The sequence below is a fragment of the Gadus morhua genome, chromosome 10 (assembly GCF_902167405.1).
Source record: "Gadus morhua chromosome 10, gadMor3.0, whole genome shotgun sequence".
Lineage (NCBI taxonomy): Eukaryota > Metazoa > Chordata > Actinopteri > Gadiformes > Gadidae > Gadus > Gadus morhua.
Window position 1 is genome coordinate 17,634,636 of NC_044057.1, and position 127,966 is coordinate 17,762,601.

At 44.7% G+C, this 127,966-nt stretch overlaps 11 protein-coding genes and 3 long non-coding RNA genes across 17 annotated transcripts in view; 4 read left to right on the forward strand and 10 right to left on the reverse strand.

The window, feature by feature from the left end:
* The window catches only part of ergic1 (endoplasmic reticulum-golgi intermediate compartment 1), a 13,300-nt gene extending 7,638 nt beyond the window's left edge, over positions 1–5,662 (reverse strand). The window contains exons 1-2 of the mRNA XM_030367946.1: positions 5,509–5,662; positions 1,057–1,118 (exon numbers count right to left, since the gene is read on the reverse strand). Coding sequence (XP_030223806.1) covers positions 1,057–1,118; positions 5,509–5,528 — 82 coding nt within the window. The 5' untranslated portion in view covers positions 5,529–5,662. The remainder of the gene's footprint in view (positions 1–1,056; positions 1,119–5,508) is intronic.
* A 3,370-nt stretch (positions 5,663–9,032) lies between these two features.
* dusp1 (dual specificity phosphatase 1) lies at positions 9,033–12,398 on the forward strand. The gene is made up of 4 exons (XM_030368633.1): positions 9,033–9,683; positions 9,970–10,115; positions 10,251–10,470; positions 11,148–12,398. The coding sequence occupies exons 1-4, from the start codon at positions 9,275–9,277 to the stop codon at positions 11,501–11,503; spliced, it is 1,131 nt and encodes a 376-aa protein (XP_030224493.1). The 5' UTR covers positions 9,033–9,274; the 3' UTR covers positions 11,504–12,398.
* An 8,583-nt stretch (positions 12,399–20,981) lies between these two features.
* LOC115552833 (uncharacterized) lies at positions 20,982–26,843 on the reverse strand. Its single transcript, XM_030369180.1, has 2 exons — positions 22,679–26,843; positions 20,982–21,110 (listed from the first exon to the last, which is right to left on the reverse strand). Exons 1-2 carry the CDS (start codon positions 26,789–26,791, stop codon positions 21,021–21,023), a joined length of 4,203 nt encoding a protein of 1,400 aa, XP_030225040.1. The 5' UTR covers positions 26,792–26,843; the 3' UTR covers positions 20,982–21,020.
* A 14,554-nt stretch (positions 26,844–41,397) lies between these two features.
* neurl1b (neuralized E3 ubiquitin protein ligase 1B) lies at positions 41,398–50,015 on the forward strand. Of its 2 annotated transcripts, none has more exons than XM_030368443.1 (6): positions 41,398–41,679; positions 44,307–44,551; positions 44,773–45,106; positions 46,527–47,342; positions 48,032–48,175; positions 48,628–50,015. In XM_030368443.1, the coding sequence occupies exons 1-6, from the start codon at positions 41,649–41,651 to the stop codon at positions 48,873–48,875; spliced, it is 1,818 nt and encodes a 605-aa protein (XP_030224303.1). In that variant the 5' UTR covers positions 41,398–41,648; the 3' UTR covers positions 48,876–50,015. The 2 variants fall into 2 exon arrangements, with proteins under 2 accessions (XP_030224303.1, XP_030224304.1); XM_030368444.1 differs by having other exon boundaries at positions 48,032–48,157.
* Positions 50,016–50,923: 908 nt separating this feature from the next.
* On the reverse strand, positions 50,924–51,712 carry LOC115552384 (uncharacterized). Its single transcript, XR_003978309.1, has 4 exons — positions 51,547–51,712; positions 51,364–51,404; positions 51,154–51,269; positions 50,924–51,065 (listed from the first exon to the last, which is right to left on the reverse strand). It is a non-coding gene; the product is annotated as an uncharacterized LOC115552384 (long non-coding RNA).
* Positions 51,713–52,823: 1,111 nt separating this feature from the next.
* On the reverse strand, positions 52,824–54,043 carry LOC115552385 (uncharacterized). The gene is made up of 4 exons (XR_003978310.1): positions 53,856–54,043; positions 53,685–53,728; positions 53,446–53,561; positions 52,824–53,347 (listed from the first exon to the last, which is right to left on the reverse strand). It is a non-coding gene; the product is annotated as an uncharacterized LOC115552385 (long non-coding RNA).
* A 10,887-nt stretch (positions 54,044–64,930) lies between these two features.
* Positions 64,931–67,616, reverse strand: LOC115552387 (uncharacterized). The gene is made up of 3 exons (XR_003978311.1): positions 67,111–67,616; positions 65,472–65,587; positions 64,931–65,373 (listed from the first exon to the last, which is right to left on the reverse strand). It is a non-coding gene; the product is annotated as an uncharacterized LOC115552387 (long non-coding RNA).
* Positions 67,617–68,809: 1,193 nt separating this feature from the next.
* On the forward strand, positions 68,810–79,764 carry mtnr1c (melatonin receptor 1C). The gene is made up of 2 exons (XM_030368446.1): positions 68,810–69,039; positions 77,424–79,764. Exons 1-2 carry the CDS (start codon positions 68,850–68,852, stop codon positions 78,287–78,289), a joined length of 1,056 nt encoding a protein of 351 aa, XP_030224306.1. The 5' UTR covers positions 68,810–68,849; the 3' UTR covers positions 78,290–79,764.
* A 4,599-nt stretch (positions 79,765–84,363) lies between these two features.
* vma21 (vacuolar ATPase assembly factor VMA21) lies at positions 84,364–86,248 on the forward strand. The gene is made up of 3 exons (XM_030368939.1): positions 84,364–84,559; positions 84,791–84,900; positions 85,462–86,248. Exons 1-3 carry the CDS (start codon positions 84,498–84,500, stop codon positions 85,602–85,604), a joined length of 315 nt encoding a protein of 104 aa, XP_030224799.1. The 5' UTR covers positions 84,364–84,497; the 3' UTR covers positions 85,605–86,248.
* Positions 86,249–87,964: 1,716 nt separating this feature from the next.
* LOC115552778 (gap junction alpha-3 protein) lies at positions 87,965–91,976 on the reverse strand. Its single transcript, XM_030369091.1, has 2 exons — positions 91,038–91,976; positions 87,965–90,024 (listed from the first exon to the last, which is right to left on the reverse strand). Exon 2 carries the CDS (start codon positions 90,004–90,006, stop codon positions 88,894–88,896), a length of 1,113 nt encoding a protein of 370 aa, XP_030224951.1. The 5' UTR covers positions 90,007–90,024; positions 91,038–91,976; the 3' UTR covers positions 87,965–88,893.
* A 294-nt stretch (positions 91,977–92,270) lies between these two features.
* LOC115552779 (gap junction beta-1 protein) lies at positions 92,271–94,769 on the reverse strand. 2 transcript variants are annotated; one of them, XM_030369093.1, is made up of 2 exons: positions 94,644–94,769; positions 92,271–93,775 (listed from the first exon to the last, which is right to left on the reverse strand). In XM_030369093.1, the coding sequence occupies exon 2, from the start codon at positions 93,759–93,761 to the stop codon at positions 92,934–92,936; it is 828 nt and encodes a 275-aa protein (XP_030224953.1). In that variant the 5' UTR covers positions 93,762–93,775; positions 94,644–94,769; the 3' UTR covers positions 92,271–92,933. The 2 variants fall into 2 exon arrangements, with proteins under 2 accessions (XP_030224953.1, XP_030224952.1); XM_030369092.1 differs by lacking the exon at positions 94,644–94,769 and adding an exon at positions 94,072–94,619.
* A 336-nt stretch (positions 94,770–95,105) lies between these two features.
* Positions 95,106–99,720, reverse strand: LOC115552583 (uncharacterized). Its single transcript, XM_030368815.1, has 8 exons — positions 99,584–99,720; positions 99,287–99,419; positions 98,012–99,170; positions 97,716–97,843; positions 97,379–97,527; positions 96,658–96,812; positions 96,170–96,255; positions 95,106–96,048 (listed from the first exon to the last, which is right to left on the reverse strand). The coding sequence occupies exons 1-8, from the start codon at positions 99,698–99,700 to the stop codon at positions 95,939–95,941; spliced, it is 2,037 nt and encodes a 678-aa protein (XP_030224675.1). The 5' UTR covers positions 99,701–99,720; the 3' UTR covers positions 95,106–95,938.
* A 1,065-nt stretch (positions 99,721–100,785) lies between these two features.
* On the reverse strand, positions 100,786–103,316 carry LOC115552585 (transforming growth factor beta activator LRRC32). Its single transcript, XM_030368816.1, has 2 exons — positions 103,167–103,316; positions 100,786–102,978 (listed from the first exon to the last, which is right to left on the reverse strand). Exons 1-2 carry the CDS (start codon positions 103,254–103,256, stop codon positions 101,116–101,118), a joined length of 1,953 nt encoding a protein of 650 aa, XP_030224676.1. The 5' UTR covers positions 103,257–103,316; the 3' UTR covers positions 100,786–101,115.
* A 2,195-nt stretch (positions 103,317–105,511) lies between these two features.
* Positions 105,512–118,143, reverse strand: eda (ectodysplasin A). Of its 2 annotated transcripts, none has more exons than XM_030368950.1 (8): positions 117,683–118,143; positions 111,182–111,284; positions 108,829–108,867; positions 108,320–108,496; positions 107,886–107,920; positions 107,721–107,772; positions 107,005–107,129; positions 105,512–106,734 (listed from the first exon to the last, which is right to left on the reverse strand). In XM_030368950.1, exons 1-8 carry the CDS (start codon positions 117,989–117,991, stop codon positions 106,474–106,476), a joined length of 1,101 nt encoding a protein of 366 aa, XP_030224810.1. In that variant the 5' UTR covers positions 117,992–118,143; the 3' UTR covers positions 105,512–106,473. The 2 variants fall into 2 exon arrangements, with proteins under 2 accessions (XP_030224810.1, XP_030224809.1); XM_030368949.1 differs by having other exon boundaries at positions 106,999–107,129; positions 117,683–118,142.
* Between the last annotated feature and the right edge of the window lie 9,823 nt (positions 118,144–127,966).

Genomic DNA, 127,966 nt, shown 5'->3' on the forward strand with positions numbered 1-127,966 from the left:
AATCATTATTTAAAAAAAATATTGAATAATGAAAGAAAAGGTAGTAGTAGAAGTACTATTATTATGCCATAAATTCACTTATTTTAATTACACCGTAACAACAAGACACCGCTAGACTGATGTTTTGGAATGCTGACCTAATCCCTGACAAAAGACCAAAGGGTCAAATATTTGACCCTTTGTGAAAGGGAACAGGCTGTATGCGGATATGCAATATTGGTGATTTTTTTTTTCCTGCTTGCGTCGCCACCGCGATTGCCCTTACCTCCCACACAACAGCAGGACGTAATTCACAGAGACAGGAAGGGTGAAAATGGTGCACAGGAATAGCCCTCATTTATTTCCCCTTGGCTGACAGTCATTGGCTTATAAAAGAGGAAAACAAATTCATGGCGCAAATTTAATTTCCTGAAAAGAGAAAAAAAAAAACACAAGTACTAAATGTTCTTCAGGGTTTGGAAGGGAACACACGTACATATCCCAGCGTTCCGCGGATCAAAAGGTCTATCTAATTGTTACATGATGACTTCCTGACATCAAACAGGAAATTCAATGACATCAGCGAGAAAGCGGGTTTTGGATTACGCTGTCAGGGTCCTCGTTTCGCCTCTGGCCATAAAGGAGTGTGAGTGCGTGTTGCTCCGGAACATTCCTGCCATAGTAACGGTTGGGTTAGGACAAGAAGGCTTTCAGGATTCATGGCCCTGGGGTATTCCTGTGCTTGGCACAGGTAAATGGTTAAATTACAGCTTCCAACCCCGCCTATCTCTTAAGAGGTTGTTCCCCTAAAAAACTCCCTTTGTTGACGGATACCACTCACTCTGAACACATTTGATTATGAAGACGGACGCACTCATGAAGATGAACACCATTTTGTGAGGGTTTATTGAGTTCCAATACTTCAATACGGTCTCAGTTCAGTGATACATATAAGAACTGTTCATAACAATAACATCTGGGGGTAATGAAAATGCAAATAGAATGTAAACCCCCTCCTATCTACCGATATTACATTTAATGCAAAGATGATTTCATGAACAGAAAGTAACAACTCACTGCAAGCTCCTGTATAGGTGGGTTGGGTGAGGTCTTTTGGTACTTTCCTATAGACATCAAACCTGTGAAAGGGAAGAAAAAGGGAAAGAAAAAACAGAGTGAGAAAGGCAAACTTCGTGTGAGTTTACAAAAACACGTTGCTCTCTGAGTAAACTTGTACATGCTGTACCCATGAGGCTGTGCAATATTACAGAAGAGATGTGGAATGTTATTTCTGGGTGAAAGCCATTACAAACAGGCCCCCGGCCGGCCAGCTGCGGTGCACGCGCACGCGCGCACACACACACACACACACACACACACACACACACACACACACACACACACACACACACACACACACACACACACACACACACACACACACACACACACACACACACACACACTTTGGATTGAGGCCTGTGGACTACGTGAGCTACGTACACTGGCCTGCACAGAGCACTGTGTACCTCACGATATACAAACATGCCAATAGACGGACGCAAATCAGACATGAACTTATCATATTGTGTTACTTATGTAATGGTTATGGGACTTTGTAAACTAATTCTACTCTTGAATTGAACATGAATCTGGATCGATTTAAAATAACTTTGGGCAATCCACGAAATCCAATAGATCAAGAAAACCCAAAACTCGCCTACTTAAGGAAGGCAGGAGCTCAAGTCAAACCTATCTGGCGTTGAACTATTTGGGTCACCAGACTCCGAGCCGACTCCATCCTGCCCTTTTTGGGTATCAAACGTTTTTTCACCCCCAAACTCTGTGGCGGAACGCCCCCCCCCCTCTGGTCCCACCCACCCAGAACATTCACTTCTGTGCACATTTTCTTCCACAGGCGATGCCAGAGAAGTAATCGCAACTGACGCAATTGAAGGGAGGGGGAGGAAGTGGGAGGCAGGGCTTCCTGTTCGGGGCGCAATCCCCGCTGTTTCACCTTGCTCACTTTCTCCCCCCTCTTCTCATTCAGAAGTACCCGGTCAGAGCATGCACAATCCATCACAATAACATAACCACTGTGTGTGTGTGTGTGTGTGTGTGTGTGTGTGTGTGTGTGTGTGTGTGTGTGTGTGTGTGTGTGTGTGTGTGTGTGTGTGTGTGTGTGTGTGTGTGTGTGTGTGTGTGTGTGTGTGTAAACAAATTTGCCAGGAAGGCAGAGCAGAGAGGATGTGGGGGCACAGAAGACCCCTGTGGTGAAGGGAAGCACAGAGAGGGGGGGGGGGGGGGGGCCTTCCATGCCAGACAACCAGAGCGCCACAACATCCTCCTTGTTAAACCATTGTTAGGAGGAACCGTCTCCTTCCTCCACCCCCTTTCACGCAACACCGTTCTCCAGCCCCCCAAATAACGGCCATGATTTGAGATGTAAACACGTCTTGTGTCTTATGTCGTTGCTGCTACGTGACTGTTCAGGAACCAAGCCTCAGAACTTTTAACTCTTGCGTACGATTTAATAAAACCAATTCTGAATCTGGATCTGAGGCTGAGGCTGAGATAGCGCTACGACAGCTATTTTGCATAATTTCTGCCTCTTCTTTCTTTTGGGTGTTTGTTCACTCATTTCTGGGAAGCGCCCACGACGTTAAGTCGACTGTTGGGTATGATGTTATCTGTAACGCCCATAAGGGAAAGCAGTGGGACAGCTTTTCAGCAACTGTCACCTCAGACGTTGCTGCTTTGCGTGAATGAGTCAGCGTGCATACAGTGATAATAAAGCATTACAGCGTTATTGGTATTAGATGTGCGGGGCTGATATGCTGAGATAGCAACCGTCACCTCCTAATCTCTCAAATCAGGTGTTTTTAAGATAGCAAACGCCATAGTTGATAATGTCTGTGTTCAGAGGCTAATCGGGACGGTCCAGTCATAACAGTACTGAGGAAAAACCATAAAGCTGGAGTTGGCTTGGGTTGGCTGTTTATTACAATCGCATTAGCTTCACACAACTAGCTTGGCTCCACACCATCTCTGACTGCGCTACAGAGAGATTGCACTAGTTAAAGGGATATGCCGAGATATCTGCAAATTGGCGTTTGCCTATCTTGCCCAGTATCAGAACAGTGGCTATATTCTGAATTCACCATGGTGTGTCTAGAAGGGGACTTTTTGAGGTTAGCAATTGCTTCTCTGCTTCCATTGACTTGCAGATCCAGTAGCCTAGGTCCTGTTCATGTGAGGGGAATCCACTATTAATTACTACCCAGAGATTGCCAATGTGTTCTGAATAGTCGCTTACTCAAAACCGGTAGGCAAACAAGATTGTTTGCCTACAAGTTTGTCTACAAACATTCACAGCTGGCAGGTTGTCAGCACTGTGTGTTCGCAGACAAACTACCTACCTAAAACGAACCACTGCAATAAGCAACTATTTGGATCACATTAAGAATCTTTTGATTGAAATACAAAATGTTTTCCCCTCACATTAACAGGAGCTAAGCTACTGCTACTCTGCAAGTCAATGGAAGTGGCTAACTCTAACGCATGCACAATGTTGAATTGGAATTAAACCACACAAATCTGAGTCCGATTTACAGATATCTAGGCGTATCCCTTTAGGGCATGTACTGTTTACTCTGAAACAAAAACATTGCTGTTAAATGCAAATCATGGCATGCACATTTACTTTATAAAATACAAAATAAAAAGACACAAAAGCAGGCCAACATCTTGACTATTGTTAAAAGGTATTATTCCAGTTATGTAAAATAATGCTCACACTAATAATTACATTTTGAAGGTGGAATAAATATCCTTCATTAGATAATCTAAATTGGAACACCTTGGTTGCAATCAGGGAGCTTGTGTGTAGTAGTTCATGATTTATTTGGGGACACATGATTCATTTCCTACACTTAGGTTCTCACGGTAATGTCTCCTAGTCCTTGGCCACTCGTTTGCTACTCTAACCAACTACAAATTAGCTAATCACAAGTTCCCCTCTCTTTTGCAGAGGCACACACACTCATTTCAGATGGAAAATTATGTGACCAAACGTGACCACGTGTCTGCTATCTTGCAGAGCCACTTAGTAATATACACTTAGTAAGTAGACCAAACAGGTTCAAAGTCTGGTGGACTAAGGGAGTGAGTGACACACCCGCTTACATTTCATGCTCCTTCTGAGATCCCTTTAAACAAAATGGATTCTTTCATTACGCTTCAAGATTGAAAGACAGGGAGTCACAAACTATGATTAAAGCAAACTACAGACAGACAATGTGTTTTGTATCTCAGAGCGAATGAGACCTTGACGTTATTCTCAACAATGCTTTGGTGGACTCCTGGAAAACATTGATATTTAAAAAAGATATGTTTTGACTAAACAATTTCTGATATAGTTTAAATTGTGTGTGAGAGCTATGCAAAAGGTGGAGGAATGTAAATTATCCAGAAATCGTATTATTATTGTAGTCTACCATTACAGATGTTTCAGCTATGCTATGAGTAAATGCTTTTTTTTAGGTTCCTCTCAGAAATATAATAATAATAATAATAATAATAATAATAATAATAATAATAATAATAATAATAATAATAATAATATCATGCCTTCCCCTTCCGGGGAAAGGGCGGGCACTATCTCAAGCAATATGTAATTCTCTTTTGCAGTGATTCTCAACTGGTGTGTTGGGTCAAGACTCACTTATTGAGGGGGCATTTTGAGTGGACCTTAAAGACCTTAAACTTTAAAAAGAAGAAAATAAATTGACTAATGTTTCAATGTTAATTCCGGTTCCAATGGCTTACTAGTTCATTGAGTTTAACCCAAATGATTGCAGATTTTCGTTTGCCCCATGTGTTCACAGTAGCCTACATGAAAGCATGGTTGATTACTGCAATATTGGTAAATACACGTTTTATCTTTTGGTGGGGACATAATGACTAAGGGTCATTGAGGTTGGACCAGTTGAGAACCACTCACTGAGTCCCTGCGAAGAACGTTGTATTTTTATCTCATCACTAGGCCGAACAGCCCCATTTATCTTTGACAAATGATGACGCGTATAGCGCTTCTCTGTGATGGTTTGACTGGGCGGAGGCAAGTTGAAGGAATTAAATGCGAAAATTACAAACAACAACAAAAGCTGCAGATTACATGTAGCTAGAATCGATTGACCCAAAATCTTTTAAGACCAAGCTTACTGTCCCAGATGTATAGATGAGAGTATGATAATTATGCAAATGTAGGATCGCGCACAATCAAATACATTACAAGGATTAGTAACTTTACCGGAATACTTCAACAATGAAGCTCCAACCCTTTTTCGATGGGGGCTTAACTCGATACAAAATGAAACAATGTATAAGTTCAAGTCTATTTGAGAGACGCTGCTCTAAGTTTGGCTCGGGGATTTGATTCACAGTCTGCGAGGAATTCATTCAGCGATGCACAGAGAGTACAGATTACAAGTGTCAGTTCGTGTTCCTATTAAGTGTATCGATACTCACCTCCTAACATCGAAAGGCATGGTGTATTTGAGTTTGAGAGAGGAGACTGGAGCGAAATATAGTTAGCGGTACACACGGATCTCTTCCCAATTCCACCGGTTCTCTTCACCGTTACCGGGTTGACGTCGGCTTAGGACGCTTTGCAAAATCTGATTGGGCCAGAGGTTTCTGACAACTTCCTGTAAAGGGGGATTCGTTTTCCTTTTTTTTTAAAAGTTAAACCATCTTTTAGAAAAGACATTTTAGAAAATGACTCGACTGTCACAATAACTTGAACACACACACACACACACACACACACACACACACACACACACACACACACACACACACACACACACACACACACACACACACACACACACACACACACACACACACACACACACACACACACATCATATATTGAATATATATACATTCTATTCAGGACATTATGATACAACATGATTCTGATTATGTTTTAGCCTACTTTTTGTACAGCAGCTATCTGTAATGATGGCATGTAAACTACATTTGAGGAGATACAAAATAAATAGCCTTTACATACAATGCAGTGATAACAATAAGAAGGGGCCTTAATAGCATGTCTGGCAGGACCTTGTCTATTCAATGATAGTGACGATGTGTTTCCTGTTAGGAACACCCAATGGGACTCCCTCGTGTCTCAACCAGAAGTGATTCTGGGATTTGTGTATGTGAAACCTTGGGGCAATCCATAAGGTTTCAACCGCTGAGGTTACAAAACACGCCACACTCTTTTCAAGGGCTTTATGTATTCAAATGAGGTTTATCCTCAGAGTTGGGGAGGGGCCTTAAACAGTGTTTGTTTGCGTGGATCTGTGTCATTAATTTGATTATTTATATATTGATGTTGCTTGCGGCCAAAATAACTTTTGAAGTTCTACAAGTTCAGTCACTCAATATGCAGTGAGTGACTCAGATACATTGAATTCAAACTAATGATTTCCTTCAACAAACAAATCATTAACAGGCCATGGATGATAAGTTTTAGCTTCTTTCAACAAGGAGTGACACATTTCCCCCCCTACTAGCATGTGATGTTGACACATCCTACAGAGGGCAAACTAGATACTATATACTGTGATGGGGATTTTGAGTTTCCTGGCTAGTCGACGACCTGTTATGTACAGCATGTACATTTATTGAGGGATGGTGCATTTGTTCAGCAGTTTGGTAAAAAGTGGTTTCCCAATGCGGACTCATCTGTTTCCCACGGCGTCTATGACAGTAAACAGACCGTGTTTACAGCAAGTGATAAGATCCAAAACACAGGAAATGCCTCACCAAGCTTCTCTATTTCACTTCTCTTTCTGTACGAGGGACACAAGTGTGACACTGCCAAGAATGATTGACATCACAAAATATTAACAGTGACAACAAGACTTACGGTCACCAAGATACAGGCATCAGCAAATTTTGTATACACCCCCAAATCACAAGCTTCTTTAAATGTATTCATACAAGGTCAATAATAAACAGGTTTTCTGTAAACACATATTCCCGTAAAATGCTTCACTTTAAGGTACAAATCAACAAGGAAACTGAACATGACACCATCTTTGAACATTATTGCTTCATATTTTGCAATATTTATCTTGTCTTTGCTTGCCACCTAACCAGGGTGTGATCGTGACGTCATCATCTTGAAATGAAGCGTCATGTCCAACTCATGGATGCATCACTAAAAAACAATCACTCTGAGAACATAATGTTTGGGTACAGCTTGTTTTCAGAGACCACCCCCCTACACATGTCTCTCTCTCTCTCTCTCTCTCTCTCTCTCTCTCTCTCTCTCTCTCTCTCTCTCTCTCTCTCTCTCTCTCTCTCTCTCTCTCTCTCTCTCTCTCTCTCTCTCTCTCTCTCTCTCTCTCGTATAACATTCCTGCCTGTGGCATTTTATACAGTTGACTCATCTCACTGGAGTGTGAGGTTCAAACAGGCTGTGGGGTTCTGGCAACACACTGCTACGGTCTTCGTTTCCTCGTTCAAAGCCCACCCCCTGTCCTGAAGTCTCCCTCTCTTCCTTCCTCACACTTGCCTTTCCTCTCACCCTTGACCTGGAGGAAACAGAGCTTAGTCTTTAAGGATGTGAACCCCCACATAGAGTGCCCCCATTCCCTACTTGCCCCCATTTCTCGTCCATGTTACAATGGGGTGAGAACGATGTCAAGGCCTATATATGTCAACAACATCTTCCGACGCAAGACCAAGGCCTTTCCCATTTATGGCAGAGATAAATGATACAATATAACTTTATTGGCTCGGCAATGGTGGTGTTGTTTCCAGATTACATCTGCTTTCATTCATTTTCTAAGTGATAATGATTGAGCAGAGGGGAAATTAAGAAACTGAATTGAAGTTACCTTTGCCAAAAAAACAATAATGCAATTCAACAAAGACATTTACTAGCTCAAAACAATGTCGTTTTATGGAGTCAATCTAGGTCAATGCACTGGAAACATAAGTTACAAAAACAAAACCAATGTGTGGCGTGTCGTTTGCGGTGAGGGTTTGAGAAACACTCCCAAACATTGCCCTGGTGCCCTCACGTGTGTTTTTATTTTTCTACATGGCCTAAGCAACAGCATCCCCTCTGAGTCAGCGAAGCTGTGAAAAAGGATGTCCGATAGTGATTATGGTTTGGTTAAGTTTTTTTCTCTCTCTCTCTTTCTGTCTTCTTTACCGATATACAAGAGATCCCCATCTGCTGTTGTGTTCCTGTAAGACTGCGTTTAGGTTTCCAGCATGTGGAAATTTACTGGACTTCAGATTTCTATACAGTGATTAACTTTTATGGTGAGCCTTTGCTCACGGGGCATTGAACCTTATGTACCTCGGACTAATAAAAACAAAGAATAAACTCTTATGGCCCCCATGTCAGGTATTTGCTTATTATCTTGTTATTTGTCAACTCTCAGTTGAAGAGGCAAAATAAAAATCGAATTAAACAATAACCTCATGGAAAATTTGCCAAATTCCTTATATGCTGACAAATACAATACAACGACTCTGTAATGAATATGAGATGACAGCTTGTGGTCTGTTTCGAATAAAACATCTAATTCAATTATCCCACGTACAACTTATAATAGGCCACTAATTATAATACTTATAATAGTAGTTTTGATAGTAATTAAAGTTATAATAATAATACTGATGGGAATAATAATAACACATCAGAAAAATATTAATTATAATCATATATATAATATATAATACAATAATCAATAATATTAGTATATTGTGAAAAAGGGAACTTAACAAACATTATATACTTAAGTAAATAAAATACTTAAGTATATATTAAAAGGTTACAACCCAAAAAAACTTTAATTATTATATTGAAACTGAATCTAATGTCCCCAAATTGTGTCTTTCCTCGCGGTGCATGGCCGCTCATTACACAATGACGTGTGAAACAGGCAGCATGCCAAGAGGGGCGGGCCTGTGACGTCAGCGCCTTTTCACTCTCGCGGAGGAGGTATATAAGCTGCGTTCAAACTCTCCGTTTGATAGAATCCACATCTGAACAAGGATATATTTATACATTTATACAAAAACATTTGGATACACCAGAAGAGAAACGCTCGCTTTTATCATCAGTTTAACAACTGAATTTGATAAACAAGTACTACATTTTCTAAATTTCATCGTCATCCGGAAAAAATTCAGAACAGGCGAACCAGATAACACACCGCTTTCAATCGGTGTGTTCAAGAACTGCTCACTTACTACACTTTTTATGTATTTGGATTTAACTTTTTTTGGCCGACGTCCTACTATGGTCATAATGGAGGTCCCCAGCATCCACTGTGAGTGTCTACGCGACTTGCTGGAGGGCGACGACTCCGGCTGCCTGGTCCTGGACTGCAGATCGTTCTTCTCATTCAACTCGTCGCACATACCCGGCTCGTCCAACGTCCGCTTTAGCACCATTGTGCGCCGAAGAGCCCGTGGTGGTCTGGGACTGGAGCACATCGTCCCCAACGAGGACACACGCAACCGGCTTGTCTCTGGAGAGTACGACTCGGTGGTGTTCCTCGACGATCGGAGTTTGGACTTCAGCCAAGTAAAGAAAGACGGGACCCTGATGCTGGCTGTGGCCGCCCTGTGCCGTGACCCCTGTGGCGCCAGTGTGTTCATGCTTAAAGGTACGGGCGTTTTAAAAAGTAACAGATACATCTCGATCTCGTTACGGTCTTAAAATCCCTTGGACATTTATTAGGTCCTGTTGACCTGTCCACTGTTGGTGTCGTATCCTAACAACGACACAACAAATGTGGACCCCAGCTGTCATCACAACAGCTGGTGTCCTACTGTGAAATAAACAGCGGGCCGAAATAGCCCAGTGGGCTGTTGTGACTTGTTTAGAACAGGATATTAAAATGTCAATGGCCGTGTTGGAAATCTAATCCTCTTGTCTATTTTCTGATCTAGGTGGCTTTGAAACGTTTTCCTCTGAGTACCCGGAGATGTGCTCCAAGCCTTCACCACCCCATGGTCTCAGTCTGCCACTGAGTGCCACCCAGCCCCAAAGCGCAGACCCTGGCTGCAGTCCGTGCAGCACGCCTCTTTATGACCAGGTTTGTGTTTTATTATTGTCAAAAATCCCCCCCCCCCAAAAAAATCTCATATCGTATGCATCATGTCAGAGTTGTATCGTGTACAGTCTTTGTATTGCAGTGCTTGACTCTTATTTGTTGTTATTTTGTCTCTAGGGTGGTCCAGTGGAGATATTGCCCTTCCTGTACCTTGGCAGCGCGTACCATGCCTCTAGGAAAGACATGCTGGACATGCTGGGTATTAGCGCTCTCATCAACGTCTCAGCCAACTGTCCCAACCACTTTGAAGACTCCTTCCAGTACAAGAGCATCCCCGTCGAGGACAACCACAAAGCCGACATCAGTTCCTGGTTCAACGAGGCCATCGAGTTTATCGGTAAGTCCATTGCACCGTACATTATTTCATCAATCACCCCAAAACTGTTCCCAGTAGGTCTGTTGACAGCACACTCCCCAACAGCCTCCCCACCCCCTTTCTCTGTCCCTCGCTCTTCACATTCAATGAGCCTGGATTAAAGTGTAGAAAAAGTTCCCTCCAAAACCGACCAGCTGTTCCACATAGACTCCCCGATTTTAAACATAAGGGTGGTTACATCATCACCCACCCCCCAAGCAGCCTCCATCCACTGCTCTTTGGTGGTGGGTTGGCTGCTTGGGCTTGAATGGCTCACTCTGCGCCTCCTTTGTTCTGTTGAGACAAAAGGCAGTTTCTCCACACTCGCGGCCAGCCTTCCTCCAAGACCAATACGCCCAGCAGGGGATTCACCCCACCCCCATTGTCCATTCAGACCACCTCCATGGGGAATAGCCCCCACAGGCTCACACCCCATGCCCCTTGCTAACTGCCTTTCCTGTGTGTTAATGAGATGCGACCATTAGACTACAGTGGCCTTTTTTTTTTTTTATTTGAATAGTGTTGCGAGTGTTGACAGTTTCTTTTTCTTAATGCTTGCCTCCGGCACCTGCGGGATATGAAAGCAATGTTTTATAACTGTGCCACAGTGTGATAGCGTGACACTAATCCCATCCTCCTCCTCCTCCTGCTCCTTACAGACTCTGTGAAGAAGAGCAACGGACGCGTGTTCGTCCACTGCCAGGCAGGCATCTCCCGCTCGGCCACCATCTGCCTAGCCTACCTCATGCGCACCAACCGGGTCAAGCTGGACGAGGCCTTTGAGTTTGTCAAGCAGCGGAGAAGCATCATCTCCCCCAACTTCAGCTTCATGGGTCAGCTGCTGCAGTTCGAGTCCCAGGTCCTGGCGTCGTCCACCTGTTCCTCAGAGGCCAGCAGCCCGGCCATCGGCAAGGGCAGCACGGTGTTCAACTTCCCCGTGTCCATTCCCGTGCACTCGTCGGCCAGCCAGCTCTCCTTCCTCCACAGCCCCATCACCACCTCGCCAAGCTGCTGAGACCCCAAAACCCTGCCTTCTGCGCCCCCTCTATTGACTCTCTAGCTCTGAGGGCTACAGGGGTCGTAATGTAAAACCACCGTGGTGGTATCGCTGGACTCTGAGAGTTTCCAAGTTGGTGCCCCGTTGGCTGTTTTCTCTGGACATTGACCGTAGAGCCAAATGTCCCACTATTTCAAGTTAAAGCTACCATTTGGCAGTATTTTGTTCATCCTGTGAGCATGTAAACATTACCCATAGCTGTGCAAATATTGAGCAATATAGGTCAATTGGCATGGTTAAATGATACAATTGAGAGTATTCCTGTATAGGAAGCGGATACAATTATTTCATTTGTCTTTTTTTTATTCAAAGAAGTAAGGTGGATCGCTTTTTGATAATCATTTATATTCTTCGTACAGAATGGCAAAGCCTTTAAGTTGCTAGATTCACTATTGACTCAGGAATGTTTAATATGTTGTGATTTGCCTTTTGTGCTTCCTACGCTGGTTAAAGGAAGCATTATATAAGAAAGAAAATGGCCAAACTACAGATGCCTATTTGGAAGTCACTCCTCCATTTGAATGTATCTCCATTACTTTAACAGTTCAGGTTGAAAGTGTTGCCAATTGACGTGTAAAAAATGGACATTGTAGACATAATGAAACCCTGACGATCCTCACACTTGGGAGGAAGTAACCGTTGATTACCTCATGTTTCTTTACTGTGTACAACAGCTCTGGGACAAAGACTTACCCCCTCCCCAACATTACCACAGTGGGGCCACAATAATACCCACTGTGATTTTGACTTATTTATTGAAGTAAAGTAATATATTTCTCTATCATATCTATTTTTGCATATGTTTGTTAAGTGTTTTGATACTATTGAATAAATACCAATTTGCCTTTTTCTACTTCTGAGAACTTGTGTGTTCTATTACTAGGTTGATATTGAGTAGTTGAACGTCATACATATAAATTAAATCTGGAAACATGGAAAATGTAATAATGTATTTAACATTAAGATCCTCAAAACTGCCCTTGAACTAAATGTTAATGATTTTAAATAATGTAGAAGTATAGAAGTCAGGGCAATACATACAACTAGTAACTTTCTATCCTCATAGGTATATCCCCAATCTAGCCAGCTATACTCCCGGTTCACACATACATTAAAAGGACCACATGTCACTTGCCAAAAAACAATAGGTCAAATAAATGGCCCCAATAAAGGCTTGTCCGGGGGGGCTTTGTAACCCCCTATGCAACGGAATTCACTCTTTCCCTCCGTATATCAGAGAATGCATCAGGATCCTGCTCACAGAAGACAGGCATGATGTCATGGTGTCTGCCATTGTGTGGTGCACACGCCTTGCTTGTGGGCCTGGGGTAACAGCAGGAGGCCTAAAGAATAAGCCAAGGAGCCCTCCCTCCAACGCCACAATAGGGGCAGCTGCAAGGCGTTTGGGAAAAGTGTGACAACCAAAGAGCATTCAGGGATCAGTCAAGCACCAGCCCGGTGTCCTCCTGCCTGGCCGACCAATGAGGGCTGGCGACGGAAAACGACCCTGAAAGGGAAAGAAATATGTTTGGTTTGCAAATTAGCCAAACATTGGCTTTGACCCCTCAGGGTGGGTGTGAGAAAGGGAAAAAAAGCGTTAGGGAAAGAGAGGAGGCTTTCCACTGGGCATAGGTCAGCTATAAACACCTCCATGGTATGGATGTTGTAATGGATTTTCCCCCTGCCGGCGATCTAACATTAGAATCATCATGATATCCCATGATAAAAATGAGTGGATAGTAAACGATAACATCCTTTTAATAAGCTTATCCAGTGCGTCTTATCTTAAAACAATGCAAATCTGTGGCCCCTCCAGCTAAACATGGCCGTCAAACAATGGCTCTGTTCATTCATTATCTCAACGTCACCGTCGGCCCAAGCTGTGATTTTGGTGACATGTGCTGCTCCCCTCCCCCCTACACCCCCTCCCGCTTCACCACAGATCTCTTCCCCCATAATCACACGTCTTTGTGTTCTCGAGACTTCCTGTTGGACTGAGGTTGGCTGGCTGTGTTTGTGTGTGTTGTGGTGGGGGAAGTGTCTCTGTATGTTGTCTGTGTGTAAAATGATTCCTACTCTTTTAATGCTGCTCTATTCTGGAGGGAAAGCTCTGATAAATTAGTGACAAGGCCCGGTCAGAGATAACAACAGCGCTTGATTTGAATAGTGGGACCATTTGATACCATGGTCCAGACGACTGATTTATGGCTGTGTGGAAAATCATTGATTGTACTGCTTGAATTAACAATGAAAGGCATTTATTTAAATATAGTGTGCTGAGTTTTTGTTTGGCGTGTCATCTTGTTTTAACGAGTTGTTACATTTAATAATAGGGTGCTGACTGTAATTTTCCACTACGGAAACAATAAATTGTTCCCCTTTAATTTTAGTTCATAGGATACTTTTGTTCTTTACAAAGCATACAAGATCATCATAGGAAAGCCATGATCACGTTTTGACATTCTGATTGGAACAAAAAAAAGTTCACTTAGGAAAATAACAATTAATTTTAGTTCATAAAATACTCATATATCCCTGTTCACGTTTTGACATTATGATTGGAACAAAAAAAAAAGTTCACTTAGGTAAAGAACAATCATTGAAATGCCTTCATGACTGGATATTCATTCCATTACGTTGTTGCAATGTGGCAAAGATGGGCCATTATTAGGAAATCAAAATGCAAAGAGCACTCAATACACGTCTTTGCGCACATAGTCAGTTCATTGTTATTGAAACAAACAAAAAACTGCGACCAGGTCCAATGTGAGCCGTGGTGGCCTTGTTTCACGTTTGTTTCACGTCATGTTTGGACGTTTAGTTTACACCCCTAACCCGTCAAAACAAAACCGACAGACATATGACGCATGTCTTTGCATCATCCTGTGGCCATTTCAGTTTCAATATGAACTCACCCGTTATAAAACCATGTGTTAATGGACATCAAAAGAAAATTAAATGTTCATCGTGGTTGTTTGGGTTGTTTTTATTGGATTGATTAGGCCTATATATTTATGTTTCGGTTTATGTTCGCGCCAGCACGGACACACATTCACCTTTGATTGAGTTGAACGGTTGTACGGATCCATTGCCATGCACTTGCCTACATAGCAATGGCTATGACGTGCAACTTTTTGTGAGATGTGTGAGATCAGTTCCTTGCGTGACTAGCACTGAGCTTAGTCCAGATATATGGGCCGATAGTCTCCTGAAAGAGTCTGCGGAATGTCAGGATGTCTCGCATGGCGTCAGTGAAGTAGCGTTTCCTTGCCAAACGGCTCCTTCCTCACAGCCGCTCTTTCTGAGGGGTCAGAGAAGGATGTGGAAGGCTTGAAGTGGAAACCCTGTTCTGAACACTTTTAACCACTGGCCGAGTAAGGACCGTTCTACAAAGGTATAATCTCCACAAAATAAGAATAATTGATTTAATTGATTTTTTATTCGAGTATGATGAAAGGACTTTGTTCTTCTATCGTCCCACAGACAGGAGGGCACTTCACAGGATTATCTACTATATAAACGCACATTATAGCCTACTTTAATACCGATACAAGCAGGCCTGAGAGGCAAAAAGTGCTAAACCTACCATAAACAAAACCCGAGCCTCATTCAGCCATCTGACACTAAACAAAGCCTGTATTTTTCCACTCTTCGGAGGCCATGGGATTTGTTTAAAGAGAGCATGCGTGGAGTATTTGGAGAATGTCTGGCATCCCACCCGCTACGTGTTGACGCGCTGCCCTTACGACGCTACCGACGTCGACCCCAGGAAGAGAAAAATTAGAACATATCATTCGCAACGTTCGGCAGATGCATAATATATTGTGTTGAAACTTCTAGGAGCTAATAAATAATCATACGATATCAGCGTGAGGTTACTTGATTAAGTGGACCCCTATATAAGCTCTGGGTTGGGTTGTAGTCTATGTGGGCTTACTGTATTTCAAAGAGTTGAAAATGGAAAACGTATCCGTGACATGAGCCCCCGTAGTGGCTCGAAGCTATACTGGGTGATTTATTGCCCCTCTTGCTGGGCTGTTAAAACGTTCACTTAACCAGTGAAATTATAACACGTGAGCGCCCTCTGCGGGGTTCTTTGTAGAACTACAAGAACGACGGCGATGGCTGGGCGTGGAGGCCTCAGATTAGTCCCTCATTGGAAAGGTGTACGTTATCGTTGCTAGTTGATGGCAAGTTCAAATCAAATGTTGCGACCAGGTTTAAAGCTCAAGTAACACCTTCCTCCCAGCGGAATCGTTTCACAGTAATTCAGTGTCTCGAAGAAACAGGTTTCGTGTTTTGTTTGTTTTGGTTGGCAAGATTAGCCCAAGGCGGCATCACTATGACATTGCAATACCAGCGACAATAGGGGCCCCGTCATAATGACAATTTAAAAGTGTTGGAGAAGGGTCTTCCAGTGTCCAAAGGCCTATTTGCACTATGAGTGAATATTGTGAATAATGCATTAGCCAAGCCTTTAGAAGTGGTCACCTAATTTCTGCTTAATTTTGTATGACCCCAGCGAAACACAACATAGGCCTAATTAGTTTATCCCATTGTAACAGAATGGTAACAAACACTCTTCATTTAACATTTGAGGTCAAAACACAAATGGACATATAGCCTAATTGCATATCGGCTTATGAAGGGTAGGTAGGCCTATGTGAAAACCCACAAGAGGGTTCTAAGGGTTCTAACACATGACATTATCTTTGAAAAAATCTTTTCAAAGATACGTCATGTAGTGAAATCCCTAATTTCTAAATGTTCCCACTCTATTTGACTTTAGAAAGGACAGGATGAAAGTGTAATGCACCGTCTTTTGAAGTTTCCCAATATTGTAATCCTCATTATTTTAGTATTTTTATCTGTCAGGAATCCCTCATGTCATTTAACCATGTATTTCATCACGTAATGGGAATAGGCCTACAATTTGGTGTGGCGGTATGGTGCCATTCTTCCGGTGCTCCTTACTGTAGGATTTAAAACATGACTGTCAGATACAGAATACCAACAGAGTAGGCATACCAATCATACACACCAGATATCTATGGAGCCCGGGAATTGACATGGGAGTAATTTTTTATAAAGTGCGCGTGCGATTTATAACTAAATCGCACGCGCCCTTTACTAAAACGCGTGTTGGTTAACACGCCCCCTGCCCCTACGATACTTAATTGATCAGACAGCAACATGGATGGAAGCGCCATGAATTATTTTAGAAAATAAATTCTACGCAGATTTTCTGAAGTAACGAGCCACCTCAAAATCCAAAGGGAAGCTCTCCTTCACTCAAGAGCTCTATAAACAAACATGTCCCGCCTGTTCATTTTATTCCAGCTTTATTTTGGTTTTTGTTTGAGACGATTGATAGGCCTACTCGTGTCCGTAATATTCATGGCATTGTTGTTAGTTTGTTGTCGTTGGCATTGTTGTCGACTTGGCGCACCTGGGTGACCATTCGCGTGCGATTTATTAAAAAAATATGACACTCCCGGGCTCAGTAGATAGTGCAACCCATTATATGGGTTGCATACATTACAAAGCAGGCCGAGACGTGTGAAGTGGGGGAGAAATTCTGCTCAGCATTCTTAACTTCACAGAATGTGAGTGTTGGAAATATAATGTCTTCAACTGACCGCCTATACGTGTGTTTGATTGGACAGCGTTAGCAGTCAGCTGATAGAGGTGCTTGACAGAGTGTCTCGCAGGAACAAGCTACGCCGATAAATGTCATGTATGTGTATGGTAAAAGTGAGAATCTGAGAATAATGTGGCAAAGGGACCTAGACAATGAGCTTGAACAAGAGGTCTGGGATAATAATAATATCCATAACGTTGGGTGGCCAGTAAGGGACATTAAGCCAATTTATACATTATTAAATAATTTATATCCCTCCTTATTGGACTCTCGTTAGACTTAAAAGACTTAGGTTTATTCCAAACAATGTGTGCTAGTTAATGCCAGCCAAGTTGAACGTTTCTAAGTTCTGACATTTGGGTTAGCTTCCTGATTGGAGATCATTAGATAGCAATATGTGATGCATCCAACAACTACCGCTAGATGGGGCCAACTACTCTGTTGACGAAACCGTAGCCTAATGTGTAAATAGAACCTAGCTGCACGCCTCGGATTTTTGGTTTTCGTGATAATACCTATCAGGTGGGCCTCATTCATTTGCTGTAAACGACAAAGCATTTCCCCACAATACATTGCAGATCAAACACACACAGACACACAGACACAGACACAGACACACACACACACACACACACACACACACACACACACACACACACACACACACACACACACACACACACACACACACATTATTAACATTAACCCACTTTTGACAATGTAACCATAATGAAAACGTGAACATAAAGGATGCCAAAAATATGTTTACTTTTGGCAGCCGATAACGTGTTGTTTACTCAAGAGCAGGTGGTCTTGAGATAGGTCCACTACCATCTACAGTCTATATTTGAAACAAAGCATGCATGGTGGCCAGTGTGTTGTTGTTACACGGTGGCCAGACTAGCAGACTTCCCCTATAACCGTGTACATTTTACAGAACATGTATTTTAGATTTGAAAGCGAAGACGCGACAGGTGTTGGTACAATTAACCCTGCAGGTCAAGGTCTGGTTGTTACATAAGGACCCTTGACGATTCATGACAAATGGGAATCTGATGTATTCGGATCATATGTGGCTCAGTCAAATAGAATGTCAAACAGACAGTCTGTGTCTGTTTGTTGACAGAAGGGTGAAATCACCAAGACGGAGTGGGCGATAAAGATGTAATTCTCTGCCAATTTGGTTCAACATGTCATGAAACAAAGGCTGTGGGTGTTAAAGAATTCAGCAAAAGCTGAATTATTCAGGACTAGTGCTCTTGCTCTCAATGTGAGTGTTGGGGAGAGAGAGAGAGAGAGAGAGAGAGAGAGAGAGAGAGAGAGAGAGAGAGAGAGAGAGAGAGAGAGAGAGAGAGAGAGAGAGAGAGAGAAGCAGCTTTTATGAGCATTTTCTAATCATTGATATCCTTTATATTTGAATGACAGTCTGGTCGGCTTATCATTCGTTAATATTTTTTAATTGAGGCTGATTGCTGGTGGTTTTACCTCATGTAAATTGAGTATTTTACACAAAGATATTTAGAAGGATAAATACATGTGTCTACACTTTAGTAAATTGTTGGATCATAATGAAAAGCTGTGGAAAAGGCTAATGGTCCCGGCTATAACTGCTGACAGATAACAGGACGATCTACTTTCACTTTAAATTCAACAGAGATCTGCCTTTCAGAGCGGCCTGTCTGGTTCACTCATCATTATTCTGGAAGCAAAGAAATGGAAAAGCCACAGTGCATGTGTCATAGAACATAGATGTCTTTTTAAAGGGATAGCTGACATTACTGATACAACTTCAAATCATTATCCATTGTTATTGGAGCATAAATTAAAATAAATTCCAAAGCATACGATCTTATATATACGACTTGTATATATATATATATATATATGTATATACACTGTATATACTGTATATATCATGAGAGACGCCCAAAAATGTGCACCATGCCCAGCATGGCAGACAGTGCTTGGTTGCGTCCAAAGGAAATAAAACGAATCACCTATTTATTTGGAAAATATCTGCGCGCAGCGCTTCATCCCCCATTAGCTCTGCCTGTTCCAGATAGCGGCTAGGAGGCGTGGCCCCAGATATTCTTCCTCCCCTTTCAAAGAACATTGCCTGACACCCCAGCTCCTTCAGGTCTCGACGACCTGGCCTTCGTCCAGAAAGCCTGCGTACCATATGGACGGACGTATCAGGAGACCGTATCCCGCGATACGTTTCCTCCACACCCCCAAGCTCCTACCACTGACCTTAAGCACACCAAACACTAACTTAGACTCCGACGTCTCATATGACCCCACACCGAAACGTAAACATTTGAAACGTTAAACCCATACGTTTTCCTCCTTGATCTAATACCCTGACTCAGGCATTGCTGACACAGAGCCTCACCCAATCCCCAGAAGCTCACGCCAAAGAGATGTGTATATGCATACTGTTCCCTATGAAACCTACACAAGACAAGTGGAAAGACCTTAAAAAAAACATATACAAGGTCAAGATGACAGCAGAGTTATTATGGGATAGCCGTATAGCGTAGGCACATTCTCCAGGCCTCTTTCATTACTCATACTGCCATTCTTGGAGGAAAAACACAGTCAGAGAAAACTGAGTAATGTAATCCCAGATACTATTGCAATGTACTTCTTGGAAAGAGGGGTCGAATCCAAAGGAATAGCTTTAAAGAGACTTTATTTGTATAAAGTATTTTCGGTATGGTAAACTGATGCTCTGAAGTAAAGAGTGATTGGAGATGTGCCTTAGCACGTGCGAGAGTGTTCTCCTAGCTGATCCTAACCACAAACCCACGTATGGTAATCGCTGCCGGGAGAGTTCTAAAGGTTTAGTGGCCAGGTGGTCTTCTTTATGGACTCAGCGAGGACCGGAAGACTCGGAGAGAAACCGGTGTGACGTAATCCTCGGTTTTCCTCGCCTGGTCTGTGATGCTGCCCTCTGTGGCTAAAGTATCTATTGTAGCCTTCAGTAATGTCCTGCTTTCCCTTGTGGCTATGTGTAGTATTTACGGCTTATATATTTGGTCCTACCCCCTATTGGTTAAGTGAGGGAAATACAGCTTGTGTTCCTAAAATACGTAACAGTCCCTCCTTGGTCATCTTAGATGACCATACAATAATATTTTAAATTATAAACACCATTTACCACACCGAAAACATAGTCAAAGTAGAATCTATCATCAACACCATCAACCGTCATGGAAGAACCTCTTGAAGAGAGGGGAAAAACCACTACGCGTCCCCATAATACTGAGACGGCATTCACGTTGTGGGTCTTGTTGAAAATACAGGTCATTATTTAACAATACAACAATGAACATGAATCTTGTTATCATACAATCACATGGCCAAACAGCACACAAACAAAACTATCAATAGAAATCCTGAGCTAATACTTTTGGTCATGTGCTACAAGGTCATAAAATATTCAACAGGTGCGAAAGTAACGTAAAAATTGATGGTCATAACACAATTTTAAAATTTCAAAATGATTGATAGACTAAAATGGATTTGGGGGGTTCAGGTGATCTTCGTGTATTGGTGCGCCGGTTCATGTGGGTGGTTTGGGCATGGATTTGGGGGTTCAGGTGATCTTCGTGTATTGGTGCGCCGGTTCATGTGGGTGGTTTGGGCATGGATTTGGGGAGTTCAAGTGATCTTTCTGTCGCCGTCGGGTCTGTAATTCATGAACCCAAGACTCGTCCCTCCTTGTCAAGGGCTCATCTCAGAGAGGTTACTCCTACACCATGGGAGCCTCCTCACAAGTTCTCCGTCGTCGTGTCAGCAACAGGTGGCCAAACAGGTTCTCCATCCATCCAGCTATTGGGTCACCAATACCGGAGTTCTCGGCCAACTCCAACTTGAGGGATTGCAGTCCAGCCAATGCTCTGGCCACGGACCCATCTGGTGCTGTGTTATTGGGGATAAATGTACAACATGTTGTCCCTATCATCTCGCACACCCCTCCTCGTTCTGCTAATAACATATCTAAAGCTAGCCTATTCTGATAGGTCATCCGGGAGGTGGCATCCAATTGTTCGGACAGTCCTTTGACTGCCTCTTCTGTAAAATTAACAAACCGTTGTTGATTATAGTATATGTAATTTATCCAGTCAACATTTTTATTAATTGTAGACCACCAAAATAGAACTGATTCAAATCCTGCCGCTATCTGATTCCGGGCTTTATGTTCGTTGGGGACCCCTCGGGGTACTCCTATTGTGTCTATGTATATGTTTTTATCAAAACTACCCGGGACTGGTGCATACTCTCGTTTCCGACGGGTCACATCCGGGAGGCCACCGCTGCTGGATAATGTGAGATCCATCACAGTCTTGCTATCGGGTAAAATGTAGATGGGCATTACTAACTGTATGATTGCACATGTTCCTGAGAATTCAAAGGGGAGAACTCCCCTGAGGATCTGACCTCCACAGAACCACCATATATCACTACGGGCATGGGTCATATTGGACAACAATTTTATCTCTCTAGTGGTGTTACAAGAGTCAAGGGGAAATGATCCCACTTTTCTCCCTGTTCCCCTTCCTGTGATACAATGATAGTCCGGAGTTAAACTAACTTCAAATCTTGGGGGTATAGATCTAATTGGGGTCTGAGGATACATGTTATTTAGTCTGGATTTTATTGCAATTGAGCATCCTGGGATGTGGCCGTCCACGAACAATTCTAATAGACAAACAAAACCTTGCGGTGAATTATGCGGGGTGATTCTAGCGGGGGCTGTGGTCAAGGAGGGGCGGCCGGCGGCACAGATAATGCAGTTGGTCTTGCCCTGGGCCCGGGCCGTATAATTCATCCATTTTAACCACATGTTCTGATCAAGCTCACCCGTCTTTACCTCCCAATATTCTTCGTGCGTCCCTCCATTTGGGTGCACTACCGGGGGTGGTGAGAGATGTGGCGCTCCTAAGGAATCATACGTCTCTCTAGATGGAAATTTATTGGGCCCGCATGCAACTCCTGATAGATGGATAACTACTTTTAGGTCTTCCCCATAAGTATCCGCCCTTAATATTAGAAAAACCAGGCCTTTGTCTGTCTTATGAGATCTGTTTTCGGGAATGAGTAAATCTGCCCTTAACTTTATGAATATTGACTCTCCCTTGACTGCTAGACCATTATTGCTCCAGACTTCCTTATAGCCATATAATCTTCTGGTAAGGGAGATTCCCTTTTGGATTTCCTTGTAGCTGGACCACAGGGGATAATAGCCCTCTTTGTACCCAGGATGGGTAAGCCACGATGCCTGTGACCACTCCACGCAGGAATAACCTCTTATGTAGCTACCGTCTCGTCTGGTACTTACGCACATGTACTTTTCTGCCTGGTAGACCCGGTCCATCCTGGTCCCACAAGGCAGCATATCACAAAAATTCAGCTCAAAGATACTTTCTATCCCTCGACAGTACCTTAACCGGACCTGACCTGTTGTTGTTGGTTTAGACGGTGGGTACCTGGCGATGTTGTCTCCCGCTCCTTCTTGGAACAGGACTGCCAGAAGGAATCCTACCAGGTACTTTCCCAAGGGCACGCTGTGGCCCATCGTCTTGGGATGAGGAGTGTGTGTCCTTGGCTTGGAGTGCAGCTAGGTCGGTCAGGGTCTCAGTCCACGATCTGCCAGGAGTATCTGCTTTGCGGCACCGGCTCAGGTGGTGCCACTGGGCCCCGCGTCGGTCCTCTACAGAAACAGAAAAGGGTGTGGCCAAGAGTACCTTGTATGGCCCCTCCCACCGGTCTTCTAGGGTCTTTCGATGGTGTTTTTTCACCCAGATCCACTCGCCAGGTGTCACCGACGTTGGTGAAGGATCCTCTGGATCGGACGGCTTCTGGTCTGTGATCTGGGAATACAACTTTAAAGAAGCTTGAGTTAGTGCTTGCAGGTATTCCTGCATTACTTCATCAAACCTGTCTGATGGGGGTCCTTTGGATGGTGGGCTGTATGGTCCTTGCATGGGACGTCCTGTGACTAATTCATGGGGGCTGAGAAGGGTGGTGTTAGAAGGAGAAGATCTTATGGCCATTAATGCCAATGGCAGAGCTGTTATCCAGGTCATCTTCTTCCCTGCTGTCTTTTCTTTAACTTTCCCTGTCAGCTGATTCACCTGCATGCGTCCTAAGGTTCGAGTTTCTGCCTCCTCCCTAGATTTCTCCAGTCTGTTGCTTCTGAGTATTTTTGTTAATTGATTTTTGATTGTCTGGTTTGCTCGTTCCACCAGGCCTTGCGATTGGGGGTGATATACTGAGCCGAATCTATGTTTGAGTCCTATGTATGTTTCCACCTCTTGAAGGTGGGCGTTGGCGAAGTGGGTACCATTATCTGAGCAGATAAGCTTTGGGTATCCCCAGCGGGGAATGAGTTCCTGTGTTAACCATTTGATGACTGTTTTCCCGTCCTCTTTTTTAACCGGAATTGCTTCTACCCATCTAGTGAACCTGTCGACGGCTACTAACATAAACCGTTTTCCGTCAACTTTGTTCTCTTGTCCCATATCTGTGAAATCAATGTAAATTTCTTGAAATGGGAGCTGGGGCACGGGGAATTGTCCTTTGGTTAGTTTGAATCCCCGCCTTTGGTTACAGGCTTGGCATGTTTGACAGTCCTGGACATACTGGTCGCACACAGCTTTGAGAGCTGGATGCCACCAGTATCTTTCAATCCTTTCCCGGGTCTTGGTCTTTCCTTCGTGTGCCAATCCATGTTCCTTCCTTAGGAGGAACAGCAGGGCCTTGGAGGAGACAACCGGCTTTCCAGTGGTGGAGTAGTATATTCCATCCGGGCTCTGTCTGGCCCCTTTTCCTCTCCACGCCGATTTCTCATAAGGTCCTGCTCCTCCTTGCATTTCTTTGACCATCTGTTCATCTGGGTCCAGGGCTGTTTCTTCGTTGACCATCATCTGGTGTACCACCGGGGTGTATCCTCCTTCTTTTAGATGTTCTACTGGGACGTATCCGCCTGCTTTCTTAGCTGCTTCATCCGCTGCGTGGTTTCCTCTTGCCTCCATTGTGTTTGTTTTCTGATGTCCTCGGCAGTGCATGATGGCTACTTCTCGAGGTAGTTGGGCTGTTTTGGCTAACAGCAGGATTAGGTCTGTGTGTTTTGCTTTGGTATTTGCACTGGTGATCATCTGTCTGTTGATCATTTGTTGTCCGTTTAGGTGGGCTAGTTCGTATGCGTAATTGGAATCGGTGTAGAGATTTAGCGTTCGCCCCTTGGCTATCCGTAGAGCTTCACACATAGCATATAGTTCGGCTCTTTGTGCTGAAGCGGGCTGTTCTAATATGCCACTAGCAAGAGTGCTGCATATTCCTTGTTTGGTCTGTTCCACTACAGCCCATGAGGCCAGGTTTTCTCCATTGGCGGCTCTGTAGCAGCATCCATCGGTGTACAAGGTCATGTCCACTTGCTGTAGGGGTTCCGCTCTCAGTCCTGGTCGAATCTTCACTGCCTTCTTTATTTCTTCTGAGCATGTGTGAGGTTCTCCATCGTTGGGTCCGGGCATGGTGTCCGTCATGTTGGCTCCTTGGGTGGTGAAGGTGACCATTGGATTCCCCAATATTCTCTGGAGTTTTGCGTTTCTGGTTGCCGTGGTGATTGTGTAGTCTGAACTATCCAGGTATGCTTTTACCCCGTGGATAGTGTGGACCACAACTGGGTGTGTCATTACTATGTAGGCCGTCTTGTCCAGGCTTTTGGCGATGGCGCATATAGCTTTTCCACACTCGGGGAGTCCTTTTTCTGGTGGTTCCAGGGCAGAGCTGTGGTAGGCTAGGACATTCCGTTGTCCTCGTTGTTTCTGCCATAAGATTCCGTTGACCACACAGTCTTTTACTGACACATCCAGGTGAAAGGGTTCTTTGTAGTCCGGGGCGGCCAGGGCCGCGGCACTATACATGCTTTGTTTTAGCCTGTTGAATGCTTCTTCTGCTTCAGGGGTCCATTCCAAGGGGGCTTTTAGATTTCTGTGTCCTGCTTTGGTGATGAGTTGTCGCAGTATAGTTGTTTCGCCGGTGTAATCAGGGATGTAGGTCCGGCTATATCCTGTCAGTCCAAGGAATGCTAGCATTTGTCGGACTGTGATTGGCTTTGGGTAGGTTTTGATCGCGCTTCTGTGACTTTTGCCGATCTCTCTTCTATTCCCTCCTATTACTTTCCCCAAGAAAGTAATCTCTTGTTTCACCAGTTGTAGTTTTGTTTTCTTGAGTTTGTATCCTTTTTGTGCTATTCTTTGCAGCAAGTTTTCAGTTGCCTGTAGGCAAGCTTCTTTTGTTTCAGCTGCCACGAGGAGGTCGTCCACGTATTGTATCAGGACCGTGCCTGAAGGAAGATCCAGGCCTGCAAGGTCCTCCTTGAGGCAGGTGTTGAAGATGGTGGGGGTGCTTCGGAAACCTTGTGGCATCCTTCTGTACGTGTATTGTTGGTTTCTATATGTGAAAGCGAAGAATTGTCTTGACTCAGTGGCCAAAGGGATGCAGAAGAATGCATTGGCGAGATCCACCACCGTGAACCATTGATGTTCAGAGCTTATTGGATTTAGGGCCACGTATGGGTTAGGGACCTTCTCCGGGGGGGCTATGGTCCGAATGTTGATGGCCCTCAGGTCATGCACCATCCTCCAGGTTAGCCCATCGGCTTTTCTCACTGGCAGGATCGGTGTGTTCCATTCTGAGGTGGTCTTCTCCAGCACACCTGCTTCCAGCAGGCCCGTTATGGTGTCGTTTATTCCCTCCTCCGCCTCTGGCTTTATCCTGTATTGATGTCGCCATTCCGGGCGATGAGGATTCTTCACGTTCACCACAATGTTGTGTTGTGGGGTGTGCCCCACATCATACGGTCCATTTGCCCACACCGTCTCCTTAATGCGTGTAAGCATGGTGGTTACTTCTGGGTCTTCTGGCTCGTCGCTCTTGGTGGTGTTGTCGATCACCATTCGATGTCCGTCCACTCTTCGGCCGATTGCCTTGTTCGTGGTACGTGAGGATATTCTCCAGAATTCTGCATTTGGGCTTCTGTGTAGATATTGGTTGTCTGTGGGTTGCCATTCACGGACCTCTTGTGCTCTTTTTACCATCGGTCCGAGTTGTTTGGGTTGGTGGTCTGCGCTGACCAAGAGGGAGACATGAGGGACACTCTCTGGCTCCAGCTGGAACCAGGATAGTTGTTCTTCTGTGAGGTCGACTCCTGCCGCCACTCCTTCGGGTCCCAGGTATATATCTCCACATCTTAGGTCCTCCAGTTGTCCATCTTTCTGGCTGTACCATGGTTCATCGTAGGTCAGGTCCTGCTCGTGTGTGATGTTGAGCGTGCAGTGTAATGGGTCCAACAGTTCATTGTATTCTCCGATTTCTTGGATCCACATTTCCCACTCTCGATATGTGCTTTCCAGTCCTGGAGTTATCTGTGCTGTTCCCGTCAGTTCCTGCCAGTAGATGGTGGTATCTTCGTGAGCTTCTGGCTTCGGGTCGTCTATTAACATGAACATGTGTGCTTCTTCTGGTGCGGGTTTGGCGGGGTGGTACAGGGTGATGCCTCCCAAGTTGCAGGCAAGAGTGATTTGTAGGGAACCCATTAGGTCCCTTCCTAATAGATTGATGGGGCATTTTGGGGCGTATAGGAATGAATGACTTCCTTTTTGTTCTAGTATGTCGAAATCGAGTGGGGTTGTGAACGGTTGTTCCATGGGTTTCCCAGAGAATCCCATGGTTTTTAGAGAGCGGCGAGAGAGTGGGGGTGTTTTTCCCGCGAGACTTCCGATAGTTGATACGGATGCTCCCGAGTCCACTAGAAACGTGCATCTGTGTCCACCTACGTATGCTTCCACAGTAGGTTGTCCGAGACCCAGTTCCTTTCTCGCCTGCTCGTCCTCTGGGCATCCCTATCTTTGTAAGTTTAACATGGAGTTGCCCGATGCGGGCAGATTCTTGAGGCCAGTGTTTCGATTTTGTTGTTGTGACGGGAATTTAGATTGGACCCTGTCGGAGTGGTACTTGGGGCAGTCCTTGATCCAGTGTCCCATTTGTTTGCAATGCATGCATGGATATTGACGTATTAGCCTCTCTCTTCCTCTTCCGGCTCCTCCTCCTCTGTATGGTTGGTTCCGTCTTTGTTGACCTGATTGTTGCATGGCGTCGGCCACGTATGCAGCGTATGTGCTGGGTTCGTTGCCCTGTTGTAGCCACTCTGGAAGTGGGGTCACCTGAGGGACTGCTTCGGACATTAGGGACATCATGGCCTCGTATTCCTGGTCTTCTTCGGCTCTCTTGAGCTGCCGGGTCACCTCCACGTCCTTTTCTATGTTCACCCTGCACATCTGTTTAAATATTTCCTCAATACCGCCGTCGTGGTCTTTCTTTGCTTGCTTCTTTTTGCTTAGATTGAGGTGGTGAATGAGGTGTTCCATCCACTCTGCCTTTGGTTTGACGCACAGTCCAACCACCGTCTCCAGTCCAGTCTGGGCCTCGGGTGGTAGCCCACCTAAGACCGCCTTTCGGAAGGTGTTGTTTGCCAGGCTGCTTTCGTACGGGCTGCAGTCATTTTTGTCTGCCCATAGGATTTCGGCTCTTCTTACGTAATCATGGATGGTTTCTTCTGGTTTGATGGCCAGGCCTTGGATTCCCACTGCACTGAGGTCTGGTGGGTATTGTCGTTTGAGGTTATCCCAGAAGGCATTTCGGTATATGTCGAAAGGTGCTTTGTCTGGCACATGAGTAGTATGGGTCATTCTTTCCAGTTCTATTGTTTTGTCGGAACCATGGGCTTTTCCGAGGATGGCCCTTACATCTCCTATGGCCAGGACATCACCTGATGTCTCCTCCTCGAACGTCCTGATCCAGGCCGGAGCTCCCGCCGTGATCGAAGGTAAGCGGCGGGCCAGGATGTGCCTTTCTCGGTGTCCCCAACCGGAAAATATTTTCCTGTCCCATGCGTCCGCCATCAGGGGTGCCATCAGGTCGGTGCCCTCTTCGTCTGAGCATTCGTCGTCCGACCGGTTCGGACTGGTACTCTTTGTCTTGGTATTCCTAGTGCAGCGATCCGTCTTGGTTGCGCGGTTTCTGCCTCGGGTTGCGGGTTGGGAGGCTGATGTTTGTTGACGTTGTTTAGATCCCGAGGTGGCTCCCGCGGAAGTGCCGGTCGTCTTCTGTATGGCCCCCGTACTTGGATCATTGTTTACGGGGTTCTCTTGAACGTATTGTGGGTTTTCACAGTTGTCTTGTCCTTGTCCTGGAATGTTAAGGGAGTTCGAGTTCCCCATGTATCCTTGGTTGGAACAGTTTGGATCTCCTTGTAGATGCTGGATCGGTTGTAGCATTTCCTGTTGTTGCGGTAGTTGTGGAATGTATTGTAGCTGATGTTGGGGTGCGTAGAGTTGGGTTGAGTCGGGTTGGGGCTTGCGTTGTAGCTGCTGCTGCTGGGTTGAGTTGGGCTGGGGGTTTGGTTGTAGCTGCTGGTGTTGGGTTGAGTTGGGCTGGGGGTTTGGTTGTAGCTGCTGCTGCTGGGTTGAGTTGGGCTGGGGGTTTGGTTGTAGCTGCTGCTGCTGGGTTGAGTTGGGCTGGGGGTTTGGTTGTAGCTGCTGCTGCTGGGTTGAGTTGGGCTGGGGGTTTGGTTGTAGCTGCTGCTGCTGGGTTGAGTTGGGCTGGGGGTTTGGTTGTAGCTGCTGCTGCTGCTGCTGTTGATGGATGCTGGGTTGAAACTGCTGCTGCGGCCAGTAGGGTTGGGGGTTGAGTTGTGGCCGCTGCTGCTGTTGCTGCTGGATGCTGGATTGAAACTGCTGCTGCTGTTGTGTGCTCGGTTGAAACTGCTGCTGCTGCCGGGTGCCCGGTTGAAACTGCTGCTGCTGCCGGGTGCCCGGTTGAAACTGCTGCTGCTGCTGCTGCGGCGGCTGCTGTTGGATGCTGGGTTGAAACTGCTGCTGCTGGGTGTCGAGTTGAAACTGCTGCTGCTGCTGCTGCGGCGGCTGTTGTTGTTGGATGCTGGGTTGAAACTGCTGCTGCTGGGTGGGTTGAAACTGCTGCTGCTGGGGGCCGGGTTGAAACTGCTGTTGCGGCCAGTAGGGTTGGGGGTTGAGTTGTAGCTGCTGCTGCTGGGTGCCGGGTTGAAACTGCTGTTGCTGCTGCTGCTGCTGCGGCGGCTGTTGTTGTTGGATGCTGGGTTGAAACTCCTGCTGTTGGGTGGGTTGAAGCTGCTGCTGCTGGGTGCCGGGTTGAAACTGCTGTTGCGGCCAGTAGGGTTGGGGGTTGAGTTGTAGCTGCTGCTGCTGGGTGCCGGGTTGAAACTGCTGTTGCTGCTGCTGCTGCTGCGGCGGCTGTTGTTGTTGGATGCTGGGTTGAAACTCCTGCTGTTGGGTGGGTTGAAGCTGCTGCTGCTGGGTGCCGGGTTGAAACTGCTGTTGCGGCCAGTAGGGTTGGGGGTTGAGTTGTAGCTGCTGCTGCTGGGTGCCGGGTTGAAACTGCTGTTGCTGCTGCTGCTGCTGCGGCGGCTGTTGTTGTTGGATGCTGGGTTGAAACTCCTGCTGTTGGGTGGGTTGAAGCTGCTGCTGCTGGGTGCCGGGTTGAAACTGCTGTTGCGGCCAGTAGGGTTGGGGGTTGAGTTGTAGCTGCTGTTGGTCGGTTGGGCAGGGTTGGGGCATGCCGACGTTCGTTGCGCCCGGAGGGTGGTCTGCTTCTCGACCAATTATTGCACCCGGGCCACTCCTCCCTTTTATCACGCGATTGGTCCCGTCCTTTGGCCCCTTCTTCGAGTCGTACTCAACACTACCGTAATCCAGACATTCTCCTGCGAACGACGGTGGGGGTTGATCGTTGTACGAGATATCCACAGGCCCCTTCTCTATGTGGAGCATTGGGAATTGGAGGGCAGGTAAATTTCGAGGCGCCGGTTGGTGATAGCAGCCGTATGGTGGTGGGGCCTTTGTATTGTTTGGGAAAGGCGGGTTTTCTTCGAGGCTGGGGTAGGTGTTGTTGCGGAGACTGGTGTCCTCTCCACATGGCGTCGCTTTGTCCCCAATGTCCGCTCCGTCTAGGGTGAGTGGGGTCGCACGCTCCTCGACGTGAGGTGCTGCAGGCAGCCCTTTCAACACTGTTTTCTCTTGGTGGGAAAGGTTGGTTGGTTGCCCTTCCCTCTTCCGGACTTCCATGTTTATTGCCGCATTGTAGGCGTTGAGTAGGGCGTAGGTGTAGCTTTCCCTCTTTTTCCTGTAGTCGACTGAATCCGCTTCTCGTACCTTCTTCGTGTTTGCACGTTTCGTCGCAGCCCTTTCGCTCTCCTTCAGGGTGAATTCCCAGGCCGCTGTTGTAAGGCCGGTGGTGATCTTTACGCCAACAGCCCAAACTCCAACTTGTTCCCACTCCTTTCTGTACTTTTCTTCTCGCTTAGCCCATGTTTTCTGTTGTTCAGTGGACAACGCTTTGTCCTTCAGGGCGTTTGCTGCCAAATACCTGGCTACTGCCGCCCTCATCTGGGCTGGGGTATCTGGGTCGGGTCTTGCTTCCGTTAGGCGAGGTAGCACATTGAGCGAGGCCATGATGTCTGGAAAGGCGCGTCTGCTGGGGCTAGGCGTGGGTGAGCAGTTGGGGGCCGCTGTCTGGTGTCGCGGCAGGAGTGCTGCAGGCGTCGTTCGGCCAGCAGGGGGAGGCGTTGAGGGTACTGGATAGGCGCCGCTGCAAACCAGCAGGGGTAGGCGTAGAGGTAGATGCCGGTGTTGGTTAGCAGGGGGAGCGTTGAGGCAGGTACCGGGGTTGGCCTGCAGCGGGAGGTTAGGTGGGGGTCGGGGTCGCGGCACAGGGGCTGCGAAGTACTAAGAGTGTTTTTTTTTTTTTTTTAGCTTTAAAGAGACTTTATTTGTATAAAGTATTTTCGGTATGGTAAACTGATGCTCTGAAGTAAAGAGTGATTGGAGATGTGCCTTAGCACGTGCGAGAGTGTTCTCCTAGCTGATCCTAACCACAAACCCACGTATGGTAATCGCTGCCGGGAGAGTTCTAAAGGTTTAGTGGCCAGGTGGTCTTCTTTATGGACTCAGCGAGGACCGGAAGACTCGGAGAGAAACCGGTGTGACGTAATCCTCGGTTTTCCTCGCCTGGTCTGTGATGCTGCCCTCTGTGGCTAAAGTATCTATTGTAGCCTTCAGTAATGTCCTGCTTTCCCTTGTGGCTATGTGTAGTATTTACGGCTTATATATTTGGTCCTACCCCCTATTGGTTAAGTGAGGGAAATACAGCTTGTGTTCCTAAAATACGTAACACTATGAATGTTATTATTCTGTGTGTCTTATCTTTCATACATAAACCGAGGGAGAAAGAGAGAGATACAGAGAGATATTGAGCACAATACCGACTGTGAGTGAATGCAACCGCTTTACAAACAGAATATAAATGTATGTTTGAGCATGTTCCTCCGTCCTCCGCGTTCCACATTGTAAACAGATCCTCAAGGATATTAGAGATCCCCTTCGAAGCAGGAAGTTCCCATATTCACAGCTTCCCAAAATAGTGCCCGTCACCCAGCACCCTGTGTAGACCAGTCTCCTCTCCCAAGCAGGGGGCCCAAGAGAAGTTTCCCACACGTTTCACAGGCCAATGTCGAGGCAAGAGTTGGGGGAGGGGGGGGGGGGGGGGGGGGGAGGTACTGGAGGTGGCGGGGGGTCAATTCTAAAGTAAGATGGATTTTATATATTTTTTCTGCGATCATGATAAAGAGGGGTGCTGAGGGGGAGGGGGCTGGGTGGGTTTAGGACGGAAGTCATGGTTGTGAGTTGACGGAAGAAATCTCACAGGAAGCAGTCGGGGGTGTGAACGGGTTAAAGGTGAACCAAGGGTATGTGACTCTGACCTTGGTGTTCCCCCCCCCCCCCCCCCCCCCCCCCCATCTTTAAAAGCAAGAGGGTGATAGCATACCAGGCGGGGGCCACTCAAGCCCTTGACCTTTTTGGCGAATGAGAGGCTCGTCCCCCGAGCTGTTTGCTGTGGCTACCTGGCTGCAACGGCAGCTGTTTTCCTGGTTGCCTTTTGTACACGTTAGCTACATACTGTACATTGTAACGGCTCAGAGTGCCACTGGCATGAGCTCATCTCATACATTCACCGTTTGCTTTTGCCCCTGCGTGACAGTTGCCTTTGATGTCTGGCATGTAGCCACTCTGTGGAGAGAGACAGATAGCCGATAGTGGCCAATCCTTCGTGGACAGCAGCTCAGCTGCTAGTTATGTATACCTGAAATATGTAGCTCTGTTGTTGTGCTTATGAATGGGATTCAAGGAAAGTCTGTTTTTGTATCCATCCATTGTTGGAAAGACTTATCTATCTATCCATCTATCTATGTCTATATTCATCCATTCAAGGCGACCCTTGGCTGTGAGATAAACGGTACCCAGCACATGATGTTAAATCAGATGACTGTGGCAAAAAAAAAATTTGAGAATAAAATAATCAAAAGGTCCGCCGGGTGTTTTGGTATATCTCCATAATCTCAGCCAACGTAAGAGCCTAGTTACACAACATTGTGTACACTAAAAATAAATGGTCCGGTTCCCAATTGAGACTAAGGTTACCTCACCTCGACTAATAGTGAGGTAGCAGTGAAGCGTGTGGAGTTCCTGAAACGATAGCACACATGGGGTGGGGGGGGGGGGCACAACTTGAGCCAAGGTGATGAGTGAGAGATAGCTCAGCGTAGCTCAGCTCACCAAAGCTTAGTGCTATAGAGCATGTTGAGATGGGTAGCCATGGCTTCTCTGGAGACCTGCTCCCTTCTTCTTCTTCTTTTTGTTTAATGGCGGATGACATCTAGCGTTAAGGTGCATTACCGCCACCTACTATGATGGATTGTGGGCCAGAGTTCCCTAACAACATAACAAATGAACTGAATTAGTTTTATTAAACCTGTTCCTTTAAGAAACTCAAACAAGCCATTATTTTTCCTTCTTCAATGCTGAATAAATACTTAAGATTCATTACTCCCACTCCACATTTCTTTATTTCAATCCTTAACTGTTCTCTATGTGTTTTATTCTTCTGGCAGCCACAGATGACATGTCGCAGAATCAAGATGGATGTCTAGCCATTAAATGCATTGTTTTATTTAACGCTGTATGTCCAAAACCTAATGATTGTTTGCTGTCTGGAGCTTAGGCCTATTGTTTTCATTCCTGCCACTTTTTGCTTTATTTTATATAAATGACGCCCTTTGTTTCCTTCATCCTAATGCTTTTGCCAGGCAGTCATGCTATGGTTTGATATTACTGCTTTCATCAGCTTTATTTTTTTGAAATCCTCCTCCATAGTTCTTTCCCGTTCCAGAGCTTGTTTAGCTAGAGAATAACCTTCTCCCTGATGTGGTGCTGTCTTGTTGAACCCGTGCACATTGATTTCTGAACAGGTGTGCAGCCAAACCGAGCACCAGAGTCCAATCAGTCTGAGGCCGGCCCGGTGAGGCTGCCTAAACCAGCCCTCCTCCACACTCCACAGATGCATTTGAAAATATATGCAAAGTGGATAAAAAAAAATACATGGCTGCAGTTACCTGCAAGGAAAATTGAAACTGAGCTGCTTTTAACATTATGTAAAAATTGTCATAATATAGCGGCATTAGAGCATGGCACATCGCACACTTAAAGGAAAGGTCACAATTGCACTCCTAGGCAACACTGTTCACTTCCAAGCATGCTTCATGAAAAAGACCCCTGCAGATGCTGAAATCGCCCTTGACACTCCAGCAGAGCAGAAAAATATTATGGGATTGAACTGGACAGAGGACATGACAACCAGCGCCTCATGACAGCTGACACGATTGAGTGACCCATCCAGAGCTATATGATGGAGCATGACAGAATCTTGTCAGCGTGTCCAACCCATGTCCTTCACTTGTGACAGCCACTAAAGTATGAACAATGTTTCGTGTTGAGTTATTTTTATAATCTTTGAACCGTCTATGAGGAGAGAGCCATTTTATAACAGGCCCACCGGAGGATATCGCCCTTCCGCTAAGTTTCATGAGTCACACGTCCTAAAAGGTCCAGTATGTTGAATATAGTAGCAACTAGCGGTGAGGTTGCAGCGTCAAGTGTCAAGCAAACAGCCCAAAGGGGAGATATTAGCTCTTTTATTTTGACCAATCCAGGTCGATTTAATCCTTGATCCTGACCAATTATAATGGAGCAATGGCTAGCTCACAGTTGTCACTCCTGTGCCACTTAGCCATGATTTCTTGGATTTGTATGGATAAACATGAAGCCACAGGCCATCTCGGTAACTTACAACCCCTAGAGAGTGCTAGGGAAGTGGGCAGCTGGTACAGCATTCCATGGGAAATCTATAAAGTTCCAGGGAGCATCGCCTTGATTCCTGGACTAGTCTCTGTTGCTGTGTTGGGCCAACAATAGCATGGAGTTGTAAAAGAGAGCATGCTCAAAGATACATTTCTGTTATGTAACATTGAAGCAGTCGTGACAATGCCCTCGTGGAATATTTCAAAAGACCAAGGTATTTTGGAGAAGTTTACCCAGGTTGAACATATGACACGACATGAGCCGTTTGATGGATGGGGTTACAAATTCTGTACCTTCTGAACATTTGCAAGCCATGACAACTTCTTGGAAATATTGCAAGATATCCTAAAGCCCCAGGCTGTCTAATGCAATGCGAAAGGGAAGATATTCACTTTGACCTTCTCAGAGACTTGACAGCGGTTAATAATAGTGCAGTGCATCCACTGATACATGCCCTTGGGTCTAGCCCCTTCTGGCTGAGGTCTCCAGCACCCTCAATACAGATTTTGTGCACATTTCAGTGCACCACCACTGACTGTTATGAAGAAACATCCAAATACGCCAAACTGTTAATTACATTTTAAGTTTCAAAAGAAAACCACTAATTAAAAAGATTAAAATCGGAACAATTGAGAATGGCTTTGAATTATTGTTTGTGATTGTTGACATTGAGGCAAAGTTCTTAATGATGTTTTTAAGATCTGCTTAAGAATTTATGACCGTTGTTAATTAGTTCAGGGTGCTTGTCGGCGATTGTTCTCTCATAGAGCACTTGCAATTGGTTTGAGGAAATATAAATATATATAAACATGCAATCACAACCTCAAGTGATCTATGAAATTGAAGGACAGTGATTCGTGGTTGAATAAAAGCCAGCACACAAAGTTTCAGAACATCTGAACATAATGTTTGAAAGTAGGAATCATTTACAATTCATAATCAATGTACGGTTTAGAATTTGGGAATATACCACAACATATTGGAAATATTTTAGGTTTAGATGATTTACAGAACACCTTTTAGAGATTAATGATGACCTGAATTCAACCCATTCTGAGAGGTTTCAAAATAAATGTTCATCCTCATCAAACACATAAACACAACTTTGTTCATTAAATAACTGCAGGCTAAATTATAAGACAAACCATTCACTTCACATGCTCTCGTTATAAATTTCATGCTTTACTAGTTTAGCTATTTCTGGTGTATTTTTTTGTCAGACTGTTTGACCACTGCATGCTCAGAGTCACTTTTAAAGATTACAAAGATCTTGCACCGGCAACCCCTGAGACCTTTCTGTGGTTCTCTGTTTCTTATTCAGACTACTTGAAACTCCCAGCTGACCTCAGCTATGATCTGCGCTCTGACCTCAGTCCACACTGTAAATCCTCGGTTCCCATCAGTGTCTAATGGATGCAGAAGATCAGAGGAAAACATGATAGATGAAGTGTTATTATAGTGATGAGAATAGTCACTATAGGAGAATGTTCATTCAAATGTTATCTGTTTTCTTAGTAATGCATTATGGCTATACAGATATGGACAATGCTGTCTGACCGTATATATATATTATTTTGAGAAAATAAACAGTACAGGAAGATGCTTACGGTGCAAACACCTTTAGCATGTGCACACAATTGATGCATATCTATGTTGTCTAGGACCGCCTACAGAGTGTAGCAGCAAGCAATTTGCAGACACTAGAAGATGTTGGCCATGTTGCTCTGAGCCAAGAGTGCTTCCTGCAACTCCTTTGGTGGTGCATCCGTTCCTCACGGCAAAGAACACCAAGACAATGGACCAGATGGAGGAAGACCACTGTCTGTGCATCTGGTTAAATCCATTGAATGGCCATTTTTAGCATGACTCCCACTGACAGAGGGAGGCCTAAAACAACAGACGTTCCACATTGGGCCCTACCACGATTGCATGCTTTAATGCCATATATGGGAAGAGGAGGCCGTTTTAATAGCATGACATTGAGTCATTGTCTTATTTTCTTTTTGGTTGCAAAACATTCTATTGGCCATCTGACCTTGGGTTTCACTTTGACGTTATCCGTTGTGAATTTTAGGTATAGAGTAACTGACTAATCCAAGCTGTCACCAAACGTAAGCGTATTGTGAAATGCTTACATTGGGTTACAGGCTGCAAGGCAGGATCATTAAATGCCAGACGAAAACGTGCTTTGTCATGATCTAGTCTGCAAAATGGAAGGTGAGCCAGGAAAATGAAACATCTTGAGTTATTTTGTTTTTAGAATTTTTATCAACAACAATTACTTTTCAGGCCCCCCCCCCCCCCCTCCTTTCCAATGATGCATGAGAAGCTATGCTGGCCAGTAATGGTCTGTAAGGTGCCAAAAGGTATTCCATGATGTGACAGTCTATGATAGCATCAAGTAGCATCAAGTGTCAAGGGATGAGGTTCTTTGATCGATTTATCATTTTTACTTATTTTTACTGTAAAACTATAGGTCATAGTGTTGTGGGATTTCTAATAACTTATCTAATTCACTTCAACTAGCTAAAAAGCAAGAGGAATCGGGGAGTCCAGGTCGAGTATAGATGGAGAGTTTATTGCCACCCGCAAACGAGAGACAACAAAGCTGAATGGTATTCGCGAATACACACTACCGAATGAATCCCGGACAGCTCCTTATATCCCTGATTTTTACACAACACAAAGTTGGACTTTCATCAAATATAGAATTTCTCATCAGTGTCATACCGTGTGGATGTCAGCATACTCTTATGTCTTCTGGCTACCAATGTGACCTTAGAACATATATTATCCTTATACAAACAGAGATGATGCACATGTGTGAATGTAAGCATTGTCTTCAGAGAGTACATCAATTTGGGAGTAGACTGGACTCTTTCACTGATGTGCCACATGGCCCATCAGGTGAGAATATCCTGGACCCACTCACTGGTGTCACACGGACACAACAGCTAGGTTAAAGGTGATCAGCTCTTCTCCACCATTATAGTATATATATAATATGTAGGCCTAATAATAATCCTAGTTTAACATAGAATGTAAGGTTAATTTCTACCACAATAGCTGGCAAGTAGGACAGCGATTATCAATCAAGATCTTGTTTGATAATCTTCTCTAGAACTGTTTATCCGTTCTGGGCTACTGTAGAAACATGGTGCTGCAAGATGGCAGGGGAAGAGGACCCCCTGACTGAAGATACAAAGGGCTCATTATAATGTAACGAAGACACAACGTTATTATTTTCAAGGGATTATAGACAAATTATAACCGATATTAACTAAGCAAGCAAGCAAGCTAATAGGAATACACCAGAAAGCGCTGGAGGATCTGTATATCCAGGCAGTGGGAAGGAAGACCAACTCCATCCTCTTAGATCCCTCCCACCCACTCCATCCTTGTTTTGATCTACTTCCTTCTGGCAGAAGATTCAGAATGCCTTTGGCCAGGAAAGCTATCTACAGAAAATCATTCATCCCCATAGCTATACACACACAGAACACTCATTCCTCAAAGAACTCACACAAATAACACACACACACACACACACACACACACACACACACACACACACACACACACACACACACACACACACACACACACACACACACACACACACACACACACACACACACACACACACACCTCCAAGCCTTCAGTCAAAAGACAATTTTCTAGTATGGCAACATACTAGACAATAAAGCTTTTTGAATCTTGAATCTTGAATCTATTATATCCCATTTTAGCCAAGTAAGTTCCGCTAGATTCCACTAAATTCTACATACTGCACCCTTAAGACAAAAAAGTGTGTTTTTTTTTCTCAAAAATGCCTCAAACTCAAGGATAAAATAGCATAATCATAGTCATATGTCAATATACCATGATTTATATCTAGATATACAATAGGGGCTCGGTCTAGATATATGTCAATATACTTGGCTACTATTTACTCAATGCACTGCCAATAACATATTTAACTTGTTTCCAACAGTTGCCTCTGATTTACATTTGTGGTGTTTTCAACATAGAGAAACCTGACATTGCAAAAGGGAAACCATGCATGCAGATCGACTTCTCAAGACTAATACAGCATTCAGCCTCATGATCTGAGGATTTCAGAAATTAGAACAATCTGTGAGGGCACACAGAACATGGCAGGAGCTCCTCTTTAAAATGGCTGCAATTAAAGGCAAATGCGGCACAGTCGCTTTAGTCAAATACTTTCCCAACCTTAGCAAATCAAACCTGTTTATCTCTCTGTCCACGGGAGGCACATTAGTCATACAGGGGTGAAGCCGCCGTTGGACTCTTACCAAACCTAAGAGGCAGGTGCTAACCTTTGATGATCAGTAATAAAAAATGACATAATAAAACCAAAGACCACAGCAAGGCATGAAAACAGATGTGAGGGTCCTGCAGAATACACACGAACATGGAGCAACCACAGGAATATAAAGAACATTAGTGCAAGTGTAGCTCATTGTGTTGGCCCTCGTATGCTGGATGGAGATAATTGTGTTCGCATAGAAGGTGGGTATGACTCATTTCCACCATTGGACCGGGGGCTGGGGGTTTGGACAGCAGCCTGACTCTAATGCAGGGACCACCGCGTACAGAACCTCCCGAAAAGCCATCTGCTCATCATTTCGGCCGAGCCTTAGAAACCATAAGCTGAACTGAAACTTTGCAAAGTAACACTTTAGTGTCCCCAGGACCAGCCACTCCACTCTGCCGCATAACAAGCAGGATCTGGGGCTATTCTCATGAGCCAAGTAGCCTCTTCAGTCCTTGTTCTTGGGGTAAAATTAGCCCTGTGAAAACATTGTAGCACCTTAAAGCAGGGCAGTCACGTGAAGAGTGCATTTCTGTTTGTGTCAATTTAAATTCAAGAAAATAGATGCAGCCTCTGCACATCCTTCATGTCCACCTAGTTACACCGGTCGTGTTTCTCTTCAAATGATAGCCCATTGACTCTTTTTCCATTTGTCTCTCCTGGAGGGTGGTTTATGTCTGTCAAGCTGGAGGCCTACTCACTAATCACTGTCATAGGTTGTCTGTCAATCCTCGTATAATCTCTGCAGCATTGAAAAGCACTGAAGCTTTACCATATAATCTTCAACAAATCTGTACAAATATTTCACACAGCGGCCGACATGACTGAGCGTATCGCTTTCAGACCCAGTCAACGATCAGAAGGCGTTCACTAATTCTTCATGGTGGGAGGGAGAGTCAGGAGGACTGGTTACTATTACTCTTGAGTGCATCGTCGCCTTGCATATACATGCATACTTCCTGCAGTAATCCCCGTTTGCAGTGGCAGCTCCTTTCCTTCTGAGGCAACGGCAATGAGGGGGTTGAGGAATTTCAGTTCAGCCTCAGCCTCTCCCTCAGACGCCAAGTCTTGTGAGTTTCATGCGTGGACCCACCGTATCCTGCTAAAACAAACAGCATTGAGGAGGTAGAAACAAAAGCTTTTGTCTTTGAGTTATAATTAACTCACGCCCTCATGCACCCAAATGGCATTCCCTCCCCCAGATACACGTATTAGGACTCAGAGCATTAGATGAGAGCATGTCTAATTGGCAAATTGAAGGGGTCTCATGACATGGCCTTTCGTCTTTATTCAATCTAAGCAACGCTTAGAGCAAAGTGAGCCATACTTCAAAACCGGATAGTTAGTTTGAATTATGCCAGGGTGTACCGCACTGTGTTCTTTTTTTTTTAATGAGGGAGATATCACGAAGCACATCCTGTCCAATATAAATACGAAACAAGGGAGTGAAAAACCCAACCAAACAAACTGATAGGAGTTCATTGAGTCATGGCATAAGGACCATAAGGACCTAAGTTATTTAAAAAACATAATTTGAAATAAAAAAAATTGCTGTGTACCTGGCAAGTGTTTTACTTGTGTGTTTTACCATATGCTATGTTTTTTCACATTTTCATAACAACCTCTCAAATTATAAAAATAAATAATTTTTTCTCCGAAACTGAAATAAATTTGCTCAATAACCTGTAACCTGCAAAGCTTTAATCATGGGTTCCTTTCTTTTCAAAGGCTGTACCCAGAGACAAAGAGCCAGTCGCTGCAGGATTCACCAGGTTCAGAACCTTCCCCACCCTGACCCCATCATCACCGCTGCTCTCCAGGACCTTGCCCAGATAATCCCGCAGTCCATGGCCCCTCAGAGACCCGTGTGGTCCACAAGGCAGGAAACAGCTTGAGGCTAGTCCAGCATCCAAGGCTGTGAGAGGGCAGAGGACACGGTGGAAAAATGCGGGGCTTTCCTCGAATGAGCGTCCGGCGGTGCTCATAAATGCAGCGTCCTCAGCTATCTTTTGGTGGCTTGTGATGATAAAGCAAGAATGTCTTTACAGTATTGGACTGAAAACCCTGTAGCTTGTGATGTGTGTGTGAGTTTCCCACAGAACTGAGCTCGACTGAAACCATGGCTTGAATGTTTGGGCTTCAAGTCTTCCCAACGACTTCTCATGGCAGAGAGGTCATGTTTTTTAACAATGAGAGGTATCAGCTTTAACAGCATGATGCATGTATTCATGCTCACCTTCATGTGAATGCTTCCAACGCTTTGTTCGAAAACATCCCTGGTGAACACAGTGTTGAATATGGAATTGGGCATGTTAAAGCTGGAATAATAGTTCATATTCTAAACAGTCAAGCAACGATGATGCTGATGCTGATGAAGGGTGAAAGTTCTGTTAAGCAATGCTTTAGAGCAGCAGAACATGATTAAATTATTAGTAGCTAACATTGGATCGCAAATGGAAGAGCTCTCTCTTCCATTTACATTTAAGAGTTGTATCTCAGAAGTCGTGTACAGAGGAGAAATGTGTACTACTACTGTAGAAGGAGGGGGGGGGGGGGGGGTGCAGCTGTGAGCTAGTTAGCAAATCGCTCTGAGAGCCCTTAGATCTGCCTGGTAGTCGCAGCGACATGGGGTTAAGATAAGAGGAGTGTGTCTACATGCTTCAGAGCGAAGACCCAGCGCAAACGAAAGGGATTGGTACTCAGGTTGAAAGGGTAGCCTACTAGCCTACATTTTCATCCCGCCGTGTGTAAAGGGGATACATACATAGATGGACAGAGCGTTGAATTCCAAATTAACTTGCCAACCGGTGCGAGGAATTGGTGGATATAATGGGGAATACGACACCTAAGCCTTTTGTAGGTAAGACATGTCGAACACCGTATAATGTAAGATGCTAATGTTTTTTTTGTGAGCTATATGATGTAGCCCAACGATTGTTATAGTTTTTATTTTTGCAACATGTTGGAAGCATAGCTGGTCCTCATGTCGCGACTTGTGCTTCGGCGTGCTCGCTACTGTCAAACGTCTTGGAGACGCTGAAGAGAGGCGCGCTCGGCGCTTCAACTTGGCGAGGGAGACGCTCCGCGCGTTATTCCCGCAAAATATACGCTTGAGTGGGGATTTCATATAATAACCATAGTCCTGCCCATTAGGGTTCACGGTTCATGCATTGGTTTTTCTCATTAGGACTAATGCATTATCCTTGTTGAGCGTTAGAGGAGGCACAATTGCGTTCTTTATAAACGGTATCGCCCGCAAAAGTAATCTTTGTTTCCAACGCAAAACAATGGTTGTATAGCTATATAATTTGATCTTTGCATGGCTTCCCTTTATTGTGTTTGTTGGATTGTTGTGTTTTTAAATAAATGTTCAATGTACATCAGCTGAATTGACTGTTTTGCTCACAGATCGCCCTACACGGATAGATTCGGATTAGTAGTCGGGTCACTGCTCCTGGCCAGCAAATAGGTGTGGACTAGTAGGCTATTATTTATGCATACTGTTGTGAAGCAGAGTTGTGGAGAACCCGGTTCTTTTAATTATAAGCAATTGGCAGAATTAGGCAAATAAACCACAATATTAATTCCATAATCATTTGATCACGTGTGCTTCCACTTACACAGTGTTCACCAGCTGCCCAATCCAATCCTCTCTCCTTTGTCTTTTGTTGTCCTCTCTCTGCCTGTCATCACTCTTTCGGACCATCCTATTACAAGCAATCGCCAGGTATGGAAAGTGCTTGAGTGTAGTGCTACTTAAGTATGATTCTGAGGCTATGTGTAATACTACAATGAGGGACATTAAAAAATGATCGACAGTACATTCAATATCAAAGCCAATTCCAAAGTTATATCTTTGCTACATTCATTTTGTTCCTGAAGCAACACCTACTGCATGTTGTGATTGTGTTTACTAATCTGCCTTTTCATACAAGCAATACAACTTGTTTATAATAGTAGCAGATTATACTTGTAGACATTGAAAGTAAACCATTGGGTCACCCTAAACACCCCTAGCAAAATCAACTGTTTAATTTTTAACTCACAAAGTGACCCTGTTTCAATCTCCTGGGCCTAGAGCCCTCATGAGAAATCAGAATACAGGGTTCCCCCATTCCACCTAACTAATGCCAGAACCGTCCACTACTCCACTGATCCCATGATGGCCAAACAAAAGCAAAATAAACCTGATGGAAGGCGGCGGCATTGGTCCAACACTTGACATTGACTGTTCCTGAGAAGCTATTTTTTTCCATGGTCAATGACCTATTGTTTCATCTAATAAGGGCAGCTGGGTCGTCTATATTCAGTCACCGCTCTGTATTTGATGCTTTTATTACTTTACACCCCCTCCCACACACACACCCACTCACACCCGGTGCCTCTCTCTGTCAGTAAGGTAGTTTGGACTGAGACGTATAGCCTGTACTTTCCACTCCCTCTGTGCGTTATGTATACGTACAACCGTCGCTCTCACCACTCAGTGGATGTGTATCTTGGTGGGGAAGGGGGGAAGGCAAGAGCGGATCGTTTGAGATGTTGCAGATGTTTTTACTGCTGGCTCATAGTTTAGAATATAATCAGAGATAATGTCTAATTTGGGAAATGTACTGTGGTACATTTCACTGACATATTGGCCGCATGCAGAGAGTCATAAACAGAAATGTAATCACTGCGTGACAGGATGAACGTTTGGCCTCGGGGGGGAGGAGGGGCATTCAGTCGTTACTAAAGAGTGAAACCCAAACCATTCAATATGTGGAGAGGACCACTATCTGAAACATGCAAGCAGACCAAAGAACGGAATACAGTGTTCATTAATATGAATCTAATCTTGCATAATCTTTTTTCAAGCGATATATGGACCATTTAAATATGACATTAGACTAATAACAGGCCATTGTCTGTTTGGTCCATTTAATGACTGTTGAGCAATGAAAGAGGCCATTCAGATTGTGTTCAGAGCGAGGATCCAGGGCCAAGGATCCTTTATATAGTAGAAGGCATATCCTCTCAAAATACTAAATAATAATAGGTCGGATGTTGTTTAACAAGCATACTGGAACATATATGTTTAGCGTGCCACTCTTCATGTGTTACTAATTCCGGAGATACGATGGGATAGAGTGTGTGTATACATTTCAGGGACACTGTTTACATTTTATTTATTTTTATACAGGCAAAGGTCTCAGAAGTGGTATGGGTCATGGCAGGACCTCGGTATGTTCGAAGATGTGGTTTTACATTCTGTCGAACAGCTCTCTGTCAATCCAAGCAGTATAGTTGACGAGTCTGTGGGCACTGAAAAACATATTTTTAGAACCAACAGCTCTGTTCTCTAAACCACTGTGTCTACGCAGGCTCTGTGCTTCATCCACCCCTGTTAGTGTGATCATCCTGTTCAAACATAATGTTTAAACATTGTGTAAGTACAATAAGCCGATAACTGTCGTTGTTTTCCATTTTTCTCTCTCTGTGCCCCTACAGATGCGACCCTACATCACCGCCCAGTGGCCAAGAGGCAGTACTACATCCTTCCCAACAGCGGATCGAGTGTGGAGAGACGGACCCCTGCTCCTCCTGCCAGCCTCAGCCTCGAGTCGCCGCGCTTCCACCCCCACGCCAAGGGCAAGAACGTCCGTCTGGACGGGCAGCTACGGCGCGCCACCCGCAAAAACAGCTTCTGTAATGGCATCACCTTCAGCCACAGACCCGTGCGTCTGTACGAGAAGGTCAGTGCGGGTGGCGGTTAAGGATTCACCCCTATGGTTGTGACCAAACTGCACTTAAAGGTGACATATTATTCCACCAGGTGGGAGTGTGATTAACCATTACAATTACAATTTTCAAAACTGCTTGTAAGAGCTAATCACACCCACACCTTGTGGTATAATATGTCACCTTTCAAGGAAGCAGAAAAAGGTCTGATGTGTGTTCGGCGTGTCTCACGCAGGTGCGTCTGCGTCTCAGCGGCGTGCACACGGGCTGGAGTGGCGCTCTGCGCTTTGGCTTCACCAGCCTGGACCCAAGCGAGCTGTCCTCGGCGGAAATCCCCAAGTACGCATGCCCCGACCTGGTGACGCGGCACGGGTACTGGGCCAAGGCCCTGCCTGAGAGGCTGGCCCAGAAGGACAACGTCCTCTCCTTCTGGGCCGACCGCCACGGCAGGGTGTTCTACAGCATCAACGAAGGGGAGCCCATCCTCTTCCACTGCGGGCTGAGTATCGGCTGCCCGCTGTGGGCCATTGTCGACATCTACGGGATCACGCAGGAGGTCACGTTACTCGGTGAGTGGTGATGGTGTTCGTTGACTTCGACCGACCCGGCCCAACCGGTGAAATATTGTTTGTGCCTTCAAAAAGTGAATACGATAAAGAAACAAGTCATTCATTAGCTGATATTTGGGTTGGCCAATTTTTAGATGGGTTTTCTTGCGAAAGAAAAGCATGTCCTGTCATTTTTCTTGCGACCGGAGTTGGAAATAGCAACAGTGCTGGCCTAGATGTAAATACATGCCAGTCATGGCTGTGTCAAACCATTGGGTTTAGGAACAGTTACAGTGTCAACATATTCAGGTCTAAATTAAGCTGCTGGCTGACGGTCCCTCAGAGGGCTGCTTAGCCAGAGAGGCCCACAGGAATAGAGTGGAAATAGATCAGAGAGCGAGAGAGAGAGAGAGAGAGAGAGAGAGAGAGAGAGAGAGAGAGAGAGAGAGAGAGAGAGAGAGAGAGAGAGAGACAGACAGACAGACAGACAGACAGACAGACAGACAGACAGACAGACAGACAGACAGACAGACAGACAGACAGACAGACAGACAGACAGAGGGGGAGGGAGGGAGGGGGAGAGAGAGAGAGAGAGAGAGAGAGAGAGAGAGAGAGAGAGAGAGAGAGAGAGAGAGAGAGAGAGAGAGAGAGAGAGAGAGAGAGAGAGAGAGAGTTTTCTGTGACTGGAGTTCTAACAGACCACACTCTCTAGGAAAAGTAGCCCTGCAGATAACCAGAAACCAGACCACCGTTGTAAACCATCTTCAACACTTCAACAACTAACCTCTCTGCGCTGGAATGTTCTTAAATATGTCAACTTAATGTTTTCCCGCGGCCACTTTCTCCCTCCCTCTCTCCCTCCCTCGCCCCCTCCTTCCCTCACTATGCTGTAGTCCCTCCTCCCCCTCTCCCTGCCCGGGCCGCCCCACCACTCCAACCGCCACCCTGTCGCTCTCTTGGTTTGTTTATCTTCAGTCTGATAGATCCCATGGCCATGTTTGGTCAGGAAGGCTGATCCCTGGGGCTTTGGTTAGGGGGCCAGTGTGCGAGAACATCCCTTCCCATGAGAGAGTAGAAAGAGTGCCAGCAATGAGCTACTCACACTGATTTTATGTTTAGAGAAAAATAAACTCATAATCTATAAAGGAAATTATGACATTTTGAAACAATTACATTTCTGTTTGAACACGCCGTCTTGTTGCCGTACACACACAGTCGTAAGAGTCAACAGCTCTTAAGTGTTTGAGGGCTGAATTTTTAAACGATGAATGATGTGGGAACCAAAATTTAAGCAAAGAATTGTTCCACATTAAAAAAAAGGCCAGGATTCCCACAATAGACTCGAAGAATAAATGTTGTGGGCTAAACTCTAATGATGTTACTGCATCATAAAAGCCTGACATTTAGGCAACCTGTAACATTGTGGCGCTGTCCTTCGCAGAGAGCACGTTTGCAGAGAGTGTGGCGTCCAGCTGTCTGTCTGCGGCGCGCCTCAGCGCCTACCTGCCCCAGAGCAGCCACGACTCGGCCAACTACAACAACAACCAGCTGGAGCACAACCAGGCGGCCGCCGCCAAGATCGCGACCCTGCAGCTCAGCGGCTACAGCCAGCTCACCCCCTGCGGCTCCTCCTCCACCTCCAGCTCCTCCACCTCCACCCCCGTCACTACCTCCTCCTCCTCCACCTCCTCCTCCTCCACCTCCAGCCCGCTCTCCGCCAGCTCCGCCGCCTCCTCCTCCGCCTCCCCCGGCGGCCCCCGCCCGGCCAAACCGGGCCTCCCCTTGGTGCTGGACAACGGCCTGCACTTCCACCTGGTGCGCGGCTCCGACGTCGTCCTGTCGGCCGACCGCTCGGCCGCCTGCATCCACTTCCTGGACAGCAGCCGCACGCTGGTGTTCGGCGACCGGCCGCTGCACGTGGACGAGACGGTGTACGTGGAGGTGGGCCACCTGGGCCTGCCCTACTTCGGGGCGCTGCTGTTCGGCCTGACGTCCTGCGACCCGGCAGGCCTCCACGCCGGCGAGCTGCCCGCCGACCCCCAGCTGCTGCTGGAGCGCAAGGAGTACTGGGCGGTGCACCGCGGCGTGCCCGTGCCCTGCTCCGGGGACGTGCTCAGCTTCACGCTGCGCGCCGACGGGGAGGTGCACCACGGGGTGAACGGGGCGCGGCGCGGCCGTCTGCTCTGCGTCGACGCGTCGCAGGTGCTCTGGGCGTTCTTCACCCTGCACGGCGCCATCAACCGGCTGCGTATACTGGGTAAGCGGTCCCGGGGTTGGGGAGGGTCCGGACGGGGGACGGGGGTTTAGGGAAGTTCTGGCCGCTTTTGCGGTCGGTCCAATTTGTTTTGGATTCTGGTTGTCTTTTTTTATTATTATCTTGTTAATGTGAATGGATAGGATTTGTTTATTTAGGTTGTGTTTTTTGGGGTGGTCTTGTGACCAGTAGAGTACAGTATGACCTTGACTGATTAAAATAAGCACAAAAGTCACATTCTTCCGTGTCTACCCCCCCCCCCCCCCCCCCCCCCCCCCCCCCCCCCAATAGGCCTATTAGACCAGACCACTTTCTGGTCAGTTGAGGTCCTTGTGTTGTTTTGGACTTTGCCCTATTTTTCCGAACCCAATCATCCCCGGAATAGTCTGTCTCTTATGGCCTAACATCATGTGATTGATTTGTGTCAACACGATGTGACGTATAAATCCCCCCCACCCCCCCGCCCCAAATATGTGAAGGCACAAATATGACTCATGGTATTCTTACATGACATGCCAGAAGCAAAAAAAATGATTAGGAAGAAAGGAAGATCTTACAAAACATATACTTTCAATGTTTAAATGTGCCCCTTTTACTGACAAACTGAACAAGGGAAGTCTATTCTTCTCTTTGTTTATTATCCAGACTTAACCCTCTCCAACGTTCTTCTCCATTTCTTCCCCTTGCCGCAGGGACTCTCCAGTCTTCCCCTCTCTCCGTGTCTCCCAGTGGCTCTCCGAGCAGCGGCCCAGATGACAGTGATTCAGACCTGGCTTTCAGTGTCAACAGATCCTCGTCTGCCTCCGAGTCCTCACTGGGTGCGTGGCTGAAACCCGGTGCGCAACACTGTGTGTCCGGTTGAGCAAATTAGATCACCATGCTTCCCTTTTTCTGTCTCAGAACGCCTGTATCAGCATTGTGTGATGTAGCTCTTGATAAACGGTTTAAACTGAACTGTTTGAGAATAAATGGTCAATACTCGGGAGGAGAATGTCCGCCACTGCCGTTAGTCACTAACCATTGGGTACACTATAGGGCTTACTACAGTTTTTTAAGATGGGGTATAATGAACGGCATTATAGGATACACCTGGCCCTGGATTTTATCCATTCAAGTTATGGATTAGAAACCACAGAAATCGAAGTGGTAACTGGTTAGCTTACAAAAACGTATAAACGTTTCCTTATATATCTCCTCTATCTCCACCTCTTGTCTCCTCCTCCTCATCCTCCCATTTCTCCTCCTCTTCTTCATCTGTCACCTCCCTCTCGCTGCTCTCCCTCCACAGTCACGGCCCCCAGCTCCCCTCTAAGCCCCCCGGTGTCTCCCAGCCTCTCCGCTCCAGAGCTGCCGCTGCCGGGGAAGAGCGGGGAGTGCACGGTGTGCTTCGACCAGGACGTGGACACGGTCATCTACACCTGTGGACACATGTGTCTGTGCCACGAGTGTGGGCTGAAGCTCAAGAGACAGATGAACGCCTGCTGCCCTATCTGCCGCAGGCCCATCAAAGATGTCATCAAGACGTATCGGCCCTGATTATGCAATACGACTTGAACTTATTTTTACCCCATGGTGGGATGGTGGATGCCTTGATGCTGCAAGCTTCCCTGTCTCCTGTTTGTTTCTCAGGCTTTGAGGATTTAAAAATACAAACTTGAAGAGATCCACAACATGCCACGATTGTGCCTTTAGTTTTGAAATCAATGATTTCAACATTGCAACAATTGAAGCGACTGGTCTGTGTGTTGATCCATAAAGGCAAGCGTGTTGCTTCTATTGTGAGCCAGAACATTGTTGAGGCTAACTTTAGCAAAGAAGGCTACCCACTATGCCCAGCCTTGGATCTGATCTCTCCTGCTGTGCTTATTTTCTATTTTCTTTCTGTGCGTAGGCTGAAAAGGAGATGGCCTGCAATGAATATTTAGTTCTCAAGTTATTTTTCACCCAGTTTGTTCCTTTTAGTTTATTTTTTGTTAATAGATGTTACAGCACATGAATACAGCTATAGTGTATGTATAGTGTATAATGTATATATATAGTACCACATATAGTGTTTGACTTAAAGTGCCTTAGACATTTGTCCATTTGCAGACGTATTACTTTAAAGAAAATCTATAGCTACAGCAAGCTATATATTTTAAATGGTCCATTGGTGACACACAAAATGTGTTGTGTGGTGAGTAAATGTATCGGGAATGGGAAGAAAGCAGGAATTTAATTAATTTTTGTTTGGTAAGTAAGACAAACATTTTGAAAATTAAAAAGAAATTCAAAATGCCTATATTAATATTGCATATATATTAATTCTTTAATCCAGATCTGAGAAGTGTTTTTACTCTTTTGGTGCCTTAAATGTCTTGTGATGTATTGTTTGAGGATAATAACTCTGAAGACCCTCCAAGAAATCTTTTTTCATGCACTGAAAGACTTTGTCATACATAAAGTCATAAAGTCACTGAAAGACTATGTATTTCTGGCATGACACAAGGTTGGGATTATAGAGTACATTAAGAGTTTATGTTCTCTACTGATTAAAACTAACTTTTTTTTCTGTGTGGATAAAAAAACATGGGTTTGAAGACGGGTTCATCTTAACTGGTGGGAACTATGTAGGCTTGATGTCGCCATTTTTATTTCTACAACTTAAATTGAATAAATACAAAATTAGAATATTGATTATTTGTAATATTATAGATGTTCATATTATTGCGATGCATCTATGGGTTTCAGAAAGGAAAGCACACAAAAAGAATATCCACCAATTCCCCCTGAATCTGAACATTAATGGATCCAGGAAAGCGAAGGGTGGAATGAAAGGATGAGGGGTTAAAGGTTTGGATATTAGCATTCATCACAGTTGAATGTTGCTCTGTTTTTCACTAAAAAGGTAAACTTCGTGTGAGTCACACGATTTCCAACCAATCCAACCAAGAGGCGTAACCCTGTTTGCACACAGGCAGACAACCAACCAGTCGGAACAACTATTTTAGGAAGGAGCAGATATCAGCGTATACAACACAGCCCAGGTGTTCTTATCAATTTTATCAACAGTGCCCCGAATGAATATTTATAATGTCCAAAGTTTGTTGCAAACCAAAAATAAGTAGTTTTTCCTGCAATTTAATGCAACTATTTTATTTATTTCTAGAATATGTACTTGCGCTACTAACGTAGGCCTACGCTTGGCAATGCGTCCTCATTATTTATGTTTGCACAACATCGACGGTGTAAAGGTCATCCGATCTGGAACAGTAAAACAGGTTTTTCGCCTACCACAGACTGAGGTGTTTCACAACAAACTATCTAAACGCTCACACGCATGCGTGTGACCGGTTCGGCCTCATTCCATGTTTTTGAGCTTGATTTTTCACAGAACTCAGATATCCCACCCAGTCTTCCATACTTGACCAAAGAGGTATTTTCATTTGCAGTTTTTTGGGAAATCTTATTTTAATGTCAAATAGGCCTAGGCCTATATATATATATATTAAATAAAAAGTGAAAACCAGTTTAATTGAAAAGGGATTAAGAAAATAGAAGAACAAATGTCCAGTCAACATTATGTAGAAAATAAGGAACCTAAATCAAAGTTTAAATGAATGTTTAATTTAAACATCATGACATAGACCCAGTAGGAGTAGCAGTAGGCCTACATCATGGGATATTCATTTTCACCCTTAACATGCCCCTCTGCTTTTGATTAAAACGTCCGTCTTTGGTCCTTCACTGTATGGGAAAAAAAAAGTATACATATTAACCCTGAAAACACCAAATTCACAAGTTAAAAAAATATAAAATAATAAATTTAGCTTACCTGTTGGCGAAACACAACATGCATTCATTCGAATAAATTGTGCCATCGGTTCCACAAACCGGCTCATATTCACGTGTACAAAACGGTAACGTATATTGGTCACACTGTGGCTGCTCCTACAAGTCAAAAATTCAGATCGAACAGTTCAAATCGACGAATCCCTTGAGCCTACCTCAAACATAAGGCCTCGTTATGTCCTGAATGTCTCACCCCCTGAGAGTCGTCCGCTGTGGTCATTCCATTTGCAAGAACTGTGAAAGGATCGTTCACAATTAATGTTGGATAATCCCTATGGTTAACATGCTTCGTCGATTTTTGGTAACGGAATACAGTTTATAGTCAACACATGTATGGCTACAACATGTCAAGCACGCAAGCATAGGCGGAACTCACATATAAGGCACAACAGGCCCAGTGCACTCCATATGTTCATTGTGCTTCCGCTGATGTGAGTTGCGAGTCGCGTAGGAATCTCTCGTGTTGTAAAAGGACGTGGATTCTACGGTGTGACTGGCGGCAGGTTTTATTTGTTATGACTGACTCCACCTCATTACACAACAGTGTGTGGTTTGTGCATTTTTAACGCCCCGCTGTTGGACATGTAGTCTGTACCTCGCACCCAGCCTGGAACATCATGGGTAAAAAAAGAAAGAAGCGTTATTGGCTTGAGGGAGAGAGGGGGCGGGACTTTGAGTGGCATGGGATATATGGCGAGAGTAAGCTGGACTTTCAATAGACTGCACAGAAGATGTGAGGTTATCATCACAAGACTACGCATAGGGCACACATGTCTTAACCACAGTATGAACATCATAGTCAAACATGAAACAGGGGTCTGCCCAAAATGTAATGGAAGAGAAACAGTGGAGCATGTTTTACTACAATGTGAAGCGTACAATTTGGAGAGAAGGGAGCTGTTGAAAAATGTTAAAGCTTTGGGTCAAACAAGTTTGACCTTAGAGGGTTCACTCTCCTTTTCCACACTGAGACCACCAGCATGGAAACATGTAATGACTTATCTAAAAGCAACAGGTTTATTTGACAGATTATAATTTAATCTGTGGTTTTCTATTTATATGATTTTGTTTATTTACTTTTGTTCTTTTGCATAGTTTATTACGTCCATCGAAGCTCTAAAACAAACAGTAGGTGGCGGTAATGCACCATATTGGTTTGCCATCCGCCAAATAAACTCGAAAGAAGAAGAAGAAGAAGAAGAAGAAGACTTTCAATAGATGGATGTCGGTTTCTGTTGCTATTCCACGGATATTACTCTGTCCATTTTTTCGTTAAACTCAATAATGATCCACCTTGTTGTTGTTGTTGTGGTTGTTGTTGTCGTCGTTGTGATACTTATTCTTCTTCTACTACTCGATCCGGGACTAAACAGGCGTACAAACCGGAAATTGCCCTACATTCATGATCCTCTCCGCCTGGATCTTGAGAGCATCAATCCAGGTTCTTTCCACGGAAGTTGTGCAGTAGTCCTAAAGATTTGGCTTAGTCTAGCCAATATATAATTATATAGAATCTTCTGAAAAAACTTCTTCAATGCAACCCTTAACTTCATGTTATTTCTTGATGCTATATAGGCTACATGGGGATTAGAAAGATTGATCGATCGCCTATTTAGCAGTTTGCCTATCCATGAAATAATACAGCAACTTGCATTAAATTAGTTTTAAGGTTTATACCTAGATAAGACAACATAGAAACAACAGCAAACAATATTGCCTGATTATAAATTATATATCATTTTAATCAATAATAGGCCTATGTCCATAAACCAGGGTAATTGACAATCTACTCATGTTAGGTAAGACAGTTGTACAAAGCTCTAATCTTCTTGTTGTTATGTTGAAGTCATTTAATCATCGATTGAGAAAAAGAAACACAATAAGAAAAACATGTCATATGAAAATTAATTTGAATACGAATTCAAATGAAACACAATCAATCATAAAAACAAAATCATAACAATTATTTTGTTGATATTGTTAATATCACCTTGAGTAACCATTTAAATCACTGCAAACCCTTTCCCTCACAACAAATGATCATTGAGTATATTAAATCAACCCTCGCTATATAGTAGCATCACAGGTCCAAACTGAATGATAGTCCAAATAATTGGACTATCATTCAGTTTGGACATTCTCCTCTGTTTTGGATTAAAGCCGAGGTGTCCCCTGTGCTGTGGGAATAGAATAAACACAGATTTGTTTAGCGAACACCAAATTCCCAAGGAGGCCTCACAAAACCACCAGTAACAAAAGACAAGGCTTAACCTACCTGATGGCATAACAAAGCGCACACTCATTTGGGTATGTATGGCCGTCAGTTGCGCACACCGGCACATAGCTTCTCTCACATGCAGGCAAATGATATTTCTCACAAGCAGGCTTTTCCTGTAGACAAAATCAGATTTATTTCACTTGCATCAGACCAAGGCCTACACATCAAAACAAATGAAAGGATAAACCAATACAAGTGATGAAAGCATAAACCCATACAAATGGGAGGAATCTCACCCCCTCAGGAGCACCCATGGTTGTTGTCATTCCTTGTGCCAGAACTGTGAAATGATTAACGATTTTGAACACATTTACATGTTTGGTATATGGTTTCCAATGACTTCTGGAACCAAAATATAGTTTATAGTAAACATTGTCCAACATTAAAAGCATGTAGGCAGAACTTACCAATAAGGCAGAAAACTCCTAGCGCGATCTGAAAGTTCATGGCTTATCTGCTGTTGCTCTTTGGCGCAACAAGGTAATGGATCTGTGTGGTGTTGTGTGTTGAACAGGTTGTTGCTTCGACGGAGGAGTGAGGTGAGCTTTTATTTGTTTCAGTTGACTCCAGCTCATCACACAACAATGTGTTTTTCCTCTTTTCTTCCTGGATGCCGTGGCCGAGGGAGTGGCCACTGCACCTGTTGCTGCGATGTGTTTCAGGTCATCGCACATCGTAGCAAACATTGGCCTCCATTTCCATACTCTCTTGTTACACTTTTGTTGTACCAAAGAGCCTGGGGGAATAACCTTTAACAATTTGGTCAGGCAAATCGGGTGCGGCTTGAGCTGGGATTTGTATTGAAATTAGTCGAAAGATGGACCTCACCTCGAAGATGGACCTCACCTCGATGGACCAATGTGGCTGACTGCGACCGAGGATTCCAATGCAAATGGACGCGAGAGGGCTAAACTGGTTCAACCGCAATGCCTCGGGTCATACTAGTCCCTCTTTAATCAGCTGTAGGAGGAACTGTAATCAATAATATGTCAATGGCAATAAACAGATTAAAAAAACATGTGAAATGAGGCCATTATAAACTTGTATTGTTTGTCAATTAACTGTCAAATATGCCATTAACTGTCAAAAAAGGGTTGAACTAAAGTAGGAAATTGTCCTATCAAAATGATGTGAAACTTACACGTAAAATCTTTACCGGCCAGTTGGGTTTATCAATCAGCTGTCATGATGTCATGCACAAGGCTGTCAATCAGTAGCCTACGCTTTTAGCGCTGACGTCAAGTGGCGTATTTCCCTTGTAATGCAAATACTCAATCATTTGGGCTGTCGACCTAGAAGTGGCTAGATATCACATAGGCAAATAACAAACTTGTTCTCATCGGGTGGATGATCAAAACCAACGTTTGATTCGTTTGGAACCACTGGACGTTGTTGTGACAGTCATCAATAAACACACGAAGGCGCCATTTCCATGAAAACTAAAACTTAAGAAGCAAGACAAGTTGACAATGACAGTATTCCCATTGTTAAAACAAATTCCATTATGTCCAGACAAAGATACCATAATAACGAGTCAATCTACCGCTTATCTGCTCGGATTAGCCAGGCTTGTAATGAAGCTGTGGAAAGTGTGAAGGTGTAGCAGGTGTGCAGGGAAATGAGTCTGGCCGTGTGGTTTACGATGAGATATTTTAACGGTGCCCCCGTGCGCTATCTTGACGTGCCAGAATGGGACTTGTCAGCCATGCAGCAGTGCACCTATATCACGAACAGAATAGACAACAATATCTACAAATTGATTTAATTATATTAATGAATCCTAAACCTTCCTCCTCATACCCCCCGCGCTTGCGGATCCACGCAAAGGGTTCTCGGTGATTCCTTTACGCACAGAGAGAATTTCGCGCCGTTGCTGGAGCGTTATTTGGTTGAATGGATCGCCTTGCAGAAGTCCTTCTGTCTTTCACGAGGGGCAAGACGATGGACGGTTAGGAATCGCTCGTGGTCAACTTCTTGTTGTGAAGAATCCATACTCTCTGTAAGGGACCATGGCTGGGGACTGTGCGTCGAACCAGCGCCCGACGGAAGATTGTTTCGCTATTTCTTTCTTTTTTTGTTCCATCCTTTGATTTGTGAAGTTCTTTAATTAACAGAAAGTCTTGTCAATGGACGTCGGATCTGGAATGATATGGATATACAAGCGAATATGAGTTCGATCAATTGCCTGTCCCACAATGACAGCGACCCGGCACAGAAGTCTCCCGCTGGGTTGTCCACTGCGCTGGCCAGCGTGCTGATCTTGACTATAGTGGTGGACATCGTTGGCAATGTCCTTGTAATTCTTTCCGTGTTTAGAAACAAAAAACTGAGGAATGCAGGTCAGTTGGAAAGTTTCCTAACTTTAAGACAGTATTAATGCCTATGATGCATGAAAAAACCGATTAGTTTTCTATGTTTAACAAGGTGCATTTGGAAGGTTTGGACGAACACTTTTGAAATTAAAGCATAAATTATAGTTGCAATGATGCATGAGGAAAACTAAAAATAAGACCAAAACATGGACACATTTATAATAATAATAATTCATTGAATTTATTTAGCGCTTTTCTAGACACTCAAAGACGCCTACAGTGAAGGGGGGGGGGGGGGGGACCTCACTAACCACCACCAGTATGTAGCACCCATTTGGGTGATGCACGGCAGCCAATCGGCGCCAGAACGCTCACCACACACCAGCTTGAGGTGATTATTGATGATTGGTGATTATTGGTGATTATGATTATGTGATTATTAGATTTAATTCTTATCCTCAGCATTCATTATGCTCAACACAATTTACACATCATAAGCACAATCTCTCTCTCTCTCTCTCTCTCTCTCTCTCTCTCTCTCTCTCTCTCTCTCTCTCTCTCTCTCTCTCTCTCTCTCTCTCTCTCTCTCTCTCTCTCTCTCTCTCTCTCTCTCTCCCTCTCTCAGTTCCTATGTGTGTGTGTGTGCGTGTGCGTGTTCGTGTTTCACTGCTTCAGACTGGCCCTGAAGCAGCGGTGAAACAGCCTTCAAGAAGCCAGTCTGAAGCCCTTACAAACAGTGGCAGGCCTGCTCCCCAAGGCCACCTTCCCCAAACGGCGGCCCTCTGTCTTCATCCATAAACCCCTGGCCTCCCTCCATCCTGCTCGTCCTCCTCCTCCCCGAGCTCCCCTATCAGGAGCTGCAGTGTGAACGGCCCTAGGTTAGACAATGTGTTCATGTGCTACTCTGCCCACGGTGTATTCCCGTAGAGAGGTTGTGAAGAAAGAGAGGAAGATCATGTATACAATTAGAAACTCCCATGTATTCCCATATGGACTGGTGGGCCGTTTGTTTTTGCCACTGGTTGAACTTCTTCATGTTTGCGTTGTATTCTGTGAAGGGTGTCTAGTTGTCAGGCTCTCGTTCCATTCTACCACGCTTGTCTGTGTACAATTGCCGTGGATCTTTCGCCATTTATAAATGATTCAGGAGATGAGAATATAGAGTAGGTTGATTTAAAAGTAGGCAAACCTACTATTGGGTAAATAATTCAAATGGAATAGAAAATGACAGCAATGAGCTTAAAATAAAACTCAACGGAGTAGTGTATTGATTTCTGTCCGCACATCATTTGAAGAAGATGGAGCAAACAAGAGTAGTTTCCGATAATTGTATTGTTTGGGATGAGTTATTCTATCCATGAGTTGAGTGACGCATTAGGCCTACGCCATTCGTTTGGCCAGATATGTAAAGGTCATCCGATCTGGAACAGTAAAACAGGTTTTTCTAAATACCATAGACTGAGGTGTTTCACAACAAACTATCTAAACGCTCACACGCATGCGTGTGACCGGTTCGGCCTCATTCCATGTTTTTGGGCTTGATTTTTCACAGAACTCAGATATCCCACCCTTTCTTCCATACTTGACCAAAGAGGTATTTTCTTGTGCAGTTTTTTGGGAAATTGTATTTTAATGTCAAATAGGCCTAGGCCTATATATATATATATATATATATATATATATATATATATATATATATATATATATTAAATAAAAAGTGAAAACCAGTTTAATTGAAAAGGGATTAAGAAAATAGAAGAACAAATGTCCAGTCAACAAAAATTAGGAACCAAAATCAAAGTTTAAATGAATGTTTAATTTAAACATCATGACATAGACCCAGTAGGAGTAGCAGCCTACATCATGGGATATTCATTTTCACCCTTATCATGCCTCTCTGCTTTTGATTAAAGCAGAGAGGCAGTGGTGGACATCGTTGGCAATGTCCTTGTAATTCTTTCCATGTTTAGAAACAAAAAACTGAGGAATGCAGGTCAGTTGGAAAGTTTCCTAACTAACTATGTTTGCTAAATCATATTCACCATGGAGCGGTGTGCGGCTTTGCAATTGGTTCTACAGATTTCATGTTGGGTTTACGGCTCTGTTGCCATCAGCTCTCACACCGACTCAAGACCCGAGTCTCAGACGCTTAGATCTCGGATGTTATTCCGATTTCTCAGATGATCTCAAAATAGAAAGCACAATTTCCTGTGATGCATGTTTAAATTATCTGGGGTGAAAGCTCTTAATCAATGTAGGATCCTCCATAGATCCTAATGAGAGCAAGTGTATTAGGCTGTTACATAAGGAAATTACATGTCTGCAATAATGAGCGTTTTTGTGCTTTTTGATTTCCGTCATGCTTCATGCATAAGGCCTCTGTATTAAATACTTAAGGGCTTATGGAAAATATAGATGAAATAACTTCAAAAGCAATCATGTGCCTATAACTGTAGCAATGGCCAAAGGCATTATATCAATATGCTCCTTCCAAATCAAACCAGCGCTAGTTCCTTCCTGTCCAACAGCGGCCTCATGGTTCAGTCCTCCAAGTAGCTTGACGTGTGTACTCACAGACTGTGTGATGTTACATCTTCTTTCACAATCTGTCCTCTGTTTGAAACACGCTATTCATTGTATTTCTTAGATCGCTATGAATAATGTTTAATTGTACAATTGTGCACCCCCACCCGGGTTAAGGACACCCATCCCGCCACCCACCCCCCCTCAATCCCTGGTGGGACACACTCGCAGTGTTACCTAATGGCCCCCAGGAAGACTCCATCTAAATGACTCAATGAATGAGATGTTGGGTAATTCTCAAATTACAGAAGTGGTATTATATGTACGTGCATGTGATCCGCTGCTGAGACCTTCAGCAATGGATCTCTTCACTGGATTAAGTAGCATATTATTCATTATGTAACGCATTATAAAACATAATGTAGGTCTTAAACAATGATAGATTTCCTGATCCAGCCATCCATCCATCCACCTATTCATCCATTCACCCATCCCCATATTCATCCATCCATCCCCATATTCATCCATCCATCCCCATATTCATCTATCCATTCCCGTATTCATCCATCCACACAATCATCCGTTACAATATTCATCCATCCATCAATCCATCCATCCACATATTCATCCATCCAACCATCCTGCCATCCATCCATCCACACATTCATCCATCCATCCATATTATCATCCATCCATTCCTAGGCTTCCTGGGCTCTTTCTGCTACACTACATTTAAGCTGTGTTTTAACGAGTAAGCTCTCTTTATCACCCCCCCTGCCCCCACCCTGAACCATCCACACACACACAAAACACACACACACACACGCACGCACACACGCACACACGCACACACACACACACACACACACACACACACACACACACACACACACACACACACACACACACACACACACACACACACACACAGGTTTTTCTATTTTTTCTCTCTCTCTCTCTCTCTCTCTCTCTTCCCCGGACCGGACGCTTGCTCCTTTTTCTTTCCCTATTAAACAAAAGAGTAAAGACCGTTCGGCCGAACGGCAGTACATGGTACCTAAAGAGCGATATTCCCCAGGCCACCTGCGTCCTACGCTTGTGGTGCGCTCCATCATGTTGCCTCTTTCCCCCTCTCAGCCCGGTGGCTGTAGGGTGGCGGTCGGACGGCGTGTTCACATGGCCTCTGGTTCACCTGCTTCTAAGAAGCGGCGTCCCTTGGAGCCTCGTGGACGGATCAGAGACTCGTTGCACGAGCCCGTGGATACGGCCGCTTGTACCGGTCTCGGAATAACACACCGCTCAGACGTCAGGGAAAGAGGATTCTCTTCTACCTAGACGATCTGCTTATTCTGAGCAACTCAGAGACCGCGAGAAGGGACACCATGTTGGTGATAAACCATCTCTCCTTCCTGGGTTTTGCCATCAACTGGGAGAAGAGCTCCCCGCTCCCCAGCCGGCAGACAGTCTACTTGGGGCTTTGCCTAGACTCAGCCACCATGACTGCGATGCTTTCGCCTCCTCGGCGAGACGCCATCCTGTCGGCGCTCTCCCGTTTTCACGTTCGCAGAAACGTGACCGCACTGTCCACCATGCGCCTGTTGGGGCTGATGGCAGCTGCCCACCCCGTGGTCCCCCTGGGTCTGCTTTTTATGCGCAGACTCCAGCGGTGGTTTGCTCGCCAACGGTTGGACCCCAGGCGACACAAGCTCAGGGTGCTCCTCGTCCCCCGTTCGGTGTCGCCAGACCTGGAATATTGGAAAGGACCCTCCGCCCTTCTCAAGGGTGTTCCACTGGGCAGGGTGGCGTCCTACGTTGTGGTCTTCACGGACGCCTCGTTGACGGGTTGGGGAGGAACGTGCCTCTCTCACTCGGTCGGAGACACGACGCTGAAGTTGGCATCCGATTCGCAGCATCCGATTCAGCAGCTGGTCCTAGACTCTTCAAATGGACTAAATTATCACAGTGAGGCTATACATTATAATAAACATAGTTACAGATTTGTGAAACCTTTTTTCTATTTGTGAAAATGCAATACAGGCTCATTTTAATGCTTTTTATGGGTCCAGACTGCATTAGAACTGATCCTGATTGAAAACCACTAAACCTAGACTCTTCAAATCTAGACTAAATTATCACAGTGAAGCTATACATTATGTAAAACATAGTTTCAGATTTGTGAAACATTTACCCTATTTGTGAAAATGCAATGCGGTCTGGACCCCTAAAAAGCATTCAAATAGGCCTGTATTGCATTTTCACAAATAGGGTAAAGGTTTCACAAATCTGAAACTATGTTTTACATAATGTATAGCCTCACTGTGATAATGTAGTCCAGATTTGAAGAGTCTAGGTGTAGTGGTTTTCAATCAGGACCGATTTGAAGATTCTAAGTGGTTTTCAAGCCGAATCGGATGCTGCGAATCGGATGCCAACTTCAGCGTCGTGTCGGAGACGAGTGGCGCACGCCCCCTACAGCACACATAAATGTGTTGGAGCTCGACGCTGTGAGGAAAGTGCTGCTGCATTTCTTTCACCTGGTGCGCGGCCGCCACGTTCTGATCAGGACAGACAGCGTGTCGGCGGCGGCGTACATCAACAGACAGGGGGGAGTCCGCTCCCCTGCTCTCCACCGAAAGGCGGTCGAGCTCTGGCTTTGGGCTCATCAGTATCTCCGCAGTCTGAGAGCCCTGCATATCGCGGGCGCCCAGAACTTTGGGGCGGACCTCATGTCTCGAGGCGGTCCCCGCCGAGACGAGTGGCGGTTACATCCCGACATTGTCAGACTGATCTGGCAGAGGTTCGGGACAGCGCAGGTGGACCTCTTCGCGTCCCGGGAGAACACGCACTGCAGGTGGTGGTTCTCCCTCAGCCCTCGGGATCTTCCCCCGTTGGGGGTAGATGCGTTGGCACACACACCTTGGCCGCGGGCTCTCTTGTATGCGTTTCCCCCGCTCCAGCTGATCCTTCCTCTTCTGGAACGGGTCAGACAGGAGAGACTGTCCCTGATATTAGTGGCCCCGGAGAACCGTTCAGCTCTGTGGCTTCCAGAGCTGGCCGCGCTCTCGCGGTCGGCGCCTTGGCCAGTACCATTCAGGCCGGATGCGCTTTCACAGGCCCACGGGACGGTGCACCACCCGCCCGATGTCTCGGGACGGCTGTTGGTTTGGCTCCTGAGAGGTTGATCCTGCAGGGCAAAGGTTTGCCTGAGACGGTTATCAACACTATTCGGAGTGCTCGTGCGCCTTCTACTTCTTCCCTCTATGCGGCGAAGTGGTGCGCCTTCTCTAATTGGTGTGAGACGAACCACGCTGTCCCATCTCAATGCGAGGTGGGAAGCGTGCTTTCGTTTCTGCAAAACTTATTGGAAAAAGGTTTGGCCTTCTCCACTATCAAGGTCTATGCGGCAGCCGTTTCGGCTGGCCATGCAGGCTGTGATGGTGGACCGATCTTCAGCCATCCACTGGTCAAGAGATTCTTGCGTGGGGCTAGACGGGTTAGGCCTGTTTCACGCGTGCTTACACCACGCTGGGATCTCCCCACCGTGTTGCGCGGATTGTCCAGGGATCCTTTCGAGCGTCTCTCCCAGGCCCCTTTGGATGCCCTGTCATTTAAGACGGCGCTCTTGTTGGCCTTGGTTTCTGCCAAGCGGGCCGGTGAGCTAACCGCTCTGTCTGTCAGCCCGAGTTGCTTGTTGCTAAACGAGGACAGCTCCTTCGCGTTGCTCAGACCTAATCCTGCGTTCCTCCCGAAGAACATTAATAGTTATTTTCGGTCGAGGGATATTGTGCTTAAGGCTTTTCACCCCCCGCCTCATTCTAGTGAGGCGGTGGCGGGGTTACATCTCCTGTGCCCGGTTCGGGCGTTGGCTATGTACGTGAATCGCTCGGCAGCGTTCCGCTCCACAGTTGTTTGTATGTTATAGCGACGCTAGCAGGGGCCGCGCTCTCTCTAAGCAGCGGTTTTCTCGCTGGGTATGTGAGGGTGTTTGCCTAGCCTACTCTCGGCAGGGCTTGGCGCCACCGTTGGGCGTTAAAGCTCACTCCACACGGAGCGTGGCCGCTTCAACGGCTCTACTCAAGGGCGTTTCGGTGGAAGACATCTGCGCGGCTGCGTCTTGGTCTTCCCCCGGCCCCTTTGTCCGTTTTTACATGTTAGACATGTCCAGGGGCTCACTCGGCAACTCTGTGCTAGAGTCCGGGACCCCTTTTACGGCTTAAGAATATAGACATGTTCTTTAAAGCGGCGTGGTTGGATTTCCTCTCGCCGGCTGGCGAGTTGGTCTTGATTACCAGTCTCTTACTCTCCCACCTTTTTTCAAATGAAAAACAGGCTAGGGGGTTTTCTATTGGCTCGCCAATTGTCTGGTGGTTTTGTTTACCAGTGAGACACTCCCGCCGTTTTCTTCAAATAAGAAACGGCCGAGAGAGTCCGATTATTGGAGAGCCGAATTCCGTAGCTCCGCCCCCGGTGGTAGCGGACCTAATGGAAACCGTGTTGCCCCGGTTTTCTTTTCCTTTTCATGGGTTCCATGAAGCACGGAATAGAACCGGAGTCTTTACAGACTCACTTTTTTCTCCCTTGATCATTGCCTTGCTTGATCTAGGAGGAATTAGTTTTTATAAAGCTGTTGTGTTTTACACTTCCTTGGCTTTTTGAGTCTTAATGTGCTCTCTGGTGACTTAGGTCGTTTGGCCTGGGGAATATCGCTCTTTAGGTACCATGTACTGCCGTTCGGCCGAACGGTCTTTACTCTTTTCTTTAATAGGGAAAGAAAAAGTAGGAGCAAGCGTCCGGAACTTCCCGGTCCGTGGCGCTGCTGCTCTCCCCGTGCGCGGCGGCTGCGGCTGCGGCACCGGGGCTGGAGTCGGAGGCGGCCCCATGGAACGCTGGGACCGGCCTAGACCCCGCTTCCTCTCAGCCTGCTGGAGGGAGGAGCCCGTGAGAATCGTCCCGAACCGGGAACGATTCTCACGGACTGACTGCTGGTGCGCGAGCACCTCGGAGAACCTGGGACCAAATAGGCCATCCGGCGCTAGTGGACCCTGGACGAGGCTGGCCCGCTCTCGTTCCGGCACCGCAGTGTGGGAGAGCCATATGACCCTTTGAATCATGGTAGCCCACGCCATATGCTGGCCGGCCGAAACGGCTATCGGCTGGCATAACTGGAGGATGGCGCTGGAAAAGCGGGAAACCGCCAGCCATCTCGCGGCTTCCTCCGGGCCGTAGGCCTCCCTGTCAGCCGACAAGGAGACCATGGCAGAGGAGAGCAGGGCGAAGTTGTTGACCGCCGCCGCGGATTGAGAGGCTGCTTCTGGAGGCGGTCGGGGGGCAGCGGCTTTTCGTTAAGGAGCCATCCGGCGCCCGGACAGAGAAGCGCTGCCAGGGGAGGCTCCAGACGAGGGATCCCCCTCGCCTGAGTATCGGCCCACCCCTCCACGTTGGTGAAATCCGTGTAGGATCTTACCGGAGCCTTCAGGGTCGACGGGTCCTCAGCAATAAACAAGTGCTGCAAAGGCGGGAACAAAGGGCACTGGGTAACCCGCCGGGAAAAAGCTGGGGTGCGAAAGCAGTGCACTCGCCCTGCATATCGTCAGGTACGGGGGCGAGAGGCGGGGCCGGCATGGGAATCCCTTTGATGGCCGCCGCCTCACCCATGATCTCCCGGAAGAGATCGGTCATCCGGCGCGGATCCTCGTGTTGTATGACGGTGGCGGTTGTAACCCGAGAGCGGGAAAAACCGGACGCCGAGTCGCCGAAGACGTCGTCCATGGAGGCGTCGATGATGCCATCGTCGACGTCAGGTCCGAAAAGGTCGATGGCGTCAGCCATTTCCACCGCAGGGGAAAAGAAGAGATGCCTGGAGAGGATCCCCTCTTCAGGCAGCTCCCGGCAGGCGACACAGGAGACGGGGGCCGCCATAGCAGCCGTGGCGTGGTCGGCGCCGAGGCACCAAAAGCACGCCAAGTGCCCGTCACCCGGTGCCAGGGAGGCGGGACAGGAGGCGCATAGGAGTCCTGAAAAGGACCTAGCTCTAGGAGCGCTCTCAGGTGGCCCTGAAAAGGGCCGTTTGTCCGCGGCCTCGCCCGAGCCGCTGCCACCGGCTTGGGAGAACCGTGTTGAAGTTCTCATCTTCTTAATAGTAGTTCTCAATTTCTCGCTGATAAGCACAAGTGCTGAAAGAAAAGGGAGGATGAGCGACGGTATACACCGCGTTATATAGACACGATACCGTGTGAATGTGGGCGGTTCCCACGCTGATTGGTGCATAGTTTGAATTTTCAGCGCGCGCAGGCGCGCGCACGGGACAAGCCAATAAGGCGAAGCCTAGACGGCGTAGCCTACATGAAATAGAACTAGAGTTATAATAACATAACTATCGTTCTTTCCACGGAAGTTGTGCAGTAGTCCTAAAGATTTGGCTTAGTCTAGCCAATATATAATTATGTAGAATCTGAAAAAGCTTCTTCAATGCAACCCTTAACTTCATGTTATTTCTTGATGCTATATAGGCTACATGGGGATTAGAAAGATTGATCGATCGCCTATTTAGCAGTTTGCCTATCCATGAATTAGTACAGCAACTTGCATTAAATCAGTTTTAAGGTTTATACCTAGATAAGACCACATAGAAACAACAGCAAACAATATTGACTGATTATAAATTATATATTATTTTAATCAATAATAGGCCTATGTCCACAAACCAGGGTAATTGACAATCTACTCATGGTAAGACAGTTGTACAAAGCTCTAATCTTCTTGTTGTTATGTTGAAGTCATTTAATCATCGATTGAGAAAAAGAAACACAATAAAAAAAACATGTCATATGAAAATTAATTTGAATACGAATTCAAATGAAACACAATCAATCATAAAAACAAAATCATAACAATTATTTTGTTGATATTGTTAATATCACCTTGAGTAACCATTTAAATCACTGCAAACCATTTCCCTCACAACAAATGATCATTGAGTATATTAAATCAACCCTCGCCATATAGTAGCATCACAGGTCCAAATAATTGGACTATCATTCAGTTTGGACATTCTCCTCTGCTTTGGATTAAAGCCGAGGTGGCGTTTGTGCTGTGGGAATAAAATAAACACAGATTAGTTTAGCGAACACCAAATTCCCAAGGAGGCCTCACAAAACCACCAGTAACAAAAGACAAGGCTCAACCTACCTGATGGCATAACAAAGCGCACACTCATTTGGGTATGTATGGCCGTCAGTTGCGCACACCGGCACATAGCTTCTCTCACATGCAGGCAAATCATATTTCTCACAAGCAGGCTTTTCCTGTAGACAAAATCAGATTTATTTCACTTGCATCAGACCAAGGCCTACACATCAAAACAAATGAAATGATAAACCAATACAAGTGATGAAAGCATAAACCCATACAAATGGGAGGAATCTCACCCCCTCAGGAGCACCCGTTGTTGTCATTCCTTGTGCCAGAACTGTGAAATGATTAACGATTTTGAACACATTTACATGTTTGGTATATGGTTTCCAATGACATCTGGAACCAAAATATAGTTTATAGCAGGCCCGGTTCTACGGGGGTGCATAAGCATGCATTGCACCCCCAAAAAAAATTGTTGCACCCTCAATTGAAAAAATAAAAATAATAAAAAATATATATTTTTTTATAAATATGATAAAAATAATTAAATACTTGCTCACAAAACAAATTGTAATGAAACTTGTGACAAATTCCATTAAATAGCGTTGAGATATGAGCATCCAACATCACTCTGACTGTTCACCAAACTGACAAAATCACTCCGCATTTATGTATGGTGTTTTGTTTGTATGTTGCTTGGCAAGAGTCCGCTCAGTGGGGATCTATTTTTGCTGCCGGAAGCAATTTCATTCGTTTATATGATTAAATAAACAAACAAATCACAATCTATTGTCAATTATTATTATTAACAGTACATTTTACTAGTATGTCCGATGTTGTATAAAGCAATATCACACTCGAGGTTGCAATGTTGTCGCTCTATATCAGCGCTGCTGTGATTGGCCGCCGGCCGGCATCGTGTGTCATGCCGGCGTCGTGTGCAAAATGCACGCACCCATATGTATGGTGCGCACGGTAGTGACGTTGAACTTCTTCGGCAGCAACAGTTATATATCCGTTGGATATCCGTTGGATATCCAATACATGTATTAAATGTATTATGTTCATAAGAACCCATATTTCTTTTTATTGCATTTATTTACAATCGTGTTAACTTTAAGAGTATTATACTGATTAGTTTTTGTTCAAAGTTCAAAGTCTGAAGTGTTCTTTCCTTGTTCAGCTAAAATCTGTTTTATTTTTAAGTGGCAATGTACAATTATTTGTTATGTCAAATATCCTGCCACAATTTATAAAAAAATAAACGTTATTTTTGAATTGCAGTCACATGTTTTTTTTTTTGTGTAGAATTCTGTTCTTTTTTACACCTCACACATCACACATATCAAAAACCTATCTCATATTCAAAGCTATCTAAGATATCAATAAGCTAATGTTGCAGCTGAAATGTTCTCCACATCACAACACATGATATGATGCCATCTTTTAAGCACAGTAATTGTTTGTTGTCCCAACATGTCAGTAGAACTACGCAGAAGTGCTTGTCTATGGTAGGAAAGGCTTATGCGTAAAAAAGCGAAGTCTGAACTGAAGCTGGGTAGCTGGTTTTAGTATAGTAGCTACTGGTGCACCCCCTGTGGTCTCAGATGCACCCCAAGGCATTCTGTTCTGGAACCGGGCCTGGTTTATAGTAAACATTGTCCAACATTAAAAGCATGTAGGCAGAACTTACCAATAAGGCAGAAAACTCCTAGCGCGATCTGAAAGTTCATGGCTTGTCTGCTGTTGCTCTTTGGCGCAACAAGGTAATGGATCTGTGTGGTGTTACGTGTTGAACAGGTTGTTGCTTCGACGGAGGAGTGAGGTGAGCTTTTATTTGTTTCAGTTGACTCCACCTCATCACACAACAATGTGTTTTTCCTCTTTTCTTCCTGGATGCCGTGGCCGAGGGAGTGGCCACTGCACCTGTTGCTGCTATGTGTTTCAGGTCATCGCACATCGTAGCAAACTCATTGGCCTCCATTTCCATACTCTCTTGTTACACTTTTGTTGTAGGCCTACCAAAGACCCTGGGGGAATAACCTTTAACAATTTGGTCAGGCAAATCGGGTGCGGCTTGAGCTGGGATTTGTATTGAAATTAGTCGAAAGATGGACCTCACCTCGATGGACCATGTGGCTGACTGCGACCGAGGATTCCAATGCAATTGGCGCGAGAGGGCTAAACTGGTTCAACCGCAATGCCTCGGGTCATACTAGTCCCTCTTTAATCAGCTGTAGGGCCTCTGTAATCAATAATATGTCAATGGCAATAAACAGATTAAAAAAACATGTTAAATGAGGCCATTATAATCTTGAATTGTTTGTCAATTAACTGTCAAATATGCCATTAACTGTCAAAAAAGGTTGAACTAAAGTAGGAAATTGTCCCATCAAAATGATGTGAAACTTACACGTAAAATCTTTACCGGCCAGTTGGGTTTATCAATCGGCTGTCATGATGTCATGCACAAGGCTGTCAATCAGTAGGCCACGCTTTTAGCGCTGACGTCAAGTGGCGTATTTGCATTACATGGCGTATTTCCCTTGTAATGCAAATACTCAATCATTTGGGCTGTCGACCTAGAAGTGGCTAGATATCACATAGGCAAATAAAAAACTTGTACTCATCGGGTGGATGATCAAAACCAACGTTTGATTCGTTTGGAACCACTGGACGTTGTTGTGACAGTCATCAATAAACACACGAAGGCGCCATTTCCATGAAAACTAAAACTTAAGAAGCAAGACAAGTTGACAATGACAGTATTCCCATTGTTAAAACAAATTCCATTATGTCCAGACAAAGATACCATATAACGAGTCAATCTACCGCTTATCTGCTCGGATTAGCAGGCTTCTAATGAAGCTGTGGAAAGTGTGAAGGTGTAGCAGGTGTGCAGGGAAATGAGTCTGGCCGTGTGGTTTACGATGAGATATTTTAACGGTGCCCCCGTGCGCTATCTTGACGTGCCAGAATGGGACTTGTCAGCCATGCAGCAGTGCACCTATATCACGAACAGAATACAATATCTACAAATTGATTTAATTATATTAATGAATCCTAAACCTTCCTCCTCATACCCCCCGCGCTTGCGGATCCACGCAAAGGGTTCTCGGTGATTCCTTTACGCACAGAGCGAATTTCGCGCCGTTGTTGGAGCGTTATTTGGTTGAATGGATCGCCTTGCAGAAGTCCTTCTGTCTTTCACGAGGGGCAAGACGATGGACGGTTAGGAATCGCTCGTGGTCAACTTCTTGTTGTGAAGAATCCATACTCTCTGTAAGGGACCATGGCTGGGGACTGTGCGTCGAACCAGCGCCCGACGGAAGATTGTTTCGCTATTTCTTTCTTTTTATGTTCCATCCTTTGATTTGTGAAGTTCTTTAATCAACAGAAAGTCTTGTCAATGGACGTCGGATCTGGAATGATATGGATATACAAGCGAATATGAGTTCGATCAATTGCCTGTCCCACAATGACAGCGACCCGGCACAGAAGTCTCCCGCTGGGTTGTCCACTGCGCTGGCCAGCGTGCTGATCTTGACTATAGTGGTGGACATCGTTGGCAATGTCCTTGTAATTCTTTCCGTGTTTAGAAACAAAAAACTGAGGAATGCAGGTCAGTTGGAAAGTTTCCTAACTTTAAGACAGTATTAATGACTATGATGCATGAAAAAAACGATTAGTTTTCTATGTTTAACAAGGTGCATTTGGAAGGTTTGGACGAACACTTTTGAAATTAAAGCATAAATTATAGTTGCAATGATGCATGAGGAAAACTAAAAATAAGACCAAAACATGGACACATTTATAATAACAATAATTCATTGAATTTATTTAGCGCTTTTCTAGACACTCAAAGACGCCTACAGTGAAGGGGGGGGGGGGGGGACCTCACTAACCACCACCAGTATGTAGCACCCATTTGGGTGATGCACGGCAGCCAATCGGCGCCAGAACGCTCACCACACACCAGCTTGAGGTGGAGAGTGAGGGATGAGGTGATTATTGATGATTGGTGATTATTGGTGATTATGATTATGTGATTATTAGATTTAATTCTTATCCTCAGCATTCATTATGCTCAACACAATTTACACATCATAAGCACAATCTCTCTCTCTCTCTCTCTCTCTCTCTCTCTCTCTCTCTCTCTCTCTCTCTCTCTCTCTCTCTCTCTCTCTCTCTCTCTCTCTCTCTCTCTCTCTCTCTCTCTCTCTCCCTCTCTCAGTTCCTATAAAGTTGTACACTTGTCTCAGGTGAGGTGTGATGTGTGTGTGTGTGCGTGTTCGTGTTTCACTGCTTCAGACTGGCCCTGAAGCAGCGGTGAAACAGCCTTCAAGAAGCCAGTCTGAAGCCCTTACAAACAGTGGCAGGGCTGCTCCCCAAGGCCACCTTCCCCAAACGGCGGCCCTCTGTCTTCATCCATAAACCCCTGGCCTCCCTCCATCCTGCTCGTCCTCCTTCGCTTGTGTTCACCCCGTTTATCCCCGAGCTCCCCTATTAGGAGCTGCAGTGTGAACGGCCCTAGGTTAGACAATGTGTTCATGTGCTACTCTGCCCACGGTGTATTCCCGTAGAGAGGTTGTGAAGAAAGAGAGGAAGATCATGTATACAATTAGAAACTCCCATGTATTCCCATATGGACTGGTGGGCCGTTTTTTTTTGCCACTGGTTGAACTTCTTCATGTTTGCGTTGTATTCTGTGAAGGGTGTCTAGTTGTCAGGCTCTCGTTCCATTCTACCACGCTTGTCTGTGTAGAATTGCCGTGGATCTTTCGCCATTTATAAATGATTCAGGAGATGAGAATATAGAGTAGGTTGATTTAAAAGTAGGCAAACCTACTATTGGGTAAATAATTCAAATGGAATAGAAAATGACAGCAATGAGCTTAAAATAAAACTCAACGGAGTAGTGTATTGATTTCTGTCCGCACATCATTTGAAGAAGATGGAGCAAACAAGAGTAGTTTCCGATAATTGTATTGTTTGGGATGAGTTATTCTATCCATGAGTTGAGTGACGCATTAGGCCTACGCCATTCGTTTGGCCAGATATGTAAAGGTCATCCGATCTGGAACAGTAAAAAAGGGTTTTTCTAAATACCATAGACTGAGGTGTTTCACAACAAACTATCTAAACGCTCACACGCATGCGTGTGACCGGTTCGGCCTCATTCCATGTTTTTGGGCTTGATTTTTCACAGAACTCAGATATCCCACCCTTTCTTCCATACTTGACCAAAGAGGTATTTTCTTGTGCAGTTTTTTGGGAAATTGTATTTTAATGTCAAATAGGCCTAGGCCTATATATATATATATATATATATATATATATATATATATATATATATATATATATATATATATATATATATATATATATATATATTAAATAAAAAGTGAAAACCAGTTTAATTGAAAAGGGATTAAGAAAATAGAAGAACAAATGTCCAGTCAACAAAAATTAGGAACCAAAATCAAAGTTTAAATGAATGTTTAATGTAAACATCATGACATAGACCCAGTAGGAGTAGCAGCCTACATCATGGGATATTCATTTTCACCCTTAACATGCCTCTCTGCTTTTGATTAAAGCAGAGAGGCAGTGGTGGACATCGTTGGCAATGTCCTTGTAATTCTTTCCATGTTTAGAAACAAAAAACTGAGGAATGCAGGTCAGTTGGAAAGTTTCCTAACTAACTATGTTTGCTAAATCATATTCACCATGGAACGGTGTGCAGCTTTGCAATTGGTTCTACAGATTTCATGTTGGGTTTACGGCTCTGTTGCCATCAGCTCTCACACCGACTCAAGACCCGAGTCTCAGACGCTTAGATCTCGGATGTTATTCCGATTTCTCAGATGATCTCAAAATAGAAAGCACAATTTCCTGTGATGCATGTTTAAAAAATCTGGGGTGAAAGCTCTTAATCAATGTAGGATCCTCCATAGATCCTAATGAGAGCAAGTGTATTAGGCTGTTACATAAGGAAATTACATGTCTGCAATAATGAGCGTTTTTGTGCTTTTGGATTTCCGTCATGCTTCATGCATAAGGCCTCTGTATTAAATACTTAAGGGCTTATGGAAAATATAGATAAAATAACTTCAAAAGCAATCATGTGCCTATAACTGTAGCAATGGCCAAAGGCATTATATCAATATGCTCCTTCCAAATCAAACCAGCGCTAGTTCCTTCCTGTCCAACAGCGGCCTCATGGTTCAGTCCTCCAAGTAGCTTGACGTGTGTACTCACAGACTGTGTGATGTTACATCTTCTTTCACAATCTGTCCTCTGTTTGAAACACGCTATTCATTGTATTTTTTAGATCGCTATGAATAAATGTTTAATTGTACAATTGTGCACCCCCACCCGGGTTAAGGACACCCATCCCGCCACCCACCCCCCCTCAATCCCTGGTGGGACACACTCGCAGTGTTACCTAATGGCCCCCAGGAAGACTCCATCTAAATGACTCAATGAATGAGATGTTGGGTAATTCTCAAATTACAGAAGTGGTATTATATGTACGTGCATGTGATCCGCTGCTGAGACCTTCAGCAATGGATCTCTTCACTGGATTAAGTAGCATATTATTCATTATGTAACGCATTATAAAACATAATGTAGGTCTTAAACAATGATAGATTTCCTGATCCAGCCATCCATCCATCCACCTATTCATCCATTCACCCATCCCCATATTCATCCATCCATCCCCATATTCATCTATCCATTCCCGTATTCATCCATCCACACAATCATCCGTTACAATATTCATCCATCCATCAATCCATCCATCCACATATTCATCCATCCAACCATCCTGCCATCCATCCATCCACACATTCATCCATCCATCCATATTATCATCCATCCATTCCTAGGCTTCCTGGGCTCTTTCTGCTACACTACATTTAAGCTGTGTTTTAACGAGTAAGCTCTCTTTATCACCCCCCCTGCCCCCACCCTGAACCATCCACACACACACACACACACACACACACACACACACACACACACACACACACACACACACACACACACGCATACACACATGCATGCACGCACGCACACACGCACACACACACACACACACACACACACACACACACACACACACACACACACACACACACACACACACACACACACACACACACACACAGATGCAGGTTTTTCTATTTTTTCTCTCAGGCAAGATGCCTAAGCCTGTCTTATCTACTAGCAAGTTACTGCCATGCCCTCCAGCTGCTCTTCTCTCGCTATCCTCTCTCTCTCAGTCTCTCTCTCTCTCTCTCTTTCTCTCTCTCTCGCTAACTCTCTCTCTCTCTCTCTCTCTCTCTCTCTCTCTCTCTCTCTCTCTCTCTCTCTCTCTCTCTCTCTCTCTCTCTCTCTCTCTCTCTCTCTCTCTCTCTCTCTCTCGCTCTCGCCCTCTGTTTCCCTGTCTCCCTGACCCCCTATCGCCCTGTCTCCCTCCCTGTCTCCCTCCCTGTCACCCTGTCTCCCCGTCTCCTTGTCGCCCTGTCTTTCTGTGCTCTGGATCAATGCAAAAAACACGGGCTCTGTCTTCCCATACACACTCTTTCCATTACCATTACAGCGTACTGGACATGTGAAACCTCCCTCGGTTGTTTGGTTGAAGCATGTGCTGCTCTGGTGGCCTGAATCCTCTCCCAGCCACTGACTGTTACATTGTCAGACACTCAGGGATTGGTTGGAAAGCTCTCTGACAAGGGTGCTGATGCCAAACCACATGATGTGAAGCCATGCAAAATCAAATTAAATAAATTCACCGGTCCCTTAAACATGCGTCTTGGTGAACTAGTCACTACTAATTCATCACATGGGTTCTGCCCTTGCTCATGGGCTCCTTCCTCTCCTCTTACTAATCAAGTTAAATCTCATCTGGTTTGTGGCAAGCACTCGCAGTAATAATCCCCCTTTTGTCAATTAATTGGAGGTAATTGATGCCAGCACTTTTGCTTAACAATTTGTTATAGGTTGTTATTCTGTAAAAAAAAAAAAAAGAGTAAATATGGCAGCATAAAAAGGTGTTCCTGCCAGTCTGGCCTGCTGGTCGTTTGTCTCCACTGGGTCTTTGAAGCGGATGCGATGCAGAAGGTGGATGTGACAAAGAAAACCTAAGCCCCGAGGCTTGAGGATCGGCGTGGGCCGTGCAAGCAAGCAAGCCAGGAAGCCATGCAAAGGAATGCAAAACCTCTTCGTCCACACAGACTTTGCTCCTGTTCTGTCATTCGCCTGTTTTGGCCTGCGCTCTTTTTATAAAAGTATATATAGAATGAATAATTATATATAATACAATATGATATATATATCATTTTGCATTATATATAGTTATATAATATGGGTATATACCGACTTTAATTATAATGTTACAAGCGTTATTAGTCCGTATCAACCGACTCTATGAAAGTAATAAACGTATATTCCGGCTCTACTTTTGAAGGCATTTAATGACTATATTTCTAAACATATACTCTATTCTATTATATTATATATTTTAATATAGGCCTACGTATATATTTTAGTCTGCATATACAGACTCTATTTATACATATTTAGACTTGTTGCCACACGCTTGCACTTTTCTTCTTCTTTGCAGTGTGCTTCATATTGCTTGATCGACAATGTGGGGGCCACAAATATGCTTACACCACCAATATGGTAAATACACACATAGACACACCAGACATTTTTGGGTGCTTTTTTGGAACTCACGGGGGAGACATTTATGGATTGTATTTTGTTTTGATGACCAAGGAGTTCCGAGGCTGTGTACTGGCAGATTTGGAGTTGGCCATCCTTACAATTCCTAAATAGTTATTATTTCCGATGAAGGCGTTTCTGGAGAAGTTGGGTGACGGGGTGGAGGGTGTGAACAAAAAGGTTGCATTTCTGGTGCATTACTTAATGCAGTTTTTATGTTTGAACAGTTTCTGAGGGTTTTCACAACACATACACAAAGATGGAAAAACATCATTGCACAAGATGTTTATCTTTGAACAAAGGTAAAAGATACCAATGATCATCAATGGTTTGGTGACTTTCAATAAAGTCCCCAATGTATCTTTGAATACAGTCGTGTGGGCTTGTGTGTATGCTTTTGTGTGCTTGTGGCTGTGTGTGTGTATGTGTCTGTGTGTGTGTGTGTGTGTATGTGTCAATGTGTGTGTGAGTGCATGTGTGTGTGTGTGTGTGTGTCGTGTAAGTGCATGCATATGTGTGTGTGTGTGTGTGTGTGTGTGTGTGTGTGTGTGTGTGTGTGTGTGTGTGTGTGTGTGTGTGTGTGTGTGTGTGTGTGTGTGTGTGTGTGTGTGTGTGTGTGCATGCGTGGGTCATGTGCCTATCAGTGTCTGCATCTGTTTGTTTGTGCGTGCGCTGATGACCCACCAACTTTCTTTGGGTTGGGTCATCTATTTCAATAATCACCAAGCCAATTGGTGTCAGAGGAGCCAAGGGGCTTGTATTCAGCTCTGCTCGTTCACTTGGTACCGTTGACCAATCATCTTTGAGGTACCAGGGCATAATGTTCCATTCCATTCACACACTTGGTAATAATAGCTAGCAACAACAGGTGACCATACATGGCCCAGGGTTTCCAGGCCAGAATATCAAACCCATTCCTTTGTTAGCATTGTCTGTTTTGCATAAGCAAGAAAGGCTGGTTCTGGCACTTTTGGGTAGGATGAGAACATAAGACGGCCAGGTAGATTAAATAGAGAGAGAGAGAGAGAGAGAGAGAGAGAGAGAGAGAGAGAGAGAGAGAGAGAGAGAGAGAGAGAGAGAGAGAGAGAGAGAGAGAGAGAGAGAGAGAGAGAGAGATTGCCAGCCTTGCCCGGCCTGTAAATAGTCTGCATATAAGAGCGTTGTTTCCAGGCAACCGAACACTCACATCTCTAAACTTGTGGGAAATCGGAGCTCTGGAAAAGGAATCCTATAGGCGAGGCGAACCGAGACCCGATGCCGTGGCGTGTCTTGTGTCCGCGGATCTCCAGCAGAGACACAGGGACCCACGTGATGTCAGGCTGGGGTGCAAACCTCTGCACGGTGACACATGCCGCCGGCCGGCGCACTGAGCTTCACACAACACATAGTGACAGATAGGACCGCTGAGCTGCGGCAAACATGAAGAGGCCAATGCTTGTTTATTTTTAGGGGGAGAAGGCTATGTGTGCGTGTGTGTGTGTGGGTGCGTACCTTTTGACGCGTGCGTTTGTGTGTGTTTGTGTGTGAGCATGTGTGTCGTTATGGTTACGGCAGCCTCTTCTTCTACAGCAGGCTGGGGGCCAACATTGTTCATATTCAATCCTTAGACTTACTCTTGGACTACTAATTTCTCTGTCTCTCTGTCTCGGGCCTCTGTGTCTCTGTCTCTGTCTCTCACTCTCTCTCTGTCTCTGTCTCTCTCTATTCAGGGACCATACATTTCAATATGGAACGATTTGATGTGATTCGATGCAATGTTATAATGACCCGGTGCCAGTTAATATCCATTAAATGTTAACACAAAATATATATTTTTTTAACCAAGCAGAACGCTTGAAAATAAAATATCTTTGACCAATCAGATCGCCCAGATTCTTCAGGCAATCACACATTTCGAGCAATTTGTTTGGTAGAAAAACTGTATATATTTTAGGAGGAATCTGATTGGTCGAATAAGTTGCTAATTTACTTCAGGAAGAGGGTTGATCTAGTCCTTTCTCTGCCTTGTAACCGCTGTGAATAAAAAAGGTTTTTCCACATTCCCCAACAGTTTTATATCTATAACTGATTAACGTCAGCATGAAGCGAGAGCATTTTTTCAAAAAACGAAGGCAATAAAAATTTGTCTTATGAAAGAAATAAGAGTATTCACGCACGCACATTGATACATTTAATACGAATAAATGTATTATGGTTATTATTATTTCGACATGTGTTCAGATGAAGGCGGTTTTAGTATTTTTGTTGAGAAAATATACAGTATATATCTTAAAAAAAGTATTTGCGGACATTGTCAAAAATAATTTGGTCAAACAGTAGGGACGGTGTTTAACTCCAGGGATTAACTCCAACACACAAAGAGCAAAGAGACACGGATGACGGCCTCATCATGCTGCTGTCTGTTCATGTTCTGTGACGTATGTTGCATATATATATATAGATGTTTATGTATATATATATATATATAGTATATACGTTATATATATACATCTATTTAGATGTGTATATATATATATATATATGTGATAAGGAGCTGTCACAACACATTACTTCTAAATTAACGCAGTTTGCTGTAAATGTCTTCTCCTTTGAAGCGTATTTGATTCCGCCAGGGCTTTAAGTGACATGCTCTGGCACACGTTAAGATCAATCTCAGACTCTCCCCCTGGAACGGCACCACAGTAATATTGTCAGACAGCATTTTCGTTCACTTATTTTGTCGTACAAGAGCCAGGGACACGTGCAGCCAGGAAGTTAGACTCCAGGCACACAGGAAGTTATTTGACAATGATTTGACATTTAAGTGTTTTTTATTAGGGCTTTCTTATAGCATCGCCTTCAGAGAATATAGTTTTAATCTTTTCCATCATAAAGTCGTGGACTTTAAAATGTCATTCACATTCAGCCTCCTAAAGTTTTTATAGCATATTTTCTCATATATGATCAGGCAAGGGAACTGAATGGTAAAACTTACAAGGGTACACTTATGATCAACCATTAAAACACATGGGGTAACGAAGTATCACAGGATACTTCCGTAAAAGACAAAATAGTGCAGGCATACATTCTAAATACAATGCTGTAGCCAAGAGAATCGATTGAAACCATTCAAGAAGAAAAAATAAAGCATAAGATATAAATCTAATAAATATTGCCATTGCCATTTCCTCTGTGACCTGTTAAACGTCAAAAGCATTAGCTTGGTAGCTAGCTAGCCATGGTGGAGCCGCAGAGGGGGTGAGATGAACGCCCCTTGCTGTCCCCCCACAGGAAACATCTTCGTGGTGAGCCTCTCGGTGGCCGACCTGGTGGTGGCCGTGTACCCCTACCCCCTGGTGCTGACGGCTATCGTCCGCGACGACTGGACCATGGGCGACCTGCACTGCCAGGCCAGCGGCTTCATCATGGGCCTCAGCGTCATCGGCTCCATCTTCAACATCACAGCCATCGCCATCAACCGCTACTGCTACATCTGCCACAGCCTGCACTATGACCGGCTCTACAGCGTCCGCAACACCTTCCTCTACCTGGGCCTCACCTGGCTGCTGACGGCCATCGCCACCGTGCCCAACTTCTTCGTGGGCTCGCTGCAGTACGACCCGCGCGTCTACTCCTGCACGTTCGCCCAGACGGTCAGCTCGTACTACACGGTGTCGGTGGTGGTCATCCACTTCCTCATCCCCGTGCTGGTGGTGTCCTACTGCTACATGAGGATATGGGTGCTGGTGATCCAGGTGAAGCACCGCGTCAAGCCAGCGCAGCGGGCCAAGGTGAAGCCCAGCGACGTGAGGAACTTCCTCACCATGTTCATGGTGTTTGTGTTGTTCGCCGTGTGCTGGGCGCCGCTCAACCTCATCGGGCTGGCGGTGGCCGTGGACCCGTCCCGGGTGGCGGCCAGGGTACCCGAGTGGCTGTTTGTCACCAGCTACTTCATGGCGTACTTCAACAGCTGCCTCAACGCCGTCATCTACGGGCTGCTCAACCAGAACTTCCGCAAGGAGTACAAGACCATCGTGCTGGCCTTGTGCATGCCCCGCCTGCTCAGGACCGAGTCGTCCAGGTGTCCCACCGAGGGCATGAGGACTAAGCCCTCGCCGGCCTTCACTAACAACAACATGGCGGAGGTTGATGTTTGAGCGGTACTGTTTGTTTTCGGTGGAGGAGTCGATCTCCAATTGAACCTCCGTATGATCTGATGATTTTGTGCCTTTTGCTGAGATGCTATTCTTATTCACGGTGTCCGTGTGTGTGTGTGTGTGTGTGTGTGTGTGTTTGTGTGTGTGTGTGTGTGTGTGTGTGTGAGTGTGAGTGTGAGTGCGAGTGTGTGTGTGTGTGTGTGTGTGAGTTTGCGTGCGAATACCTTATACATTTGTAATGTGCTGAAGTGCCACAAACTCAAGTGAGACCAACTCAAGGGGAATAATCCCAAAGACTAAATGTACTGCATTGTTCGGTCACAAATTGACAATGATGTAAAGCCAAGGATCCAAACCAATCCAACCCTGTAACCTTTTTTGTCAGCACTGAATCAACACTTTTTCCTAGCGCTCACTTTCTTGAGCACTCTTGACTGTTTGTACCTCATATCCATGACAACCACTGTATTACTTTGCATGCGGTCACATGATATCTGACAATAATAATGAATGCAGGAAGGATCTCGTCAACATAAAAAAAAGTTTTTTTTAGATTTTAAATTTTAAAATTAGAATCAGAATGTTCCAAGACAACATCTGGTCAACTTCCTGTTTCCTGTTTCTAAATTATGTTTTTCTCTCACACTTGCCTCATATCTTCTGATTGGTTGATCTTGTTTGCGCCCCCTACAAGTTTAAAAAGGTACAATCTTTTTAATTTGTCAAAATTGGGTTACCTATAATTGTAATGTGTCACGGCTCCTCCGTGTGTCATGGTGTCCCTAGCAAGACCACTTACTGCTCACGAAGAGCTGGCTGTCGCCTTGCATGTTTGACTCCGCCTTCGGTGTGTGAATGCCTATATGAGCTGTTGTAAGTCACTTTTGATAAAAGCATCTATTAAGCGCCCAAAATGTATGTAAATACATTTTTTATTACTTCAATTTCCAGATATAGACAAACATTTATTCAATTAAGGTATTTTTCACATATTGGCATTCAAAAAGGTATCTGTGTGTTATTGGTACTTATTACTTGTATACAACTGCACTTACGTCATATGCCTGCGATGACATTAAACCTGACAAGTATTTTTTCCAATCACGATGCCCTATTGTCAACTGTAACTCATAGCAGCATCATCTAGCTTTGGTTTTTCACGGATTAATATATCAAGGTGAGGCTCTACCCTGCCAAACCGTGACAAATCCTACAGGTAGGTATCAAATAATAATATACCGTTGTGGCTGCAGCCAATGTTTATTGTCAACCATTGTGCTGCCAATGGAGCAGCACATCTTAATAAAATGCCTGTTTTGCATTTAAGTATATATCTCCCAATATGGTTTACAAATGATATAGACCTATATATGCATGTTCATCCTCAGAGCATCTCAAACCAGCTCTTTCAATTCATATGTCTCGCAAACTCATTTCAAGTCTGATGATTATGAGGGATGGCTGAAATTGCTGCATGTTAAAAAAAAATATAATTGCGGCAGGAAATCTGATGCAAAATTGTGGGTCAAAATGTGGGTTTAACTGGGTAACATAGAAGAAAATCATTTTCAAATAAATAATTACGAACCCATGCACATAAAAGTACATGCGGGACCGTGTGATTCCTTGTCTTGACTTTTTGTCCCGGTTATTGTACTAAATGCCCCATTGTGTACTGTGTCAAGACTTCCCACAAATATCTGATTGCATGAACAGACAACAGGCGGCTTCTCTGTTATTCAGTTGGAACAATCTTCGTCCTTCCTCTACCTTGTAACCAGTGTGAATAAGAATTAATCTTTTTAAATCCCTTAAAATTGGTCTAACAAACCTTCTTTCAACAAACACAATGGGGTAGATTGTGATGACTACAACCAATATTTTATTTCTAAACCAACGCAAGGCAGTTCAGTAGTCCAATCTCTATTCCTTCCTCTGCCTTGTAACCACTGTGAATAATAATGTTATTTACTTTATCCCCTTGGGCTCCGATCAAATAGCCCAAAGGATAACCACTTTCTCCCTCATAACCACTTTCCCTTGACCTCCCTGGAAAACGTCATGAGGTCAAGGGAAAAAAAAAAAAAAAAAAAAAAGCGGCATAAGTTGGTAAAAAACACTTCTGAGAATTCATAAGGACTTGGAAGGAAAAGACCAATGCGGTGTCAAAATAATCCCACTGTATGCTAGGATTAGGTTCTCATGCGTCGGTGGAGGTTGTCATATTGATCCCTGAACCGCTCAATACTGTGTCACTTTAAATGCTCCTGCCACAAGAAATTGTTGGATGTCATTATCTCCCATTACTTTCGTGAAGGATGGTCTGGTGTACCCTGTGCTAAAGGTGATAAGAAAGGATGCATTGAAGCATGATTTCTAAGCATTTAGATCATTCAAACAACTCGTATCATGGCTGCCACTTATTCTGGGTAATTTCACTCCCTTTGGGGGCCTATAAGCAAAAAATACTGTCTCCCCCGAGCCCTTGGCTGGGTGCGCACTTGTGGTGCAGTTAATTATCAGGGCCAATCGGTTAATCCAGCCATCACCTGATCACCCCTCACACTCGACTGAGAGCTCTGGCATGTCAGTGTTCAATGCATGCTCTGCATGCTTCAAACTTTTCAACTCCGCCTTAAACTGGGTATTCATCAACTCATTTTGTCCTGGTGCATGAGAAGCCCAGTAAAGGCACAGAGTTGGCGTGTGGCCGGGTAAACGGCTACATGCGACCGGAAGGTTGCTAGTTCAATCCCACGCTGCTCCTAGTTGAGTGTCAAGGTGTCCCTGAGCAAGAGACCTAACCCGAACTGCCCTCGACACCACTGTCATGTGTGAATGGGTGTATGAATGGTTGTATGTCGCTTTGGACAAAAGCATCTGCTTAATTCCCTTAATAAAAATATATAAATGAATACAGTATGGCTTTCTTTATCCATTCAAAAGAGCTTTGTGTAACAATGGAGGAAACAACATTGTTTTTCCTGTTTTTTTTCCTGTTCTACATATTTCTCCCCCTGGTCACAGTCTCTACCGACTGCTGCGTGACACGATGATGCACTATATATTTTGTGTCGTATCTGTTAGTAGTGGTTTTGTTCGACAGTATGAGCACACCAAATCCCCCTCGGGATTGCATGGTTTTCTATTCAATTCGTATTCATATAAGGGATTAAAACCCAAAGATACAGACCAGAACGACAACACAAACAAAGCCTGGCTGTTGCAATAAAAAAGACAGAGGAACGCGATACACATCAGGAGGCGTCATTGATGTGATTTCATGACAGACTCAGACATGGGACATGTCACCCTCAAAAGACAAAACCAGCAGCCCTGAGATAGTGAGATATGATTGTGTTTCCTGTGAATTTGTTCTTTTCTTCTGGTCTATATATTCAGACCATTTTCCCCTTGTGTATTGGTTGCTTTTATAAGTATATTACTGATAGAGGATTGCAGATGAATATATACAAAGAATCTCAAACCCCTTTGTCGGTGCATGAGGGCATGAAACCCAAATGGCCGTGTTGGTAAATAATTTAGGCCCCCAAAAAACAGTTGAGTCTAATGCCCATTTGTAGTCAGCAAAATAATTCACTTAGCAAACGTGATCCGTTTGCTACCAAAAATACGTGAAATTCACATTTTGGGCTTAACACCAAAAAAGAAGATGTGAAAACATCTGTCTTAACAAAATGGGTCCAAAGTCAAGGGCACGTGATGGTGTGGTCATTCTACTCACCACTTGAATCTTCTTTCACTCCATTGAACCCCCCCCCGCCCCCCTCTCTCACACACACACACACACACACACACACACACACACACACACACACACACACACACACACACACACACACACACACACACACACACACACACACACACACACACACACACACACACTAACACAAAATAACCATAGCACACGGCCCTAACCCTAACCCTAACCTCTCTGTGGTCAGTGAAAAAAAACTATCAACTTGTGCCAAATACTGTAGATATTTTAGTAACAATTAAGAAATATGAACAAAGGGTTCGGTAACGACTTGCTTGGATGCTCAAAACAACTATTTGGCACAATAACACGGTGGAACCGACACATGCTTGTCCCCAATTATATGGGCTTCCTGCTGCCCGACACGTTCCGCACACATCACTGAGTTTTACATCAGAAGGCTGTGTGACTGTGGGGACTGAGGCTGCAGCAGGGGCACGGCCAGTTAGTGCCGTAGTGGATCATTGGTGCAGTGACTTCAAGAAGAGCCTGTGTTTCCTCATGCGCCTCATGGGCTCTACTCCATGTCTCATTTGGCCAGGGGTCACAACAGCCATCAGGAAGCTGTTGTTGTCGTTTGTTTTGTTCCGTTGCCGTTTCAGGATAGGGGATGCGGGAATGCTGATTATGTAGGCTTAAAGCAGACCTCTTTTTAGGACAGGAGGATTGTTAAGGGGGGGGGATTACGGATAAATTCCCTGTTTGTTTTGCAAATTCTGCTTGGCGTATCGCTCCCTTTCTCCTGCGTATCCGGACAGAGGGGTCAAAATGTAGACCATGTCTAAAGCAGATGAATGGAACTAACGATTCTTATCTTGGTCCAAGATCCCTTGTGTAGAAAGCTTCTATTCATTGTTTGTTACAGGATCTTGAACCCAACAAAAGAGCTGATATGATGAAAACTACAAATGTTTTGCAAAGCACAGGGTTGGAGTTCTATAGAGAGTAGCACGGATTGACTGATGTCCGCCAAAAATGCCATGAGAATGCAGGTCGGGTCCGACCGGAGGGCGGCCCCCAAGAGAGACCGGGTTTGTAAAGATATGGTCATAAAGAGACAGTTCAGAAATATGCAGAAAGTCAACATGTTATTTTGGAAGCTTTCTATTTTTAAGCAAGCAATATTTTTGTTTGTTTTACTCAAAGCGGTCTTTAATAAAATCTCAGAATATTAGCAAAATGAATTATTCTTTCAGGGAACAATTAAATAACTAAATATATTATATTTTGTTTGATCAATGTTAATTTAGGCTAATGTTATCTCGTGGGTAAATAAAAACCAATGACTTGTGGTTGATTAGGCAATCCTTTTTTAGATGTCCTGATTATGGTTTTCTATTCATTATGTATGGCTTGACAATTTGGTTACTATTCTTTAAGTCCAAACCAAAAAACACAACCAATACAATGCATTTAAACTATTTTTGTCTGGAACAACAAACAATCCTTCTGTAGATTATTTACATAAAAGCCTATGCGTCAATTTTACCAAGGACAGTTTAAGGAAACCTTCATGAAAACACCATTGTCACATTATCTAAATGTTTAAACATTATTGTATATATGCCCTGTATCATGCTTGTCATCAATGCTGTCATCATGTATTTTTGTAACCCTAGTCCCTTTTCATTCCATACTTGTCGGACAGTCTGCATAGTTGGAATGCTTCACTGCAAGATGTAAGCAGAAACGATTCACGTTAACAAAGCGCTACCTCTTCATTGGTATTTTCAAATTGTGGCTACCTTGTGCAGGGTGCAAAATGACGACTTAAGCATACAGAACTTTCCTATTGATTTTTGCTATTTTTACTGGAGTCTTTTCATAAGAAATGGGTTGGAAAACCTGCTGTGCGTGGGATTGGACCAGTTTAAAGCTAACTAGAGCGGAAAGGGCCAAGACATTTCAACCGGCAGAAGCACAGCCAGCACAGCAGGATGAACATGTCATACGTTTATACTCACAAAATGGCCTGAATGGATCTCTGTCATATCAGTAATTAAATAAAAATAGCAGAGGATATTTGGCCTACATTATTAAGTAATGGCATTGCCACTATTGTTCTAATGCTAAAACTAATTGGAGACACTTTTGTTTTTGTTGAAAAATTACTACTTACAATAACGATAAAAAAAATACTAGATGGATGCATAAAAAGTAGTATTTTCTGATAAATTAAATATTTTTTGAATAATAATGGTATATCGATTGTGAAGTCAATTACTCTCCCAAACAGAAGGTGGCGACCGAGAATTCACATCATGCTTTTTTCCGGCCCTTTTCGTGTCCATGTGACCAGGGCCGTTGGTCACGTGAGAAAATGCGGAAGTAAAGCCACTACGCGCGTTAGCCTTTATTTGATGCTGTGGTTATACCGTATATTTATACTATTAATCCTGGAAAACATCCAGCGACTCCTGTAAAATAATGGACGCTTCTACTAGAACATCGCTCAACGCTGCGGCAGCACCAGCGCCAGAGTTCAGGGGGTAAGGGATCTATAGTCCATAGATAATAACCATAGTATTTCGATGCATAACATTTACATCAATAACTTCTTAATAACTTGCATGACACAAACCCCATAATGCATAGATGTGTGGTTGTTCCGTCTTTCTGCCTTTACTTTGTTATGGTTATGAATTCATGCAACTATAAGTACAATGTGTTTATTATCCATAGCGTTGTTGTTGATGTGCCTCTGAACCTGTGCTCTGTAGGAATGAGAGCTCTCTGGTGTCTGCCCTGAAGACTCTCCTGTTCTTCACCTTCCTCATGGTCACCCTACCCATAGGATTATACTTTGCTTCAAAGGCGTACGTTTTTGAGGGTAAGAGGAGTTTGTTTGTTCTCCCATATTCCTCATCCTCATCGTCATCCGCTTATCCGGGGTCGGGTCGCGGGGGGAGCAGCTCAAGCAGGGGGCCCCAGACTTCCCTTTCCCGGGCCACATTGACCAGCTCTGACGGGGGGATCCCGAGGCGTTCCCAGGCCAGTGTTGAGATATAATCTCTCCACCTAGTCCTGGGTCTTCACCGAGGTTTCCTCCCCACTGGACGTGCCTGAAACACCTCCCAAGGAAGACGCCCAGTGGGAATCCTTACCAGATGCCCGAACCACCTCAGCTGACTCCTTTCTAAGTAAAGGAGCAGCGGCTCTAATCCGAGTTCCTCACGGATGGCTGAGCTTTTCACCCTATCCCTAAGGGAGACGCCAGCCACCCTTCTGAGAAAACTCATCTCTGCCGCTTGTACCCGCGAAATGTCCCATATTATTAAAACTTAAATTGTGTATTGAGCTGTTTTTTATGCTGCAGCAAAAAAAAAAACAGGTACATATTTGTTTCACTTTGATGTTGCTATTTTTTACCCTTATTGCTTCCTCTGTCCAGGTACTATGAAGATGTCCAGTTCTGACAGCTACTTCTACGCTGCCATCGTCGCGGTGCTTGCAGTCCACGTGGTTTTGGCTCTGTTTGTTTATGTGGCCTGGAATGAAGGCAGCCCCCCCAAAGGAAAAGGCAAACACGACTAAAGGTCTCTCCAGCTGCAATATTCCCAAGGGATGGCCGAGGGCCATAGATACAAGGCCCTCGCTAGGCTACAGTCATCAGCCCCAGCCATTGCACCGTTTATCAGCCCCGATGGTGTGGAATATCTGGTTGACTCTTGGAGTTTAACGTGCACTGTAATTTTTCCAAGAAGGGTGGGAAAGGTTATTGTGGTGTGTGTCTTTCCCAGAAATGGCTATCCCAGTCCATCAATGTTTGCCATTGTGTTTATTCAAAATGCAATGGTGATTCTCGTTGAAAATATCTCGTTTTTATACTTGTTTTTGGTGGTTGCAATGTACAACCTTTAGCTTAATGCTAGAGTACTGTTGAAGTAGATTCCCTTGGAACTGGTCTACCTGTCGTTCAGCTTTAGTTTGTCGTCTTCCATGTTTTGTCGTTAAATTATCCTAATTATTTCTTTTTCTTTTTGGCTGAGGTTTTCAAGTGGTTTCTGGAGTGTAACGTGGTTGTTGAATGTTGAAATGTTTGAGATATGATTAAAACATTGAAATTATGTTTTGTAAATGTCCTGTTTGTTATTTATTGACTGGTATATGTATGCACAGTTGATGTGAATTGGATCTATTTTGCATAAAATAAAGACGCAAAGCCATCTAATGTTAAACTATTGTTCTTTCAATAATCACTTTTTTCTCTTAATTTTGTTCATTACCACAAACGCTGTCAATTCACATAGACTATAAGACTATCCATTCAAGTCAGCTTGTGCTTATTTCATAAATACACACAAAATGCTTATGGCTGTAGAGAGTGATTGTTGTCACACGATGGCAGCAAACAGTAGAGCTGTTCCCAGCATGAAGGCATTCCACGGAAGGTGGGAGGCGATGTGACGCATGCCAGAGGATAGGATCATGACTCACAAACCTATCCTGAGATTCCCTTTTATTTTATTTTGTTAAAATTGTTCCCCCATATCGAGGAGGGGGATGACTCAAGCATAGAGGTATGCAGTTGCCACACTTTCTTAAGACAAAGCAAGTGAACTAGTGAGAACAGATCAAATTGATTATGATGTAAACATGAATAGCTCTTGATTTTGAGTAATTTTTCCTAATCAAGCCTTCATATCAACACAAGACAGCTTAAAGAGCCAATTCTCTTCAGGTTATTTGTTATTTATAAATCCTTCACCTTGGGAGTGTGATGTGCCATGCCACCAAGTATTAAACAAGTTTAATTGTTTGAAATGTCCAACAAAATGTTGAAATGGCGGATCAAAAGTTTCACAACCAACATATTGTATCACATTGCAATTTAAGGTATAAGGAAACTCATTTCGATTTTATTAAGAAGTTACATAAATATTTTAAATAATATAGGAAGTAGGGGGCCATTGGAAGTTTAGATGTAAGCATGTTAAGAAGCTTAAAATATATTAGATGACCCCAACATATCCTATTACAATGTTGTAAAACTTAAAGTACCATTGCTTGTTAGTTTTGTCTCGCTGTCTATATTTCATATAGTATTTCATTGCAGTGCATGATTTTGACAGTGGAGTCGAACAGACTTGATTGCATTTGCAGTATTTGCTTTTTCTCTTGTCAGGAACACCCATTCAACATAGCCTACCTTCTTAAATTCGCCCAATGTAAATATTGAATCACTAGCAAACCCTATTTATTGGTACTATAATTGAATGAATGTATTAGGAATGGAAATTTTAATTGAAAGGCTACTATACTAGGCTGTAGGCTACTTTAACTACTGTAGAGTGTGAATACATTACATAGTATTATATTTTTTGCATTAACCTCGCACTCTTTTAAACTCCCCAGCCTGGTTTCTAGAAGGTATTATTTGAGGTCTGACAACTTTGTAACTGAGACGTGTTGTGTTTTTTTTTAGACACATGTAAGAGTTTAAGACTTTATTTCCATACTAATGTGAAACAAAAGTCCATGATAATATTATTAATTTGAAAATGGATACTGTGATCTTTCCCTGACACCATGAAGAAGCTACAGGAAATTGTCCACATACCAGTCTAAACAGAGAGACAGCTTCCTAGACATGACACCCCATCTCTGTCCTTTCAAGACGTTCATACCATGTGTGCCCATCTCTTCCTGGCCAGAACAGGAACAAGATATGTGTGCTATGTAAGACCGCACAAAAAAACTCATAGAATCTTTTATTCAGTGCAGTTTGTATACAATTGGAAAATGTTGTCATTTTATATTATGTTTTGTCCATTTGACCAAGTATTCTAATTTTATATTTCATTCAAAGGAGTTTTTTAGCTTATTTTACTAAACTAAATAGATACTGGCATCAATACCTAAAGAACAAATTACATTGATTCATGACAAATGTACACGTATTCCAGTTTGGGTGACATTTATTTGTAGTACAAAAACCGAACAACAGTTTTTCTGAAAACCAAAAGCAGATAAAACATAAATTAAACATAATATTCAAAATGGTCTAACAAATGTTTTTTCTTATATGACTTGGACCAAGTCTTCATCGGTTCATAGTATTTCCAATAATCAGGCATTGTAGAACTCAGTTCACTGTCAAGTCTTACCAAGCACAATAAGCCTCAAATGATTTAGGAAAGTAACTTTAACTTGAGCTCTCTGAATACTTCAAACGAGGTCAAGAGCCTCATATAGATTAACAGTGTTTCTGGAAATAGAGAGGACTATGCATAAGTAAACCTTTAACAAACATCTTGAAATTATATAACATTATAATATATAACATATTTATTATACGTTATTATGACATCACATTTATTGTTAAAAGGGTAAAAGATAAATTACATAAATACAATGACAGCAACATCTAACTGATGTATATTCGAATGTTGTTTCTGTAAGATAAGAGATGATGGTGGTTTTTCCTAAATGGAGTACAATGAGAACGCAAATCATATCAAATATTTATTGGCACAATGCAGAATTATTCATCCGTCCTTAATCGACTTGCCTGCTTTCTAATCTGTTCATACCTAACGTGTGATATTTTGAGCAGCCAGTGCAACAAGAAGAATGTGCTTCCTTAGCACATGAATGCCAATACATACTGTAAGTCATATTAAGGAACAAAAATATATCATGATAAACGTTTCCGTTTTTACATGTGGTCGCTTCACCACTGCATTTACTGAGTGTGCGCCTTTCAAACCTTGACAGTCTTCAAGTGAAAGGTAAAAGGGTCACACCCCCCCCCCCCCCCCCCCCCCCCTTCCTTCGCCCAAGAAATGTAAGACCCCTTGGAGAAAAACACGATCTCCCTTCCTCAGACCTTCAGATCGTCTATTCTAGTCTTGTTGTTGCTGTGCTTGCCATGACGACCACCGCCGCTGGACCTCGCCAGGCCCGGTGACCCCGGCGCCGACCCCGCGCCCGTACTCTTACCTCTCGGGTCGCATTCCTCGGGCCTGCTGCTGCCGCTCCTCTCCACCGCCAGGTTGTCCTTGTTCTGTTTGTAGGCGGCCTTGCTGTGGTACGGCTGGAAGGGAGAGTCTGTCTCCTCCGACAGGGGGGAGACGTTGTAGCCGGGCACCGGCGGGTACGCCGGCGACACCTGGTGGTGCCCGTGGAAGTAGTCGTCGTAGGTGGGCGCGAAGGGCGCCGCCGCGTCGCTGAGCTCCTTGGACTTAGCCTCTGCGGCGGCTGCGGCGGCCAGCAGCCGCCCCCTCCGGTAGCTGATGCCCTGGCGACACTTGGTGAAGCCCAGGTGGTAGATCTCCACCAGGTTGAGGAGCAGCGACACGCTGGCCACGCCCAGCATGAAGATGATGAAGATGGTTTTCTCGGTGGGCCGGGAGATGTAGCAGTTGACCGTGTTGGGGCAGGGGTGTTTGTCGCACGTGTACATGGGCCTCAGCTCGAAGCCGTACAGGAGGTACTGCGCCACGATGAAGGCCACCTCGAACAGGGTCTTGAAGATGATGTTGAACACGTAGGTGCGCAGCAGCTCCCCCTGCAGGCGCACGCGACCCCGGTCGTCCCGCACCAGCTTTTTGGGCTTGGCCACCTCCATCAGGCCCTGCTTCTCCCCGGGCTGCTCCTTCAGCTTGTCCCTCTGCTGGTGCTTCTCCTCCATGCGCACCAGGTGGAGGATGTGTCCCAGGTAGATGAGCGTGGGCGTGGAGACGAAGATGATCTGCAGGACCCAGAAGCGCACATGGGATATGGGGAAGGTGACGTCGTAGCACACGTTCTCGCAGCCGGGCTGCTTGGTGTCGCAGGTGAAGCCCGACTGCTCGTCGCCCCACACCTTCTCAGTGGCCGCACTGAGGATGAGGATGCGGAAGATGAAGAGGACGGTGAGCCACACTTTGCCCACCACGGTGGAGTGCTCCTGGGCGTTCTCCAGGAGCTTGCCGAGCAGGTTCCAGTCCCCCATGGCGAGATGAGGTCAGATCTGCAGGTCAAAGGGAAACAACGACAGCCATCGTGAGAGAATATTTAACAAAAATCGAATTCTTTCCGACTCTTCTTTCAAAGAACAAACTGTGAAGATGTCATCACTTCCAGTGCAGAACAATGTTGTGGAAATTGAATTTTTTATTCTTCTAATTACTCATGTTTCCAAAGCTGCAATCGTAAATTTGTGTTTCTTGTTTGATCATGTTTGTTAAACTCAAGCTCGCCCTGCCAACTCTTGGATTTCCGATGGTTGTCAGGTAGACCCCTCTGCACAGTGCAGGGCTGGGTTCACTTGTGGAAGGTATATATTTGGGTAGTGTGGACAGGGAGATGGCAACTTCCAGTCACCGGCAGTAAAACAAGACCCTTCATGCCGGGAGCCACAAGTAACACGATCCACACAACATGAAATTAAAGCCCCAACAGATGGGGCAGAAATGGGAATTAGAATTTGTCAAGTGAGACTCTGAGAATGTATTATGCCTTTTAAACACCCCATGCTTCGACGGGGTGTACTGCACAATGTCAGCTGGGAAAATTCAAGTTGAGCTCTTGGCAGTATGCTTTGATTCTGCTTTCTGTACACAATTGCCAGATGGCAGTCATAACATAGTGTTTACTAATGCATGCTTATGTGCTCTTTGTGTATGTACAAAACTTTAGTCACAGCGTATTTCTGAACTTGTCTTTTGGCTATAGGGTTCTTTTTTACATCAAACAAAGAAAAGAATGTCTGTAAGCCCACCATACAGATTCATGTGTTTAATTTCAAAACGTATACAATAGTCCTGATGTGGTAGAAGACCTAATACAATGAACAATTGAGCAGCCCGTTAAAAGGGCCTTCCCACACAAGGTAGTTTGAAGTTGCACACTGGAGACCTTGGCCACAACAAGCCAGTCTCTCTGCTCTGGCACATTGTGATAGTGAACCGTTTGTATATTCCACAGTGGATTGCACATGTAAATCTATAATTATTTCGTTGATACTGTTAGCATGCAACCCACCTTGTCAGTGTTTACATCCCTTGGTGGTGGTGGTGGTGGTGGAGCACAAGGGATGCTCCCCTCCCCGTCTCTTCGCTTGCCAGGGCCCGTCCAAGGCCGACTGTTGGCCCCCTTCCCCGCCGGCAATGTCCTTGAATGGACAGGAAAAGTAAAAGGAACTCCGATCTCCCTGTCCGCAGACGCTCCGTGCCACAGGCAGAACAACCGACTGACCCCCCGTCGTCAGGCCTCGTTGGTGGTGGTGGTCGGGGGGGGGGGGGATTAGCAGGGGATCCAGGGGTCTCAGTTCCACTCGCCAACAGCAAAGGCTCTCTTGTTGGACATACTCACAGGCAGGTCCAAGCCACCCTCCCTCCCTGGGTTAAATTTGGCTCTGGACACACTCTCTACCGTAAACTATTAGTGATGGTCTTCTCTCTTGTTAGGCTGAGCGACAGGGCAGCTGGCCAATGAGTACATGTTCTAAGTCTGTCTGGCCACAAGTGCTACCGTGGTCTTAATTTAGCACCGAAAGTCTCTCCTATCACAGGGGGCATGACTTGTGAGATGAGCAGCCATTTGCGTCCGCAAGCTACAAATCACAGGGATAGAATGCAGAGAAAGTCCAATGGTGGGCAGTTAACTGTCCCAGAAGAGGTTTCAGCCTATCAAATACCGTGTATGATGCAAGGTGACATACATTACAAAGTTAATGTGGTTTAAATGTCTTGTCAATGCTTTCAGACATTGTATTGAATTTACATACATACAGCTTCAACCCATCTATTGTTTCAACATTGCTGGGCCCCTTGCACATGACACATACATGCACACAAATTCACACACACCCAAACCTACAGTGGTAGACAAAATGGAGAAAATAGCATTTTCATGTTTATGCCACAGTAGAATTAAATACACAGCTATTTGCTTAATAAATAAGGGGTACAAATGTGTTACTGGCTTTCTACCACGAGCTATTATAGGACGTATAAAAAAAGGAAAAGGAAAAAAAAGAGAAAAACAATAATATAGCAGGATCACTGAAAAGTGAAAAGGAAATACACAATATTGAAGCCCAAGTAATACTTATATGTTGCATTAACGTTGAACTAGTAACAAACTATAATGTCAGATACTGTAGCCACATTATCTGACATCGTAATTTCAAGAATTTCAAGGTTATTAAATTACATTTTAATCATAACATTGATGCAACAAAAAGACCATCTCAAAAGCCATAAGCAGGCTTGAGATTCAAAAACAACCCCAAAGAAAAATTACTGAAATTGCCAGCCATCTTGGCTAGGACTTTTCAAACAGGCCAATCAAAGAACAGAGAAGAACACACTCTTATTTTGTCTATTCAGTATGATGTGGCGTTTCTTTCTAACAATGGATCCATTTCTTGGGATGGAAAGGAACGGGTTTACACAAGGTTTCCAAGAAATTTCCCATCATACCGTTACAGACATTTTTGATGTGGCATATTAACACATTGTTGGAAAACATTTGACAGGAAATACACAATAAATAAGCTTCTGTTTATATCCCTATCATTCTAGTTTGTTATAATTATATGTAAACAGTTTTTTGGGACAGCACAGCTCTGGTTATGATTCAGAAGGGCTACACAGATTCTATGAACTCGTTAAACCAAAAGTATAATACAACATTGCTTTATCATGTGCATATGGCTTTAACTGGGGATCCCTTTGAAACGTTAATCACATGACATTTCAGTCAATACAAAGCTTATTATTACTTCTAGTAGATAATAGCAATTTTCCCCAACACAAAATACGGATAAATACCCTCATTAAACCATACACCGCATAATAAATAGCATCAACGAGTACACTCCAAACACCCCGATATACAGTACAGGTAGACTTCCGTGCTGCGTTCACCTCAACCTCAGAAAGCGGAGCACCGGTCGCCTTTATCGGCCGAACCCTTTCTAGTCACGGGGAACTTGGGCTTGATCGATTGGCCGGCTATGAGCTGATTGATCTCGTTCTGCCTGTACGTGGACATCTTCTGGCCAATCCACGCCACCTTGTTGTCTTCCTCCGGGTCCCGGGCGCATCGCTGGCACGCCCTCCCCACCAGGTAGACCACCTCGGCCAGGTTGAGCAGCACGCAGACGCCCGACACGGTCAGCATGAACACGGTGAAGATGGTCTTCTCGGTGGGCCGCGACACGAAGCAGTCCACCGTGTTGGGGCACGGGAAGGAGTCGCACTTGACCAGCCGCACCATCTTGAAGTCGGGGTAGATCCGCCAGAAGATGTAGAGGAAGACCACCTCCAGGGCGATGCGGAACACGATGCTGACCATGTACGTCCACCACAGCCCGCCCACGATCTGGAACTTCTGGCTCTTGACGTGCTCCAGCTCCTTGGGGCTGCCGCGGCCCGACCGCTTCAGGATCTTCTTGTCGATGTGCCGCCGGTGGGCCACGTGCATGGCCACCAGCAGAGCGGGCGTGGACACCAGGATGAGCTGCAGGGCCCACAGGCGGATGTGGGAGATGGGGAAGAACTGGTCGTAGCACACGCTGTTGCAGCCGGGCTGCTGCGTGTTGCATGTGAAGCCCGACTTCTCGTCGCCCCACACACTCTCGGCCGCCACCACCAGCACCAGGATGCGGAAGATGAATATGACCGAGAGCCATATTCGCCCGATGCCCGTCGAATGCCTGTTTACGCCGCTGATCACGGCATAAAAGGACCCCCAGTTCATCTTCGATTCCAGGTCTGCGAAGGAGGAGGGGGTGAGGGGGGGGGGGGAGGATGGGAGGGTGGGGCAAAGGTCAAATGCAATGCTCTCATCCGGAGAAAAAAACAGGTTTTTGACACTAAATAATAATGCAAGCAAATCAAAATAAAAGTTGAAATTAACAATGAAGCTTATTGCTTGTAAAGTTCCTTGCTCAATAATGATTGACAAATTAAACTTAATGTTCTGGCCCAACCCTTTTTTTTTTTTTACTAAATACATATTCCATACAGTTATCTGATAGGTTGGCAGAGGCAGTTTTAATCAGATTTACCAGGCGCAGCCGATGGTGTGAGCAGCACAAGCAGTGCCCGGTCCCGATACTAACATCTTCAGGTGTAGCCTGGACATATGGTTAGATTTGGTCACAGTATTAAGCCAAAAACGGAAGAGGATCGCCCAAGTGGTTTGTTGGGTGTATAAGAGCCATCGCCACAGCCTACCACGACCATCGTCACAAGGCGCAAGAAATAGAAGCCAATTGCAGATCATTCACAATATCACGTGGTTGGCGAACCTTGTATTAATACTGTAACTTCCAACCTGACCTCCAGTTCAGCGGCATCTCGGGCTGCCAGAGAATGCAACAGAAATGTGGCCAAGGAACCAATGCAACCACCTCAGTAGGAGGAACTGTTTTTTTTCCCGCTGGCAACACTCACACTAATATTGTCAATAGGAATGCTGCAGTTGCAGATATAAATTATGCAACAAACAATTCTATACCAATATTTATGTTTTATTCAGAAATCAATCATAAAAAGCAGAACAGCCTGACCAGATTTCAGCCTGGTTAATGTTAGTAAAAAACAGAATTGAATAAAAGTTTGGAATGTGGGGTTTTACCTTCAGCTGTGGTGGTACACAAAAATGTGTACAAAGTGGTTAAAAATGAGATATATTATTGTGCTTTTCACAAGCCAAACGGCTGGATAGTTAACACCGGGCGTTTGGAAAATGCTAATCATTCCCCCAGCACTTGCCACTGCCCTGCACCATGGCAGTCATATGCTCTTATATAAACCATTTACATACAATGGCATCCATTATTGGGCTGCAACAAGACTCTTTAGAATTCGGATCAAACGCCTCGATTTCCGCCCACCCCAAGCAAAAGAAAGAATCTGTGTGGACACAACAGGGCCAAGGCTGACACATTATTTATTGTGTTTGGCCGGGCCGAGACGTAAAGGGTGCCTCTGCAGAGACGCCGTTATAAGAGCGAGAAGACGGGCCAGCTCAGGGCTTTTTGTGAATATGCCTCAAGATGGACGACAAGTCGGATTATTATGATAGGAAGATAGACAGTGAAGATAAAAACATTTTTTTTGAGTTCTTTTTATTTTGTAATTCACACTTTACAATTTCTTTAAAGCATACTTAGGCCGGTAGTACGGGTGACTGATATGACACATTTATCCAATAGATTAATATTGAGAAATATGCAAATTTTTACATCACAACAGGGCAGCTTTTACAAGGCCACATGGTCGGACAGATGTTATTGTTTGTTATGGTGTCATCGCAAGTAAGATCTGACAGTGGTGGCAGCAGCTGTCGTCTTGTATAGATGCGTATGCTCATATCGTACATCGGTGAACACAGCAATACAGCACCGGCAGAGAGGCCCAAGCATCACAGACATACAAAGCATGGGCTTGTTGTTCGCTATCAGATGATCTGCAGTAGCTCACAGGGCAACAAGCGTTCTGCGTCACTTTGGATAAACTGGCACAGGGGGGGCGTCGGTTGGCCTTGACATTTTTGAATGAAATATCAGTGTTTGTGTAAACATGTACAGAACAATAATCCAGTATACACGTGACATATTTACTGTTGGCAGAGAAATGTGATGATGGAGCAGTTTTGACAAAGACACTTGTATTGGAATATTAAGCTTATAATGATTACATATCACTATACAGGCATTTGTTATTCGTCCAGTTGAGTGGCCATCTTTCTGTTGGAAGGCAATATATTCTATATGCTTCCACTATGAAAAAAAACTTTTTGGAAGTAACACTCCAAACCTATGCAATTGCAGAAATTAACAATGTAAAGTCCTTACAAAGTAAAGAAAGATTGTGGGTTGAATACCAACTAAAAAACACAAAACAACCACCAACAAAAAATAACTAAAACTAACCTTCAACTCCCAACAAAGTTTTTTTCAGAACTTTTTCTGTGTAGCATGCAATTAGGTATTTCTGCCAGTCAGCCTCCTGCCTTTTCTTCAGAATGAGAAAATTGCCTAAGAACAGAAAATAAACATAACGTTCAGGATCATCGTGTGCTTACTGTGTGCATGCGCAGAAGGGATACAGGCACACCACTGCCATCTAGCCGCGGTTGGGATCATTGATGCTACTAACCTCTTTTGACTGCGGCAAAGGCTTTCATTTGGTTGAGTTTCGCATGTCCATTCTGCGCTAACCTCAAAGAGAGCGATGCTCCTCTCCTGAAACAAAATACCATCATATTAATATTTCATATTAATATTATTCGACATCTATTTTTTTTATTAAGGTTCAAATACAAGTATGTTTGTTAGCTACTGCTTTTGTCCACATTATTTAGGTGGGCTTTCTGTACACTGCCGCAATACTGATGACTATTGATTCAAAATGTATAATTTTGAACTTTCTGCAATAGCAATAACTTTTAGAACCAATCAAAAAACAATATCTTCAATAAGTAATTTTTTAGAAAGGATGAACATTAAATCGCGATGCAATTCACGTATTCCTTCATATCTCTCTATAGTCAATCGACCTTTGACCTGGGTGAACTTGAACACTTCATCTTTTCAAGGCTTTACGGCTGCTCAAAAGTGGCTGTCCAAACCGCCACAGGACGCTACCTCATGGCGCCCATGGCGCCCCTCTCCAGGAAGAGATGCACGGTGACGGCCGACCGGAGGGGGAACAGCCGGGCGTACAGCGTGCGGTGCTCCACCATGGCTCTGAACCAGGACACCGCCTCCTCCGTCCAGTGGACCCCGTCCAGCGCGGACACCTGGAGGGGGGGGGGGGGCGGGGGAGGACGCAGACCGCCGTGCAGTGTGACAATGCATTCGGGACCGCGTCACGGGGGTTAGACGAGATAAGACCGCGACGGATCCCGGGGATACGAGGGGGTGGGGGGGGGGGGGACAATTACATCCAGGAATCGCTTCCTGAGCCTGCGGTGCAACATGATACGTTGAACCCTTTCCCCAGCCTGTCCTCCTCGCCCCCGTGCACAACCACGTAAACAGGTCTACATCTAACGTTTAGTCCATCTGCAGACGTTTTTTTAATCAGGGACAACTTAGTCATGATTTTTTTATGTCATGCATATAAAAAAGTCAGTTATTTGTTCATATACATGACATAAGTGGAGCAGGTCATCTAGCTACAGGGAGACTACTATCGCTGCCCTTTGAATCAAGGAGGTTCTCAGGTTTTGGGCTGCAAGCTGTAAGCTCTGAACAACACTGCCTCGATATAAACATAACATTTCCTGAGCTCTGTGATAAAAAAAACCAGCGACACGCATGTGCGAAGTCAGCTTCCAGTAAACGGGCGGCGGTGGTGACTCACATCGGCCAGCGAGACCATTGCGGCCTGCAGGGGCAGGGCCGCCATGTCCGGTGTCAGGGGGCCCACGTTGCGCAAGGAGACGGTGGCCTTGTCTCCGTGGTCCAGCCGGAACACCTGTACGCTGATGTGGGTCCCACCGGGCTGATCGTCTGAAAATGGGGGGGGGGGATATATACAAGGCACCCGACATAAATCATTTATTTTTGGCAGATGCTTCCACTTGCTTTGGGACAGGTAGGACAGGTAGCAGCAGCGGCGCTCTCTCCAGTTGTAGGCGATGCAAAGTGGAATGCTACCACCTAGGGGTGAGAGGGCGCTACAGCAGGCGAGGCCTCACCTCCACCAACGCCACATATCCTCAGGACTTGGGCCCTGCACCACTGCTTCTGCTCCGAGAAGAAAGCCATTACCAGGGTCCCGATGTCTGGCACGCTGTTTTCCTCCGCAAACGAGCGGCCTTTCCAGCTGTTTTCAAACGGAGGAAAAGAAAACCCTGTTTATGTGTTTACACGCACGCTAGTTTAACGTGGATCAAATCAAGGACAGATGTGCCAGTGCTGTCGGTGACGCTGCGAGGACTTGTAGACAAGGGAGAAAACAACAAGCGTGGGTCACGTGAAGGGAACGACTCACCCGTTGACCAGGGCCTGCTGCTTGGCCAACACGTCTGGACGCTGGATGTAGAAGTGTCCAGGGGACACCACATGGGAAACCACAACCTCCATCTCCTTGAACGCAACGATCACAAACTCGGGGATGCTGGCGGTACTGTTCGGGAGTGGCGACTCGGCTGGGGTAAAACCACATGTGGTGTTTGTACACTGGGGACTCTGTGGTTTCTCCCCCGGTTCCTCAGCAGCAGAGACCTCGCGGTGACTGTTGTCCACCCCTTTGTTTTGCTGTCCGTCCTGGGTTTCCACTTGTTCAACGGGTCCGAGTGGTGTGACCACTTCTCCCATGTCCCACAGTTCCGTCTCGGTGAGGACCATGCAGGAGTAGATAATAACTCCTCCAGGCTCCACGCGCTTCAACCTGAACACGGGAGGTCGGGAGTCCTCTTCAGCCAACGCCGTCTCCTTTGGCGGGGATTCGATGCACCTGGTGTTGTCGGTCATACTTCTACTTCCACCATCTTTAAAGCTACTCTGTTTTGTTATCTTTGATGGTGTTGTTGACGGAGGATGGAAATAGCGTCTGAACCAGGCCAAATTGTCCCGCTTCGCGCTGGCACTTTCCTTGTGCGTCCGCAGGAAGGTCAATAGCTGTTCAGATGTTTGTTTCTTGTGTTGTATCGGGACTTCGTGTTCAAGTTCCCAGAAGGGGAACTGTGCGTTCATAAGAATATTTGTTGGTTGAGGATCGCTGGTTTTCTGGGACACTGGTTTTGTTGGAAGTATCTCTAGGGAACCCTTTTGACACATGATAATTAGAGGAGGTTCAACCACTACCCTCAATTGGGGTTTCTCCTTGAACACAACAAGCTCATTGCCTTCAATTTTAAAATCAGAAGAGTGATCGGCAGGTCCAGCATCAGTGTTTTGGCTGGGCTGGATGCTATCGAACACGTCATCGTTGACAGCTTTAGGGTCTAGGAGCTGCTTTAGACATTGAAAAGAGAGCGTTGCTCCAAGCACCTGGATCGCCTTGGTTATGGAGCTCGCCAAAAGGACATTGCTTAAAATGGGACCAAACTTAAGAACATCTGTTGTCAAAACGACTTTGTCTGGAAATAGATATAGCTGGTTTGTTATGTCTCCGTTGTCTGCAGGGGCCTCGGCACAGAATTGTTGATCTGCAGTATAAGAAGAAAATACATATGTATTTTGGTCTAGCCTATATGGGAGACAAAACATCATCTAGTCCAATTTAATTTATGTAAGACAAGCATATGCAGGTCACGACACTTACCACTTGTGGCGTGTTGTAATGTAGTGAGGAGATTGTTTAAAGTTCGGCACTTGGCGTCCAAGATCGTCGATAGTTCATCGTACTGATAGGTCGAAAGGGACCCGTTCAGGAAACGTTGAACCTCTTCATTGGCCTGTGTGGGAAAGTCACACATCATCAACCACACTGATAATACATGCTAACTCAACCGGCAGCTCGTCTTCAGGGTTGGCGCATGGCTGAAAAGTTGCTTTGATTTGATTCATTCACAAATCATCAAGACGACATATCTATGAAAAAAATATTTTCTAAACACACCCGGTTAGTGAAGCTGCGAAGTCCTCGGTCAAGTGTTTTTCGGCCATTTTCCAATTCGAGGAGCTTGTAAATCAGCAGCACGTTTGGCTTCATCTTTAACAAACAATCAGGTCCCATTTCAGTGGCGCTAAGCCCAGCAGTCAGTGGTTTTGATGAATGACGTCATTGACCGGTGACAGGGGGCGGGAGGAGGAGGGGGGGCTGGGATGGACTTGCCCGGCTGGACCTCGACTTGCCCATCGTTAAGAGAAGGCCCAACTTCAAGCAGGTAGAGGCGATTGGTCGACATTTACTGCATGCAATAACCTTACTCAGGTAAAATATTTGTTATAACCTGGAATACATCATTAAAAACTTCTTAATTCACGACAAAAAAATAATGTCTGGTTAGATAGCCTACTAATTTCAAGCTGAATGCATAACAATGACAAGCCACTGCACGGACTGCAGGCAGACAACCTGCGACATAATAAGATTCCTCAATGAGTCAGACAATAATATTTAGCCCTACTACGTGTATCTGCAGTGTGTTGATGGAAGGAATGTTCCTGTGAACAGAAACACGTACACTGTGACTAAACGGTTCACCGTCATTTACAAGGTGAATCCATTATCATTTCAACTGTGAGTATTGTGTTTCAAAAGGCACCAGGTAGGTTATAGTTCTGCAATTAAATGACAGCACTATAGCAAAAAATAAAAAAAATGATTGGCTTTAATTCTGCTATATATTGCTCACTGGCCCTTCTGTGTCTGATAAACGCAGCAAAACAGACGTGAGTCGTTCATTGCAAGATATCAAATACAAGTGCTGAATGCCAACGGGTTTGATATGATGATGATGATGGAAGGAAGAGTAAGGAAGGCCAAACACAATAACACACAAAAGAAAGTAGAGGAAACGGAGGGCATGCAATTCGCTACAATGCATTCCTGCGCGGTTACAGCTAATACTATATGCACAGTATTCCTTTCTTGAGTGCTCTCTGCTTGAACTTGTCAAGCTGCTACTTGATCCAGTCAACCTTGAGGGTGGGGCAAGGGGAAAAAAAAACCACATCCACGCAAAGTGAGTCCACCTCCTCTGACACTCCTCTGACACAGGCCTGAACCCTCTTTTCTTCAATTCTATTCTATTAATTCTATTCAATATAAAAATACATGTCTGTATATGTATGTCACACAGTCATATTACCAACATGTACATGAGTAGACAGGGGACAATTTATTTGTACTTTTATTGGAAATGAAACAACCATGAGATAAATATGCTGAGAAACACAGGTATACAATCTCAACGGTCTCCTATAACCAATGACATGTCTGTCCTGGGTGATTCAGTTGCATCAACAGGCTTATATTAACAGTATTTCCTTGAAGTACATATACAGTATTTACAACTATTATCTCAATAGTGATATCCTAAAGAACGACATAATGATAAATAACACATATAATAATAATAATAATAATAATAATAATAATAATAATAATAATAATGTTTGGATAGCTAATTACTATGCAGGATCCTGTCAAGTCCACCAAAGTCGAGTGAAAACAAACAACATGGAAACGATTGTCATCACAAATATGAAGACGATAAGACGCTGGCCGACTGTGACTGGAACTGTGGTTTGAAACAAGCAGTATCCTGAAGGGCTCTCTATATAGGCGGCTAGAAAAACACTCTCGCCCTGCACAGCACACTTTGCTTCACTCAAATCAGGTAGGTTCACCCGTGACTCATTCAAAACGGTCACCCACGATGCATTGCAACAGTCGAAGCGATTCCCTCTGATGTACAAGGCGCTAAGGTGCGACGACATGGCTCTGATCAGAGAAGGGTTCAAAGACACCAAGGCATTGTTGCTCAAGTCAAGTACCCTCAGAGGAGAACAACTCAGACTAACAGGGATGCTGTCCAGATGGTTGTTGGAGAGGTTGAGTTGAGACAATGCTGGCATACAGGGCAAGGAAAGGTCACGGCTGGAAACATTGGTCGCGCTGAGACTCAGGGACTGAAGGCTTCCCTGCACACCCTCCAGCGTACCTTCTTCCAGGACCATGTGACGGTTCCCAGCGAGGTTGAGGTGAGCCAAAGATGTTTTCTCGAAAGTGTTGGCGTAGAGCACCTGTATGCCATTGTCCTCAAGGTTCAGGTGCTTAAGAGTCTTTATTTGTCTGAAGGCAACACAAGACATGTTGTGTCTGCCGAGTGCGTGCTGATCGGATTTGTTCCGTCCCAACCCATTTCCAGGTGGACATGGTTTCACTGAGTTTGCTTGTAAGTTTAATGTCTCAAGTTTTGGTAAGGCCTTGAAAAAGAGTGGGGTAATGTATCTTAGGCTATTCTTCTGCAAGTCTAGGTGCCTCAGGGATGGGAATAATCGCCGGTAATTATATCCCAATTGGCCAGGCTTTGTAATATTAAGTTCAATATTTTGCAGACAATTCCTACTAAAGTTTAAGGTTTCTAAAGAGGTGAGAAGGCTTAACGTTTCAAAGGGTACCGACCTGAAATGGTTGCTGCTCAGGTCAATGTAAATCAATGGCATTATTCTCCAGTTAGAGAATATTTCGTGATACTTTGTATTGGCTTTCCCGATAACAATCTCTTTATAAACAGATCTGGCCTCTGAGATCATTGTTGCCTCTGAATTCAAAGCTCCAATCATGTTATTTTGTAAATAAAGATATCTCAAATGGATGAACTTTGGAACAATGGGGAAATAAAATAGTTTATTGTCACTCAGGTCTAGGATTTCTAGTCTGAATAACTCTTCGTCTTGCCGTGTCATGAAGAACTCTATTGAATTTTGACTGAGATTCAAGTAGTTCACTTGATGCAATTGAAAATCACAGATATGTGCCAAATTATTTTGGGACAAGTCGAGTGTCTCTAATCGCATAAGCGGTTCAAATGTTCCCGGTTCTATGTCTCTTATCAGATTATTGGCCGCGATAATGGTCTTTAGTCCTTGGCATTCTTTGAACGTGTTGTGCGTGAGTGCCGTGATGCCGTTGCCAGTGAGGTCAAGATGAATCAGGGAGAATTTGTTTTGGAGGTAGAGTTCCACCGCTTCGTCGTTCAAGTTGTTCAGAGATATGTCCAAACGCCTCAGCCCGCCAATGGATCGGAGGGCTCTGCCGTTCCTGCCAACGTTGTTGTACAGAGCGTTTTTGGACAGATTCAGCGCTTCAAGTTGGGCCAGGTTTATGAAGGCCTCTTCAGCGATGAGATCCAGCTGGTTGTAACTCAAGTCAAGCTGTTGCAGGTGTGGCAGACCAAGTGTGTGCAACTGTCTGATGAAGCTTTTGGACAGGTCCAATCTTCTCAGCTTCATATCCATTTTCAGAGGAGTAGTATGGCGGGCCTGCCTGTTCCAAGGCTGCCACTATAAACGAGCAGAAGAAGAATTAATAGTTGCAGAACATCAAATGAGGAATGCGTATTATCATCAGGCTCCTGAACCAATACAAAACACACTTTCCCAGGTGGAGGACTACACAAGAGAATATATTATCACTGAAAAACAATAAGACAGGAAAAGTCGAAAAGAAACAGTTTTCAGCCAGCGCCTACCTTTTCATCGTGATATAACAGAGAAATCCCATGGACGGCTTGGCCAAAGAACCATAGCAGCAAGAACTGGAAGAATATATGTCTGAGCATTATCGTTTCCCTGCAGCTGTTGTTTTACTGTACCAGTACTACCGCTGTCTGGCTGAACATCCACAAACACACACATCCACACGCACACACACGCGCACACACGCGCACACACACCCACGCAAGCACACCCTCATGCACACATAGGCATGCACACATGGCCACACACACACACACACACACACACACACACACACACACACACACACACACACACACACACACACACACACACACACACACACACACAATTATTTATAGATGTAAACCATGAAAGAAACACAGCTGTGGACAACAGTCTTTGTGGATGGCATGTTTACAGAATAAAGATGTTATCAATGACATGTTATGTTTTAGAAATTACCTAGAATAAAAATTGACATTACTTTTAGGAATTGCTTTTGCCAAATTCCATGGACTTAACTTACAACAATATTGATTTACAAAGAGTTCAGTATGACTGTTTTAGTTCCTGATTAATTCTTAGGAATATGGAAACACTTAAATAGAGAAGAGGAACAAATAAAGAGAAACAGCAGAGGTGGAGGGAAGTTATAATAATAAATAAATAATAAGGACAAGCGGAAACATAAGGTGATGAAAGAAGCTTGTTAAACACACAACACAGTGACAGTCGACAACGACAGACGTTCCTAAAAAAGATACGACATGACAGGGCCTTTCAGACTAAAAGTATTATTAACATGTAGCTGTCAACTCAACGTTTGCCAAATTGTTTCAGAAAACTAATTCAGCGTCTAATACTGGATGAACGCAGAGTCAATGAGACGTTATCTAATGGAGTTTTCCTGTTGCTGTCACTTGTTACTATATCACTGAGTACCAGACGCCAAGGTCTGTGCTTCTCACTTCCTGTAAAAGGAGTGCCATCCTTATTATTGTTAGCATTTCAGCTCATAATCGTGGATGAGGCGTTAACTGACGATAGGACAATAGACTGTGCCAATAGTAAGCCCAGCATGATTAAGGAAAACACTTTTCAGACTTGTCAGACTCCAGAGTAGCTGCTTTATTCCACTGCAACTCTCACAGTAGTGCAGCATCTTTATGGAACTTATTGCCCCAGTCAAATACTATTTGTGTGGTGAGCTTGAAATGTGATATTTACTAGCTCGTAAAGAGTTGAGATGTCGACACAAAGCTTGTCTAAACACCTCATATCCGTCTCCTCTGACAACAACTCGGCTCTCACATCGTGAAATGGGCCTCGGTCTGTTTTGGTGTGCTGCAAGCCACCAAGGGGTCTCTGCTCCTTTTCCTGTGAGAACAGGCAAGGCAGACATAAGTGCGGCTTTAATGACAGACGCTCCTAATAACAATAGCCCGAAGGTATGAGATAAGCTTGACCTCTTAAACACACGATGTTAGTATTGGCCGTAGGCTGCGGTGATGACTGTGAAAATAAACATACATAGTGCACTTTTGATGGCCTCACTTCTAGATTAGATTTAAAGTAATGCACACTTTTTCATCTCTCAACTGACCACCCTGTCTCCCCCACCTGACTTTATTTTTCTCCATTTTTCTTTCATTTCGTTGGGAAAGGGGCGCAACTTGGAACTCCTCAGAGAAAACACAGAGACAAGATTTATTATTGCAGCGCTATCCAAGTGCCGGATAACGGCAACGAGTCTCAGTAGTACAGTGTCCAAGATGACTCCATACTCCGTAATCAGTGACATACCACACTTGTCTGTTCTCTCTCATCACCCCATCACGAAGTTCTCAAAACTTCTGATTCAATTATATAACGAGATCCCCCCAGAGTTTGTCTTCTATTCATTCTCCGACATGCTGGCAGTGTAAATCAAGGAAGGATTAAATGGAGCATAAACACTGTGTACTGATAGTAAAGTGTTTTGAAGGCATTTTGCGGCTTGGAGCACTTGAGGTATCCTCAGGTTTCTAACCAAGCGGTGAGGTCACACCAAAGCTTGAAATGCTCAGTGTCAAGCGCGCTTCCCAGTGAAAAGCCCTCTTCGACTGCTCTTTTTTTTATGGACTTCTCAAGATGGAACTCATTTAGATTGAATGGAGACGATAGCCAATAAAACGATGCGATGCATTGTGAAACTCACAGTCCAAGTAAAAAGCAATGTTTTAATAAAGACAATGGCTTCATTCAAGGAACATAATTTTTTCTTGTCAGTTCTTGTGCCAGTGGAGTTCAATATGAAAGAAGAGTAGTAGACTTTTTAAACACCAGCTGAAAAAAGACCAGTAAGAGAGACAAATGCTTTAAGGCAAAAAATGAAACATTTTAATCCATCAATCAAATCAATTTACAAAAAGTATATCCCATTTTATATACAATATATACAGTGACATATAAACATAACTATCATTTTTCAACATGGATTCATTCATACGGTAGCTAAACAATTGCATTGTTAAAAAATAACAACATATCACTGATATTCCGGATGCTGTAGTGCAAATATGTGCAAATACATAGTGCTGCCATCTTGTGAACACCTTTAAATCCATTTAGGAGGGAAATCAATTTCTGGTTTCACTTTACATGTTTTATTTTTCAATTTGCAATCCACAGGCCACAGATGCTGAGAACATCCTACATATATTTTATTTTGAAAAGCCAACGCCTACAGTCCGATACTTAGTCATTTTTCATTACTCTTTGAGTAGCCCTTTTTTCTGGAGATACAAGGTTATCATTTGACAGCAAGTAAGGTACGTAAATATAAAGTATGTGTCAGCGCAGTGTCCTTCCTCAATATAAAAAAAGAAATGCCTAAGTGTAAAAAAAACTACTCCATGTCTATAAATAACGAGGGGCCGTTGAGTCTTTTCGTGAGAAGCTCGGCGTCCTTGCCCAAGACCCCTCTTCTGTTCCAGAACACAGAATAAGGGAAAGTAAACAAAAAGTCACAGATTGGCTTCCTCAAAAAGAAATGTTTCTCAGATCAAAAAGTTCTACAGTTCCTTCTCGACAGGCTCTCAACAAATGGCCTCATATTTCTCGCCAGCAGGGTTTTTTTTATGGGGTTTGAGGAGTTGCCTCTTTAAACAAATCGTGTTATTCTGATAATCCTTCCCCGTTACACGCTACTGGGACCATTAGTGGAAAGGATGATTGCGGAGTCGGACTCCGCAAATGATTATTTCTCTTTTTTTGGGGTGGGGGTTGCCGCTTTGCGGCACTTCCTGAGCCGGGCCCTTCACCGGCTCCCTGCAGTGGTCAGTGTTGGCCAGCAGATGGCGCCTCGCCGAGGCGAACGCTGCCGAGGAACGTGGTGTGGTTGGTCATGCTGATGAGGGTGTCCTCGTACACCATGCGGATGGAGATCCGCTGGCCGGCACGCAGTAGGCTCACCCCGGCAGTGTAGCAGGTGTTGAACTTGCGCTGGCCCGTCTCGATACTGCAGGTGCATCGCAGGAACGGCGTGGAGTCCACCATCACCTCGTAGCTGGCGATGTCCGTGAAGTTCAGATAGTAAACCTGGGCGGGGAGGGGAGAGGAGAGAGCAGGATGTAAAAAACTAAAACACTCTTGGGGTCAGGGGAGGGAACCATACTTGTCAGGGAATTCACAGTGTATACGTTTGTGAAGACGTATATCAGATAGGAGTAGCTACCTTATTGCCTTATTTATTTGTAGATCACTGTGGATAGGTGCAATTGTCCAAAGCTTTTGGTATAAACTAGGATCCAGGTGATAACCGACCGCATAAGGTAAAAGAGTTAGGTCAAGGACCGTACTCACTTCTACCTGACTATATATGAAGTAGACCCCATCCAGCAGCACCTCAAGCTCCCCGGAGCGAGAGTGCATCTTGAAGACGCGGTGGTGGATGGAGACCATCTTCCAGTTCCGCAGGACGCCCTCGGACAGATCTACGCATGGAAAGGAAAAGGAAGGGAGAAGGTTACTCACTATCTTCCTACAGATAGATAGAATAGATATGGCGGGTGATACAAATCGCGCTATTAATGCAAAATGCAAATGCAAAATGCATGCTTTGATCGCAACCCTAAGGGAAACGGTATGGTCTATTGTTAATGTGTTGCCGATTAACTGCTTCTCCTCTCTCTTGCAATAACATTTACTCAATTTATTGCAGCTTATGCACGCTAGACAACTGGCGAGAGTCGTTGAACAAGACTTTAATGTTTTGCTGTTCACAGACGAATAAACGCAAAGAGGACTGAACTGTCTGGGTGCCTCGCTGGATGCCTGTGCTGAATTAGCCTTCATGTCAAGCTGAAGCTGTTTGCCTCCACAGCCCCATAAGGAGAAACAGTTTCGAGAAGTGTAGCAAAACAGACTTTTCTCTACATCTGGATTGAGCCCATGAACACTGTGTAATACAGGCCTGGTTGGCTGTAACTGAACCTGAATACGAGAGGTGACCAGCCTCTTCAGTCGCTGCGTGCAGCCTTTCGGTCGCTGCGTGCAGAGAGAAAACTCCGTCCGAGCATCCTTACCTTCCCTCACTTGGATGGTCGTTTCCTGCCCTTGCAGATGCACCACTGCCGGCTGAGATAAAAGATAAAACAAAGGAAGACGTTAAAAATAGGGGTTATGGCAAACTGATCTACAGCACCGTTCTTACATTGGCAACTTTCCTGTTTAAATATGACACATCGTACCTGAAATTCCTTTGTTTTGGTCTTGTCAGCAGTCACTGCGAAAAAGGAAACAGACGACATTAAACACTAGTTAGCGGCAGGGTTTTAGAACAAAGCAGCAAGTGGCAGTTGGAACAAAACAGACCATATAAGGACGGAACATTGCAGAACCTGAAGTGTTCCACACAAACAAAAGTACGCCAATCAGTTAATTGATTGGACAACTTAATCCATCCCTGCCACGTAGAACTTACAAGATGTTTTGTTTTTTTGCAGACGTGTGTAATGTCGAAGAAAATACGCTCTTGATTTAAGCCGGCTGGGAAACAAATAGCATCTATAGTGCCTTGAAACAGGAGTGGGATGCTGCCGTATAGATTACACGCAACATGTACTTTCATTAATTCCAGACCGGGGATGAGGGATTCATAGAGCCGGTCCAAACCACTTTATACCTGCTGGACCTTGGAGGCCTGGAGGTCCTTGAGGGCCAGGGGGCCCGGGTGGTCCGGCTGGGCCGACAGCATTGCTCCCAGGGATGCCAGGGATCCCTGGGATGCCTGGGGGCCCCTGCGGCCCTGGGGGGCCGGGGGGGCCGGGAGGCCCCTGCGCACCCGGAGACCTCTTCCTTCCTGGAAACGAGAAAAAATGGAAGTGGATGGTTGGCTTAAGATGACTAGGTTGGCTTAGGATGAAAATATACTTGATTATCTTAATGCCGGCTTCTGCGTAATACTACTACTAATACTAATAATATGATAATACTCGTACAAGGACACAGAGAGAGAGTTCTGTGGAGTGTTGAATGGTTATGTTTAACTTGGCCTAAGGTGGTTGCCAGGTTTAGCGGCCTGCATGATGGACGTTGCAGGAGAACAAACAGCAACACGCAGAGGCCTAATCAATAATAATAATAAATATAAAATGATACAGAGGATTCCAGAGATATTTGTTGAATTTGTACCTTTTCTCTTCTCTTTTCGTCTTTCCTTTCCAGTTGATTCTGAAGTTGGGGGAGGGGGAAGGAAGGAGAGGGGAGGAACAAAAACAGTGTGATTAAACTTGAAACGGTCCTCCTGACCAATTATCCTCTCGGGTAACATCCAGCGCATGCCGTGAAGGTACACTGGAGAAGGGCTAAGCTAACGGATTCAGATGTGCTCCAATGGGCAACCGAGTGGAGGTATGTCAGTCTGTGGTATCTTCTGGTGTAGTAATTTGTAAGTGTGGTTTCACCTCCTCTGTATGAACAAGTGCCTTAAGCATTCACAGGCAGTGGAACTGGAGAAGATCATTAGAGAGATACTTTATCCTGCCAAAATCCTTTCTTTGAATTAGGCCCAGATGGGGAATGCAGATGAAAGTGTGTGTGTAGATATGCGGTGTGTACACGTGTTTGTGTGTTTGTGTATCTGTGTGTGTGTGTTTGTGTGTGTGTGTGCGTGTGTGTGTGGTTATCGCATCTTTACAGCCATGTGTGTGTGAGCACATGTATGTTCTACGGAGGCAAGGACAACTGCACTTCGGAGAACGAAACTGCCCCCTTGCGCACGGTTCCATGGGCGCATTAGAAGAATATTTTCTTTGCCCAAGAGGCGTGTCCCACTCGTCTCGTGTTTACTATGTCATTACAACTACAAAGGCCATTTAACCTTAAAACCTCACAGTGTGAGTCCCCCTTCAAACATATGGCCAGTGTTCCTCCTCTGGCTAAATGACTGGATGCATCCGCACGGATTTCTCTTAACGAGCAGCCATATCTGGAATCTGGTGCCCGTTAGGAGCAGAGAGTGCACACACACACACACACACACACACACACACACACACACACACACACACACACACACACACACACACACACACACACACACACACACACACACACACAAACAAACATGGATATCCTTTTAGAGTGTGTGTGTGTGTAGAGTGTGAGTGTGAGTGTGAGTGTGTGTGTGTGTGTGTGTGTGTGTGCGTGCGTGCGTGTGCGCGTGTGTGTGTGTGAGAGAGTACACACACACACACACACACACACACACACACACACACACACACACACACACACACACACACACACACACACACACACACACACACACACACACACACACACACATCTAAGGCTGAGATTACAAAAGCCTTTGTCTGTGAGCTGAGAGCAGAAGGGAGACCTGGGAATGATTAGTGTTCAGAGGGTCGGGACATTACTGATTTATGTAGAAAGTCTCAAAGGTGAGTTTTTTCTTCTAATTTAAACACAATCACTAACCCCCCCCCGCCCCTCCCGATCCCCCACTCATAACCCCCCCTTCGCCCCCCCCTAAACCCACAAGTATTCAGTGTCACGCCACAGACATCGGAATGCCTTGTGATCATGCTGCACTTGTTGCACTCAAGCAAGGGGCTTCAGAAAGCGTGCTTTTTATTTGCATAGCTTACGTTCTGAAGAAAAAAAACTACAAATGCAGATCAGCTGTATTGAGCGTGAGTTTTTTTCTTTTTGAGTTATTGATTGCGATGAATCAATCCATTAACTTGATGAGGGACATTAGCATCTCTGGGCGGGACGTCATTTTTTTTAAACTGAACTCTCTTTCAACAAAGGCTTCCAAGTGATTCATGGCCGTGTTCAGTTCCTGATGTGTAGGTCTTAGCGATGACAAGGTCAGACTTGATGTGATTTCAAGGGGCCGTTATAAGATTTAGAGATATAGAAATGAACACAAGGGTTGCTGTCTGTTTTAAATTGGTGAAACCACCCAAACCCTGTTTGCCTTGTTTGCTATCCAAGTAATAATCAGTACCATTCTGTTCCTAATCCTGTGCTTTGTAAAGTCCAACATGATGTGGGGGAGTTCCTGGGTTAAATAAAGCACTAAACAGTAAATAAAAAAAGGAGGGGAAACCTTTTCACAAACTAATTAACAAAGTATTTTGAAAATAGGATAAGAGGCCAAAGCCCACAAGAGTCTAGTGTAGAGACTACTGAATCTACTCAAAAGGCCATCGCTGAATAGTTTTTATGTGTGGACCTTCACGTCATTGAAACCTTCAAATGAACCCCACCACATCGATACATACTTCACGAAATCACAAGAAAAACAAAGCCAACTCCTAGACGACCCTTTGTACACATCAGTTATTGACTAAGAGCTTAAGAGAGCCAATTCATGTTGGTTTCACAATGACTCTTCAAGTTGTCGAGGAAAAAGTGGGTGTATTACAAGGACAATGGTTTCAAAGTTGCCATTGGCTAGGCGCACGGTAGCAATATCACTACTGCCATTGTTAAAGTGTATGCTGTATCAATATACCTGAATCAGACTGCTTACTAGGGCTTCTTTTTGACCGCTGTGTTATGCCCCTACGGTCTTCTGGGCCCTGGATGTCACTCGGTCTGTAGAGTAACTGCTCCTCCTGCAAAGAAACAGACACACAGACACAGACACAGACACAGACACAGACAGACACAGACGCATACAGTTTGAGAGGAGTGAACGTGATGCTGCAAGGACTTATTGGATGCAAAACAATTCCTGACATTAGCAATTAGTGAGTTAATAAAAACATAAGGGAATTGAAAAGGTTTCAGACAGCAGGAAACATGTTAGCGTACTCGTTCTATGGGGGGGGGGGGGGATAATGTTTACACAGAGATAACTCAGACCATTTGAAAATCTGTGCGATGTTACCAGCCACCAAACTCATTTGCGGCCAGGCTATTGTCTGTCTCATTGATGCTGTAACTCAGCCTGTAACCCAAATCCCTTTTGTCTGCCTTTTTGGCCCATGAGACGTGTTCACCTGGAAATTTAGATTTTTATACAAAAGGAGGGACCTGAATCACTGTTAATCTGAGAGCAATATCTATTCATTTGGCACCTGGTACCAGCCCTATTCAGGTGCGGCATGAATACGGCAAAAAAAAAAAAAAAGTTGGAGCTGAAGAAAGGATCTGATGTAGCTTGTCTGAGCTCATTCCTCGAACCAACAGGACAGGCCATTCTGCAGTGGCAGGGATGTTCCCATGGGTGAGTGAAATGGGGGACAAACCCCATGACTGTGTTCTATGTGGTTGCGTAGACTGGTTATGGTCCACGTGAACTCAATGGGACCCCCTGACCCGACTGTATTAGCCACACACTCAAACAATCCTGTCCTCCGTACTCGGGCTGTGTCTGATTGTGTTTGTTGAGTGTGTTTGTCACAGAGCAACTACGTGCGGCTTGCTCTTTTGTCACGTTCCGTTAGAGAGCCAGAAGGTGATCGCTTCTTTGGAGGATTCCCAGAAGTAGACAGACAAAGAGGGATCACTAGCGCTATTTAAACACAAAGAAGACCACCCAAAAGCTTTTTTTTACTTGAGCCGTCCAAGTCTGGCCACACTTTGGAGTGTCAGCATGAATAATGGTAGGCAGCGCCAATATTAATGCTGAGAGTAGTTGTGGACAAGAAGCCATAGATGTGTTGTTGCATTAGACATCTGCTTGATATTTCTATTAACGACTCCCGGGCACAGACACGTGCTGCACTTTACCATGTATCGATTTATGCAAGATAGGGATGAACCTAGGGATCCCAAACCCAAATGCCTGGGGCATTTGGGTTTGTTGAAAAGCGTTTAACCTGCTACTCGCATGTAGGGCTGACCCAATTGGGTTCGAATGACAGTCGTATCCGTGACACTCTTAGAAAGTCTGGATTCGAATGGCCTCAAAGAAAAGGTCACTCTACTGAATGAAACCTCAACTCCAAACCACTCTTCCTCGCGGATTTCCCTGGCCCACTGAAAGACAAGGCCGTCTGACAAGGAAAGTAATGTTTCGGGTCTTAACTTTATCATCACTGAGACGAGAACCCCGAAATAGGGGATGAGTTGAATCATGTCAAACCACCCCTATTTATGTTGGGCATGCTGACAGTAGTAAAAGTCCAAATCTCTGACCGGCTGCCAACCATGTACGGCCCTGTGAGTTCGGGAAATCCTGTCTGACGGAAGACCACGGTGTTGGAGTGTTTTATCAGTCCACCGGACTCCAGATGTTCCCGCAAGCAGCGAAGATTGCCGTTCATTTGGTGGGCAGGTGTCTCCACATCTCCACGCCAGCTGTTGGCACGTGGGGGGCTTTTACCCCTCAAAGGATTCGGGGTGTATGTTGAGGCATATGGCATTACACTTTTGTCTGTAGCGTCGGCCAAACACGACTCCAACAGCCAATTTCAGAACCTAGATTAAGTCCAATCAAAGCGACAAAATGCAAAGTAAACAATGCGCGAGGCTACCACCAAAGTGCTCGGTGCGAAAAGAGATCGCAGAATGACCTTACTCACTTCGTTCCATCTCATTACGGACATTTACAGCCTTAGAAAAGGCATGCAGAGTTACAGTAAATCAGGATGACAATGTGTTGGTATGTATGCCAAGTGCCAACTATTGAGTAAAGCATTTTTTTTCCACAAAGGGGGGGGGGGGGGGGGAAAGGTATTAATTAGAGGCCTCTTAAATCTTCAAAGAGCAGGGGGTGGGAGCTGACTCCTTCCCCGTTGCTTCATGAGGATATGACTAAATTGCCTTAAATTGAGGGATGTGTAATTTGTAAGGACAGATTACGTCTTTGTGAAAAGGTTCCAAGTCGTTTTTTATATACATACAAACATACCCACACACACATGCACAAACACATATTTCTATATACATAAAACACACACACACACACACACACACACACACACACACACACACACACACACACACACACACACACACACAAACAATTGCCGGCTCCCACTGCACGTTTGTTTCAGAGAATATGGGATATTTGGGGATACTTTGCACTAAGTCTACACTCCCAGCTGAGACAATGGTCATTTCTGGGAAATGTCTAATTGCTAAAAGGCACTGTCCACTCTGAAATCCCCCTAGAGGGATGTTAACTTGAAATAAGAAAACGGCCCATTAGACACAGTTACAGGGATGGGTCAGCATCACCCCAGTGTTTCTCTGTTGCACTGCTTGGCCTGTCAGCGGCCGATCCCATAACTTATTGCTGCAACACCACTGGCACCGGCGCGCTCCCCATCTGAACACAGTTAATGGCTTCACGTTGTCTAATTTCGTACGGTCTCTGTGACTCTTGGCTCGTTCCCTCACTGGACTGCTCCTTTACAAGGTCATGTCCTCAAGGCCTGCCAAGTCAGTTCACTGTTGAATTTGACAAGTTTCTCCAACCAGAGTCCTGGTGTTTAACCCCATCCGTATTTCACGTATTTGTTCGAAATGTCCCCTCGTATTTCCATATAAAAACTGAGCCCCGCACGGCTTTTAATATTGATATTAACGGGCCACCAACGCTCCCTAGCGCATGCCATGGTGGCCTGAAGATTTTTGCGTCCCGTCAAACTGACTTTTTAATAGCTGGTAACGAAAGTCCAGATGTTTCGGCATCTGTTCTTTGTGAGACTTTGAAGGCATACATCAGAGGACAGATTATTTCATATGCTGGTTAAGAGAATTTTTTCTCGGGGCTGGATAAAATACTGCATCTCTGCCAACACACTGAGTGCTGCTGTTACCAAGGTTACGCCAGTAAGATGTTGGGTGATGAAGTGACACTTGCTCTTATTTTGCACTGCACCATTTCACCCACATACTGAGCACTTAATTATACCCTCACACCTGTGCATTGGCTGGTACAAACACTTTTTTACTGTTGGGAACTGTGCAGCTTCACTGGACAGATGGGATTTACTTCCTTGCCCAAGGGCTCCCTTTGTGGTCAACAGGGATAAATTGTTGTTTACTTAGAATTTATTTTCCAGTTTATCAGTTTTTCCACCTTAGTACTTTCCTTACTTACATTAAAATGCACATTCAGACTATTCTATGTTATAATATGCAGTTATATGCAAGCCTCACTTTGCACTAAATATCTGCCTCTTCTCCAAACAGTTGGGTGTGTGTTAGAAACTACCAATGCATTCAAAGTTGTGATTTCTGTCACATTTCACTGAAGCAAAGTGTTATGCAAGCAGATTGCTTGAGCAGAAATATTAGGAAAGCTATTGAGGCGTGTAATCTAATTTGGACGTTTGGCTCGGGCTTTCATCCACACTATTAATTGAGATTAGCTGCAGATTTCATGTAAGAGTAATAGAAAGATGTGGCTTTAATGGATTTTAATAGGTTAGAGATGATGTTTTCCCAATAGTTTAACAATAACAAGAGGAATCAATTTAGGTGGATTATAACATCAAAACTAACTTCTTGGAAGGCTATTTCTTCCCACATATTCATAATTATACCGATACCCAAACGCTCATTGTATTCGTTATGCATTCAGTGTGCGTTTAATGAATACGCCTACGACTTTCACAGTCAATATTCCAGCACTGATTTGATTTAAAACGTGTTATCTTTTAAAGCCTCGCCCCCAAACCAAAGTTCCGAGATACCCATAGTACCCCGTCGCTTGGCTATCAGGGAAAACCATACCGCACGAAATGCTGGACTGTGACCCAAATCTGGTGGCCCGCGGATACCGAGCAACTGTAACTGCTCAACCCTGCAAGGCCACATTCTTGAATGACAAAGGGGCTAGGCCCTTCTCATTCCCAGCATCTGCATTAGGCCCAAACGTCTATTTCCCTGGACACATTCAGAGTGACAGAATATCACGAGTGGGTTCACTGGGAATTGTTAGTGTAACCTATTGAGATTCCTTTTACTAGATTTTTTGGATCCTAGTTTTCCATCACAGGTTTTACAACCCCTCTGCCCTGGCTCACTCATCCATAGTGGATCGGCCTTGTCCATCCTGGCACATATCGTCAGGGCTATGATTCATTTGGTATCTGTGTCGGGGAGCGGTTCTGAGGCCAACTATGCCTGAACTCTGGATTCACTGTAGAATCCAGAATCACACACACACACACACACACACACACACACACACACACACACACACACACACACACACACACACACACACACACACACACACACACACACACACACACACACACACACACACACACAGCTACATTTCGTGCTGTCGTTTATTGAAACTGGAAAACCTTAAGAAACAATAGCAGCCATCCAACTTCATTACTGCCATATCAGTTCTGATTTTGCCAGGAACTAAATTAACGGCCTATGTTTAATACCAAATATGGTGTTCCAACAGGTTTGATATGAAAGTGAGTCAATGTGTTTCACATCTCTGGAATGCCTGGTATGATTGTTTACACTATATGTTTGTTGGCTTTACCTGACAGTTCTCTCTCTTCCCTTTTTAGTGTTTCAATGTGTGGACCTTTACACATTGTACTGCTTGGTACTGAATACCTGCGTGTTCACATCGCACGGATGCTGCTCAAGAAGCTTTGATGTTTTCGTGTGTGAAATATGCAACAAACAATGTTAATGTCTCGAAAAAATAAAAATCTTCAAAGGGAAATTCTCAAAAGCTAACAAGTGCGGCCGCCCTGTCCAGATGCCACATGCTCCCGTTGCTCCAACTATGTAAACTGTGGGATGTGTAATCAGAGTTGTTTAATGCAGACATCTGGCAAGGACAGCATCATAGCACTGTTAAATATTTACAGCTGGCCCACAGTCTTTCACCTCGTGAGGCATCACCATCTGGGTTGAATACCGGGCTCATCTCAATGGGGGGAAACCACCACTATCCAAAATAAGCTGAGCAAAAAGGGGGACAAAGTGAGTGCCTAAATGAATAGGCTTCAGCCACCCGACATGGGTAGGAAAGGGGAGAGTAGTGCCTGGGCACATTGGCGACTCTGGTTTGTTTGTTTGTCAGGAGTTCACTTGTCAGGGTGACCATTGCGGTTAACCCTGGGGTTAATTCAAGCTAAATGCGCTGGGCTGGCTATAACCACCATGTAACATACACCCACGCCGGTCCAGACGGGAAAAAATGACCACAGTTATAAAACAAGTTGAGATAGGAACATATTATGCTGGCGAAAGCAATCAGACCCACGCCTGCTCCCCTTTGTATTGATGACATTATAGGGGGGTGGGGTGGTACTGTTGTGGGGGGGAGAAGAAGAGAGTTTGTTGGTTACCAGAGCAGCAGATGAAAATTTGATCAGTGCGCTCCCAGGAATGAAAACACATGTGAGATGCAACTGGCTTAGCGCCAAGTACCAAAATGCCCATCTAACGTCCAGATGAATTAACATCAGCCTGGGGGTTTGCACCTGCTCGTGATTTAGGTAATTTGCTGTCCACCTGCTCTTGCGACTTCACTGCCCCCTTTTAAGGAACTAAGTGGAACACCAACTGAGCCTTATATGAGGACTATCTCAAATGGAGGATATCTATAGAGGAGGACAATTAGTGTGCTAATGTGGTAATAAAATGAAAACAAAACAATGACTCAATAATACTCACTACAATTTATGTTCTAATAAATAGGTAATGTGTGCAATTCGATTATTTATTTTCATATCCATTCTAACTCATTCTCGTTACAACCTAAGCCATAACGGGTTCATAAACTATATGACATCTGCTGGGAAACCACAACCCAAGACTATCCCAGTGAAACTGAAGAACGGAGCCCTTGACAGGCTACTGTACAAATAGGTTGTCCCGAAACATGCCTTGACATAGCGTGAACCAAATTTGACACCCAACGTGGAACACGAGAAGGAAGCGGAGCTGAATGAACATGAACCGGTCGCGCGTTAGGAATGAAAGTTACGCACTCTTGTTTGGGGTCGGTGTGCAAGTCTACAGTGTTGTTATTGATATATGCCCCCGGAACCTGGTGGTTATTTATTATGCTTACCTCACGACCCTCTCCGACGCTGCCGGGGTTCGCTGGCTGGGAGCTGTGTGAGAACGCCGGGGCGTCGGGCAAATCACCTCCACTCCATATCGAGTCTCTTTTTTGGTGAACTATTTCCCTTTTCACTTCTGACCGCAGATCCAGATAGCAGACGAGCGTGATGACATGCAGAGACAGAGACAGCAGGAATAATCCAAAGAATATAGCGCTGCTGCTTCTAGTCTTGCACTTCTTGTTGCATGTGCACGGCAGAGGTCTGGGCATCACTTCACCCGGGAAGTCCTCCTGAGAAGAAGCATCACATGCCATGATCGCATAGAGGAGAGCAGGATGTGCGTTTATCTCGGCATAATCAAGACGTGTGTCACGATGCGACCACAGATTGTCATGAGCCTAGATCCGTGCGCCGACATAGGAACTCATGGTTAAAGCGGCAGGTCGGTGCAAACTTCTTCATGTCTCTGTAGTAACAACAGAGCACCGCCTACGCCGAGCCTGATTGGTTTAGAGATCAATTACACATCAGACCGTCCAGGACATAGGTCGGATCGGGTTGGATTCATGACAGCATTTTAGCGGCATCTTTTGGACGAGTCGAGGTTTGCAAACGTTAAGACGAACTCCTTGTGGGAGTATAATAATGTTAAGGGGCATCCGTTTCATTTAATTGTGACTATTAAAAATACGCATTTGAGCCCCCTGCAAATAAATGAAATAATAGAGAGAAAGAGAGAGAGCCCCCCCCCCCCTCTTTCTCTTTTATTTCATAAAAAAAGGGGAGGGAGAGAGAGGGAGCGAGAGAACACTCTCTGTCTATGTGCGTGTGTGTGTGCGTGTGTGTGTGTGTGTGTGTGTGTGTGTGTGTGTGTGTGTGTGCGCGCGTGTGTGCTTGCGTGTTCGTGTGTGTGTGTGTTCGTGTTGAATCACTGCAATGTGTTTACGTTATGACTTTTGCTACTTGGGCGGTATATAGGTAAGATGCACATCGCAGGAAACCCTACGTTTTTTCCCTGCTAATTTAACTCGAGAAAAGGCATGGGATGCTCATCTGCAATCATTATCAATGGGACCAATCAACGAGAATAAAATGCGTTTTAAACCACAGAGCAACATTTGACGCACATTCAAGGCTAAGGTTATGTAGCAGACAACATGTTATTCCATCTGGACCAAGTAAACCAAGCACTCGAGAAGGGAGTGGCATTGATCAAACTGCACGCTGCGCTCACTGCTCTGTGTACAACAACATCAAACCCTCCAAACACACATCGGTCATCGAGGTTGATGAGTGTGCAGCAGTTTGACATCGTGTTGTGGCCAGCCACAAGGTCTTAACAGGATCGAGCGTTGATTGACATTGTGTTCCCTTAGTTTTTCGGCATGCAAAGCTGATCTTTATTTTCTGTTGTTCTTTTTGCAAAATGTCTTCTGATGAACACTTTGATCTGTGGAGCGAAGAACCAGAGGCGAATCGCTCTGTCCTTGAGCCACGCGCGATGAAACCCGGTACACTAAGCAGAGCTGCAACTTTGGGCCCTGATGGATCACCCACTCGGTTTAGTTTTCAGACAGCTGCCACAAAACATCTGTCTTTATTTATTTTGGCCGGGTTTTGACATTTTGTGTGCATTTGACCTACACAAGGTTATGCTTTCCCTTGATGGGAATGTATACTGACAGACAGTGAGCTATGGCTCGCTTTCACTTTCGGGGAGAGAACAGGGCGTCTTTCTAACGTAACATATCATAACATAAGATAACAAAACAGGGGTGACTAATTGTTTTAAAGCGAACGCTTGTCCGTACCTTCTATACACGTACTCAGCTGTGAGTTCCACTGCATCACAGGCTTCCGTCACAGACAGGCAAGTGCTGAATTTTGCCTCCCATAATCGGCTTCTAAAGCGATTCTAGTAAACTGCCACTGAAGGGCAGTATTGCCAAACCGCAAATCAACCACACTATAAAACAGTGTCATGACATAAAATAAAATAAAATAGAAATAGAAGATAGGATATCCATTCTGTTAGCTTCTGTAACATAATCTCATCTTTCATAAAACGTGAATATGCCTGCACATATATTTCTTCTTTTCTTTTTTTGTTCTCTCCCAGTCCTTTTTGGACAGCATTGCTTCATTATCAAAGTCTAAGATGTCAAACTGTATAGAGAAGGACATTCCCTGTTTCATGTAACTCTCAAAGGGGCCGTGACTGAGAGCTCAGCCTAAGCATATTTGCAACGGTTTTCATCCGGGCAGCAAACACACAATGACTTTGAGCACCAGACAGATTATAATGGGGGCAGGAGATAGTCGGCCCCATAATGCTCCTGCATTTTCATAAAGTCAGTTCAGCATAGTAGAAATTGCCGTTGGCAATTTGGCGTTTATGATCATTTATTTAAAAAAACAAAAACGTTATTGGACTTTTGTGTTAATGTGTGCAAGATGAATAGGTCACGTGACCTTTTCTCCTGCTTAAACCCTGAGATCAACTGCAAAATACCAGCCATGGTGAAACCGCCGATGCTGTGGTTATTTTCTCCAGGAATAATTCTTATATTAGGTCCCCCCGGCATTAATGCACCATTCATAAACGGTGTGCCACACTATCCTCTCTGAGCTTATAACACGATTTAGAGGCTTTGCCCGCCAGATGATAGAGTTTGCTGAAGAAACAGGCCCTTATGGTTCACCGTGGAGTTTCACGGCTGATTGCCTCATCAAAGTGCTTTTAAAAAGCATACCTTGGTTGGACAGGGAAGCAGAAACATAAGGGCTCTTAATGAGGTGTACGGCTCCTCAAGTTTGCCTCATATCTCAGATGCGCGCCGTTAATATTCAGGCCCTACTCCTGGGATGTTTACCGAAAATCATTACTCGCAAACGATCGATGCATGCTGAATAATGACTGATGAATGTGGATTTTTTTTTTCCATCCTAGCCATATGAAACATTCTCAAGACTAAATAAGTCAGGGTTTTGATGATGTAAAACATCAGATAAATGATGTTTACTTGATGCCACATTGTTATGTTTTATTTCATTGGAAAGATAGCAAATGGATGGTGACATCGGCACCTCCTCTTGAGTTTTTATCGAACCTGTGTTTGTGTATGTGTGTGTGTGTGTGTGTGTGTTTGTGAGTGATTGTGTGTGTGTGTGTGTGTGTGTGTGTGTACATTAGTGTGTCTATGTGTATATGTGTGTGTGTATGTATGAACATTACCACAACTATACACTTCATCTCTATTTTGGACTAATGAGGAACATTTTCATTCAAGTATTTGCTCATTATATCTTGTGTCGTCCATCTTGCTTAGTGAGGATTCAGAGGAAATCAAAAAACCAAGATAATTTCTGACGACCATTGCAGCTCCCAGACACCAGTATCGCTCCCTAAACATTTGCTCTGTTATTTGGATGGAGTGCACCAAGTCCACAGCCTTAAAAGCATACTTCTATCTGCAGAATTTAGCTATTCTATTTATAAAGTAGCGATGTTATGCTGATGTTTAGCCTCACCTCAAACTGCCTCTGACACACACAAACACTCACAAAGGCACACACGCACACACAGACGCATGAACTCCCGCCCACACGCACACACACACACACACACACACACACACACACACACACACACACACACACACACACACACACACACACACACACACACACACACACACACACACATGCACACACACAATTGTAAAGCTAAGCAATCCCTTTGAAAGAATGTAATGGCACACTCAAACCAACAGATCAAATTTGAAAACGTTGACCCAAAACAAAAAATCATCATGATATCATAATCTTTTTTTACCTGAAAACATTTGTCCTTATTATTTGAGTTGCGTGCCAGCTTCGTCCGTCAGAGAAAGGCACGTCTTAGTTTTTCAAGCATCGTGTTGCACAGCAATCCACGGTAGATATGGTTACAGATGGATGTCTTCGGAAAACACTCTTGTAGATACTTGTATCTCGGAGAGGTTATATGGCTGAGTCCAGTATTAAATGAAATACGAGAGAGATACACATTCTTAGGGAAACATTACACTGTGTATGCCAGGATGGAAAATTGATGCCCTTCCCTCGCCACTGGATGGGTTCCAAGACATACATCTCACGAGCTGGAGTGAGAGTCAGACTGAGGAGCGCGTCCTCTGCCAATTTCAATAAACAATAGTCATGGCTGATATGCAAGCCTAGCTGGAGCAACAATAGAACTGTTGGAGGTGAAACGGAGGAAACTTAAATGACCTGGAACTAAGTCAACAAGATACAGGATTACATATTTGAATAGACACATAATAGATATGTAATAGGCCTGAACCAAAACACAATCGTATAACGACAACCTCCGATAACCTCACGTTCACCTCAGTGCGCTTTTTTTTAAATGATTCATGACCTCAGTCAGGCTGTTCTATATTGTACAGGCCAACACCGACCACACATAAAGTACTAACATATTGGCAACACCCTCAACAAGCATGTCGCCGGCCCCCTAAAGGAAAATTTATGGTTTCTCTATTCCGTCTCTCTAAACTGCTCTGTGGGTTGGTGTGAATTCAACCTTTATATCCTATTGCGGTGTGACGTTCACAAGCGCCACGTTTGTCAATAGGTTTTTGGTTAGGAATGAAAGGAACTGCGGCTAACTGGGTGGGAGCTGTTCTTATCTTCCACGTCAATTTGTTTCCCTGCGAGGGAATCCGAAGTGCTCAGATCCGTGGTTATATCCCATTATGGAGTGTTTAACAAAACCATGGTCTACTAATCACCTTTATAAATCCCATAATGCTCACTGTGTACCATTTCAATGGAACTATTCTTGCCAAGTAATGAGTGTTTGACTCTCAAACTAAAAGTGCATGTGCCTTCAATGTGTCAGTATAAAAAGGTTAGGATTGAGATGCTGCTGTCATGGTTTGAGACGATGCTGCTTGGTCGTCTGCTTAAAGCAAATTAAATCGCAATCCACCTGAACATAGAATGAAAAAACATATATTGAGGTGTGTGCAGGAGATCCCGTTCACTGAGCTTATTAAAATTCCTCCAGTTCCCGCCTCTCTGCATTTTCAGGTGAAGCATCCTGCATCATGTAGCTTAATCCCTGATTACAAGAAAAGAGGGCATCAATGTTCTCGCCGTTGCAGTGCATCGGGGAAGGCATCATGTTATCCAAAATGAGCTGTGCGGGGCTTTATTGTGGTTTGTGTCTTCATGCCTTTTCATGTGGAGGAGCAGCTGTGTAAATATTGAAGTCTTAAGGTCCTATCATCTCAGCTAATGACATGTGCTGTAAAATCCTCGACAAATTGAATTCTAATTGAATTAAATTAGCACGATAGCTGAATCAGAAACCGTAGTCGGTTATGTTAACATTGTTTCAGGTTGCTCTCTGCTGTGCAACGTTGGGTTACGCCAGCTGGAGTCAATATAAGTCTTTGTGAATAAATGCGCTCCAGGGCACCGGGGCCCCCTAAAGGTCAAATCCTGCCATGACAGGGCAAAAGTGTTCAGGAGACGAGGGCAAAGCATTCAAGCACACACACATACACATATACACACGCACGCTCACACACACACACACACACACACACACACACACACACACACACACACACACACACACACACACACACACACACACACACACACACACACACACACACACAAAAACACACGCACACACACATACAGACAGACATACACACTTAGACACACACCCACAGACTCAAATCTATTGTGTTTCCAGTGAAAAGAGTTTTAGTTGTGGGTTGACCTTGAAAAGCCCCCATACCTCCTTCTGTCACTCTTGTCTCAGGACTTTCCTGCTGATTCGTTCTCTTTCTTCGTGTCCTCCATTCTCCTTCCCATCATCTCATTATTTCTCCAAATATCATCATTTATTCAGAGGCCCTTAAAGTCTTTACCCTGACACAGCGATATCTGGCACCAGCCCAGGAGTTTTTTAATCGAAAAACATCATCAAATATGCACAATATATATTCACAACATGTATGGGCTTGTGAAGAAAATTGTGTGCATATCAGATCCACAATTCAACAAACAACCAACTTCACCTCAGAAGCGAGAGCACAACTAAATCTTGCCAGTTCTTTTTTTATGTTTGCTATTTTTTTGTACAATTTCTTATTCATATTTTCATACTTTCCATTCTCATCATCGTTCTCATCATCATTATCGAAAAACGTTCACACACACTTGCACGACTGAGATTAGCTCTAGATTATACGAGGTAAAACCCTCATTATAATTATGTATTATAATCAGTTACTTTTAAAAATGTATTATTTAACCCCATACACTCTCACTCTCTCTCTCTCTCTCTCTCTCTCTCTCTCTCTCTCTCTCTCTCTCTCTCTCTCTCTCTCTCTCTCTCTCTCTCTTAAGCTGCTTTCTAGATATTCCTTGGTGTTAACCCCATATTTAAAGGTTGGATTAAAATGCGGCGTGGGCCTCTATACCCAGGACGGCTCTTCAATGCACAAGTATAAATTAAGCTTTAGGGTATGCTTACCATTAGTGAGAACCCTTACCAGTTTTACTCAACTCTTTTTTCGGGGGCCAACCTGTGATTAAAGGTGAGAATGTGTTGACCTGCACACTCTTACATTATGTTGTCAACTGTCACCCTGATCGTTTTCCCTCCTGGAATCCAATGTTTAAATTATCTGCACCTGGTTAACAAACACCACCAACATCACAACCACCAGCAGCACCACCACCACAATAACCTCCACCACCCCCACCACAATGACCACCACCACTCTAATAACGACCACCACCACTATAACACTCCTTGCATGTGTTTAATGAAAAACAGGTGAAAACCCCCTAGTTCTCCACTTCTCCCTGAGGAACAGCTCCCGGCCGTATAGGGGACCATACGGTTATATTCAATCGAATACAACCGTGTGTTTCTCGTGGCCTCTTAAGATAAATACGCGCGCGTGCGCAGATGTTTGTGTTTGTGTGTGGGTGTGTGTGCGTGTGTGCGTATGTGTGTGTGTGTGTGCGTGTGTGTGTGTGTGTGTGTGTGTGTGTGTTTGTGTGTACATGTGTGCGTGTGCGCACACGTGCATTGGGCGCATTGGGTAAACCACGGCCCCTCTTCAGCTTTATTACCTGGCCATGAATCACGAGCCTTCATTACAGCGCGCTCATTGTGCTCTGAAGGTTAAACCAACCAATTAGAGTTCCCTACACGCCGTCGGGGTCCTCGACAACCGGCGCATCCCCCGCGCCGCGCATTTTAAATAGTTAAGAAGGATCAGGAGCCAGGATTTAAACCCCCAAAAACAAGAGGAGGGAGAGAGGAGGAGCAGGAGAATACGAAGGGAAACGGAGGAACGTTGTTTTTAGACGCTATCTATAGGAAGAGGGAGGCTGCTGAGGTTCTTTTTCATCTGGGGTGGAACAGTGTGTGTGTGTGTGTGTGTGTGTGTGTGTGTGTGTGTGTGTGTGTGTGTGTGTGTGTGTGTGTGTGTGTGTGTGTGTGTGTGGGGGGGGGGGGGGTTAGGCAGTGAATAACAGGAAGCAATACAAAGGGGCCTAAATGGAAAAATAGACTAAATGATAGAGAGAATAAAGAAGATAACAGCAAAGGAGTCAGACCTGAGAGAGAGAGAGAGAGAGAGAGAGAGAGAGAGAGAGAGAGAGAGAGAGAGAGAGAGAGAGAGAGAGAGAGAGAGAGAGAGAGAGAGAGAGAGAGAGGGCGGGGGGGGGGGGGGGGGGGGGGGGGAGAGAAGGAGAGAAGGGTAAGCAAGAAAGAGAGAAAGGGTGAGCAAGAGCTATAGAGAGAGAGAGAGGGAGAGAGAGGGGATGAGGAAGAGAGAGAGAAAGAGACCCTATTAAAAGAAATGACACCGTCATGGCTCAGTGAGCCCCTGCATTGGCCGGTCGGAGCCCCTGTGCTTAATGCTCTCTGGCTGTCAGCGCTGCAGCCAGTGTTGCTGCCTGGCTGCTCCCAGAGGGAAACTGTGTTGGTCTATGCTCTCCATTAACTCGGGCTCACTATTAGAATAGATACTAGCAAAGGACTCAGCAAACCAAAGAGCAAAACGAAATTGAGTGTGCAGCCGTGGTGTGTTGTGAACGTAATGCGAAGTGTCACCCGGAGAGTTCCTCAGGAAGTCAGATACGATAAGTTTTCGGAGCCCAGCAGCGCCATTGCTGACATGGTCTTTGATTATGCACATGTTTTTAAATGCCCATGCATGCTTTTTTTTACCCATTGAATGTGACTAATGTAACAAAATGGCGGAAGTTAATTAACATAAACCTTTTCATACAGATCATATCCGTTTTTAATCCCTCCTACTTGCGATTAATATGAATAGTTTTGCGGGGGGGGGGGTTTGATCTTTTTTTTTGTCGAGCCGGAAAAAAGGTAACAGCCGGTATGAATCTTAATTAGGATATTTATGCACGAGTTGTGTCCTTCTCAAATCCCCACCAAGATGCCGAGGGCCTGGAGTGTACTGAAAGAACTGTCAAAGGATGCTTTGAGAACAGCTGATTCCAAGGCTTTTTTTCTCTCCCCTCTTCTCCCCCTTGGAAGCCTATCAAATACTCCAATAAAAATTGGACGCTTTCAGAGGGTAACAATAGGAGAAGGTCACGGCACTCTTGAACCGAGTGAAGCAGCAGTGTAAAAACAGCTATGCGGCTTTTACCTGCTCGACGTTTCCGCAAGGAGGCTAAATGAACCTGACCACTGACCTTCTGCCAACTTTGCAGACGTTCTGAAAGTAAACCCGCAACACATGACTTCTTCCTTGTCCGTGTGTGTGTGTGTGTGTGTGCGCTGCATACATTCAGAGTAGCAAGGGGAAACGGGGAGGGAAGAGAAAGCTTGCTTATTCTGGAGATATGGAGATGCGAGGGGTTGAGGTGGTGGTGTGGGTGGGGGTGGTGGTGTAGGTGGGGGTGTTGGGTGGGGATAAGTCTGGGAAAAGGCTGATGCCAGCTCGCTAACTTAGCACATTAGCATTTCAGAGGGAATATAGAGGGAGCCATTGGAGGACATAAAGGCTTGATCAGCCCTGACTGACTTGACTAGGACTAAGGTGCAGTACACCATCATCATACCTTTACCCCCCCCCCCCCCCCCCCCCCCCCACCCCCTCTTGCTACCTCACCACCCTCCGCCGTCACCACCACCCTCCACCGTCACCACCACCACCACCAGCCACCCATATTGTCTCTTTGTTTCCGGTGCCACTTGGCAAGGGCACCATGACTCCAACTCCGCTACCATCTCATCAAGATGGATGCCCATGTCTTCGTCTTGTTTGGCCTGCTGAGTTCAAAGCAAAGTCTGACGCCTCGCTGTGTGTGTGAAGATTACGCTATGGTGCTGCATTGGTATGGATGCTTTGTCAAGGTGAAGGGGTCATAAAGTTATTCTACACACCAGGAGACGCCGCCGTCGACTTTTTAAACCACCTAAAGTCGGCCTTTAAATTTAAATGATGTACTTGTATTTTTCTTTACAGCATTACATAATTCAACACACACACACACACACACACACACACACACACACACACACACACACACACACACACACACACTGCAGTGACTAAGTCTAAGTATTGGTGAGCGCTGCAGTATGCCCACCAAAGTGTGACCCGGGGAGAGTTGCCAGGCTAAGGCGTTTAGAGCTGGCCTCCGCCCCCCCCTCCACCTCCCCCCAACCTCCGCCCCCCGCAGTGGGCTGAATGGAGTGTGAAGCGGGGCATGGGGGATACGGGCAGCCGCCCCGTCAGCTTGACCTCCTTTGAAAGAAGCCAGCCATCATCAGAGGGAAAAGAGCCTTGAAAGGCCTGTTAGTGCTGAGCCTCAGTTTCCCATTGAGCCACCTTTGAAAGCCACGCTCAGCGCATGCTGATAATGTGGCTCTCCCGGTAACTGCTGCCTATAGCTACCTGCCTATAGTCTTCTTCTTCTTCTTCTCCGAGGAAGGTATACACAAAAAATGCACTGCCAAGCATTTATATCACGTGAATGTTTATTAGTTGCCGTGCCCACGCTTAAACTTTTCAGTTTGCCTTCTTCCTTAGTTCTTTTGATACTTTCTGCTAAGTTACAAGCAAAGGCATCTTGATGTTTCAATATGGCCGCCGGTGTAATATCTTTCGAGATAAGCCCCATAGGTTAAAGCTTTGGTGCCTAATGGGAGACATACTGTATTTAGTAGTGTCAGCAGCTATATTATGGGATATATACCGCCCTACAATTAGTTT

Coding starts and splice junctions, on each gene's coding strand:
- neurl1b (XM_030368443.1), top strand. CDS start 41,649: ATGGGGAATACGACACCTAAGCCTTTTGTAG. Junction 41,680..44,306: donor GACACCTAAGCCTTTTGTAG/GTAAGACATGTC, acceptor GTGCCCCTACAG/ATGCGACCCTACATCACCGC. Junction 47,343..48,031: donor CAACCGGCTGCGTATACTGG/GTAAGCGGTCCC, acceptor CCCTTGCCGCAG/GGACTCTCCAGTCTTCCCCT.
- LOC115552778 (XM_030369091.1), bottom strand. CDS start 90,006: ATGGGGGACTGGAACCTGCTCGGCAAGCTCCTGGAGAACGCCCAGGAG.
- mtnr1c (XM_030368446.1), top strand. CDS start 68,850: ATGGATATACAAGCGAATATGAGTTCGATCAATTGCCTGTCCCACAAT. Junction 69,040..77,423: donor CAAAAAACTGAGGAATGCAG/GTCAGTTGGAAA, acceptor GTCCCCCCACAG/GAAACATCTTCGTGGTGAGC.
- dusp1 (XM_030368633.1), top strand. CDS start 9,275: ATGTATTTGGATTTAACTTTTTTTGGCCGACGTCCTACTATGGTCATA. Junction 10,116..10,250: donor GCACGCCTCTTTATGACCAG/GTTTGTGTTTTA, acceptor TTTTGTCTCTAG/GGTGGTCCAGTGGAGATATT. Junction 10,471..11,147: donor CGAGGCCATCGAGTTTATCG/GTAAGTCCATTG, acceptor TGCTCCTTACAG/ACTCTGTGAAGAAGAGCAAC.
- LOC115552585 (XM_030368816.1), bottom strand. CDS start 103,256: ATGCTCAGACATATATTCTTCCAGTTCTTGCTGCTATGGTTCTTTGGC. Junction 102,979..103,166: donor TGTTATATCACGATGAAAAG/GTAGGCGCTGGC, acceptor GCTCGTTTATAG/TGGCAGCCTTGGAACAGGCA.
- LOC115552833 (XM_030369180.1), bottom strand. CDS start 26,791: ATGGGTTCCCTACAAATCACTCTTGCCTGCAACTTGGGAGGCATCACC. Junction 21,111..22,678: donor GCGGGAGACAACATCGCCAG/GTACCCACCGTC, acceptor CCAATAACACAG/CACCAGATGGGTCCGTGGCC.
- vma21 (XM_030368939.1), top strand. CDS start 84,498: ATGGACGCTTCTACTAGAACATCGCTCAACGCTGCGGCAGCACCAGCG. Junction 84,560..84,790: donor CCAGCGCCAGAGTTCAGGGG/GTAAGGGATCTA, acceptor TGTGCTCTGTAG/GAATGAGAGCTCTCTGGTGT. Junction 84,901..85,461: donor AAAGGCGTACGTTTTTGAGG/GTAAGAGGAGTT, acceptor TCCTCTGTCCAG/GTACTATGAAGATGTCCAGT.
- LOC115552583 (XM_030368815.1), bottom strand. CDS start 99,700: ATGGGACCTGATTGTTTGTTAAAGATGAAGCCAAACGTGCTGCTGATT. Junction 99,420..99,583: donor TTCGCAGCTTCACTAACCGG/GTGTGTTTAGAA, acceptor TTTCCCACACAG/GCCAATGAAGAGGTTCAACG. Junction 97,528..97,715: donor GATATGTGGCGTTGGTGGAG/GTGAGGCCTCGC, acceptor CCCCATTTTCAG/ACGATCAGCCCGGTGGGACC.
- LOC115552779 (XM_030369093.1), bottom strand. CDS start 93,761: ATGAACTGGGGGTCCTTTTATGCCGTGATCAGCGGCGTAAACAGGCAT.
- eda (XM_030368949.1), bottom strand. CDS start 117,991: ATGGCATGTGATGCTTCTTCTCAGGAGGACTTCCCGGGTGAAGTGATG. Junction 108,868..111,181: donor TAGTAAGCAGTCTGATTCAG/GTATATTGATAC, acceptor CCCCAACTTCAG/AATCAACTGGAAAGGAAAGA. Junction 107,921..108,319: donor AGGCCTCCAAGGTCCAGCAG/GTATAAAGTGGT, acceptor CCTTTTTCGCAG/TGACTGCTGACAAGACCAAA.